The 143,749-nt window shown below is 46.9% G+C and overlaps 1 protein-coding gene and 1 non-coding gene across 8 annotated transcripts; both read left to right on the forward strand.

Annotated features, from left to right (window-relative positions):
- Window positions 1-277: 277 nt before the first annotated feature.
- On the forward strand, window positions 278-97,598 carry NPHP4 (nephrocystin 4). Of its 7 annotated transcripts, none has more exons than XM_028740447.2 (30): window positions 279-527; window positions 6,799-6,989; window positions 12,785-12,937; window positions 23,015-23,187; window positions 23,874-23,938; window positions 25,837-25,986; window positions 35,173-35,300; window positions 39,411-39,592; window positions 39,979-40,105; window positions 51,629-51,811; window positions 52,787-52,928; window positions 63,813-63,871; window positions 65,314-65,430; window positions 67,278-67,429; window positions 68,026-68,217; window positions 69,685-69,875; window positions 73,242-73,402; window positions 74,779-74,959; window positions 79,642-79,770; window positions 84,821-85,032; window positions 85,390-85,616; window positions 87,108-87,294; window positions 87,530-87,619; window positions 88,286-88,442; window positions 88,986-89,071; window positions 89,592-89,743; window positions 90,259-90,430; window positions 93,868-94,047; window positions 96,478-96,621; window positions 97,289-97,598. In XM_028740447.2, exons 2-30 carry the CDS (start codon window positions 6,852-6,854, stop codon window positions 97,427-97,429), a joined length of 4,371 nt encoding a protein of 1,456 aa, XP_028596280.2. In that variant the 5' UTR covers window positions 279-527; window positions 6,799-6,851; the 3' UTR covers window positions 97,430-97,598. The 7 variants fall into 7 exon arrangements, with proteins under 7 accessions (XP_028596283.2, XP_077787589.1, XP_028596280.2 ...); XM_028740448.2 differs by having other exon boundaries at window positions 67,281-67,429; XM_077931461.1 differs by having other exon boundaries at window positions 6,803-6,989.
- Window positions 97,599-133,811: 36,213 nt separating this feature from the next.
- On the forward strand, window positions 133,812-133,885 carry TRNAK-CUU (transfer RNA lysine (anticodon CUU)). Its single transcript has one exon. It is a non-coding gene; the product is annotated as a tRNA-Lys (tRNA).
- Window positions 133,886-143,749: the final 9,864 nt, after the last annotated feature.

Below are 143,749 nucleotides of genomic sequence, written 5' to 3' on the forward strand. Positions count from 1 at the left end.
AGCACCCAATTGTAAAATTGGCTGCTTCTCGGGCTGTTTAATTATATCAAAGAAATTGTTGCTAAATTGCACAGGAGCAGGGACAGGCTAAGAATAGTTTGTGCTTCCATTCTCTTAAGCTATATAATGCAGCTAAAATTTGAATTTTCTTTTTCCCCCGCGCGTGCGGTTTCCTGCCCGCTTAAGGCCTCGCCCCTTTTCTCCGTTGCCGCGGCAACGCCTATGCTACTACAACGGCCGCCACGCCGGCTCGGGCCGTGCCATTTAGCAAAGTTCGGTGGGGAGGATAGGTGGCGGAAGAGGAACGCAAGGAGACAAAGAGAGGGCGGGCGGGACGACAGGCAGAGGAGAATAAACCCTAGAAGGAGATGGAACGGTACTGGGGGAAGGGCAATGGCGAAAGGCAACGTGTGGCTCCTGGTGACGAATGGTTGCTCTGTCCCCCCTCCAACCAATAGGCGAGTGGTTCGGCCCGGACAAGATGGCGGCGGCTGCGCGCCCAAAGAAGGAGAGCATGAAAGCGGCAGGTAACGGGAGGTGGGAGAAAGTGGGGCGAGCACTCCCGTCCCATTGAGAGAGGCGATGAAAAGCAGCACGCTGATTGGCTGTCCGGCTTCCCCTTCCTCGTATAGCTTTAGGGGTGTACTATGATTTGCCCCTTTCCCATTGGGGAAAAACAGAGGAGCCCGCTGATTGGCTAACAGATTCCCTTCACACACACCCCCAACTCGCGAACTGTGGCGCCAACTGCCTCTGCCCCTCCCTTATTCTTCCGCTAGTTTCTAGAAGGTTCCACTGGCTCCTCTCCTTTCAACTTGGCCTCTCTTGACATTTTATATGCTGTTAATATAAGTGTCTCCGGACAGCGCTGGCCCCTGGCCTCTTGAATGAGATGGGCGCACAACCCTAGAGTCTGTCAAGACTGGCCCGTACGGGCAGGGGTACCTTTACCTTTAATATACAGTGGTGCCCCGCAAGACGAATGCCTCGCAAGACGGAAAACCCGCAAGACGAAAGGGTTTTCCGTTTTGGAGGCGCTTCGCAAGACGAATTTCCCTATGGGCTTGCTTCACAGGAAGAAAGCCCATAGGGAAATCTCCGGGGACCTCTTTTAAATGCTGGCGGTGGGGAGCAAAGCCTTTCCCCCCCTCCGGCCTTCAGAAGAGGTCCAGGAAGGCCGGCGGGGGCCGAAAGGCTTTGCTCCCCACCGCCAGCATTTTAAAAGCGGTCCGGGATAGCAGGGAAGCGCTTCCCGCTATCCTGGACGGCTTTTGAAGGCAGGCGGGGGGACGGGGACCAAAGACTTTTGCCCCCCCGCCGGCCTTCAGAAGAGGTCCCCCCTTCCTGCCTTCCCGGGGGCTTTTAAATCGCCCCGGGACAGTGGAGAAGTCCTCCACTGTCCCGGGGCGATTTTAAAATGCTGGCGGGCGGCAGCGAAGGCTTTGCTGCCACCCGCCAGCATTTTAAAATCGCCCCGGGACAGCGGAGAAGTTTTTTTAAATGCTGGGGGTGGGAAGAAAAGCCCTTGCCCCCCCCCCCAGCCTTCAGAAGAGGTCGGGGGACAGACTGTCCCCGGACCTGGTCTGAAGGCGGTTTCCATAGGAACGCATTGATTGATTTTCAATGCATTCCTATGGGAAACCGTGCTTCGCAAGATGAAAAACTCGCAAGAAGAAAAAACTTGCGGAACGAATTAATTTCGTCTTGCGAGGCACCACTGTATAAGGTGGTTTGTTTGTTTTTTAATCACACACCAGTGCCCTCAAGAAGCTTCACAGACAAACTGGTGAAATAATTTGATAATTTCCATGGAACACCCCATAGATTATATTATTATTACTGTATCATTATTAATTATCGCCATATACTATAAGTGGTCTCCAACCTTAAATTTTGAGTCCATGGCTCCGTGTCCCCTTGGCCTGCAGATCTGGCAGCCCCTCTCCCCTTTTTTGAACACCTTCCCTTGTGGATGGAGGTTTCCCTCAGCCTCCTCTCCTCCCCTCCTTGGGAGTCCTCTGGGCAGCCGCCTCCACTGCTCCAAAGAGAAGTGCCTCCTTGTGCCTCTCCACAGGGGCCTGGGAAAAAGATGCCCCTAGCCTTAAGCAGCCTGACGGAGATTGACCAAAGATGAACACAAAGCCAGCTCCTTAACTTGGGTGGCAGCAGCGGGCACCGCTTGGCCTGCATGGTGGAAAGGCTGCCCTTCTGCGCAGCCTTTCCCAGGCAGGCATTGCATACAGCATGCGCAAGAAAGGCCAACATGCTGCCTGCCTACCTGGCCTCCCACTTGCCTGCCCGTTCCCAACAGCAAGGGCTGGCGGGCCGGCCGCCTGGGCTCTCTCAGTCACCCACTTGCTTGCCTCAGTTCCTGGCAACTGGCACCCCTGGCAGGCCCGAGAGGCACCATTGGCCATGGGAGCTTGTAGCCAAGGCTTCTGCAACAAACAGCTGCACAAGCCTTGGGGAGGCAGAGATGCAAAAGGGTATCCGAGGAGGGAGGAAAGAGGGACGGAGGCCAGTGTTCCCCATGGCACCCTTGACCATCCTTCAAGGCACCCGGGGTGCCACGGCACACTGGTTGAAAACCCCTGCCCTATACCATCGTACAAACTTAAAAAAAGAAAATACCCCACCCTAGCCAGGAAGATGAAGTTAAGGCAGTGCATCAAAATAAGACAAGTTCCTAACCCAACTAACCATTTATATAGAACACAATTTCTATATAGTTTATGCTAACCAAAAAGTTTCATAATGTGAAGGGAGTGCTCTGTTTTTCATTTTTGGCCGTGTATAAATGTAATAAAGCTGTACCGATTAGTTGTGGAGGAGTCTTTATGTGCCAAACCTTGTGCTGGTTTTATTATACTATTTCCCACAAGTGTTGTTTGCCACGAGAGCACAAACAAAGGAAAGTTTAAAAATAAATAAATATTAGTGTTCTGAAAACTTGGTTTTATTGATTTGTGAATGGTACCTCTTCTTCAGTTCAGATCTGTTGAACATAATAATAAGGATGCGTGGGAGAAAATGGGAGCTTGGCTAGGTTACTAGTCATACCTCGGGTTGAAGTAGCTTCAGGATAAGTATTTTCGGGTTGCACGCTGCGGCGACCCGGAAGTAACGGAGCACATTACTTCCGGGTTTCGCCGCTCATGCATGCGCAGACGGTCAAAATGACATACGCAGAAGTGGTGAATCACCGCACGCACAGACGCAGGTTGCGTTCGCTTCTGGATACGAACAGGGCTCCGGAACGGATCCCGTTCGCATCCAGAGGTACCACTGTACTTAACTTTAAAAGGTAATATTTGCACACTGATTGGTACAGTGAAGACATACCACTTAATTTTATATATATAACCACAGTGACTGCCTGAGATTTTACATTCTCCACTTCCCTCCCTCACTTCCTGGTTAAGTCAAACCATAGTTTACTGTTATGTTCAGACTGTGGCATACATTAAGGATGTGGAACTCAATACCCTTCAGATGCTGTTAAGACTACAACAGTATTATTATTATTATTATTATTATTATTATTATTATTATTATTATTATTATTAAAATGTTCCTGCTTTTTTCTCAGGCAGTGAAGAGTAAGAGTGAGATTCCCTTCAGCTAGTGCATTTTTTTGTGTGTTTTCCTATGTGATGACTTGCCCATAGTGTCATGATGATTTGCAGTTCTGTAGAACTCAAAAAGCTTGCTTGCCATTTAATTTATTGCATAGTTTCCTCCAACCCTTCCTCCAAGCACAAGGTGGCTGACAGCACAGAATATACAATGTAATATAAAAAAATATACAAGAAAAGCAGCCTAAAATGAAAAACACAAATCAACAACGCTAAGAGCCCCTCCAGATTTTCTTTTTACTGCACATTCATTATGATTTATGTTCATGATGCTATTTGGGCAGTCATACACATTCCTGCTTTCAGTTCCGTTTGTCCCTATAAACGTTTTGGGGCAGTCACACTGCTTCATTTTCAATCTGTGCACGTCCAATACCACAAATGCTCTGGTTTATTTTTGTCCCGCTTTTGGTTTGCAATAGTCCCTCTGGATAGCAATAATGTGGCATTGGGGAATCATCGCAGAACAAACCAAAGTAGATTAAATCCACCCCTAATTCTTTATTGTTGGGTCGAGAATATGTTGTAGAATACACTGTAATAAAATAGCAGTCTGGAGAGCCCCTAAATAGTCTGCTCCAACTTCAGAAGGAACATTGGCTTAAAAACCAAAGGCCTAGACGAACAGAAAATTGATTTGGTCTTGAAGAAAGCTAATGCAGAGGACAATCTCTCGGGAGGGAGCTGTGAATTGAGTGCCACCACCAAAAATGCCTTGTCTCACATTGCTGTCTTGCCCATGGTGCTGGTCATAAGTATTATGGCCAGGGGCCTCTCAGTTGACTGCAGGGCTTGGGGCAGAAAGTATTGCGGAAGAGTGCTCCTTCACGTATCAAGGTTCCAAGAGGGAGAGTGCTCTTGTGCTTGGATCTTCCTTGCTGATTTCCCTTTGGGACATCTGGTCAGCCGCTATGATGCTGGGAGGCCTTGCTCTTGACATTCCTTGTAGTGGGTCTTACTCTCACATTTACCTGTCCTGTTTCTTTGCTGATTCCTCTGCCTGTCAAAAATGCCCCCCCCCCAAATTGGTAGGACTTCAACCTTGATCCGAGGCAGCCCTGCGCTGCCCACCCACCTCGCATCCCAAGGAAGTTATTTAGGTACAGATGGTTCCTGTCCTCATTGAAGTGATGGGGCCTAGGCCTGCATTGCATACATACAGCCTGGCTTTGGCTTACAATGCCTGCATACATAAGACTCATGTTGATTTTATCTATGCAGTCAGAAGACTGACCCCACATCTTGGGACTTTGGCAAGGTGTGTTTGTTTGTTTGTGTGCCTCCCTATTTCCAAACTAGGGCAGGAGGGGTGCTTGGAAGAGGGAAATCTCCGACAATGAGGAAGGCAGAGGAGGGAAGAGGAAACTATAGAAAGGCCAGCAAGAAGAGGATGTGAAGGTGCCCCCTTCCACCTGAGCTGGAGCTGCAGGCATATTTCATCTATACAGATGAGCTCTAGAAACCCCAGCATGTCATCTATGAATGTGCACAGTGCTGGTTTTCCCGGTGGCAGGTCAGCTGCCTGCCCTTGAATGACTTATCTGGCTTCGTCTCCAGGCAGGGCTAATTTGGCAGTGAGTCATCCTTAGACTCCTCAGCTGGAATGCAAGAGGATTTCTGGATGCCCTAGCCCTGCATTTACCCAGCAAGCCTGTGTTTTTCACTGTTACTGCTCTGTTTACACACACATCCACCTCCTTCCTGGTAAAATCTTCCTATACATTGTGTGAAATCAGGTGGCAATATTTATTTTAGATTACCCCCTTCCCCCTCCTTTTTTTACTGCCCTTTACAATACAAAATTCCCAGGGTTGTCAATGTAAAAAGAAAATGCACAAACAGTTATCATACATATAGAATTCTGTTTACAAAAGACAGTGATGGAGTTGGAAATCACGTTCCTGGATGCTTCTGCATGTTTGTTTTTCATATATTTCTTATCAAGTTTTAATAGCAACAGACATGCTTCAGGAAAAACAAACAAACAGAAGAAGTAGTATAGGTTGTCACAACTGCTAATAAAAAAGTATAGGATTCAGCTCTGCGAGTTACCTAGTCAGTAATAAAACATACCGAGAGGAAAAGAGTGTGAGGTCTACAATAAGAAAGTGTTCCATGGTCTAAAGGAAAACAACATTCTCCCCCCCCCCCCCAAAAAAAAAACCACACCCAAAGGATAAAAAATAACCTTTGGCTGTTCGGAATCCAGACACTTGCATAGATTTGTGGAACCTAATGCTTCTGAGCCACTTTATTCGTATGTAAAATAAAATTAGACGTTTGTTCTAGATAAGGGGGTGTTAGCTCCAACCCCTTTACATTTAGTAAACTGCTGCAGTAGGAAGAAAGATTTGGCCTATATTCCTGAAGTACAAGGGGAGCACAATTCCCTACTCCACACGCCAACACTCCTGTAGTCTGAAATGATGGAGCAGCCTTTGCCAACCTGGTACTGTCCACAGATATTTTGGACTACAGCTGCCACCAGCCCCAGCCAGCATGTGAGAAACAGGATGCTGGACTAGATGGACCATTGGCGTGATCCGGCAGGCTCTTCTTACATTCTGCCATGTTGCAATTACTCCTTCTGGAAACTGGAAGAAAATGCATAGGCAGGAAGTGTGGAGCGTGGGCTCCTATGCACGGCCATCTCTGTCAGTGGGTAGTGAGGCAGCTGCTTCAAGCGGCAAATGTCAAGAGGCAGGGAACAGCAGTGAGGTAAGTACAGTGGTACCTTGTGTTAAGTTCTTAATTCGTTCCAGAGGTCTGTTCTTAACCTGAAACTGTTCTTAACCTGAGGTACCACTTTAGCTAATGGGGCCTCCTGCTGCCGCCGCACCGCCGGAGCACGATTTCTGTTCTCATCCTGAAGCAAAGTTCTTAACCCGAGGTAATATTTCTGGGTTAGCGGAGTCTGTAACATGAAGCGTATGTAACCTGAAGCATATGTAACCCGAGGTACCACTTCAGGCAAGAGTTTGTAAACTGGAAGGTTTCAGGTTGTTGCTGTGTGGACTAGCAAAAGCTTTGAAGGGGTTAGTTACTTATGTGGACCTAGCCAAATGCACCTTCATAGCACAGGAAGACACGTGTAATGTGAGAGTGAGCCCAAAATGTTTCTTGAGTCAGATTCCCTCTTTGTTTTTTTGTTTCCTTTTGAAAGGCAGAAGTCTCTGTGGCTGAGGTGAAAACGGTGCCAGCATTTCAGGCAGCAGGATGGGGGAGTGGCAAAGGATCTTTGTACAAAACTTGACGGTCCCTCCACACAACCAGAGGAGACGGCACTCTCCACCCAGGGAATCAACGGCATTTCAGTTCATCCTGAAGTCTGTGGAGGGGGATGCATTGAAGCTGGTAAGGTACACCTCCCCTTGAAGACCAGGGTTGTTGTTTTTTTTAAAAGAAAAAGTATGTCTGTGCAGGGAAATTTGGGGCATCACATCACAGCTGAGATTATTAATATAATTATTATTATTTATTAAATTGTAAACTGCCTGTCATCTGAAGATCCTCAGGTTGTTCACAACAGAAAAATACAACATGAAAATACAAAATACATAATAAAACAAAAACAAACCCATAACCCCGGGGCTTCGATAGGCATGCCAGTCATATGAGCCAGAAAGTCCCCCAGAGCTGTCTGGAAACCCATTAGATCCATCCGCCTCTGAGGGCAGACCATCCTAATAGATCCCCCACCTCTGCAGGGAGGAAGGTGCTGAAAACCTAAATCTCAACAGGGAGTGATCTGACCATGACAAGGGGCTGTTGTCAATAAGATGCCAATGCAATAACATTTAGATGGAATGCTCATGGAGGACACCACCCCACCAAAGTGAATATGATTCTTCCACTGTCACAAAGATAATTCCCCACTAGCATCAGTGTCTATAAGTGGTAACCATCACCAACATCAAGTTGTTGGTGGAGGAAAAAGGTCTTTTTAAAAAAAGGAGTTTGCAGTGTAGACGATGACATCAGGGACTTGAACTGGGAACCTTGGGGTCTGTGGGTGGGGTCTGGCATCGGAACTATCTCAAGCGTGTGTTCTGGCAGAGAAAGAAATAGATGTGCTCAGATAGCCAAACATCCTTCCGCTGCAGTTTATATTTTTAACTGGTGCTGCTGTTTGGTGTAATCATTTGTGTGCATGTGGCTGTACAGTGGTACCTCGGGTTAAGTACTTAATTCGTTCCGGAGGTCCGTACTTAACCTGAAGCACCACTTTAGCTAATGGGGCCTCCTGCTGCTGCGCCGCCGGAGCACAATTTCTGTTCTCATCCTGAAGCAAAGTTCTTAACCTGAAGTACTATTTCTGGGTTAGCAGAGTCTGAAACCTGAAGCGTATGTAACCTGAAGCGTATGTAACCTGAGGTACCACTGTATACATATGTGAGGAGTTCTCAGCCCTTCCTGGGAATTTTTAGCAGCAGCAGCAGCAGCAACAACAACAACAATGGCATCTGTCTGTCTCAGGAGACAATGGAAGAGTGTGCCTTCAGGGGTAAAGGAGTTACAGTGCCTGCTGTGGCTGTAGAGACCAATACGGGAGGGACATGTTTTATTGCAGGTGGAGCAGATGAAGGCGTCTGGTTTTGCTGCTGCAGGTGCAGTCTCTGTCTATCTATCTATCATCTATCTATCTATCTATCTATCTATCTATCTATCTATCTATCATCTATCTATAGCTATCTATCATCTATCTAATTTGGCATGGGACATTCTCAAACCTACCTACATTTTTTAACTACATACCATAGAACCTACTTCCCCACCCTGTCACTGATTTCTCATTATAATGGCAGAATGTGATCTGGCCAGCTTGCCCTGTCTTTCTCATTTCCCCTTCGTTACCCTGTCTTTCTGTCTCCAGAGTATGTGATGCTGCTGGTGCATCTCACTTAAAATAAGTAGGATTCACCTGCTAAAGCAAGCCTCTTTCATGTGTAAGGGGGTGTGGGATGGCAAGTGGGCAAAGTTCAGCCCCTTCCGTACCACCTTGTGAAAGTATAAAGTGGTTGATTCAGCTCCCATCTACCTTATCCAACCTGCAGGCAGAGACCTGAGAAGGTGAACCTGCCACTCTCTAGGCTGGAGTGTTCAGGGGTTTAAAGCCCTGTCCTGCTAAATAATGCAGAGCGACTAAATCTTTAATAGCACACTTGGTAAAGTCTCTCTGCTCTAATCCTGGCCTTGCTGATGGTATTGGAGACGAGGGGCAGCTGGGAGGTAAAATACCTTCTTTTGGACGTGGGCTGACCCAGGCCCTAAAGGGAGTCCCTGTGCTCAGACCCTCCTCTGCCATGGTCCTGTCCGTTTTACATCAAGGTGGGATGGAAAATTGCTCACTGATTATTTTGTAAGATAAAGAAACAATAAGCAAAAGAGATGCCGCATGTGTTTAATGCACATTTTATAGGGTTTCTGTCTCAAAACACTTCTGATCGTCTTCCGACTGGAGTGGGTTGTTAGAAGTGCATGGCTTCAGGACTCCAGTTTCTGCGGTGGCTGCCTCTTGCCATCCCGGCTCATTTCACAGTGGTGGAGATCAGGGAATGACAAAATCTGTCAGTTTTGGTTTCTGACAGTTTCTTGTTTTTCCAAACCTAAATTCAGGTCACTCACACTTGTGCATCACTTTGCGCCTTTTTAATAATAAAAAAGTTGCCACGTTAAACTTCCCTGGCTGTCTGAGGGTTCTGCTTTCCCCAGGGCAGCATGTATGAAACTAAACAATCGACGGCAAGTTACTTCCCTTTAATAGCACCTAAAAACCTGGCCAAGGTGAGTTGTTGTTCTTGTTGCTGTTATTATTTCTTATGCACCACCCTTTCCCTGCTGAGAGCATGAGACAGACAGGAATAAAAACACAGCATTAAAAGCAGGAACAGAACCACAATGTAAAATACAAGGTACAGTAATAAACAACATTATGTTATGCAAATGGTGGCACTTCTCTTATGCTCTAAAGCAGTGGTTCCCAACTGGTGGTCCACAGACCCCAGAGGGTCCACGTAACCCACCTGGGGGGTCTGTGGCATCATTCACATAACAAAATCTACCATAAAGATACTAAAATTTTCTAAAGTAGGGAGTCTGTGACTTAGCTTTTGAAAAACCGGGTGTCTGCTGTACTTAGCTAATTGGGAACCTCTGCCCTCCTGGAACAAATAGGTGACTTGCTGCACCTTCTCTTAACTGTGAGGACTAGAAACATGATTTATAAATAAGACTTTGCTCCAGCTTAATCGGATTTCTTCACCAATAGCACACGTCTCCTGCCATGGCCAACCTTGTAAATATTTAAGATGGATGGGGTGGCTAATCTTTTTTTTGTCTAAGGGCTATGGTCTGCTCCACAGCCCCCTGCCACCCCCCGCCCCCCGAAGCAGACTTTGAGGATGCATGAGGGTGCTTTAGAGAGGAGGGGAGGAAAGTGAAGCCCCATTGCACAAGTAGAAGCCCAGGCTTACGCACAGACTGCTTTGCGTATAACCCATTGACTGTAATGTTATTTTTTAAATGAAAATAAAAAGTGTATTATTAGATGCCCATTTAAATTTGTATGAGAAAAGCAATCCGTGAATAATTTAAGCGGCGCTGAGTGCCATGTTCACACAGAGAGCTGCTGTGTGGGCTCTTGACCTTACCATCACCCAAGAGCGCTGCCTTAACTATGCAAATCTCTGTGTCAAGTTTTCAGGACGTGAGCCTGCTTTAAGCAGCTGCTGTGTAATGTGCTGGTGGCTAAGACTTCCAAGGGCCAATTGCTTTCTATTTGACAGAGAGTGAGAACGTCGCCTTGTTTAAAAATCAGATGCAGTTAACTTTAATTACTTTCCCTCTGGTTCTGATACTGGCCAGCTGTTCCCTCTCTATCCTGCCCTCTCATATTACTGCAAGATACTTTTTAAAAAAAATATTTAATCCTAACCTAGTTCCTATTCAACCACATTCAGCTCCCCCCTTTGCATGTGACTTCCCACACCCATGGCTGTCTTCTGCGCTATCTCATACTATATGGAGCCCTGTGCCCCTTGTAATTTATGTTCTTCTGTGTACTTTGCCAGTTTTGCTATAAACTCTTAACTCCCCATGGGGATATTGCAAAGGTGGGTGAGTATTTTTATATAAAACTTATAGACCCAGTTCTCTTTAAAGTGGATAAGTATAAACATTCGTTAAGCCGCTATCCTATATTCGTTTACCTATATTCGTTTACCTGGTCAGACCAGGATGGGGAAGAATTGGAGGGTTTACCTACTGACAACCATGGGGAGCAGCCCAACAGGTTATGACAGGTAGCGTCTGGGCTGTGCGAGATGGAGGAACAACCCAGAGGGGAAGCTACAAATAAGGACTCGAACCTGGGGGGGGGGGTCCCAGAGGTGTGTCACCCCACTGCTCCACCCGAACCACTTCCGTGTCACCCAGATGCTCTGTGCCCATTTCTCCACCAACTTCTGTGCCAGCCTTTCCTCTGCCCCTGGCACCACTGGAGCTTGTCCCTCGTCCAGCCTTCCAGGAGACACCCACCACCCTTCTGGTCCTGAGCCGGTGGTGGCACTTCCTACGTTACATAGGTTGTGAAGAGTCTAGCACTGGCACAGACAGCTTAGGCTCAGCCCATTAGAAGGTGTTCCCATTTGCTTGCCCAGTCCAAAGAAATAACCTGCTTGCCACACTAAAGTGGTGCCTTCTACAGTCTTTATATCAGGACGTAAGGGGGGCATGCCGTTTCTTGGATCAACGCTGTGCATAACACCCCTTGGGCCATTGATCCTTGCTTTGCTTATGTACTACACTGATCTGAACATTAAAAATGTTGGCAGAAAATTTAACCTGAGATTGATTTCTTTATACAGCGGGAACCAGGACATTACCTTGGAGTATAGGTAAAGGGACCCCTGACCATTAGGTCCAGTTGCAGACGACTCTGGGGTTGCGGCGCTCATCTCGCTTTATTGGCCGAGGGAGCTGGCGTACAGCTTCTGGGTCATGTGGCCAGCATGACCAAGCCGCTTCTGTCGAACCAGAGCAGCGCACGGAAACGCAGCTTACCTTCCGCCAGAGCGGTACCTATTTATCTACTTGCACTTTGACGTGCTTTTGAAGTGCTAGGTTGGCAGGAGCTGGGACCGAGCAATGTGAGCTCACCCCGTTGTGGGGATTCGAACTGCCGACCTTCTGATTCGCAAGCCCTAGGCTCTGGTTTAACCCACAGCGCCACCCGCATCCCTTACCTTGGAGTAAGTTCTACCAAATTCAGTTCATCCTACCCTTCTCATATACCAGTTAGTTTACGCACGCCTTTTCTGGCCTGGGGCACGCCAAATATTTTGGATCACAACTCCCATCATCCCTGATATCTGACTGTAATAAATGGGGCTGGCGGGAGGACAGCAGGTTGGGGAAGAAGTAACTTTGCAGTGTTTCCCAAGCTTGGTCTCCAGCTGTTTTTGGACCACAATTCCCATCATCCCTGACTACTAGTTGTGCTAGCTAGGGATGACGGGAATTTAGTCCAAAACCAGCTGGAGACCCAAATTTGGGAAACCCTGAGATTTGTTAAAACAGGTGCAAATAGTTCCTTTTCTCCTTAGGATAGGCCCTCCTCTGTTCTGATGGACAGACCATGCTAATCAACTCACTGCTACTGGCCTTGACAACTGTGTTCTGCCTCCATGGTCAGAGGCAGCACTGTAAGAACAGGATGCATGGTTTGATGGGCCATTGGCCTGATCCAGGAGGCTCCTCTTAAGTTTTTAACAGTTTGCTGCAAATTCCATTTGTAATCTGAGAACTTGTAGATGAACCCTGCATTCTGCATGTTGCTGGAAGGGCCACCTCCTCTGGACCCAAGCCTTGAGAGAGGCAATGGAATTTCCTAGTGCTGCACTCTCCATCTTTAAGAACTTTATAAGAATCCTTGTCAACTAGACCAAAGACTTATCCAGCCCAGCTTCCCGTTTCTTTGGAAGCCACAGGAAAGGAGGGTGCTCTTGTGCTCAGGTCCTGCTTGCAGGCATTCCATAATTGGCATCTGGTTGGCCACAGTGATAAAAGGATATTGGTCTATATGGGCCACTGGCCCGATCCATTTGGTTCTTCTTACATTCTCATGGTTTGCTTTGGTCTACCACTGGCAGAGAGCGTTGGACGAAATGTCGGACGTGGAATTCCAGCTGCGCCTTTCCTTCTTTGATGTCACCTACCACCATTTCTTTGGGAAGACCTGGAGGAGTGCCACGAAGCCCCTTAAAGCTGGGCTGGGACATCCCCCTGCTGTGGTCTTCCACGAGGTAAGGAAGAGATGCTTTGAGTGATGGCTGAAATTGGGGTGTTGGGGGGCACAGGGTGGTGAAGTAGAATTGGCCCAAATCCACAGGGTGGCGACTCATTAAAGTGGTGCCTCGCAAGACGAAAATAATCCGTTCCGCGAGTCTCTTCGTTTAGCGGTTTTTTCGTCTTGCGAAGCAACCCTATTAGCGGCTTAGCGGATTAGCGCTATTAGCGGTTTAGCGGCTTAGCGGCTATTAAAGGTTTAGCGGCTTAGCGGCTAAAAGGCTATTAGCGGCTTAGCGGCTTAGAAAAAGGGGGGGGGGAGCAAAAAAAAATCGCAAGACTCGCAAGACGTTTTCGTCTTGCAAAGCAAGCCCATAGGGAAAATCGTCTTGCGAAGCAACTCAAAAACGGAAAACCCTTTCGTCTAGCGGGTTTTTCGTCTTGCGAGGCATTCGTCTTGCGGGGCACCACTGTATTTCTGCAGTAGGGTGAGGAGTTCATGCTTATACCATAATAGACGTGATGCTAATTTGAGCTGTTTTTAAGGGCCTTCGACAGGATGGGTGGAAAGCTGGGATCAGGGAAGGCAGGGCAGGAAAATCTACCTCCATTGTACTTTCTGACAAGGTAACAGGACAGGGTTGAAGAGCTGAGAGTTCTGATAGCCTGGTGAGGGCTCACAGCTTTGCTCTTTCAAAAACGTTGGTACCTCAGCCCCAAAGACGGGTTCAGTCTGTTCATACATGGGTCCTGCTTCTTTCATCCATGTGATGGTGGTTCCACTGCATGTACAGAGGTTCCTGCTGATGCCTCAGGGACCTGTGGAAGTTTAGATCGCCAACGTGCCCCAGGATTTCAGCAAGGACTGTGTTACAGGTTGCAAACAATACTTTGCCAGTATCAATTATTAATAATCATAATGAACTAGAAAGATAGGTACGTGTCTGGGACACGAGGTTAGGAATGGGTCTCCCGCTGTAAATCATGCAGGCACCTGCCATTGCAATATCTCCCCTTAACTGTAATTGTAATCTGGTGGGTGGTATTGATGTCACAGTGGAAAAAGAGTTCTTCCCTTACACTTTTATTAATAGCTTAATAAACATAATACACACCTCTCGGCTTCTTGGTTTCTGAAACTGGGGCCAGAGATTCTCTGCCCCCTTAGTCTCCTCCTCCACCACGTTGGAATCGTATTATGTTGGGGCTGGAAAGATCCCGGCACCTGGTTGCTTGAGGTGTTAAAAATTGTATGCTGGTCTCTTTTGCAACCTCTTGCAGTCATTTTGTGTGCTTTCTTCTCCTGAACTACTCTGCCAGTGCATGTGTTGGAGGTATTGTCGGAATGCTGAAATGGAGAGGAAGGCGAACCCCTTTCCCACTAGGGATTGCATAAGTGAATTTCCCCCACATCTACTGCTTTAGGAAGCTGCTAGTGTCTTGATGAAGGACGCAGCCCCTACTCCAGTCCCCAGCCTCGTCTCAGACCTAGTTGCATGTCCGGCAACCAAATAACATGCAGGCAAGGGGGGATTCTTATCAGACCTGGAACCCGGGTGTTATCAGTGAATATAGGTAGAGGTCAGCAAAACGTTGGCTGGCCTTGCTAGCCAACCAACAGTTTGTGGTTGCCAGGAACCTCACCCTGAAGTCAGCAGGAGGTCATGTGCAATCCCGTAAGAATGTAAAAAGAGCCCTTCTGGATCAGACCAATGGCCTGCCTAGTCCAGCATCTTTTGTCTGCAGGAGAGCTTCTCTTGCAAGTTCCAGAGGTCTGAGAAGCCCATTCTGCAGTAACTCAGAGCAGGGCTTTTAGTGTGCCTTCTCTTGTTCTGTGGAATATCATCCCTATTGTTGATTTATGTTGTGGAATATCATCCATATTGTTGAGCTGGCCTCAACCAGAGCCAGGGCTTTTTCGGCTGTGGCCCCGACCTGGTGGAACGCTCTGTCAGAAGAGACTAGGGTCCTGCGGGACTTGACATCTTTCCGCAGGGCCTGCAATTCAGAGCTGTTCCACCAGGCCTTTGGCGAAGGCACAGTCTGACCCCCTCCTTTGGTGATCCTCGTAGAATTCTGGCCCAGTGGTTGCATTTGATTTTGAATTGATTTTAGAATATTGATTTTAGAATGCTGTGTTACTTTTATTGCTGTTAGCTGCTCTGAGCCAGCCCGACTTTGGCTGGGGAGGGCGGGATATAAATAAAATTATGATGATGATGATAGGAACCCTGATCTGCACTTTCTGGAAACAAGTGGAAACCCCCCCAGATGCTATAACCTTTCCTCATAGAGCAGTTGCTCCAGCCCATTGATTTAGGATGCCCCTTTATGTGCTTTTGCTTAAAGGGCTGGTGATCTCTTAGGAGTCGCATGAGGTTAGATGCTGGAGCCTGAATGATCACAGATAGAGCAAGCTGGGATCCTACGATCCTGAGGCCTCATGCATCTGTGATTCTATGGCCATGCCAACCACAGGGGGCAGAGTGGTGTGATCTATTCTTCTCAGCAGCTCAAGTGGAGGGTGGGGCACACCCAGACTTGGCTAGGTCACAGCCTTGGACCCTGCCGGAGTCCCTGAGCTCATGCTCCTTCCCTGGTAGTTTATGTATTTATTGCATTTCTATCCCACCTTTTCCTCCAAGGAGCTCAAGGTGGTGTACATGGTTCTCCCTCCTCATTTAATCCCCACAACCTACCTGTATCAAGAACTTTTTAATGTTTGATGTTTGCTGTGTTTTTATTATGTTGGAAGTCAGCCAGAGTGGCTGGGACAGCCCAGTCGGATGGGCAGAGTATAATAATAATAATAATAATAATAACCTGTGAGGTAGGTTAGGATGAGAGCCAGTGACTGTCCCAAAGTCACCCAGTGAGCTTCATGGCCAAATGGAAATCTGAACCGTGGTCTCCTACATCCTATTCCCAAAACACTACCCACTACACCATGCTGTCTTCCCCCCACCCCCATATCACTTACAGGTCTCTCAATATTCTCCTGGATTTCCTGCCTTTCTTCTTTCCCCATTTCTAGTAACGTTAGCTGTAAAATTATACTCTTTCCCTGCTCCTCTCTGGAATGAAGGGCTTGAACAGAACTGGGATTTCTCTTGAGTGTAACTTGGTGGAATTCTCTCCTGCAAGAGGCTACACACTTTGATGGCTTTAAAAGAGGGTTAGACAAATTCCCTGAGTTACTCTGCACATATGTTGTTCAGGGCTTTGTAAATGAACACGACTCGGTATTGTGCCTCCATTCTGTCTGTCTGCTCTACCCTCATCCCCCAGTCTAGTAAATGATGGAATAGATTTTTAAAAAATAAAAAAATTAAAATTCTCACTACTTGTCATGCTTGAGATCAGGCAGCAGATGGCGCTCTTGCTCCAGGAATGACGCAAGGTCAGCAAGCATATCCAACCAATTCAGGAATGGTAGGAGCAGCTGAGGGTGACGGGGTGTCCCTCCCCAGTAACTTTATTCTGTGTTGTCTTAAACTTGGCACCACTAGACCTTGCTCTGAGTAGCCCTGCGTCTTCCTCCCCACCCCTCCCCCCCGATGATCCCATTAAGTGGATTGCCCTTCTTTAAATGCAATGTTGCGTTTTAGTATTTGTAAAGCACAATTCCTGGGAACTTTAGGATTATGGTGCATTTCTCTCTCTCCTCCAGTGGCGAATGGATGCAGTGGGCCAATCAGGTGCTCAATACGCTCATCACATTTGATATAGGAAAAATAGGGGTGGGTTGGCTTTTACTGCCCAACTCCCCAAGGGACTGAGTCTTGTCTTAAGTTCACGATCAGTCAGAGATGAATGGATGGAGGCAGAATGCAGTGAAAGCAAGGCAGATCTTTATTTTTCTGTTGCAACAGAGTCCCCCCCCCCCCCCCCCCCGCTTGCAAAGAGGCAAGAGAGACCCAGAACCAAGAAGAAACATCTCTTTTAAGGGTTTGCATTTTGGCGTGGAGAAGAAGCACATCCCTGCTACAAACAGTCAGAAATTACATCACGCACAAGGTGGGGTTACTGTGGCTCAGGCAGGCCAAGGTGTGATATACCTGAGGATTTAGCAAGTTTTGCATAGTTCCAGACACAGTTTACACAAAACATTAGCATTTGATAAGACAATCAGGATGCCGTCAGAGATCTCTCAATGCAGAGCATCTGGGCAAACAGTGACAATTAATACCAAGGAGGTTCATAGATATAGGAGAGGAACTTCTTCTGATTGCCTTCAGGAACTTCTTCTGATTGCCATTTATCAGGCAAGGAGGATTAGAGAGGCAGAGGAAATACTGAGAGTCTTTAGGAGAACCAAGATGGCTTTTGGATTGCTCTCCTGTACTATTTTAGACATGTGGTTTATATGCTTATGTATGTGTGTTTACCTTGTGCAATTATCAACATTTATTCTATATTTAAGACCTTAGAATTCCTATAACACATTTCACAGTGATATTTCGGAGCACAGAAATAATTTCTTCTTATCAGGACTAGTGTTAGCAGAGGGTAGTCCACTGAGGCTCCTGGGACACAGCCCTCCCACTGAATATGCCAAGCCATTTTTTAAAAATTGCATCCTCAGTATCCCAAAGCCATGCTCTCTTTGCTTTCCCGCACACATTTCATACTTCCTTGAACTTACAGAGGTATTTGTGTCATTCTCCTGTTCTTTGGGAGGAGCGTCTGAAGGAGCGTCTCCACCCCCACCATTCAGCCCGGACACTGAGGTCCAGCTCCGAGGGCCTTCTGGCAGTTCCCTCACTGCAAAAAGTGAAGTTACAGGGAACCAGGCAGAGGGCCTTCTCGGTAGTGGCGCCCGCCCTGTGGAACACCCTCCCATCCGATGTTAAGGAAATAAACAACTATCTGACTTTTAGAAGACATCTGAAGGCAGCCCTGTTTAGGGAAATTTTTAATGACTGATGTTTTAATTTTTAATGTTTTGTTGGAATCTGCCCAGAGTGGCTGGGGAAACCAGCCAGTTGGGTGGGGTGGTAGTAGTAGTAGTAGTAGTAGTAGTAGTAGTAATAAGAAGCTCTCCAGACTACTCAGCCAATTTTGATCCAAAAGTAGAATTGTGGCAAAGAGTGTGTCTAAAGCAGAAAAACCATGTGATTAGTTGGGCTCCTGGAAAGTCAGCCCTGCTAGGAAAGCTCTTAGTCAGTCTGTTGTTTTAAGGCCTGCCCAGCACAGCCACTATGGCAGATATGGGAGGAGCCAGGACTGCTTCAGAAACAGCCTTATGTGGTAGCATTCACCTGTCAGAATCATGCATTGTTTCCGAGCATGCAAAGAGACGCTTCCTTGAAGGCCAGAGAAGCAACAGCAAGTGCTTCTTACTTTAAGGAGCGCTTTTGTTTGTTTGGGGGACACGGGTGGCGCTGTGGGTTAAAGCCTCAGCGCCTAGGACTTGCCGATCGAAAGGTCGGCGGTTCGAATCCCCGCGGCGGGGTGCGCTCCCGTTGCTCGGTCCCAGCGCCTGCCAACCTAGCAGTTTGAAAGCACCCCCGGGTGCAAGTAGATAAATAGGGACCGCTTACTAGTGGGAAGGTAAACGGCGTTCTGTGTGCTGCACTGGCTCGCCAGATGCAGCTTGTCACGCTGGCCACGTGACCCGGAAGTGTCTTCGGACGGCGCTGGCCCCCGGCCTATAGAGTGAGATGGGCGCACAACCCTAGAGTCTGTCAAGACTGGCCCGTACGGGCAGGGGTACCTTTACCTTTACCTTACCTTTGTTTGTTTAGTTTAGTAATATAAACAAACAATAATTTTCAACTTGAGGATCTTCCGGTCTCCATTTTGGCCGGTGGGGAGTCAACGAAGGGAGGGGAGAAGCAAGGAGGAACAAGTGTCAGGATGAGGGCAGCAGTGGAAGGAGGAAGAGGTGATGAGGGCGGATCGAGGACAAATGCAGGCTGGCCTCTGTGGGCTTCTCTTTGGGCGGGAATGAATTATGCTGGGATTGCAATTCAGCGTTTTTGTTCTTTCAATCAAGGATGGTATCATGCCCAGTGAGGTCCACGTCTTACTTATTGCATTTGCAGTCTTATGAGTGAATTGAAAACCACTTTCCTGCCATTCTCATTATTAATCATACAGAGGTGGCCACTAACGCTTTCAGCGATGCCAGCATGACCTCACAGGGGGGCGAGGGCATGCCACTTGTGGCTCTGAGACCCTTGCTTCCAGGATAGATTTCCCTTCTAGTCTGAGCAACTCGGACACCTGCTTCAGCTGGCTACCAGGTTCCTTTGCCTTTGACTCACATTCTCCATCCTTCTGCCATTTGAAGAGTCTCAAGACCTTCTTGCGACCCTTCTTTCCCACAGTAATGGCAGTGCAATCCAAAGGAGCCGGTAAAATTGTTCAGCTAAACAGTATCAACAGCAACAGAAAAATCCAGCTTCGGTTTTTTTGTTTTTGCATTGAGGGTATTCCAGGGATTGGAATGCAGCACATGTTAATGGTTTAGAAAGTTGTTTATTCCGTCACAGAGAATAACTGTCAAATCCTGATAAGCCGCTCCAAAGAGGGCAGGAGAACATCGTCTCATCTGTCACAAACACGGTTCCTGCGTGGATAATTTGCTGAGCCCCGTTTGCCATTCTCCCCCAGCCGTTCCGTTCCGGCTAATGAACAGCTTCATATCACTGTGATTATTCAATTATTATTTCCCCCTGATGATAATGGGGGAGCACTTGTGTGGAGAGGTTTGCCAAGGTGCCATTGCAAATAATTACATTTCCCTCGTTTACCTTCCTGGGAAGCTGCTTTCAAACCTTTCAGAGAGAGCTGCCTGTGCAGGGGAACCGTCTCTTAATGCTTGTCTTCTTAATGGCAAACAGAGAGAGTTGTCCAACTTCCTGGATGCCCAGCGGATTCCCCCTGTCGACAATTAGGCATGTGAAATATGCTGCATGCAAGTAATCCTGCTTCCATTACACAAAGCTAGGCAAGCACATAATAAGTAAAAAAAAAAATATTTATTTGGATTTAATTGTGCATTCTGTGCCGTGGATCCTGGTGGATGCAAGGTTTTAAAGAACTCACATGCTGTTCCCAGGCTATACAAAGTCCGAGCCAAAGAAGGCTCATTTCTATGATGCCTGTGGAAGAACCTCAAGTGATATCCAAGTACAAGAGCCCTCTCCCCTCCTGTGGTTTCCAGCAGCTGGTATTCAGAAACATTACTTCCTCCAACTGTGAAGGCAGAGCATAGCCTTCTGGCAGTTCCCTCGCTGCGAGAAGCCAAGTTACAGAGAACCAGGCAGAGGGCCTTCTCGGTAGTGGCACCCGCCCTGTGGAACGCCCTCCCACCAGATGTCAAAGAGAAAAATAACTACCAAACTTTTAGAAGACATCTGAAGGCAGCCCTGTTTAGGGGAGCTTTTAATGTTTAATAGGTTATTGTATTTTAGTGTTTTGTTGGAAGCCGCCCAGAGTGGCTGGGGAAACCCAGCCAGATGGGTGGGGTATAAGTAATAAATTCTTCTCCTTCTTCTTCTTCTTCCTCTTCTTCTTCTTCTTCTTCTTCTTCTTCTTCTTCTTCTTCTTCTTCTCCTCCTCCTCCTCCTCCTCCTCCTCCTCCTCCTCCTCCTCCTCCTCCTCGCCAGTAGCCATTGATACTCTAATCTCCATGAATTTGTGCAATCCTCTTTTAAAACTATCCAAGAGAATTGTGATGCCCACTGAGACCAGTATGTGTGCCCTTCCTTGTCCTACTCTGTCCTACTCCAGTGTGGGGACACCACTGTAAAGCTCCCAATCCCTATAAGTACAATGCCACATGGGCAGGGCTTTTTAACTCTTCTCTGTCATGGCCCTCATGCCCCACCTCGAGGCTGCAATTTGTGGAAGGAAGGCAGGCCTGATTTTGGCTGAAGCCATGGAATTGGGTGAGGAACAGTGGCCCTTTCTTCTTCAACCACCCAGTTAATGTCAAATGCAACAAGACATTTAATGTAGCCCATTCTCCTTCGGGAGGGAGCTCTGCCAATTTCTCTCCCAAATCTTTAGCCCGGTGTAACCCTGGTGACTTTGAACTGCCAGCGTGGTAGCCCCATTCAGGAAAGGAGGCGTAAGACTAGGAAGACCAATATTGGCACTTCTGGAGACAGCAATAGGCTTAGCGATGCAACGGATACCCACTTTGAGAGAGGTACCCAATTCTTCAGGAACCTGCACATAACTCTGCCTTGCCGGTCCGCTTGTCAACGGTTGCTGACAATTTTTTCCATCATTTTGCAATAAAAGATAATAGAATAACGATTTATTTCTGCGGACTGATGCTTTAATGCCTCCCTCCGTTATCCTTCCCTGACAGTCTGTGATTACAGCAAATGTTTTGCCTGTGACACTTGGATAATGACTCTCTAATAGAAGGATTAACCTGCTCTTCAATCACACGCCTGCCAGGGATTGCACCCAGACTTTCCAAGTCATGCTGGTCTAAGGAGAGGCTGCTGGACAAGGTTTGGGAGTGGTCCAGAAGTGGTTCCCTTTGAACGGAACTGGCACAGGCTAAATGCCTTCGAGGATCATACCCTTAGTAAGCGCTGCTGCTTTTTGGAATCTGGAGATTGTGCAAATGTGCCAAGATAATCTTAGGGTTTCTGATCTCCAAATGGAGAACTACTTAGCCCTTAGCCCACGTGACTTTAGAAATTGGATATTTGATCAGGATGCCAACCAAGACAGAGCATGCATTATTGCTGCCCGTTACTCTACTTGGTACCCCCAAATTAAGACCAATCACTTAAGGCCCCATTACCTTGATACTCTGGCCTCCCCACAACTATACAGGGCCTTTGTAGAACTAAGATGCCAACAGATGCCCTCAGCATATTTAGAGGGGAGGTACCGGGGAATTCCCCATATGGATCACAAATTTATACATGGATGCAATCAGGTAGAGGACATCACACACTACCTGCTGATTTGCCCCCCGTATACAATGCCCAGAGGAAAATTTATATCGCCAATTGGCTTCCAGGTCGATCCATACAGGAAGTGACAGCTCAGCAGATAAACATCGGTACATTACCCACCAGGTAGCCACATTTGCGCTGGCAGCCAAGAAGCTCCGTTCCAGCTATGTGAATGCACTCCAGTCTTAAGTCTTAATGTTGTAAATTTCTTGTTATGTTGTAAACTACTACGAGGTTACGTTGTATGATTTTAGATTAAATTTCCTTTTATTCTCTGTCGTCTATTGTAAAGGCCTTTGGCTATATGCAATAAAATGGATTGATTCCCTTTCGACGGGGGTCAGGGCTGGCCCACCCATTAGCCTTGGTGAGGCAGTTGCCTCGGGTGGCAGGCTGGGGATGACTGGGAGGGACAGCAGATCCAGCTTCCCCCAGGAGCATACTGCTCACTGCCTCCTGTGCTTGCTGCCCATGGCGGCTAATGTCACTTGCTGCTCTCCAGATTCTTTTTTTCCCAGCCCCACCCCCTTCACTGATTATAACTGATTTTATAATGAATTGATTTTAGAATGCTGTATTACTTTACTGTTGTTAGCCGCTCTGAGCCTGGCTTCGGCTGGGGAGGTTGGGATATAAATAAAATTTTATTCTTCTTATTATTATTCAGCATGCTGTGGCTTCTAGTAACCTCAAGCAGAGGAGGAGGCAGTGATGGGGGGCAGGCTCCCCTGCCCTTTTCTGTTTTGCCTTAAGTGGCAAAACGGCTTGGGTTGGCCCTGCCAGGGGTAGTTGGTTGTTCATTTTCACTCCCCACCCCCGGCTACTGCTAATGCCATGACTGATATGGACCCAGCGCTGTAGGCACCCACTCTGGGCTTCCATTGAGGGCCAAGGGCTTCACCCACATGAAAGTTGCAGAAAGTTGGTGTAGGAAACCTGAGTGAGAGGTGGGGAAATCAAGATCTCCCAGGGTGGGAGACTAGGAGGGGAAAGGCTTGATTCAGCCGGCTCTTCTTCTATTCTTATGTACCATATTTGTGTCCTTGGAAGAAGTTCCAGATATACAGGCAGCAAGGGACCGCAGTTTGGAATCGGCTTTAGTTAGCTGTAAGCTGCTATGATAACCCAACTCATCTCCTCTCCCCTCTTGCCCTCTCCTTCCAGACTGTTTATTTCCACACATCTTTGGATTATCCCAGCATCGTTTTGGTGGTGGAGGTCGTAGCAACAGCCAGGAGGCGGGACGGGACCCCGCAGGAGATGTCGTGTGGTTTTGGGATCGTACATTTGTTTAACAGCAGATCTGAGCCAACAAACCTGAACTTGAAGGACAAAGGGTAAATGGATAAACTTTTGTAATAGCAGAGGCAGATTTCTGTGTCTTTAGGGCTGTTCACACAGGAAAGATTAGCTGGTTGTTAAGCCTAGAGCTGTGTTTGTGTAGACATGGTTGGGGAACCTGCAACCCTCCAAATGTTGTTGGACTTTAACAACTGACCACTGTGGCCAATGGTCAGGGATGATGGGAGTTGAAGTCCCAACAACATTTGGAGGGCTGCAGGTTAAAGAGAGTTTCTGGTTTTTATTTACTACTCTGCACTGGGACAAAAACTGGGCAGGGGTGGCGCTGTGGGTTAAACCACGGAGCCTAGGGCTTGCCGATCAGAAAGTCGGCGGTTCGAATCCCCATGACAGGGTGAGCTCCCATTGCTTGGTCCCTGCTCCTGCCAACCTAGCAGTTCGAAAGCACGTCAAAGTGTAAGTAGATAAATAGGTACCACTCCAGCGGGAAGATAAACGGCGTTTCCGTGCGCTGCTCTGGTTTGCCAGAAGTGGCTTAGTCATGCTGGCCACATGATCCGGAAGCTGTACGCCGGCTTCCTCGGCCAATAAAGCGAGATGAGCACCTCAACCCCAGAGTCGGTCATGACTGGAGCTAATGGTCAGGGGTCCCTTAACCTTTACTGGGACAAAAGATGACACCAACCCTCTGTATCAAGTTCTGTCTCCTTTTTCTCCCCAGGCTCAGTTTGTATCATGGGACCCCACGAGCCCTCTTGCACCCACTTCTCCAAGAGCCAATAGAGAGTAAGTCATGAGGCATATCGCCATTTTCACATGCTAGACAGTGTATTCTTTGCATATGTATTAAGGCGGATCCATAAAATTCTGAGGGAAAGCAGAACATGGACTCAGAGGGGAGGGAATGAATGAGCCCAAAGTACCCACCCACAGAAGAGTCTGCATGCTATGTCTCTGTATACTTCAGCAGTCTGGCTTGCCGCCTTCCAATCAGCCCTTCCATGGTGGATCATTCTGTCTCGTCTTTGCACCGTGTGTGACTGGAGCATACGGTCACTTCTGAGACAGATGCACTCTTTGCCCACTCTCAGAGACATCTGTCTGCCTGTTGCATCTCTGCTTGAAGCACTGCTCTGGGATTGTGTTATTCTAAATACATGACACATTCAAGCAAGCAAATCATGCACAAACCCAGGGCACGGTCTTGTTTACGACCAGCTAGCCCTTAACACACTCTAAAACTAAACCTCTTGGGAAGTAACAAGAAACATGCCTCTGATTTTAAATCAGATAAAGAGTGTGGTTCAGAAGTCTGGAAATGCCGATCCAAACTGTCTTTAGACAGACTGCTTCCAGAGAGCTGTCAGATTTAATTTACTGTTTGTTTTCCATCTTACCTGCTGACCGATTCCTCCCTTATCCCACCCTAATTGTCTGCTCTGGTGCTGCAGCAACCATGTCAACCTTTTACAACAGCCCAGCTGTTTCTGCACAGTCGCTTTGTGCAGCTCAGACATGAGCCAAATCCACTTGGGAGGGACAAAGGTCCTTGTTGGCGGCAGTTTTGCAGGAGGGCACAGTCTTATGCTGAATATTTTATGCAGATTGAATCCCTCTTTGAGGACAGTGCCCAGTTGATACATAGCAGCAAATGGAATGGGATGAGCTATTTAGATATGCTGCAGTGGGTTTTCCTGCTGCAGATCTGGCTCCTGGCAGAGAGCAAGAACAATCTTGGAGTGAGGCAAGGTTGGCCATGCTGATGGGAAGGCAAGCTAAAAGGAGAACATGAGCAATACGGTGGCCTGCTTTGTGCCTTACACTAATCCATGGTTTCTTTAGCCCAAGCTGAACCATGGTTTGTTTGAATGTCTGAACCCAGCCAAGCAGACTAACTTTGCATTGCTTTCTGGGAACAAACCACTGTGTGAAGCCATGGTTTGTCGAATTGCAGACCACTAACAAAACAACAACAAACAAACCTATGGTCAAGTAAAGCATCCTCAATAAACACACGAGAATTGCAGACCACAGCTTGTTTTAAGTGTGGGTTAGTGTAACATCCAAACCAAACAGCCTTGCTTAACCACACTTTGTTTGGCCGCTCCAGCCCAGGTGCTTTCTGGCTTACAGAGCCAAGAGAGGGAAGAGCAACAGGAAAACAACAAAATTTGGAAAGTGAAGGTGTGGGTTGTTTGTTCATCAGTGAGATGTTGGACAAACTATGGTTAAAACAAAGCGTGACTTAGCACTTTGTGGGGACACAACCATTGTCTGCTAAGCCTGTGCTCTTGATTGAGTTCCAGCTCCCTTTAGAACAGTGCAAAAGAAAGATTTTTGGGTGTGGCTTGTCCAGCGGGGATGAGCAAAGAAGCACTTCTTAAAAATCCCCCCTACACATACATATAACCTTACACACATACACAACACACATACACACACAAACAGGCTAAAGATCCAGAGATGCCCCCAATTGTACTTTGAGTACACCCCTCAGTATTAATGGCCTTGGCTATTTCATTTCATTAATTTCAGTGGGTTTATTCTGAATAAACTTAGTTGAAAGCAATCCATAGGAGTCGTGCTGTCTTCCATTTCAGTGTGGCTTATTTTCTTGGGCAAAGCAGGGCCCTTCTTGGTCTCACTGAATTAAGAAAAAAGGTTTCCTATTCTCCTTTTTTTAGTGAACAAGAACCTGATGGTGATTGACAGCTGTCATCTTCAATGCAGCTTGCAGCCACACCCACCCCTGGAGGCTGTCTATCACCTCCTGCCAGAGAACACCCTTGTGTCCAGCTTGCAGAGAATCCCTGGCATGCTAGCAGCACATGAAGGTATTGTGAAAGTCACACTTTTTCTTTTTGTGGTATGAAAGACTAGGAGCATAGGATGGAAGCTACATTATACCAAGCCAGACCATCTTGCTCTGTACTGTCAACACTGGTTGGCAGCAGCAGTTCAGGGTTTTGGCACTGTGACTGCTCATCCTTTTGGCCTTCCTCTTGACCGTGCTAAAATTGTATACTTTCCTAGATTTGACCTGCCGAATTCCTCAAGTCCGAAAATGTGTGATGACTGGAAAACTTGCTGATAAATCACTTCAATAAATCACAGTCTGTGTGGGGCTACCCTTTATGTTAGTCCAGAGGCTGCAGCTGGTTCAGAACACAGAGACTTCGGTTGCTTGAGTAGGCAAACTACTGCCAGCATATAGCACCCTACTTGCAGGATTTGTGGTGGCTACCAATCTGCTACCGTGCCAGGTTCAAGGTGCTGGCGCTAACATGAAAGCCTCTGCAGTGATTGAGAGCAGGGCTTTTATTGTGGCTGCCAGTGTCCTGTGGAATAGCATCCCTGTCGAGATGTGACAGGCACCCACTATCTGCAGTTTCCAGAAACAGTTGAAGGATTTCTTTTCTGATTGGCTTTACCACGAGTGTCCACCTGTTAGGGTTTTAGTCTTGTTTTGCAGTGGAGGGGAAACTTAACAGACTGTGCTCAGAACACAGGTAACTTTCAGCTTAGGACAGAGCTCCCTAAATGTGCATTCCCCAAAAGAACTGCGAAGGGGAAGTTCCCTGCTTTCTTCTGCTTGACTGGAGCCTTTTGTTCCTTTGTGGCATCGGCAACTGTTATACCAATCCCTACCTATTTGCATGCTTAGCAATCAATGAACCTCCCACTCATTAAAAGGGGCAATGACTTCTATGCTTAGCCAAAGCAGTAGGTCAGCAATGTAGGTGGGCAAACGGAGGAGAGCAACATGCAACATACATCCTGTCCGGTTGCACATTTACGCGACTTGTTTGGGAATTGGGAAATGGTTAAAGGTGAGGATCCGAAGGGATGGAGAGGGGAAGGGAGCAGGTTTCTGGGGTTTGTGTGTACCTGTATGCACACACTCTCTTTATCCGCAAACAAGCCAGGCCGCACTCTGTCACATGGCCATTCCCAGAGCACCCAAATTAACATTCATCAGCTGTACTCATACACCAGGATTTCCTGATTGTTGTCTGTGTTGGCTGTGCTCTGCATCATTTACAGAGCATACCATTATCATGGACAGCTAACAAAGTGACCTGTGTATAGGAAGGTCCTGTATATTGCAGACTTCTTGGGTGGTAGGAAGTGGTAGGGGAGGTGGAGTCATGCCCTGCAACTAGACCTAGTCATGTTTTTTGTTGCTTGGTTGGTTAAAGCGACTTGCAACCAAAAAGGTTCTCTGAGACCACTGGCTAGTGTTGGGAGTTTAGACCGGAGGCACTAGAGCCATGAAATGGAGGAGGTGAAAGATCCCAACTTGTTTGATCAGACAAGGGCAGAAGGACAGGTTTCGCGGTACTTGTACCAGGCCAGGCTAGTCTACTAGAGGCTTCATGTGACCTGTCAGTTGTGGGAGGCAATGTTTTCCCTTGGTCTTTGTACCTGAAGGCCTGAACATGCAGCCTGTGGGAGCTCATTAGACTTGATTCTAGCCCCAGGTCACGAGATCCCTCGTTTGAGCCACAGAAGCCCAGAAATAAAAGCTCTTTCACTTTAATTGGATTTCAGTCTGGGATTTCAGAGGAAAGGGAGGCGGGGTGTCAAATTTCAAAGCTCTCCCTCAATGCACATTTTTGGATTGTGCTGAGCACCCCTTTGACTCCATCTTCATCCAAAAGTTGAAACTCGGGGATGGGGAACTTTTTAGGAAGGGGCCCAGAAATTTCATTGCTTCCTTGGAAAGCAGTTGAGAGTCTAAAAGTGGGCATTTCAAAATTCTCTGTGGCAGACCCTATGTCATGGGGTAAGCAAACTTTTTCATCAGGGGGCAGGTCCACTGTCCCTCAGACCTTGTGGGGGCCCGGACTATATTTTGATTTTTTTTTTTTAAAAGAACAAATTCCTATACCCCTCAAATAACCCAGAGATGTATTTTAAATAAAAGCACACATTCTGCTCCTGTAAAAACACCAGGCAGGCCCCACAAATAACCCAGAGATGCATTTTAAATAAAAGGACACATTCTACTCATGTAAACACGCTGATTCCCAGACTGTCCGCAGGCCGAATTTAGAAAGCGATTGGGCCGGATCTGGCCCCCAGGCCTTAGTTTGCCTAGCCATGCCCTATGTTGAGGGCTTCATTATATACCTTTTGGCAAATGCTGAACATGCACTGATTTACCCTGGCTTTTCTGCACTTGAGATACATATGTTTTTAGGACCCGCCTTATTTCTGCAGTTCTAAGTCATTTGAAACTGCTTTTAATATTTATTCATTTATATTTCTTTATTAAATTTATTGGTCGCTTTTTCTTACCAAGGTAACTCAAAATGACTTACAATATATAAACAAGCACATGCATTAAAAGGAAAAAACAAAAACAAACTAAAAGACAAACCTATTTTTAAAAGGCAGGATTAAAACATCTCACCTACTCAAGGAGGCCCAAGGCCTGATGGAAAAGAAATGTTTGTGTAATGATGGTGTCAGGTGAGCCTCTCTGTGGAGAATGTTCCACAAGTGGGGAGCCACCACTGAAAAGGACATGTTGTCATATGGCTACTCTCCAGGTCTGCCAAGGTGGCAGAAGTTCGAAGAAGGGTCTCAGATAACAACTGAAGGGTCTGGGTCAGTTCATGTGGAGAGAAGCGGCCCCTGAGGTGTTGAGGTCCTTAGCTGCCTAAGGCTTTAAAGGTCAAACCCAGCACTTTGAGAGGTGATATGAAAACCAACTTCAAATGTCTGACGGACTGCCACATTTAAGATTGAACAAGCTTGTTTTCTGCTCCTCCAGAGGGTAGGACCTGAACCAATGGATTTAAAAGAAAAGAAAGAAGATTCAAACTAAACATTAGGAAGAACTTTCTGATGGGAAGAGGTGTTTGACAGTGGAAGGTGGTATACTCTCCTTCATTGGAGGTTTTTATGCAGAGGTAGGGTGGCCATTTGTCAATGATTATTTAGTTGTGATTCCTGCATTGCAGGGGGTTGGACCAGATGACCCTTGGGGGTCCCTTCCAACTCTGCAATGATAATCATAATAAAAGTGACCAGATCTTCACACACAATCAGAGCACATATAGTTAGACAGACAGAAAAAAAATCACAGGCACACACACACACAGCCAGGCGCACACACACTAGAGCCTAATGAATGATTCATCTTTTTAAGTTCTGGGCATGAAAATGGCCCTTGCTGGCTGTGTTACTTTGACAAAGATCTGTGTCCTCCAAAGTTAGCAGTCCAGCCCTTCTGTTCTTGTTTGTTCTCCTTAACCAAGACGGCCCCACAGTAAATACTACTTGGTTACTGGACAAGACAGAGCCGAGGGCCTGAAATTGGCTGCAAATGGGCACTTCCAGCCAAATGTACCCTGTAATTTGATACACTGAAGCTTTGGATAACAGCCTCTATGAAATTGAGGAGGTATATTTGGCTCCCAAAATTGAATTAAGGCAGATTCTAGTGTTAGCAAAGCTAATTTGTCAGAAACTCTCCGTTCCCAGCACTTCCTGCGGCTCTTAAACTGCTCCGCTAGCCAGAGATGTATTATTTCATTCTATTGCCGGGTGCTTTCTGTGTCGCCGGGGCTGTGCCTCCTAACTATACAGTGCAGGCTCAGTAATGCACAGTTGTGTATCTTGGGGAGGACAAGAAGAATCTTTAATCAGCTGCCTCTTGGGGAGAAAAGCGTTACGGGATGGTTTCCCTTACCACTTTCTTCCCTTCCGGGCATGTAGATTTCAGGCACACCGCAGGTAAGTAGGAGGAAACAACACTTGGCAATAGCTCAAGGATTCTGAAGGTGAGCCGCCTCGCCCCAGCAACCATTCTAGGAGAGGAACAAGTCAAGGGGACGATGTGCCTCTTCACAGCTTTCATGTCACTGGAGTAGCGCAAGGCAGAGCTGACCCTGTCCAGGTGTTGCTGGAATCCAGCTCCCATCAGCCCCAGCCAGAGTGGTCAGTGATAATGGGAGTTGTAGATCTGGAGGTCAGCAGGTTGCTCATCCCTTCATTAAAAGGAGGAGGAGATGATGGAGGTATCTAGGCTATTATTACGTTATGTTCAGTACAGGTGAGTGATGGAGGTAGCTAGTGACATTAAATGCAAGTAACAATCTCATTCAGGGATGGGGAACCTGTGGCCCTCTCTATGTTTTTGGACTCCCAACTCCCATCAGCCCCAACCAGAGTGGTCAGTGGTCAGGGATAATGGGAATTTTAGTCCACAGCATCAGGACCGGCACCCTGTTTCCTACTCTTGCCGTAAGGGCTATCTGTCAATTGAACTGAGAAGGCACTCTTGAGTCAGAACGTTCAGGGTTCAGCCATGAGAACAGCCTCGGTCCCTACTCCTGTAATATCAGGACAATAATACAGGTAGTCTTTCTTCTGTGCTCTTTTTAATGCTGTGTCTCTTAGCACTGTAGAGTACCTTGCTGTTGCTTTTAGGTGCGTGATAAATATTAAAAATTAGTATGTGGTGTTTCAAATGCTCTGAAAAGATACAAGTCATGCGTGGACAACGCTTGCCCCAGAAGTCAGCCTGCTGCTATTTCAGGAATATTCCCACAGCAAGGAAATGTTAAGAATCTCCAACTCTCCTCTGGACACTTCCTTGTCCACAGAATCCAGCTGACATTGCATTCATGCAGATGACTTTCCAAGTGGGTCCTTCTCCTCCTGCCATGCCCTAAAGATCTTTTCTTCTGCAGCTGTATCCTGGGGATTCAAGGAACTTGATCCGTCATCCCCGCCGACAGGCTCATCAATCTCCCACTTGGCTGCTGTTTGGCCGTGAGCTTTTCCCGGCGACAAGCCTAGCAACCTTGTCACTTCATGCAAAGTCACTCTTGGCTGTGCAGAGGGTTGGAATCACACCTCTCCAGCCTCCATTAGCGTAATGGAGATAGATGGGTCGTGCAGGTGAAAGGTGACTCTCTGGTGCTCTGCAAAGCTGTTGGCGCAGCACAGGCTGGGAGAGGATCAGGCTAGCTTAGTCCATTCCCCCCCCCCCCTTAACTGGCTCTGCTGTAGATTTGCGGTGGCTAAGCTCTCCAGCACCCCCCTCCGGTTAACTCAAATAATTAGCCAAGATCTTCCAACCCACCTCTATGAAATCTGGTACTTTTATCCTAGCAATATATTTTTTATAATTTTTATTGAAGGTTTTCCTAATTTGAGGGGCTCAGAAAATATGGCTACCCATCTCTGTTGCCTTCTTGCATTTCCAAAATGCATTTGCCACCTAAGAAGAGCTACTGGATCAGGCCAACAGTCTATCTACTCCAGCCTCCTATTCTCACAGTGGCCAACCTGTGGGAAACCAGCAAGCATGATTTGAGCGCAAGAGCATTCTCCCCTCCTGCAGCTTCCAGCAACTGGTATTCAGAAGCATTTGCCACCACCGACCTTGGAGGTAGAGCATAGCCATTGTGGCTTGTAGCCATTAACAGCCTTCCCCTCCATGAATTTGTGTAATCCTCTTCTAAAGCCATCCAGGTTGGTGGCTGTCACTGCCTCCTGTGGGAGTGAGTTCCATAGTTTAGCTGTGTGCTGTGAGAAGCCTCTGTTGCTTTCTGCAGGCTGCTGCTTGGGCTCCTTGCTAGAGATACCTTTGAGTCTTAGTGCTGGCTCCTTACCTTTCACCCTGGAGAGCTCTCTTGCTTCCAAACCCACCGTTTTTGGTGCAGGCTAGAAACATCCTTCATGAATCTGCCCAGTTCTGTTTTCAAAGCCATCTAAACTAATACCCTTCCACCTACTACCAACTACAGCATTTCCGGCTACCGGCCTACATTTCATCTCCCGCCCTTCTGGCAGATGCCTTTGGAAGGGCCCCAGGTGTTGACATGGTGGGCCCCAAGGCTTTCTGCTGGAAAGACCAGCATGGAACCTTACAGAGGGGCTCAGGAAGAGGTTGCTGCCTTGCTGCTGGTTTTCTTCCCATGCTTGAATTAACTCAAGTGCAACTTTCTCCCGGCCGGCCAGAGAAGGGGCGGCGGAAGGCTGAGCCAAAGGGAGAGAACATCTGTTCCAGTTCTTTCCTGATGCGCTTTTCTTTGAACGATTGAATGCTACAATTTGTCGCCCAAGGCGTTTTTTTTTGTAGTAGGGCTCAGATAGCATCAGCAGTTTTAGCATTTGTTTATTTATTGTACTTCTTGTTGGGATTTTTTTTTTTTTAAGAAAAAGGTGAGAAGACCCGTGCCCCCCCCCCCAAATCTCTTTTAGTATAAGATTTTATGCAGTTCATTGCTTTTTGAGGCCTGGTATAAATGCTGCTTCTCCCACAGAGGCTCTCAGAGAGCTCTGCTTCTTGCTGACATTGTGTGGGCAGTCGGCAAAGCCCCTTTGCTGGTTGCTGCTGTTAATTCGATTTACAAACCACCCTTTATCAAAAGATCCAAGGGTGGTGTACAACATGAAGAACACATTTTACAGAGCACAATAATGAAAAGATAATAACAGGTATCATAATAATAACATAAGCATAATAACAGCCCCCCTCCACAACTTTAACAGGCCAAAAGCATGGGTAAAAATGAATGTTTACAGGGCTGATGAGTGGACACTCTGTGTTCTGTGTTTTTCTCTTTTTTTTATTCCCCTAACATGCTTACATTCGGGTGGCGCTGTGGGTTAAACCACAAAGCCTAGGGCTTGCTGATCAGAAGGTCGGTGGTTCGAATCCCCGCAACGGGGTGAGCTCCCATTGCTCAGTCCCTGCTCCTGCCAACCTAGCAGTTTGAAAGCACGTCAAAGTGCAAGTAGATAAATAGGTACTGCTCCGGCGGGAAGGTAAACGGCGTTTCCATGTGCTGCTCTGGTTCGCCAGAAGCGGCTTAGTCATGCTGGCCACATGACCCGGAAGCTGTACGCCGGCTCCTTCGGCCATGAGCGCCGCAACCCCAGAGTCGTCCACGACTGGACGTAATGGTCAGGGGTCCCTTTACCTTTACCTTATAACATGCTTACATAAAAATGACATTACAAACACTGTATTGGGGTCAAATAGGCCCAGCCATAGTCTAAAAAAGGCCTTCCTCTTTGCATTCAGACGCCTCCACATTCAATCCCTAGCATCTCCAGGCAGAGCTGAGAAAATACTCCTGCTTGAAGCCCTGAGGTCCTCAAGTGACACCCATCCAACTCCCACCAGCCACAGAGTTGCCTTCAGACTTAGCCTTTGTTGTGGAGTTTGTCCCTCAAAAGCAGATGCCGCAATAAACTGCCTTGCCTGTGCCACATGACACTTTGTGGGCTTCTTTCTTACTTTTCTTTTTTTAAAGAAAGAAATGATATATGGGAGCCTGCAATCACGCAGGCACAGAAACATCAATCCGTTTTTATATTGATTTTTAATTTAAAGCAAAGCAAGAAAAAGATCCAACGTATGTAATATGTATTAAATTGTAAATATATGTCATTCCAGTGACGCTGCATACAATATATTTATTCCATTAAGCACATGTAGAACGGATATTAAATCACAATAATAAGTTTTCCCAGTGACAATTGTTCCAATATGTATTCTAATAACTGAGAAACACCTTTCATTTCTCTCCTAAGTCTCATGGAATATAACCCCTATTATGTTAGTTTATTAGTTCAGTCAGTTTCCAATAATATCAAGAATTTCCCTCAGCCGTTTGGAGTCAGAGGGCACGACGTACATTTTTTTCAACACCAAGCCCCAACTGTTTCAGTTGCTACTAACGCATGTTCTCAAACCACCTTCTCTTTTGTTTTTAATGAAACTCCTATTAAATTCAATGAAGTTGTCAGTGGATGAAGAGTTACAGTACAGTAAAAAATTACTTCCAGTACAAGCTTCTAAGATCACTATGCTTTCTGCAGATTTCTGCTATAAATGAAGAAAATCAGCTCTGGCAGCCTGAAATTTCAACATCTGATAATACTTGCAGGATTAATTTCCATACCACTGGCTGAACATTTTATATTCAGGCTTTCTGAATATTAAAGTGACGTTGGGTAGTACAAAGTATGTACAGAGGCTCAAACTTCTCCAGGAACTTCAGGCCCTGGATTCCAGAGCTTGCCCTATATATGAATTGCAAATAAATTCTCTAAGTGCCGCTGAGAATGTACTGTAAGAAGAGTCCTTCTGAATCAGGCCAATGGCCCATCTAGTCCAGCATCCTGTTCTCACAGGGGCCAACTAGTTGCCTGTGGGGAAACAGGCAGCCAGGGCCTTAGCACAAGAGCCCACTTCCCTACTGTGGTTTCCAGCAACTGGTATTCAGAAGAATTGCTTCCTCCGACTGTGGAGCCAGAGCATAGCCATAATGGCTAATAGCCGTTGATAGCCCCCTCCTATCTTCATTGAGATGAGTACACATTGAGTGAGATTTCACAAATGCATGTGGAATTATGATGCCCTGGACTTTTAATTCTTATTTTTGTAATACAGTGGTACCTCGGGTTACAGACGCTTCAGGTTACAGACGCTTCAGGTTACAGACTCTACTAACCCAGAAATAGTACCTCGGGTTAAGAACTTTGCTTCAGGATGAGAACAGAAATCATGCTCCGGCGGCGCGGCGGCAGCAAGAGGCCCCATTAGCTAAAGTGGTGTTTCAGGTTAAGAACAGTTTCAGGTTAAGAATGGACCTCCAGAACGAATTAAGTTCTTAACCCGAGGTACCACTGTAATAATAAACCCCGCTACATTGGCTTCACTTTGCCGATCTTCTTTCCACAAACACCTGCATCGTACGTCTGTAGTAAAATGAAATAAATTGCTTGTGGAATTTTGATGCCTCTGACTGTATTGTTTTTTGAAAGAATCTTTTTGTGTGAATTTCAGCAACGTAACCAATAATGCTGTTTTCAAAAACAATTGCAAAACCTTACTTGGGCAAAGTGCGCCCTAGACGAAAAAACATCAGCATTGTGAGAAGGAGAAAGAGCTATGAAATGGGCTCATAAATTCATGAACATTGAACAAAGTGAGGTGATGTCACAACTTGAAACCTTGGTTATGCCATGACCTGTGACTCTCTTTGCAGGAGACTTATTCCAGAAGCCACGACTCATGAAGACCGTGACGTGGTACTTGGAGAAGCTGTCTATCCACCTCTACCCTTCGTTGGAGAGATTTGAAGAGGAGCTCTTGGACCTGCTCATGAGTGATCAGGTACTCTCCAAGGCTTGGAAAGGCGAGAAATGCAGTAAAAGTCAAGGAGGGGCGGGGAGAAGAGGTTTGAGACCTACAGGTAGGAATGGGGAATAAATTCAGTTTGGTTTTCATTTTCATACACCCTTACCCTAATTCATACTTCCCAAAACAATACGTAAACCAGAACACAGCTATCCTTCCAAGCTTGCACTTCTCTGAATTTTCAGTGCAGCTTTCCAGACAAATAACATATACAAGAAAAGAAGCATTAGTGAAAATAACATACAATAATGCATGGTATTAGGAAACAATTGCTTGGGGGGAAACATATACAGTGGTACCTCGCGTTACATATGCTTCAGGTTATATACGCTTCAGGTTACAGACTCCGCTAACCCAGAAATGGTGCTTCAGGTTAAGAACTTTGCTTCAGGATGAGAACAGAAATCGTGCTCCGGCGTCGCGGCAGCAGGGGGAGGCCCCATTAGCAAAGTGGTGCTTCAGGTTAAGAACAGTTTCAGGTTAAGTACGGACCTCTGGAACGAATTAAGTACTTAACCCGAGGTACCACTGTATTAGGCCAAGTTGCATAATGAATTTTGCCTATTGGAGCCTGTATGACGTCGTGGTTACAAGTGGTGAACCAGGACCTTGGAGACCAGGGTTCAAATCCCCACTTGGCCAGGAAGCTTCATTGGGTAACCTTGAGTCAGTCACTGCCTCTCAGCCTAACCTACCTCACAGGGTTGTTGTGAGGATAAAATGGGGAGGCAGAGAACCATGTACGCCACTTCAAGCTCTTTGGAGGAAAAAGGGTGGGATATAAATGTAATAAGTAAATGGATATTACGAAATACATGCACTAAAATTCTGACACATTTTCATGAGGACTTTGGAAAAATACAAAAACCCACAAAACTGATGTGGAAATGGGGGGAATCAAATTTAAGAGTGGAGAAAACAAGTTACTGAAAGAAATAGAAAATGACAGATTCAAGAGTGTGTTTTATTCAGAAGTCTAGTGGAAGTATTCTTTATTCAACCCAGTGCATTTCAGATTGAATTGTTCTTCTTCAGGGGCACTCTGAAGCATAACTAGTTTCAGACTTTCGGTCTCAAATCTCATTGCACATTATTTTCCAGACAATGACCAGACAATAACCTGTTGTCAGGAATGCGCATAAGTCATAGTGTCGATCCAAGACAGCTTGCTTGCTTCTTTGAAGTGGCACCAATATACTGATCTCCCTTGCTTTGAGGAAGAATTTAAAATCTCTTGCCACACCATTCAGACACCAATGGTTGTAGCCAACTAAGTTTTACTCAGAACTAATGGAACAGGAGTCTGTAACCTGAAGCGTATATAACCTGAAGCATATGTAACCCGAGGTACCACTGTATATGGGACGCGGGTGGCGCTGTGGGTAAAAGCCTCAGCGCCTAGGGCTTGCCAATCGAAAGGTTGGCGGTTCGAATTCCCGCGGCGGGGTGCGCTCCCGTTGTTCGGTCCCAGCGCCTGCCAACCTAGCAGTTCGAAAGCACCCCCGGGTGCAAGTAGATAAATAGGGACCGCTTACTGGCGGGAAGGTAAACGGCGTTTCCGTGTGCTGCGCTGGCTCGCCAGATGCAGCTTTGTCACGCTGGCCACGTGACCCGGAAATTGTCTCCGGACAGCGCTGGCCCCCGGCCTCTTAAGTGAGATGGGCGCACAACCCTAGAGTCTGTCAAGACTGGCCCGTATGGGCAGGGGTACCTTTACCTTTACCTAATGGAACAAAGTTTCTCTTCTTCCCCAGTTTATCCTCACCCAAACCCTGGCGAGGTACATTGGGCTGAGGGACTGTGAGTTGCATGGCCAAGCAGGGATTTGAACCCTGGTCTCCCTGGTCCCACTCTGACACGCTAGCCACTAGACCACACTTGTTGTTTCACCCTGCTGCACAGGTAGGCTGGCCCTGTGTTGTCTAAGCTAAAACAACAGCATCAAAACCCCTGCAATTCTGAGACCAGGTGGTCCAAATTGTTGCAAACCTGGTCCTGTGACCGGTCTCGATTATACAACTTGAGCATCTATGCACAGCAGCTCCTTTTTTGCATAATTTATTCGCCAGCTGTTGCTATATTGCAGAATTCATTCTGTATCGGCTAGTCTTTGCAAGGGGGAGCTATGTATGGTCACAGAAGCCCTTCCTGAACTGCTGAAAACCTTATTCAGACACTGGACAGCTACCTAGCTTTCACTAGGGTTCTCTGGATCCCCTCTGCAACAACCTGGTGCACATGTTTTTGGACTACAGTTCCCAACAGCCCCAGCCAGCATGTGTTTCTGGCCAAAATAGCTGGATGGCACCAGGTTGGCGAAGACTGTTCCAAGAAGGTAGTCTTGTTCATATGGACTACATCCTTTTTTGTTCTTTCAAAATGAAGCTAATTTTCAGGAAGCTGGATTATTCTTGCAAGTCAATTGCTGGGTTTCTTGCCTCCTCCAATACCACCAAGTGGAAAACAATGGATTTTTTCTAAGAGGGATGAATTTCCCATTTTCTGGACAATAACAATGCATCTGCTTGTTTCTTTGCATATGGATTGCTTTTGATGCTGCATTTTTTTTTGCGGGGAGGGAAGAGTCCTTTTATTGCCTTAGTTCTCCTTCTGATTAAGAGACTGCTCTCTTCTGAGCCTCCCTGTTGCTGTTTCTCCTCCCCTCCTCCTGGAATAAGCAACTGCTAATGAGCTACACGGTGGCCAGGCTGCTTTTGATTAATGGATACCCAGAGCAACTTCTAAGTTTTAATGTTTGTGTTTTCAGCTCTCGCAATTTAGGAAGCGGTAATGACCCCCAAGGATGCGCCTTGTTGATTTGTCAGATGCGCAGTGGATTTTCAGAGAGGAGAAGATGAAATACTTTAATATCCAGCAGTCACTCTGGGGCAGCTTTCATTTTTATTAGCTAAGGACATCCTGCCTAAAATTACTTTTCCCACCCCCTCCTCACAATACATTGGTATCGGGGGTTAAAAAATGCCGCGGCATTTGATAAGTTGGCCGGGCCCTTACTCTGGGTCTGTTTCCTGTGCATTTGAATATAAGGAAAGGGAACAGCAAGCTGGATTTTCATTTTCCATCAGCCCTGCTGTAAGACAAGCCGCATCAGGCCTTCTCTCCCTTAGCTATCACCCAGCCATCAGCCATTCCTGCAGACTACAACAGTGGGAGAGATGGGTCGCAGAGCCCATCTCATTGGCTCTCAGTCAAGTGCCTCCAACATGTTCCTGGAATTGTTTCTATTCCTGGTGGTCATGAAACACGGGGCTGTCCTTAAAGACAGCTTAGAAACTTCAATCGGTCTAAAATGCAGCAGCCAGGTTAATGGCCGGGCCTCTGTTTAGATATCATATAACCTTTGTTTTAAAGCAGCTGCACTGGTTGCCTGTTTGTTTCCGGTCCCAATTCAAGATTGCGGTAAACAATCTAGGCCCCAAATATCTGAAAGATCCCCCACTTCCCTACAGAACCTCTTGGGTGCTGAGTACAGTGGTACCTCAGTTTATGAACTTAATCCGTTTCTGAAGTCCATTCTTAAACCAAATCTGTTCTTAAACCGAGGCACGCTTTCCCTAATGAGGCCTCCCGCCACCGGTGCACTTCCACTGTTCAGCTTCCGTTTGTAGATCGAGGTAAAGTTCACAAACCAGAACACTACTTCCGGTTTTGCGAAGTTCATAAACCGAATAGTTCGTAAACAGGGCTGTTTGTAAACCGAGGTACCACTGTAGTTTGTCCTCCCTTAGAGGTTCGGAGGTGTGTGGCTGTCTGGGAGAGAGCCTTCTCTGCGTCAGCCCCTGTGTTGTGGAACTCCCTCCCCACAGAAGTTCACCTGGCACCTTCATTGTACAGCTTCCGGCAAATGCTGAAGATGCACCTCTTTAACTTGGCTCGGGGTGTATATTTCTAACATGTGGCTTATTTCTGTAAGTTGCTTTGAGTATTGTTTTCTTCGTGTCGTAATACGCCCTGGTACCTTAGGGTGAAGGACAGGAAAAGGAATGAATGAATGACTATGTGACATTTTGCAGGGCTGTTCCTTGTGCCTTGAGACATGACCTGTCCACCTATGGATTTTCCTAGGGCAACTCGATGCTGGATGGGAACACCCTCGCGGTGCAGGAGAGGCGGCTGCACATTGGGGTACACAACGGCTTTTGCTTTGTGCAGCCACCACAGGTGGTGGTGGTGGTGCCAGAGGCCGAGGTGGCTCGAGGGCGGACCGGCAGCTTACAGAGGAAACAAGGAGCCGGTGTCAGACCCAGGTAAGAAGGTGGCTTTCCAGGCAAAGAAAAGCCAGAAGTTCCTACCAACCAAGCACACACGTCTCTTTCCTTCCTTCCTTCATCCAAGCAAGCAAGCAAGCAAGAAGATGATCACATTTCAAGGGCACATTCTGGCAAAAGTACCTGGGGAGGATGGGGCGAAGGGCCACTGCGGGATGTGGCTTGAAGAGAGGGGTCGTTGCCTGGGGAAGAGTCCTGAGGGTTGGATAGAGGGGCGTGGGCACACCCCACACTGGCAGTACTTTGTTCCTCTCCAAGTAGAAATTAGGACAAAAGAAAGATGGTCAGGACTATAAACCTGATGGCATGTGGCTGGGTGGCATATCATATCTGGGTCTCTCTGCCCCCCCCTTCTTTCCTTGCAGTTCGGAGGGGCAAGCTCTTGTGCTGCGAAGCCGCATACACTTGACAGAGATGGTCCATCACCCGGCCTTTGGAGTGGTCCTGCTGCTGGAGTACGTCTTCTCCGTGGCAAGTGGACCAGATGGGAAGGTATGCGTTGCATCTGCTGTCACCTCTTTGGTGGCATAAGGATGGCTTGAGTCTCTGTCTTCATAGGGTCACAACTCAGTTGTGCCAGCTTTGTCCTCATGGTACCTCCTATCCCTTTTTTCTATGAGGATATCTTGACGAGAGGCAGACAGGCAGGCAATGCTTTTCTTCCCTTTGACACAGCATAAGGACATAGAAACATCAGAAGAGCCTTATGAAGGTCAATTGTAGCCATTGACTGCCCTCCTCTCACCTCTACAAGCTTCATCACTCATTTAAAAGCCAGGTCTGCAATGGCGGTATCTGCGTATCATCCGTATGGTTCCGTCTTGAACATGGCCAGTATTTCAAAGTGCAGAACCAATGCGTTGGATATAATTGCACACTCACAGCCCATCTGCTTCACTTAGGAATATTAGGCCAGAGGCTGGCTACTGCTCTCCCAGGGCATCCCTCACCTGGGACACAACCTGAGCAAGAGGTGACGATAGAAGTTCATAAAATTGTCCATTGCACAAAGGCAGTGGGTAGGGAAAAGCTTTCTCCCTCTTTCATAAAACTAGAACTCATGGATTGGACAAATTCATGGTGGATAAGACTATCAGTGGCTACCAGCCACGATAGCCATGCTCTGCCTCCACCACTGGAGGTAGCACTGTTTTGTAATACCAGTTGCGGGAGACCTCAGGATGGAAGAGTTCTCTTGTGCTCAGGTCCCGCTTGTGGGTTTCCCATTGAGGCATCTGGTTGGGCACTGTGAGAACAGGATGCTGGACCAGATGGGCCACTGGCCTGATCCAGCAGCCTCTTCTTATAGCTAGATCTGATTAGCTACTTTCAGGGGCCTACTGGCAGCACTCAGCCCGAGACTCGTGGGTCAGAATTGGTCCCGATAATGAATAACAGAGTCTGTGTACTTCTTGAGTTCCCAAGCCAGCAGGCAACCAAATTGCTTTCTAAGGATTATGAAAATGTCACTCTTTCAGAAATCGTTTGCTGTAGTCAGAATATGGTTCTAAATGTTCTGTATAATTGAGATTTGATGGTGGTTTTCTTTCATATCTTTACATAGATTTAACTGCTGGCTGTTTTGAGTGATTTTGTAACCTGTATTGGGTCCACATTTTGAATGATGTGGGGAGGGGGAATAGTGTGTGGGGGGTCCCCTAAGTGTAAGATGCTACCTCTCAGCAAGTGAGAATATGATGTTAGAAATGTGCAGTGGGAAAACTCATTTCAGGAATTATCATGGAAATGATTTTGTGTCCTCCAGGCTGGGCTACCTCTGCCCTCAAAAAGGTCTTCTTGTCTCATATAGCAGTGGTCCTTGTTGCGGAGGAGTGCGAGGGTGGCTGCAGAGATTTACAGCATGTCGTGAGGCTTAGGCGCATTGCACAATATGCTCAAATTGATTTTTAAGTCCTTTTAAAATTATTTAAGGCTGGGAAGCCAGTGTGAATTTTGCTGCTACCCTTGACTCGTACCGGATGGTTCTATCATACTTAATAAATCCTCTCTAAGTGGTGTTGTCTCAGTGGAGTGCCACCTTCCACCAAACAGTGATGAAAGATCCAGGGGGAGTTGCATATTTTTGCAGGTGTCTGGTGTGTGTGTGTGTGTGTTTTCCAGCATAGGGGTTGGCCAAATGCCATTTCTCAGGGGTGCTGTTGCCCAGTAGTTACAGTAAAGGTAAAAGTAAAGCAACCCCTGACTGTTAGGTCCAGTCGTGGCCGACTCTGGGGTTGCGGCACTCATACGGCTTTACTAGCCGAGGGAGCCGGCGTACAGCTTCCGGGTCATGTGGCCAGTATGACTAAGACGCCTCTGGCAAACCAGAGCAGTGCACGGAAATGCCATTAGTTACATTACCTGGGGAGAATACCTAGCAAGACCGTCAGGAGTGCTGTTGCCCAATGGTTACAGTACCTGAGGAGAATACCAAACAATAAGCAGTTGTGGGTAGTGGTGTTGAGCTCAAGATCCCTCCCTGCTTCTTGTACTTCCACGAGTGGCTGAACAGCCAATCCTTCTTCCCAAGAAATGCTGGGAATTTTAGCCCTGGGAGAGTAATGGGGACTCCCAACAACTCTTAAGCATCCTAATAAAGCACAGCTCCCAGAATTCTTGGGGAGAAGCCATGACTGTTTAAAGTGATATCATAGAATCATGTATGGCATGACTTGTCTAGTTCTTCTTACTGCTAAGAAGAGAACCTGTGGCAGGAATGGAACAAGGAGGCATCTAAGGTTGAAAACAGCGATGGATTGGATGGATCCCTGGTCCGATCCAGCAGGGCTCTCCTTATGTCCTCCAAACCTAACTCACCTTGCAAGAATCTTAGTTGGGCAATCATCCACTGATGAATCATAACCTACCACCCTGCTCACTCTTGGCCAAGATTGTGGTCCAGTCCTAACTGGCCTGAAGCCTACCGGAGCCCATTGCAGGATGCAGGAATAATCTGGACTCCACCTCCCTAGAGAAGATGAGCTCTCTATGAAGGCAGTAGCACTCAGTTATGAAGCATGCACTGTGGCAGTGCAGTTTGTCTTGTATTGGGAGAGCAGGATGCCAGGAGCGGGGGGAGCTTCTGTGGAGGAGTCACTGGTATACGAAGCATCTAGGACTAGCAGACAAGCACTCTCAGCAGAGATAGGTGGTGGGAGGAGAAGGGCTCCAGTGATTCTCCTCCATCATTGAGTCTTGAAGTCCCCCCCCCCCCATGAGAACTCCTTGCATTTAACAGCAGATCAGAAAAAGTTTTAGCAAAGCTCTCTCTGCTCTGCAAGTTCTGCCTTGTGTGTAGGATTTATTTATATTTTAACACGGAGGAGCATTCAGAAATAAGAGTCTGGAATTCTCCCGGCTCATTTTGCATAATGGGTAGCTCGGCCCTGGATATTTAACTTGGAAGATAACAAAATGCCTGTGGGAAACAATCCTAGTTGCCCGAGTCTCCCGCTGAAAATTACTGCTGATGAATTTAATTCTCTGTTTTGTAGAGGAGGCAGAAAAAAAAAAGAAAAAGGAAAAAGAAACTTGCCCAGGCTTAGTTTTGAACTGGAACTTGGTGACCTCCTCCTTTTCACCGTACGGATCTCCCTTTCAATATAACTCAATTAGCAAACGTTTTGATTTGGGGCTCCAGTCTCAAGTGTTCCGCTTGACGTCCACGCAAAGGTGAAGGCACCTTCAACACAGCATGAGTGAAGTCCAGTGCGCTCCTTTTATTTATCCAGATGAAACCCAGGCACTGTGATCAGGTGTTCCTTGGGTTTTTATTAATGAAATTAGCCACCTTAATCCACCTGTGCAGATCTGAAGTGTTTGGTTCATTAGCCAGCGCTTAGCAGCTCTGACCTGGAGAGCAACTTGCTTGCTGTCAAATTGCTTACCTTCTCCAAGGAGCAGAAAGGTCACCTGCTGAGCCCCTCAACCCCTTATTGATTCCCCACAAGGTCTGACTTCCTTTCTAAGGACATGCCTATGCAAGGAGTCACCCAGGTTCATTCTAGTGTAGCTTTGATGTTATGATGCCACTCCACTGCCCCGCCCCCACTGATGCTGCTGATTTCTTCCCCCATGACCCACCCCCACACCAAGAAAAAGGTGGGGCAGGCTGAAAAGGAGGCTAGCAAGGGGAAGAAGTCATCATTGTTAGTGCTTATGAGAGAGGGAGAAAAACCCTATCCACTTTCTCCATGCCAAGCATGTTATAAATTTCTATCCTGTCACCACTTATTTGCCATTCCTCTAAACGAAAATGTCTTATTATCTGGAAAGACCCTTGTCCTCAACAAAGACCTAGATGAAAGTGCCTTCGGCTTCCTCCCGGCATTCCCTTTGATGCTGTCGTTATTTCAAAACCGTTAATTAGACGCGGAGGTAACTCTTTAGTTAACTTTGCCCTAAATACTTCCAGGAGCCAATGCCATCGAGGAATTGTCTGCCCTTGGGGACACCAGAACCAGCACCATTCTGTTGGCCATTTGGCTGCCCCAGCAGCGCACTCTGCCCTTTCCCCCTTTTGGTAACTTTGGGACGGTGGCCTGTGCTTGGCTCCGAGCCCCTTCCACTTCCACCTCACAGCTCCTCCGAAAGTAGGTGAGGAGGTTGGGAGGATCTGTCAGTCGTTAATTGAGCACTTAATTGCATATCTTTGTGCAGATTGCAAGCGCCACCTCGACACAGCCAGCTTCTCCTTGGCCTGCTCAGTCTCTCTCTCTCTCTCTCTCTCTCTCTCTCTCTCTCTCTCTCTCTCATCTCTTTTGCAGGCTGTGAGCAAGCTCCGAGTTCCGCACACAGTGGGCCCGTTCCTGAGCCTACTGTAGAGACAATGGGAGTTGTCAGGCAATGCATCAACCCAAGGCTTGATTTCCCCAGGGGGTTGGCAATGGCCTGAGATGTCATACCTGACCGTGCCGCTTGCCTGATTGTACAGCCACGCAGTTGGAATGAGCAACCTTGTCTTGACAAATACATTGTCAAAAGTATAACAAATGAACTGGCTGTGGGTCTCCAGGGAAGGAACATCCTGTGTTTTCACCCTAGAGAAAGATTACCTCTCGCATTATAGTGTCACGGATCCAGAAAGGACTTAATAAGTGATGCTCTCTGCCCTGAGTCAAGGTCTTGCACAATGACACAACTTTCCACATGAGAATATTTGGGGAGGGACCACAGCCTCTCTAAACCAACATATATCCTGCTGTTGAACTGTACTTATGAATAGGTCCCACCCTTCACCTTTGCTGGGGAGTCTGGGGTGGGGCACAAAATCCCATATATTTGCAAACATATTTTATGTATATTTATAAAAGCAGGAATGCCCTTCCTGTCTCCGAAGAAGAAAAAAAGATGGACCCAAGACACCCAACAGATCCCAACAAAAGCGTTGCAAGAAATCAGAATACATTAAAAGAGTTGCCAAACAGCAACAGATAAAATCAGCCAGGGTGCAGACAGTTCATTATATCCTACAGCTGAGTGGGGTGGGATGGGGAGACTCTGGTCTTCCAGATATTGCTGGACTCCTGACTCCCATTATCCACTGGGCCATTGGCCATGGGGGCTGCTGGAGCTGCTGGGAGTTGGAGTCCAGCAGTAACTGAGCATCAGTCAACCATGAGTCAAATGGCTCTGTATTGCTCACACTGGCTGGCAGTGTGTCTCCAGGGTTTCCCTTCCTTTCCTGGAGATGTCACTGAGGATTGGGCCTGGGACCATCCGTATGGAAAGTGTTAGCTGGTTGTGGGTCTCCAGGGTTGTATCCCTACCTGGAGATGCCATTGGGGATTCAACTTGGAGTCTTATTTAAGAAAACCATGTGCTCAAGCACTGAGCCAGGCATGACCAAACTTGGCCCTTAAGCTGTTTTGGGACTACAACTCCCCTCATTCCTAGCTAACAGGATCAGTGGTCAGGGATGATGGGAATTGTAGTCCCAAAAAGCATCTGGAGGGCCAAGTTTGGCCATGCCTGCCAGTAAGCGATGGTCTCCCAAAGTCCATTTCTTTTTGCCTTCCAGTGCAATAATGCACCCACTCTCAAAGTAAAAAGCCGTTTTTGATTGCAACACCATTGGCGGTTTTGCTTCCGATGCCTTTCAAGGTGTTTCATCGCTCATCTTCAGATTCTGAGCTTTGCAAAGGTGTCACATGTAACATGCTAAAATAAGTATATTAAATCACACACACAGACCCTTCAGTCCATGGCATTCAATCTCCTTACTAACTGTGTGTGCAGGAAATACTGACTTGCAGCAGTCCTTCTGGAAAGCTCTAGAAACAGTGACTTCCAGAAGAAGCACTTGAAAGCTCTCTATTTTTTTCTTTCATTTAAAGAATTATTGAGGTCATAGCACAGAAAGAGAAGTGGCTTAATACACACACAAATGCTTTCTATGACTCAGAAGTGAAAACAAGCCAATTTCTTGCTCCTTTAACTCTTAAGAAGCTTGGAATTGTGTGTTTGTGTTATTTGTGTTATTTTTTAAAATTCTGTTCAGTTTTTGACACCTCACAGCTATGTTGCTGTAAAGGAAATTGACCTGTAGAAGCACTGAAATAATATAATTACATGGGAGATGGTTGAATGGAGGATTTGAGGAATTAGAGTGAAAGAATAGGGGTAGAGGAAGGAATCTGTTGGGATGGCAGCATTGCGTTGTAGTGGGTGGAGGTGCCTTTATCCAGTACTGACCCAGTTTGTATTAGGGATTTTCTCTCTTGCTAATATCTGTATCCTGTTTCCAGTCTCACCCGATCTGTGTGCTGATGACTAAGGAGAGCAAATAGAAGCAATGCAGTAATAATCAACAAAACAATGGGGCTTATAGGGACCCGCTCCATCCCCTCTGTTCATACCTAGGCATTATTTGCTGAATGATAATATGAGGGAGGCTCGATCTGGCTTCATGCAGACAGGTGGACCACAATGGTGGTTGATGGTCAGCTTTGCATAAACAAACCTGAGTTATGCTTAGTTCTCATGGATGCGTGTGTTCAACTTCAGGTGGCAGGTGGGAGTCAGGTGCTGTAGGGAATCCACATGATTCCCTATACAGTATAGAGAACACTAGCATGCCCACAAAAATGCTAGGCTAGAGCTATCTGTCATTTGGTTTTCTGTGTGAAGGCTGGATTTCTTTAAGTCTTACGAGTTCATCTCAGATGCTTTGGCCCAGACACATATTTATAGCCCAGACACTGAGACCTTAGGGCAGAAGACAGCTGATCTGGTGCTCTCTGGTTGTTGTTGGATTCCAGCTACAGTCAGCCCCAGGCAGCCTGGGCGATGGCCAGGATTTGGACGAGCTGCTGCCCAGAGAATGCCAGGGGGTGACGCTCTTGCCCTAGGGCTTCAATGATGGACCTTGGTTGTGCCTTCTCTCCTGGGAGATCCATCAGAGAGGAAGTTGTCTTGGTGTACTGTGCAGCCTAATCCAGGCTGTGGGTTACGTGACCTGATTCTCCTGGGTTCACACCCGGTGAACTGATCCATCTTCTTTGGAATTGAGATTCCAGGGCTATGAGATTGCCTGGGCAGGTGGCCCCAGCTCAGCTTCACAACTTGGGGAGCCCCTGTCAGAACTGTCTGCAAGCTGGGTCTCAACAGATGTGTGAGCAGGCGTAACTAACTCAAACCTTGAAAGGCCTGGTGCAATAACCCCGGAGCACCCATTTAAATTTAGGATTAAAGCAGTCTATTCATTTGTAAAACGGAGCCTGTCACCTTTCAAATGTGCCTTTCTAATCTGTGCATGCAAATCTAGCAGGTTGTAATTATGCTTGATTAATTAACCTGGAATAAAGGAACACGATTTCTTCCCCCACCAGCTCACCACAGCAGAAGCAAATGGTGTATCCCCAGGATACATCAGCAGCTTAGCCAATTCCACCCCCCCCCCCCCCCGTGAGATATTTTGCATGCTTGGAAGCTATTGGCTAGGGCTGGGATGACGCAAGAGAATGAGAACTGTCAGTGCATCAGAGAAATCTCATTGGTATTTTATGTGTACTGATCCCATGCCTGATGTTTTCCCCATACATAATCTAGGAGGGCACTGTGCGCCCATTGCTTCCCACAGCTCCATCACACTGTGAATACCAACCCAGTGTGCACATTTTAATATTTATAGATAGGCGATTGTATCTCCCCTGTGGGTCAGAGAAGACGCCATTTGTGCGTTCCTGTTTTGAATTAGACATGCCAGGCTGTGGTAATAATGGAATTCACTTTCCTGCTGGATGGCACCTGGTCCTGCTGGGGGAAGGAACAGCTCCTCTCCTGTGCTCTGCATGTCAAATCCAAACCCAAACTGGTTTACCTTGCATTAAAATAGCTTGCATTATAAAAATAGCCGGTCTTTATTAACCATCTCTGCCTGAGATATTTGGGGCCTGATATTTAGATAGTTGAAGACCCAGTTGTCTTGAATTATGATCATCAGGATGGTTTTTGAAAGCAATATTTGTGAAGCAAAAGGTAATCTTTGCTTTTAGGTTATGGACTTGTATGTCATCATCAATGACTGCTAGCTATGATAACAGTGTTCTGTCTCCAATTGTTGGAGAAGGCATGCCCCTGAATCTTCCGGTAGCTGAGAATCACAAATGGGGAGAGTGTGGTTGCACTCAGGTCTTGCTTGTGGGCTTCTCTTTGAGAGATCTAGTAGGCCACCCTGGTGAGAAAGCTGAAGCACTCTGATGCAGACTCCGGGCTCCCCACCAGGTCCACTTCAACCTTTGCCCTTGAGAACCTGGGAGCTGGGGAAGGGTGGAGTGCCAGAACAAAGGCTTGACAACCCTTTCTGCCATGGTGAGGGGGGTATGGCCTAGCTAAGCCCAGTGGGGCAGCTTACTCTATGGTCTTAACCCCTTCATGCATTAATTAGAGTTAAGCATGCTGGTCATATGAGGCTGATTATCGCAAATTATCCTCCATGAAATAGGAGGAAGCAGTTTACCCAAAATGATCAGCACCTGAGCGGGTGCCCCCAAGTAAGCCAGTTTGTATGCTGGGCTACTGTGATCAGGCTCCTGCACCAGACAGTCTGCCCGTCATATGAGTGTGAGATGTGCAGATTAGCATGCCTCCCAGCGCTCTAGAGTGTCATCAACAGCCCTTTTGCGCAGCCCGGCCGTGGCTTCGCACTGAACCCAATTAACCCCCTACCCTCTCCTTTCTGGAGGGTGGATAATCCCTAAGCTGATTGCCTTTGTAGCTTTCGTAATGAGCAATTTACAGGGAGCCGGGAGAAGGATTTCAAAACGCTGGGACGCAGCCGTGAGTTCCTAGGCTTTTCTTTTGAGACCCTTCTGAAGAGTCCTTAAAACGGGGACAGCCTGAGCCTCCTGAGCCTCTCTAGCTAAGAAGCCAGCCCATAATGTTATAGTCAGAATGGTGCTTCCTACCATTGCAGCCCATCCTGTCCCTAAGAAAATGCATCACTTTCTCTCTGGAAGGTCAGGTTACTGGCAGAATTAGTACTAGAGCTCCAGGTACTGGAGAGTGAATCCTGATTGCTGGGGTTGATTTATGGGGCTAATATTAAAGTTGGTAAGACTTAGGAGAAAAGAAACAGTTCTCTCCTCTTTAGTGTGAATGCCACACTATCACCAGCCTTGCAGGATCTGCTTTGTTATTTTTATTATTGTTATTTCTTAGAACCCTGGACCTGTAACTAGAATTGGGTGCACAATACCGGCCAGAAGGGCAGACACACATTAAGAAACAGAGCGCTTCTGAGCACATGCTCAGCCCAGGAATTGCGATCAGTTTCAGAAATTAACTCACAGTCATTTTGCACAAAAAAATCCAATTCTGGTTCCTGCCCACATGCTTTCTTTGTTCCATCACTTCAATTTAGGGGGATAGGGAAGCCTATTAGTCATTGCAACTGTCAGCCAAGTGGGAGTCGCAAGCTCTCCCTGACCCACTGCGAAGAATCAACAGATCTATCAGTAGAGCTCAGTCTACCAAGTATCTCACCATATAAACTGCCCCGGACCCTGCAGTCACCATCTAAGGCCCTTCTCTGTGTGCTCCTTCCATGGCAGGCCTGGAGAGTAGCAACCCGAGAACGGGCCGTTTCAGTGGTGGCCCCCCTCTTGTGGAGTGCTTGCCCAGGGGAGGCTCGCCTGGCGATTATTCCATACCCTTAGGTGCCAGGCAAAAACATGTCTTTTTTCTTGGGCCTTTTAATTATCTGAAGCCTCCTTGAGTGGGTGGGATGTTTAAATGTCGCCGTTTAAGAACAGGGTTGTCTTTTAGATTTTTATTTTACGCCTCATTTCAATGCCTATTTATTTATGATTGTAAATCACTTTGAGTTGCTTTTGTACAAAATATGAACCAAGCTTAATTATTGTTATTGCTGATAATAATACCTACCACCTACTCCAGAATCTCAATGCTACAATGGCCCTTTCCCAGCCACTCTACCATAGACTGTGGAGTGGGAACACAGATAATGAAGGTTTTATTACATAGGGACATTGGTACAGTGGGAGGAAGTTGCCTTTGAAAAATCCTGGGGTTTTTTGGCTCCAGGATCAGCTTGAACATAGCACATCATTTTAGAAGCAGCAAGGAGTTTGAAACTATGTATTTTTGGGAAGGGGCTTTTTTTGGATTATTACTTGATTTTATCCAAAATCATGAATCATATTCACATTTAAAAGCTAACAGATTATTGCAGATAAACTTTTGTGGTCCACTGCCTATTTTATCAGATTCATGAAGTTGGCAGAGGCAGGCACATCAGTACATATATGCTTACATAGGGTGTGGGGCCCAGGGGAACGAGGTCACAGGGAGATTGTGTTCATATGGCTGCCACTGTGCTCTTTTTTAAAAAACCATTCCCTTCTAACTTCTACATTGCCTGCACCTCCACGTATCATTGCCAAATTAAAAAGTACAACCAGTGTATCTGATCTAGAAGATCTGGAGAAGGGCAACCCAACTGGGGGAAAGTTGCAGCATTTGGGACTTCATAGTTTAGAGTTTAGGGACACGGGTGGCGCTGTGGGTTAAACCACAGAGGCTAGGACTTGCCGATCAGAAGGTCAGCGGTTCGAATCCCCGTGACGGGGTGAGCTCCCGTTGCTGGGTCCCTGCTCCTGTCAACCTTGCACTTCGAAAGCACGTCAAAGTGCAAGTAGATAAATAGGGACTGCTCCGGTGGGAAGGTAAATGGCATTTCCGTGTGCTGCTCTGGTTCGCTAGAAGCGGCTTAGTCATGCTGGCCGCTTGACCCAGAAGCTGTCTGCGGACAAACGCCAGCTCCCTCGGCCTATAGAGCGAGATGAGCTCGCAACCCCAGAGTCGGTCACGACTGGACCTAATGGTCAGGGTTCCCTTTACCTTTACCTTAGTTTAGAGAAAAGGCAAGTAAAAGGTGACATGATGGAACTTTATAAAATGATGGATGGCATTGAGAAAGTGGATAGAGAAAGGTTTTTCTCCCTCTCTCTTAACACTAGAACTCACAGGCATCCAAGGAAGCTGAATGTTGGAAGGTTCAGGACAGGTAAAAGAAAGTCCTTCTTCATGCAGCTCAGAGTTAATCTGCAGAGCTTGCTCCTGCGGGAGGCAGCGATTGCCACCATCTTGGGCAGTTGAAACAGAGCTATTAATTAATCAATTAATTCTAACATGAATCTTTTAGTTGCCTTAAACCATTGTCTCAAGGCAATTCACACATAATTATAAACACACACACACACACACACACACACACACACACACACACACACAAAAGCAACAAATCCATAACAAGTGGACATTCATGGTAAAGACCTAGCTAGTGAAGCCTATCAGAACAAAAATGTCTTCAGCCATTTCTGGAAAGCATGTGCCTGTCTTATCTCAACAGGGATGCTATTCCACAGATATCTGCATTTCTTGGTCACACCAGTATGCGGTGCTAAGAGTGTAACAGCCCCATGGAACTGACATTTGATAAGCGATGTCTTCATTCTCACATCCATTCCTGCCCCCCGCACCCTTGAACCACAGACGCCATCCGTTACATCGCTGACAACGCCGGCTTACATGCACTCAATTCGCTGGGCTGTTTGGAACCCCTCACCGGACGCAGCTTCTTCAAACGTGGTCCTGCCATTGCAAGGAGGAGTGCAACATAATCCCAGTCACGTTTTGGTTTACAAGACACCACCAGCCACCATGAGCTCAGAAGAGGTGAGTTGTGATCCCCAGAAACATATTTTGGGGGAAGTATTGGCAGAGCTGGTGGTTTGGAGGCAACAGGCCCCTAGCCAGGGACATGGTGAAGCCAGTCAGCAAATCAGCCATAAAGAGCAGTCAGAGGGAGGAACCTATGAGAAAAAATTGGCAGAATTGGCACTACTACATGTGCCACATAATACCTATTACTTATTTGTCAAAACTCAATTATTTACTGTGGCAGCACTTACACTTTGGAACTCCCTGCCCATTGATATCAAGCAGGCACCTTTACTGTATTCTGTTCGGCTCCTGCTAAAAACATTTTTGTTTAGTCAAGCCAGGTGGTTAGAAAATCTGATGTGAAATTTAATCTGTTTTAATTTTAGCTTCTTGCATTTTGTAACGTATGGCAATTTTCTCCTGATTTTGTGGTTTTACATTTTTGTAAGCTGCTTTGAGGTTTCTTATAATTAAGCAGCATATAAATTTTATGAACTAAATAAAAATAAACAGTCCCAGCCAGCGGCTAGGGTGCAAAACCGACCAGGAGGGTGTGCTAGGCTTGGGTTCCAGGGATACAAAGCCCCATGCTGAGCATTGAACCTGGGACCTTCTGCACTAAAGCAGGTATTTTCTGAGAACCCCAGCTTCTTTAAGAGAGAGAAAGGAGTTTCTAGTCCTTAAGGTGTGTGAACACCTGCTAAAATCTGAGATGGCAGAAGGGCTGCCAGACAAGAACTCCAGTGGTTGGAATAGGGGGCAGAAAGTCTGTGCTTCTACCCCCAAGGTCAAGCCAAGACTACATCAAATAGTAGAAATTGCAGAAATGTGAACAATTTATGCAGGTCTCAGAATTCTTGGGGCAGAAGTCAGATTCCTTCCACCCAGAACATTAGGATTTTATACTGTTCCACGGTGGCAACATGAAGAATAGGAGAAATAAGGATGTCCTTGCTTCCTCCCCTCTCCTTTTTTTCCAAATCCCAGGTGAAGCAGGTTGAGTCAGGGACTGTTCAGTTCCACTTCTCCACCGGCTCCGAGGAGCAACCTGCAGTGGCTGGAAAACCCTCAAGCAGCACGAAGGGAGAGGCTCCTCTCTCAAAGAATCCTCCGCCCACGCCGTCCCCCAGTGAGTTCTTTTTCCAGATTGCTAACTCTTCAAACGCACAGCGGGACGTCTGTTCCACTCCAGAACTTGGTGGAGGTGGGGAGAGACCACTTAAAATGCGCTGCTGTAGTCGGAGAATTTGGAGAGATAAGGCCAACAACATGGGCTCTGCTTTCTTGGCGAGATTCCCACTCTCTTCCCAGCCTTTCAAGTGCCGCCGTTCAGCTGCCTGCAGCTTGAGAGGCTGTTGTTTCTGGTGCACGATTGTGGGCTCCGTAATGGGAGACGCGCGCTCCCGTGGCAGCCACACAAGCGCCGTGGCTGGAGAAGGGAACACAGTGCCCTCCGTCAAGCGCTGCTAAGATGGAGTTGACTCATAGGATAGAATCATAGAATTGCAATCCATCCCCCTGAAAAGCAGAAATCACAACTAAATAATCACCGACAGAAGGCCATCCAACCTCGGCTTAAAAGCTTCCTGCGAAGGAGAGTCTACCACCTTCTGAGGTCATAGAATTGTAGAGTTGACCCGCTGCAATGCAGGAATCGCAGCTAAAGAATCCCTGGAAAGGTGGCCACCACCTTCTGAGGGAGGCCATTCCACTGTCAAAAGAGCTGTTATTGTCAGAAAGTTGTTCCTAATGGTTAGACAGAATCCCTTCTCTTCATATTTCGTTGCACTACAAGGTGGAGATTTCACTCCTGGGTTGGAAAAAGTGTTCAGTTTGTAATACAGTGGTATCTCAGGTTACAAATACTTCAGGTTACAGACTCCGCTAACCCAGAAATAGTACCTCGGGCTAAGAACTTTGCTTCAGGATGAGAACAGAAATTGCACAGCAGCGGCGTGGCAGCAGCGGGAGACCCCATAAGCTAAAGTGGTGTTTCAGGTTAAGAACAGTTTCAGGTTAAGAACGGACCTCCAGAACGAATTAAGTTCTTAACCCGATGTACCACTGTATCTGGGCTAGATGTTTCTGGGATGTGCTCCCCTGGCCCCACCCCATAAGAAATTAAGAGCAGCCTGTTGGATCAGGCCAAAGGGGGCCCATCTCATCCAGCATCCTGTTTTTACAGTGGCCAACCGTATGTGGGTATCTTGCATGCATGACCCAAACACCGCAAGAGCTCTCTCTCCCCTCTTGCGGTTTCCAGCAACTGGTATTCAGAAGCATTACTGCCTCTGATTGCGGAAGCGGAGCAGAGCTTCCATTGTGGCTAGTAGCATACAGTGAACCCCTGCCCCAGACCAAGTGTTGGGAACCTTTGGCCCTCCAGATGTTGCTGAACTTCAACTCTCATCATCCCTGGCCACCCTTGCTGGGGCTGATGGGAGTTGTGATTCAGCAACATCTGGAGGGTCGAAGTTTTCCTACACCTGCGCTAGACAGGTGCTGTCAACACTTTCAACCAAATGTACATGGCAAAACTAACGTTTCTCCCTGTGGGTTTTCCATCTTCCTCTGTCTGGTGCCTAAAATGGGAAATGTAATAATTCAGTGAACTTGGGTCCACAATGTAGATTCAGGAACCTGGAGACCTATATTTCCCATGATTCCTTGTACTTGGGATGCTGTTGCAGTGATTCTGGGCACCAGAGGTAGGGAAAGGGCTGCAGGTGAAGAGGCCTTGCTTCTCTTGCTTCCATAAGTTTGAGAGAAAAGAAGGAGACAGTGAGGCAGGGAACATTCCATATAGTAGCTGAATTATTATCTAAGATGGAGAAGCTTCTGTTTGGATTGAATAGGAACATTATGAGTCACACGTTCTAATCCTAGAAATTACAAACACCTTTGGCCATTGCTGGGTTGTCTCCAGTGCCCATGCTATTCAGAGTAGACCCACTGAAGTTAATGGGCATAACTGACTTGGGTCCATTCATTTCAATGGGTCTACTCTGAGTAGAACTTACCTGGAGACAAGCCACTGGTTATATCTCTCCCACTTGCCCAAAAGTCTTAGATAAGTGACATATTAGCACCTGAGGCTTCCTTGAATTTACCAACAACATAACAAAAGCTCCCCTTTCAAAAACAAACTGAAACATATATCTGCAGATAAAAAACTAGCATGTTGGAGAACTGAGCTAGAACATTTCATCCTGAGGTGCTGCCTTTCCTCAGACAGTTTTTTGGGGGGGAAAGTGCCCTCAAGCATCCAGCACGCCTCCTGAAGTCTGAGCAATAACTGCACCATGTAATTCTGCTGACTGCGTAGGCCAGATCCTAGACTTTATCATTCAGTCACTTAACAATAAGACAGGAAATTGCATTGAACTCTGCAACCTTACCTGGCTGGCTCCTGTTCAAGAACCAGCAATAGGAATTAATGCATTTATATAGTTTGCCTTTATCTGGGGTGGGTAACGTACAGCCTTGCATTAAAAGATGAAGTGAAGCGCTGTCCCACCGTTCATCAAAATCTGCTTTGCATTGCTCTTTTTAATCTTTCCCCATTTGTCTGTGGATGTTTTAACTGTATTCCTCTCAACTTAACAGCCTGTGTGAACACTCATATGCGCCTTTATTACCTTATTAATGTGGTGCAGTTACTGAATTTTTTAGGACTGTGTGCACTTGAGAAAGTGCCAGAGAGGATCTGCTGGTAGCAAAAACTTTGGTCTCCTAGCAAAGAGCCAGTTTCACTGGGGAATCGGGAATAAGATCCTCTTCATTTGAAAAAAAATGGAATTAAGCACAATTTTGCAAAGACCTGTGGGAGAACAGGGTGTTCTTAGAAGCTTGTGTGTGACCCATGGGGCTTTAGGAAGCTACATATGATTACCCCATGGAACCATTGTTCTTACGTTACAAAATAATTGTAAGGATTAGCTTGATGTGGTGGAAAGTGGGAATGGCTTCCAGCAGTCAAAGGGGGGCACCTCTTCTGAACCACACCAGACATTTGCCCCTCATCCCCTTGGCGCAGGAGTGGGGTGAACTTCAATCCTGGGGACCAAATGCAACACTGCAGATTTCCATCTGGCCGTCAAGAGTCTCCTGAGTCCATGAGAGCTAGTGTGGCTTAGTGGTTATAGTGTAGGACCTGGAAGACCAGGGTTCAAATCCCCGCTCAACAGTGAAATTCCCTGGGTGACCTTGGGGCCAGTCACTGCCTCTTAGCCTAACCTGTCATGCAGGGTTGCTGTGAAGGTAAAACGAGGAGGAGAGAGAACCAGGTACCCCACCCACCTTGAGCTCGTTGAAGGAAAAGCGGGATATAAATGCATGAAATAAATAAAATTTAAAAAACCACACCCCTTACTCGCCCTGTTCCACACTTTTTTTGAGTTCTTTGTCCTGGCTGAAATGCAATAAAATACTTATTGCCTAGATTGATAGATAGATAGGGGATGGGATGTAGAAAATGCTGGCTTTTGAATAGCTAGAATGTAGTCTATCGCACATAAGTAAAGAATCCACACATTTTTGCCTCTGGCTCCACCAGGCATTGGCATCCGTTTCCTAGTGTGGTGTAGTGGTTAGGAGCGGTAGCCTCGTAATCTGGGGAACCGGGTTCGCGTCTCCGCTCCTCCACATGCAGCTGCTGGGTGACCTTGGGCTAGTCACACTTCTTTGAAGTCTCTCAGCCCCACTCACCTCACAGAGTGTTTGTTGTGGGGGAGGAAGGGAAAGGAGAATGCTAGCCGCTTTGAGACTCCTTAAAGGGAGTGAAAGGCGGGATATCAAATCCAAACTCTAAAAGGCTGCCTACGAGGGATTGTTGCCCTCAGGGTGAAGTAAGGTCCCCTATCCCTGCCTGAAACTGAGCACCCATAATCCTTTGGGCTCAGAGTTGGTTTGCTCATGATTTTGCTGCCAAGACACATTTCAGTTAGCTCTCCCCCTTCAAAGCATCCTTTTCAGAAGAGTCTGGAAGAGGCAAAATAATGTGATAGCATTTAAAGTCCTGGCTGAGACCTTTCCCTGCCTGAATATTTCACCAGCACTGAAAGTTCCTTTGGTAATCCTGATGCCACTGAAGCTGTCAGCTTGAGAGAAGCATTTAGGCTGAGAGATATTACGAACAATCCTCCCAATTGTCTTTTATTTCTTGCTGCAGCATTAGAAGCAGCAGCAGCAGCAGCAAAATAAGATGCATTTCTTCCGTGGGGCCACTAGAGCGCAGTGTCTCCCAGGCTTCTGCCTTGCTGGGACCTGTGCTGACCTATATTCTGTTTGCAAATGCTCTGGTTTCAACAAGAGGTGGGTTTCATGTGTTGTTTAATAGGTTTTAAAACCTGGAACTGGTGAGGGTCAATTGAAAAAAAAAAGTTTAATGGTGGCAATTTCACTTAGACTCTCCTTGACATAATCCTGAGCGGTAGTTGAGTTAGCTGTGCTGGCACAGGGGCGTTGGGGAGGGGAGTAGCAGCGCTTAGGAGACAATCTAGTTTATTGTGACATAAATGGAAGTGATCGAGGCACTGCTGTGCCACTGACATTCCTCCCCACAGAGGCAGTTCAGCTGGTCGGAATCAAACCCGAATGAGAGAGGAGGGGGAGGACGAGTCCTCTGAGCGTGCTCTGCACACCCCTACTGCCTCTTCCAGCTGGGTCTCTGCTTGAGACAGAGCTTGTTGGGACTCAGCTCGGGACCCTTCTCATTTCAGGCTGGGCTCCGCAGGGATGTTCGTAATCAGACAGCTGGGGTTCAGGACCAGGGAGAGCTCCCCATGGAGCCACTTTTGCCCAACACCAGTCTGGACCTCTTGATCAGGACCCACAGAGCCTACTTCACTCAGCAGTAGTCTGGATGGACAACTTCCTGTTTGAATTCCTGCTCCATGATTGCAGTCATGGGATTGTTGTCTATCCCATACATGGTGGTATATGTTTTTACTCCACAGAGTGGGAAGTGACGGAGACAGGATGTTTGTGTTACTGTGTTCCGTGAAGTGGGACTATTGTCCTTTGTTCTTTTTTTCTTTGCTGTCTGATGCTAGAGAGAGAGGGAGCCATGTTGCAGTGCTCCGTGTGTGTATACGTAAATAAAGTAGATTAGCCAAAATGCTGAGTTGCTGAGGTCTGTTACGCAACTGCAAAGACTCTGCGGATCCCTAAGTGGGCCGATGTCTGTTGGCATCGGTCGCTGTGATGTTCGGGCAAAAGAAAGCTTTTGAAGCTCCTGAACGATCGAGCAGGAGGGAGGGAACATGACAATTGGGCATGTGTGTCTGCCGGGGTCCTACTCGAGTGTAGGCTGAGCTCCTAACACTTCCTGTGAAGCAATCTTAACTCAGCACTAGCCTGGAATCAAGAGTCTGATTCTGGAGATTTAAAGGGGCCATGCTCTTACACGGGGTTGGGATGCCTCCCATGATCCCTGGGCTTCGCGAGGTGTTGGAGAAGGAGGGTTCCCAAGCTCAACATGGACATCTGCCAGGAAGACCTAGTCAATTCTGGCTTCCTCACTTTCCCCCCTAAGTATGCCTTCCCTTTGGGGCCTGGCTGCCTTATCCAGTATGATGCAAAGGTGCTCGTTGGCGAAGCAGAATGACTGCTTCTTGCAGTGGTTCAGGTGCCCAGACTTCTTCATCCTCCCATATCATAGGAGCAGAGGAAGGTGGTTTATACTGAATCAGATCATTAGCTCATCTAGCCCAGTGTCAACTGTGACTGGTGATAGCTTCCTGGGCTTTGCAGCAGGAGTTTTGTAGCAAGATGCTCCTGTGGCCTGAACCTGGGACTTGCTGCATACAAAGCAGCTGCTCTACCACTGAGCTACAGCCCTTTCCCTTAAAATGGAAGATGGTAGTCCTAATGGTTCTAATATAAATAGAAAGGTGCCTTATCTGAAGTCATAGCATTGGTCTGTCTAGCTCAGTATTGTCTACATTGTCTGTGACTCTCATTAGTTTCAGACTCCCTTACCTGGAGTTTCCGGAGCAGAACCTTAGGACTCCGGCATCCAAAGCTGATGCTGTACCACTGAGCCCATCCCCAAGGTCTTTAAAATTGTCCTCTGCTGCGTGGGGTCCAGATTGTGGCTTCAATAGAAGCCCTACACATTTTGGCAGCTAGTGGAATTTCCCACAGTGAACATGTAGCAGGTGCTTGTTGCATGCTGCGCGTGGTATGTATGCCTGGGAACCATGTAGTTTCCCCAGACACATGTACACTGGTGGTTAAAGATGCATATTTCTTTGTGTGTGCTGGCCATGTGTTATATGTTTCTTGTGTGGCAGCGTCCTTGGAAAACTAGCGGTCCTTGCCTTGGTTACAATATGTGGAGCAGCTCTTAAGGCCATTTCATGTGTGAACAAGTCATTGCAGATCTTTTGCATTGCTCAGTGCCAGCTCATACGGGGAATAATTTTCCCTAGTAAGTGCGCCTAGGATTTACTTATTTATACTTCCCCCTCCCAAAACTATATATAATGTTTTTTGTTTTTCCTTTTAAATCCAAAGTGCAGAAGGCAGAAATGCCAATTAAAACAGCATTATAAAATACAATTAAAAATAACGCAGATGCTGCCTCCTTCCTCTCCTGGTCCCCCTAGCACAGCAACTGGTGAACGTTCGGTGTGTTGTCAGATTATGTCTTCAGCACAGCAACTTCTTTCTGCATGAGGGAGGGTATGCGCCCTGTGCTGTCCTAGCTCATCCTCTGCCTTGGGATTTTGTCTCTTTGCAGCCTCCCTTTGCCAGCTCCTTTCAACCCCAATTCGCTGAGGACCTCATCCCTCCCCCCAGCCCCATTTGGTCTCCTGATCTCTCCTTAATTGCCGGCTGAATATGTCTATTCAAGAAGCGGCAATGTCACGCTGATTGAGACTATTCAGGAGCGGCTGCACAGAAGCCGGTTCCATTGCATTTTGGGGAAGGCTGACGGAGGTCACAATTACTGACAGCCTATTTCAGAACATACTCCTCGCTGCTGCCACTGAAATATTACCAGCAGGAAAACACAGAGCTTTTAAATTGTCTTTGGCCGAGAGATCCGTGCATCTCTCAGGGATGGAGAGCGGAGATGGACTGCTCCAGAGGGAAACAGTTCAGTGCTGCCCATGCTTTCTCTCTTCTCACTCAGATCATTAACGTTGCATCCATCACTGCAAAAGAATCTGTGGGCCTCCAGTGAACAGAATCGTTCCCTAGTAAACAATGTCCGGAGTACTGGACCTGGACCCTGGGAGAGAGAACTGCCAGTCTCTGTTTAGAGATGATTCACCCTGGACATGGCCAGCTGGTGTCAAGGCAGGCCATGCTCCCTAAATGCTGAGGGGGGCACACAAGGGAGCTGTGTTTAGCTGTGTCTTTCCAGGGATGGGAATGAAATTAATCTGGCTCATATTTATTTGCTTGGAGGGGAAAATTCTCTGGTGCTTGGGCCCTGCTTGATGGTTTCCCACATGCAAGATGGTGGCCACCATGAGAACAGGATGCTGGCGTAGGTGGGCCATTGGCCTGATCCAGCAGGTTCTCCTTATATTTTCAGTGTTTTCAATTATTAACCACAGTGTTTCATTACATGAATGTTATGGATCCAAATCACATTTAGCGATAAGCTAGTAGCCAAGATTGCGTGTCCATTTGGACACACAATCCTTAAAAATGGCCTGCTTGGGACTCCACCCACCTGGATAGGTGGAATTGAGCCAGACAGAAATGTTCATGCAGAAACCAGCCATTGTGTCCAAATGGGCTGCCGCGACTGCTTCTTCCTTTTGGGTTTGTTGACATGAGTGATCCCACCCAGTCAGGGATCACACAATAAATGGGACAATGTCAGAGTGGTGCATAGCCAATCAGATTTGGCTTCATGATGGCAAATAACTGAGGGACAATGTAACTGAATGAAACAAAGTTTTTGTATGGAGTGCGTTTTGTTGCCACTACCCAGGTTAGGGACTTTCCCCCAGCTCCATCCTTGTCTCCTTTTGCAGCTGTAGCCTTAGCATTGGACTGTCCTGATCCTGTACTTCCTATGCTTCTTGGTGAAGGTTGCTTGTCTTCTTTGCTAAGCGAAGGAGAGGGATTGCACTCATCCATCACTTTCTGGTGTCGTGCAGGCCACGCGTGCCTCGACAAAGTGTCCTTGCATCATGTGTCTTATCAGCCAATAGGCTTCCTCTTAAAAATAGATCTGACCCCTGTTGCTGGTTGCTCAGGACAACTCCTCCGGAGGCTGGCTGTTCATTTTGCCTTCCTGGCCCAGGCGTGGTGTGACCATGGCCACTCTTACTTTAACTCCGCTCTCCTTGAACAGCTTGGCTCAGAACCAGGAGAGAGAGAGATTCATTGTTAACTCTTCACAGTACAAAAGGAAGGAGCAATCTCAAGGATTAGAGGGAAACAGTGTTTTCATCTGCAGGGTGAATTGTCCACTCCAGCAAAGTTGTCAGTGACGTGAGCTTTTGTCTTATTTGTTTATTTTTATTGCTCTTGTTTTGCTTCTTTTATTTTCTTTTTTGCATTTTCTTTGAGGAGCACAAGGTGATGTACATGGCTCTTCCCCCCCTTACTTAATCCTCACAACAGTCCTGTGATGTAGGCTAGGCAGGGACGCGGACTTATAAAAAATATTGGGGGGGCCCGGGAAAGCTCATGAATAATAAATAAGCTCATGAATATGCAAATAAAGTGGCGCCGCCTCCTCGTGAGCGAATAGGGGAGAGCGTGCTGCGCCTATTAATCAGCTCCAAAGGAAATTGGGTGGAGCTTTTGCTCGGGAGGGAGGGCAGGAGGCATGCAGCCCGCCCCTCCCTGTGCATTTTGGGCTGGGGGAGGGGCGGCGATGGCGCTCTGCTGGAGGGGCGCCGGAGATTATTGGGGGGGCGGAGCCCCCCCAAACGAATTTTTGAGGGGGCTCGGGCCCCCTCAAGCCCCATGGAGTCGGCGCCTATGAGGCTAGGTTGAGAAGCAGTGACCGGTCACTTTGTTAGCTTCATGACCGACGGGTGGGGGTTTGAACTCGTGTCTGGCACTAACCACAACACCCCACTGGCTCCCCACACCACACTTTTAACCAGGGACTGTTCAGACCATGGTGCACCTCAAGATTTATCTAAAGACCCTCAAGCTTTGGAGAGAACTCCCCTATAAGGACAGATCCCAGGGTTGGGCACTTCTTGATTTAGAGAAAAGGTGATTGAGATGATAGACATTTATAAAATGATGCCCGGCATGGAGAAAGTGGATAAAGGAAAGTTTTTCTCCCTCATGACACTAGAATTTGTGGACATCCAATGAAGCTGCATGTTGGAAGTTTCAGGACAGATAAAAGAAAGCCCTCCTTGAAGTGCATATTTAAACTGTGGAACTCACTCCTGCAGGAGGCAGTGATGGCTACTACCTTAGATGGTGTTAAAAGAGAATTGGACAAATTCTTGGGGGATATGGCTACCAAGGGTTATTAGCCATGATGGCAATGCTTTGCCTTTATGAAGCAGCAATGCTTCTGAATACCAGTTGTTGGAAGCCACAGGAAGAGAGCGTGTCATTGTGCTTGGGTCCTGCCTGGAGGTTGCCCTTGGGAGTATCTGGTTGCCCAATGTGATAACAGGATGGTGGACTAGATGTGCCATTGGCCTGATCAAGAAGGCTCTTCTTCTGTTCCCTGTCCATCGCAGAGTGATGACCTGGCTAGGGCTTGAATGGACGAATGTTCAGATCTGCAGCTTGGACTGCATCCAGCCTTATGAGCTGCTACCCAGGCTGCAGAGGGGAATCTGGCATGCAGTGTTGACCCCTGTGATCTGCAGGCAGAACGAAGCCTCTGGATTGGCTAAGCCTGCCCTATTACCAAGCAAAATGGCAGCAGCAACGGGATCAGAGTCCTATGAGGCAGGAAGACTCTTATGTTTGTGTGGGTGGAAGGCTGTCCCTGCAGCCCAACTGAAGCCAGTTAGGCCATTTTATACCTCATATGGTTCCACAAAAGTGGGGGGCATCTGTTTCTCTTCCAATTAGGTATGTGGGAGGTGGGGTGGAGAACAACACCCCTATACCAGCTAGGTACCAGGATGGCAGCACAGCTTTTTGAAGCAGGCTCGCAGGGTCTGAACGCTCCAGCAGACTAAAAAGGTGACAAGGAATGATGTAAAAGGCAGGCGAAACCTTAAGTGTTCGGATGCGTTCACGTCTCATTAAACAACCCATTTAACCGGGGCCTGTATGGCTGTAAGGGAAAAACGCAGCACATTACAGTGATGAAGAAGCTGTGTTTTACAGCAAAGAAGGAACATAGTCTTATCTCTGTGGAGGTGGTGTGGGGCGGCGGGAAATTGCTGTGCGAAATAGACACCAACCCCCTGAACTTTTTCTTTATTGAATATCCCATCTTTTTTTCTCCTAATGGGCATAAATGGTTCTTTCCTTCTCTCTCTTTGTATCTGCACAACAACCCTGTGATGCAGGCTAGGCTGAGAAAGGATCGCTGGCTTGAGGTCACCAAGTGCATTTCCTGGAGAAGTGGGGGATTTGGATTGCTTCCCTCACCCACTCCTGATTCATAGTTTGACACTCTAACCACTAGGCCACACTGGTGTACACGTCTCCAGAGGACAAGTGGAAATCAAAAGGACTCCCATTCCTCCATTGCCTCTTCAGGACCAGAAGGGTTGAGGGTGAGGCCACATGGCCCGTTTCATAGAAGGGACCTCAAGGAAGGGTTATCTAGTCCCCACCCCCCTGAAGTCTCTACTGTCTCCTGGGTTCTGGGGGCTGGAGAGAATGGGATGCAATTTAGAGCCCAGCTAGGAAGGCAGGACTCAATTGAGGGCAGACTCTGGGGCACACACAATAATGATTGGCCTGTCAAGCCACACCACATTACTTTTCTCCACTCTTTTAAAACAATGGCACATTAGATCTTCAGGGCAAACACAAGCTCTACTTGGTGAAGACCCACCTGTGTGGGTCACCTCCCTGCTGACCATACCTGATCTTCTGTCTCTCCTAGGGTCTCCCCCTTCCCCTCAGGTGCTGGTTTCCACCCAAGATTATTCCCGAGGTCCTGGGGTAAGTATGTGCTTCAGAGGTTTCCCACCTGTTCAGTTTAATGCTGTATTCCTAAGCTTTCAATAACAGAGGCTCGCCACTTCCTGAATTAAAAACCTGAGTACTGAAAGGTTCGCCCTGAAAGACTGGGAAATTATCTGCTCTCGGAGGAGCCTACCCTCTATTTCTGCGTGAGTCACTGTTCTGGGCATGCCTCCCCACCCAGTGGCAGGTCCATTTGCCACATCCCTGCATCAGGAATGATGGAATGATACAATCTCACGTAATGCTGAGAGCTGCGTAACAGCTATCCACCACCCGTGGAGTCTGATTGGAAAGTGGCAGGCTCTGAGTGGTGAGTCAGACAGAGATGTAGCGAACAACCTTACTTGAAAGTGGGCCTTTCAGATCCCTATGATCTTTTTGCACTGTGGGTGATCTGATGATCTGATTGTCCCCAGTGCTGAAGAATTACCTGCTCCAGCAAAGGCGGGGGGGGGGGGGGATGCCAACCAGAGCATTGGTAAGGGTAGGTAATTCTGCATTGGGAGGGTTTCTGTGGTTCAATTGCCAGTGTCTAACATGGGCCAGAGTGGTGACTCATGAAGAGATGTACTTTGGGCTCCTGAGAGGTTTTAGTTTCATTCATTTCCTCTGGCATGTGGCTTGAGAATTACCAGCTTAATGTTTTGTTTAGTTTTAACGGTGGAGTCCTAGTTCTTGTCCTTCTCTTTCATGGAGGGCATTCCCCCGCCCCCCCCCCCCCCGGTAAATTAAGGGACTTGGACAATGGCAGGGAAAAGGCAGGGGGGAAATAAAGGAGCTTAATGGGTCAACTTGCTAGGAAAAGCCATTTGGATTTGAAGGCAGAGGAGAAGGACTGGTGACTCGCTTTGCGACCCCGTCATTGCTGTCATTGGATGAGAAGCTGATGTTGCACAAATCCTGCTTTTAATGGGATGCAAGATAAAAGGGTGGCTTTGAGCTGCCCGCTTCTCTTCCGCTCTCTTTCATGTTCACACCAGGAAGCTTCCCCGCTTCACTCGAGCTGTTTACCAGTGCATTTTTTAGCTTCATTCTCTTCTCATGGTGGTCAGTTGATTTGGAGTGGTTTGAGAGTTGGCCTGTGACTGGGGAAGCCTGGGTTTGACTGCACACTCAACCAAGACAATCCATCGGTTACCTTGGGTGTCTTCAAAAATATCACACACGTGTACCCACTGTCAGACTGAAGTGGTATATGTAAAATTTAGCTGAGTGTCCCATTCTGCATTATGTCTGGATCAGCTCTTAATTGCAGCACCCTGCAGCTGCTTGCTTTAGGAATTCATCCATTCCAGGCATCTCTACGTGCCTGTTCTGGAGAACAAAATAAATTCTTTTCTTCTCTCCATCCCTTACCTTGCATCAGAAGAGCGAGCAGCAGTGATGCTTCCTACATAACACTTATATTTTCATTTCAGCTGTCAATATCCCAGCTCTCTGTGCCTCCAGTGAGCTGCTCCTCCAAAACCCCATCGCAGCCATCTGGAGGGGCTCTGCCATCCCAGTCCTCGGAGGCTCTGAGGCAGCTGCAGGAGGTAAAGGTTTGGACAATGCTGTTGCCCCAAGAGCTTGCAAAGACTCTCAAGTGCCCCTCGTGGGCCACATCAACCCTTTCTCTACCAAGCAGCATCACCAAATATTCTGGGGCAGTCAATTTTTATTGTATATAGCCAAAGGCCTTTACAATAGGCGACAGAAAATAAAAGGAAAACTTTCATCTAAAATCATAGAACGTAACCTGTAGCAGTTTACAGCATAAAAAGAAATTTACAACATTAAGACTTAAGATTGGAGTGCATTCACATAGTTGAAACGGAACCTCTTGGCTGCCAGCACAAATTTGGCTACCTGCTGGGTAATGTACAGATGTTTATCTGCTAGGAGTTCAACTGTCACTTCCTGTGAGGATCGACCTGGAAGCCAATTAAGAATTGGCGATATAAATTTTCCTCTGGGCATTGTAAACGGAGGGCAAATCAGCAGGTAGTGTGTGATGTCTTCTACCTGGTTGCGATCCATGTGGGTAATTCCCCGATATCTCCCCTCTAAATATGCTGAGGGCATCTGTTGGAATCTTAGTTCTACAAAGGCCCTGTGTAGTTGTGGGAAGGCCAGAGTTTCAAGGTAATGGGGCCTTGAGTGATTGGTCTTAATTTGGGGGTACCAAGCAGAGTAACAGGGCGGCAATGATGGATGCTCTGTCTTGGTTGGCATTCTGATCAAAAAATCCAATTTCTAAGGTCACATGGGCTAAGGACTAAGTAGTTCTCCATTTGAAGCCTATAAGCCCTAAGCTTATCATGGCACTTTTGTGCCCAGCCCCCTTTTCTTAGTTGATCTAACCAGCAGAGCTTAGTAAGAGTATGATCTTCGAAGGCATTGAGCCTGTGCCAGTATCTCAGATAGGCTAGATCATGGGTAGGCAAACTAAGGCCCCGGGTACCAGATCCGGCCCAATCATCTTCTAAATCCAGCCCGCGGAGAGTCCGGGAATCAGCGTGTTTTTACATCAGTAGAATGTGCCCTTTTATCTAAAATGCATCTCTGGGTTATTTGTGGGGCATAGGAATTCGTTCATTCCCCCCTAAAAAATATAGTCCGGCCCCCCGCAAGGTCTGAGGGACAGTGAACCAGCCCTCTGCTGAAAAAGTTTGCTGACCCCTGGGCTAGATCAATTCTGGCTGCTAGCAAAGGGAGGCCCAACTCAGCTCTGAGGTGGGCTGGCAGTCTCCCGTATTCTGGGGCATGTTATTGTGCTTACACACTGAGCGCGGTCCTAATCTGTTGTGCCTCCCCATCACCCTGTGGGAACCAACAGTGCATCTTGAACATCCAGTTCGCACTGGATCTGCCATTGAGCAAGGTGAGACAGCTTTTGAGGGGCAGGGAGTGGACAGAGCCTCTCTTGTGCACGCTGAGCTAGCTTGCTGCCCTTTGATGCAGTGGAGGACTGTGTCTTTTGCTGCCAGTGTTGAAATAAGACCCAGTCATTGGTCTTTGCTGGCTCATGTATTTGGAATGGGGGGGGGGGGAAGCACTGCCTTGCCCTTCATCTCAGAGCTGGCCCTGCATCCAGTAGCCTTCAGGCCCTGCTTGTGGGATATCCAGAGGCACCTTGTGTTACTTTGGAAGGTGCTGGACTCTCCTTCATTGGAGGTTTTCAAACAGAGGTTAGGTGGCCATCTGTCAGGGATTCTTTAGCTGTCATTCTTGCTTTGCTGGGGTTGAGCTATTTGACCTTTGGGTGCATTCCAACTCTACAGTTATATGATACGATGCTTTGTTCTGTCTGCGCACAGCCCTCTCTGCATCCAACCACAGGCATGTGTCAGCCAGCTTGCCTGTTTTGGATGAACATCCCTTTCCTTTTCCCCTTTGCAAGCAGGATAACCCCCGTGGAGCCATCACCCACTTGGAGTCCAACCTCAGCTACAGCTCGCTGGCCCAGGAATCCCCCACCGCAGATCAGCTCCAGGAGCTGCCCTTCACACCAGTGCACGTGCCCATCATGGCCCTGGGGCCGCACTCAGAAAGGTGAGGTTGTGCAGGAAGGAGGCAGAGCTAGTCACCTGTTGGTTGGCCCTGACACAGCAGACAGGATTGTGGGGTGTGGCTGATGGACATGGAGGAGAAGGACTGAGAACCCCCATTTCTGCTGTTGAGGAAGTGCTGCTGAAGACAGCACAGCCTCATTGGCAGCAATAAGACAAAGCAAGGGCTTGTTGGTTTGGGTGGGGAGGAAGCCAGAGAAGATTTCAAGGGGCGATGAGGAAGCCTCCTCCACCTCCCCTTTCCTGTAAGCCAGGGATGGGGAACATTTTGTGCCCCCCCCCCAGGTGTCACTGGACCCACATAACCTTGACTCCCATCTTGAGGGCAGTGGCCTTGATCTAGCAAGGCTTTTTAAGGAGCCAGATGGGAGTAGAATCCCCCTTCCCTGCTCTCTGCAGAAACACAAGTGCTGGGCACCTCCCCAAAGCTTTTGGCCACTGGACACCTAGATATTTACACACTTGCTCTTAAGGCCAGCTGATTTCCCCAGATATCTGCTAGAGGGGGAAACACTTAGGCTGAGAGTCTGTTGGCAGCACCCGGCTTCCCCCAGACTCAGCTGCCTGCCTCTGCTTCAGTCCTAGCACCGGCCTTACGCGGGCCGCTCTCGCCCGCTTGCGTGCATCGGGATTCCCTCAGCTCCTGGACTGCAACAAGGAGCCTGTCCAAATTGTGGACCCTGTGGACCCTGTGAACTTCATCCCACAGCGGGAAGAAGCTGACCTCCTGCAGAACAATGAAATCATCCTGCAGTTTCTTGCATTTACCAGGTAAAGCCTGTTTCTGGGGTTCAAGACAGGTCTGAGTCCAGAGATGGGAAGGCCTGGGAAAAAACTAGGAAAAATGGGGGAACACGCAGGCCGCCCCCCCCATTTTTCCCCATTGCTGTTTTTTCCGGGGGGGGGGGGGGAGCTTGTGGAATATTCAAACTATATCAAACTGTTTTTTTTACAATTTTTCTGGAAAAAAAAGGCTTTGGAAAAAACTGCCCCCCCATTTTTCTGGTCCCCCCCCCCCCAGGCCTTCCCATCTCTATGACTGAGTCAATGCTTTTGAGGTAGTTTGGGTTTTGTTGTTAACAGAAAAAAACTTGGATTTTGCAGTAGTTTTGAGCTGCCTCAAAAATGGCACTGTTTTCCTTCCGAGCCCTGGACACCTAGCATTTTGCACAAAAAGCTGTGCTGGAAGCAACAAACAACTGTGTTATGATGGTTGCTTTGTTTTTAAGGCTCCAGAGAGCCATGTAGTTCCTGAACTAGCTGACAGGGAACCCAGCTGAGGGAGGCAGTGCTGCGTCTCTGAGCTCGTCCACAGGGACTAAGTCTTGGAGGAAACGCAGGCATTTCAGATTCATTGTTTACAAGTTTTGCATGACTATTTGCCAAATAATTCCCCTTCATTAAACAGGGAGATTTCTTCAGGCAATGTATGAAGATTTGGCTCAGCTCTTATTTGTCCATAAGAGGGAAAAGAGACATCCTTATTTCTCATATCTCTTTTCCTCAACCAGTCTCTACTGATCCAATCCATCCACCGTGAGTGTGTGGAAGTGTTTGGTTAACACAAAGGAAGAAATAAAATAAGTAGAATAGCCTGTAGGGATAGCAGAAGACCCATTTGAGAGGTTGTTCTGTGTCTTAAACATGTCTTTTTGCATTGTACTGAAAACCTTCCTATATCATCATCAGACTCCTGTAACGGTATCATTCAGAAATTAAAAATTGCTCTCGTGTTTCCAAATGTGTCTACCCAGACTTAAGGTCTATGGACTTGTGGGTTTTTTTATGTAGGGGGAGGAGGAGGCTGGGGGATGAGCACCAAGATTCTCAAGGATTTAATTCCAGGTGTTCTAAGGAATAGCTCCAATAGCCAGTCCAGACAGGTAGATCATGCAAGGTGTGCCAAGGCACACAAGTCTTTGTTAGGTGTGTAGCAGGGAGAGGTTCCAGTGATGCAGGGAGTTGTCAGAATGACCAATCCCCCAGCTGAGGTTGATTGGAGGCAGGCAAGGTCAGAGCAGTGACTCAAGCTGAGACAGAGCAGGCAGCCTCTGCTGTAGGAAGGCAAGTCCTGTCTCTCAAAAACCTTTAGCTTTTCAAAGAATTAGCTAGCCATCCTTTGAGAGGTGTCCTTGGCCCGGCCAGTACACACCCTGGGAATTGGTGACTCATGGCATAGGGATTTAAATCATCAGGATTTAATTGTCTTCTGTTCCTTTCGGTTGTTGTTAAAACAAGGGCTGCAGAGGACAGGACAGCCTTGGAGACGTGGCCCAAAACCATCTATTTCACCTTCCAGTTCTACCGCTTCCCTCCAGTCACAACTCCTCGATTGCAGCTGGTCAATGCAGATACCTCGAAGGCAGCTCCATTCATTTCATCTTCTCACATCTTGATGCAAATCAAGGAAGATGGGACCCTGAACCTTGGTAAGGCCTGAGGGGAACAGATGGACAGGAACTTATTTCTACCCTCCAGTCCTTCCCCATGGTTCCCTTAGTCAGCTGCCTTCCCTAGTATCCCTCCTTAGTCTGTCGCTCTTCCTTAGAAATGTCTTCCTACCTTTCTTCTCTCTTCCTATGAGCCAAAAAGCTCCATAAATGGTATTTGGATGCCTTTAGAATCAGAGCAGCTTAGTTAAACACTGACAAAGACCCTCTCTGATGTCATAGCAATTAGGCCTGCAGTGTGTCAGTAAGGAATATCTCTAAACCTTTCCTACAGTCACTTGAACATCACAGCTATCACATGTATCTCTCTGTTTCTGAAGGGAGGGAGGGAGAGAGGCTACCATACTAGAGAGTGTGAATTCCAGGCAGACTTGAATTCAGCTGTCTCTCCAGTTTGAAAAATGAGGCCCTCCAAGAAGGATCATTCCCAATTCAGAATGCAGCACTCAGAGCCGGCTCCGAGCTTGTTGCAGCATCCCCCAGGGATGAAGTCTCAAGCTGCGAGTCAGCAAAATTCTCCTTTCCGCCGTGAGCCTGATGGAAGTGGAAGCTGAAGGGACACCTGCGAGCGAGGTTAACTCCAGTTTTTAATAGGTCAATGGCACGTATATCAACCGACTCCCAAGCACAGATAGCAAGAATTAGAATCTGCTATGCTGTTGAGCCATCATTCCTTCAGAACAGAAGTGTAGCTAGTAAAGCCCACCATTTGAGAGGCTTCGCTTCAGATACTGCCTTGGTGTATTGTAAATTCTCCCTTTCCTCCTTTAAAACAGTTTTGGTTTTCAGGTTGGAGAATTAGGTCATTGACATATGTGCAAGCCACGTTTTACTCCCATCTCCCAGATGCCTGTATTCCCAGTTCATTTAGCACTGTGTTTCTGATCTTCTTGAAAACAGGCATGGAGGTTGAGTGGGTGTTTGAACTTAATAGCGTAAGAACCTGGGAAGAGCCTTCTAGACCAGGGCAAAGGAGGCCCATCTAGTCCAGCAACCCGTTTCTCACAGTGGCCGACCAAGATGCCCCAGGGGAACCCCACAAGCAGGACCTGAGCACAAGAGCGCTCTCCCCTCTTGTGGCTTCCAGCAACTGGTATTCAGAAGCATCACTGCCTCTTACCATGGAGGTAGAACATAGCCATCATTGTTAGCAGCCATCGATAGCCCTCTCCTCCATGAATTTGTCTAATACTTTTTCTAAAGCCATCCAGATTAGTGGCCATCACTGCCTTCTGATGGAGGGAGTTCCATAGTTTAATTGTCTGCTGAATGAAGAAGTCCTTTCTTTTATCTGTCCTGAATCTTCCAGCATTCATCTTCATTGGATGTCCACAAGTTCTAGTGTTATGAGAGAGGGAGAAAGGCTTCTCTCTCACCATTCTCTCCATGCCGTGCAAAGTTTCATAACCTTTCTTCACAGGGGAGTCGCTCCACTGCTATGATCATTTTGGATGCTATTTTCTGATCCTTTTTCAACTCTGCAATATTCTTTTTGAGGGGAGGCAACCAGGACTGTGCAGAGCCTTCCAATATTCAGATATGAGAAGCCTCATCTTCAGTCTGTAGCAGTACAGTTAAGACACAGGTTCAGTATGCATAATCTGCTCTTTGTAGAACTAGGACGGAGTGTCAGGCACTGGTAAGCATCAGGGCTGAGATTTGGCAATCCAGAATGCTGACTTGCCAGTTAGCTAAGCAGATTTTTCTTTATTTATTTCGAGTTCTACGCATCCGAGCAGCCAAGCTTCAGACGCCTTGTTTCGCTCTGCAAAGTGCTTTTTGGTCTTATTAAAGCCTCGTCCCAGGAGAGGCGGTCCTGTTCCGTACCCTGCTGAGTGTCTCTGGTTCATAAAGCCACCCCTCTCCCCCGTGGAACAGTTAATGGAAAAGGGGGAAAGACACACATTAAATGCTGCTCTGTGCCGGGATAGGACGCTCCCAGTGTGACTTTAAAAGTTACTTAGCCAGATCTTTCATAATAGCCTTGATCATTCTGTTTATTAAAGTGGAGCCACACAGCAGCAGCAGACCCCTCATTTGCTGATGACTTTTGAAAAGGAAGGCCCTCAAGGGTTGGTCCTCTTGTGGGAGCTGAACTGCTCATCATCTTCCACTCCTCAGTTGCTCCCTGGATCCATTGACAAATGCCAGTGCTGTTCTAGTCAGGAAGGCACAAGGCCTCGCTGTGATCCGATGCCCCTTCCTTTCTCTTCTTTCCCTTTTCAACTCTGTTGCTGAATTATGCTGCCGCACCCTTCTCTCCTTCTTTTAAAAATCTTTAGCTGTGATTCCTGCATTGTAGGGGTTTGGACTAGATGAGCCTTAGAGATCATTCCAACTCTACAGTTTCTATGATTTTATATTTCTATTATTCTGTAAAGCTTTTTTTTGGGAAAAATTAATGTAGCATAGAAAGTGCAAGCCAACAAGAACGAAACATAATGAAAGTTAGAAAACATAACACAGGAGCAGTACAGAGAGCAGATAACGTAGTGGCTTTCCAACTAAATAGAGTGCATTTGCAGGACACCTACTTTGCCTCCCGAAGGTCCCGTCCTCATTTAAAGCCCCAGAGAACCACTGCCATTCCATTTAGACTTGGGATAGAAAGTTTCAGATACAGGGGCTGAGAGTAGCCCCAGGAACCTTTATATCTGGCCCTGTCAGGCTGCTGCCAGCGACTCCTTGCTGGTTGCCCAGGAACGTACAAAGACAAGGGAATGTTTCTTACCGTCCTCTTTTTATTCAGTATTTACAGAGAGAGGCTATAGAACCCAGACTCTTGGATAATGGCATTGTCCCAAGTGAATCTCCATCCTCCATCTCTCCCTCTCCCTCATTCATCATTCTCATTGTCTCTCCTACGGGTGCTGCTACGTGCCCGCTGTCTTTGAGCACTTTGCTCTCCTACTTTCAAGGCTTGCCGGGTTCTGGGAGGGGGGGTCTGGAATGCATTCTAAAGACACTGTGTCTGTCAGCTGTTGCCCCCCGGAACTTCCTCCTCCTCTCCCATTATTTCCCAGCTTTTCCCCTCAATTGCCTCTGAGCTGTGACCTCCCTCACACCCCTGTTGTAAATCTAAACTGTCTTCCTCTTCCTTCTGCCTGTGTCAAGCTGAGGAGGTGGTCTTCCCCCATTGCTCCTCTGCCCAGTCCCTGGCAGGCCCAGTCTCTATACCTCTACCTGCCCAGCTCCACATCCTCCTTGAATGCTTCTCCTAGATGGAATGTGTCCCTGAGCCCACCACCACCCGAGGGAGTTGGTTCCACTGTGGAATGGCTCATACCCTCGGCGAGTTTTTTGCTTTGGGCCTTACACACCTGTAACCAGCAACTTTCTCTGCAGGCTCCCCAGGTTTCCAGCTGAAATATATGGTGGATCCTGGTTTCCTCAAGCCAGGTGAGCAACGGTGGTTTATCCGTTACCTGGCCGAGCACACTCTGCAAATAGACGCGTGGGATGGCGATTCATTGCTCCTCGTCGGATCTGCTGCTGTGAAGCTGAAGGTGGGGATTTATTAAGTTGGAACTGACTCTTGGAAGGGACAACCCCCACCCCACCCTGAGCCAATTCCGTAAAATTTAAATACCACTTGAGCGAAACAAAAACCAAAACCTCAAAGCAGTTTATAAAAAGAATAAGGTTATCAGTACCCCCCCCCCAGCTATTTAAAAATTTCATATAGTAATTTAAATCAGCAATAAGCTAAAGACAGATTGAAACCCAGCCAGATGGGCGGGGTACAAAGAATAAATTATCATCATCATCATCATCATTCTGCATAGCTGGGTAGCTTTCTTAAAAAAAAAATGCTGTTAGCAGGTCTCTGAGCACAAATGTTATATGTTGACAGGGTCTCACTCAAAGTGGACATACTGAAATATAGAGTATTTAGAGGTGACTAGACCTTTTAAATTTTCCACTGATTCTACTCCCTATGAATTATATCAGCTGTTGCAAACCTGGTGTGCTTCAGACGTTTGAGACCACAGCTTCCATCAGTCTCAGCATCATATGGCCATGCTGGTTGGGGCTGATGGGAGTTGTAGTCAAAAACACCTGATAGGGGACAGCTGACGTAGACAAGGGTGACCTAGATGGACCAATGACCTAACTCAGTGTAAGGATGTGTTTTATGTTAAGAACAAAAGAGGAGCCAGTCGGATCAGGCCATCTTGTCCAGCATCCTTTTCACACAGTGGCTAACCAGATCTTGCAAGGAGGATATGAGAGTATCCCCCCGCCGCCTTGTGGTTTTCAGTATCAACAAAATGTTCCTTACAGTTATTTATGGCTAGGACATCTCACACACAAAAGAGCATTGGTGGTTGTTGGCTGCTAATGACAATGCAACCCCATGTTCTCAGGTTGGGACCTAGATTGAAAAAGTTGGGATTTGTAGTTCATCCCCACAAAGGAGATATACATCTTAGGCAAAAATAAGGAGTCCAGTGGGAGTTGTAGTCCCGAACAGCCAGAAGGCACCAGCTTGGGAAAGTTTGGATTATGCCTACTGCCAGTCTGGCAGCCAGTCTGATAACTGATTTCAGAGGACAACTCAAAAAAGGATTGGCTTTTTATTTATTCACTTATTGCATTTATATCACTTTTTTTCTTCAAAGAGCTCAAGGTGGCATATATGCACACCTCCCAATTTTCATTTAATCTCCACAACAATCATGTGAGGTAGTGACTGTCCCAAGGTCTCCCAGTGAGCTTCATGGCCGAGTGGGGGATTTGAACCCTGGTTCCCCCGGTCCTGTTCTGACACTTTCACCACTACACCACACTGGCTTCCTGCTGTGTGAGTCCACACTCTCCAACACACACGCACACATCTGAATGATCTGTCGATCAGACACAGACTTTCCTTGTTCTGCAGCATTTGCTCCGCCAGGGCCGGACAGCTGTCCAAGTCCACCGTGAGCTGGAGGTTATCACCATGGAATACAAGCAGGACACAGCCGTGATGAGTGGGGAAATTCTCAAGCACGGGGGTGTGAAGCCCATTGGAGTCCATGCTGTTGTGCGAGGGCGTCTCCACCTGAGCCTGGCTAACATTGGTAAGAGTCCTGTTTGTTTAGGCATTTCCATTGGCTTTCCGGGGCAGCCTATGGCTCTTCAGCCTCAGATTAAAACACAACTCAGCTGTACCCAGGATTTCCTTCCCAAGGAGATCCGCCCAAGCCAATTTTGTTTAATCCTGGAGGACAGGGCTCAAAATATCAAAAGTATTTGCCTATAAATGCAGAAACAGGGCCACATGGGATCCCAAAGTGACATGGACCAGAAATAGTTTGTTCCATCTCTAGCCCCAGCCAGGGTTGAGATAAGCATAGTTCAGCAGTAAAATCCCAGAGCGGATCATCAAAGCTCAAAACCTCTCCAGCACCCCCTCTGGCAGAGTGGTTGGTTTTTGTTTTTACGTAATAGATGCTGACAAAATCCACCCCCACCAATCACAGGCTGCCAGGGGTTTTTCTAGGAAAGGACCTCTGCTGTGATTCTGACAGGGCTGTGCCTGCCCCACCTGGCCCTGTAGCCTAGCACCCCATCCTACTGAGACACGGGCATCCGCTCCACAGCTGACGGAAAACAACCGTTTGGGCTGTTTAGGGAGGATTTCCAGCTCCTCGGAGGGGGAAGGGGAGGAAAGCAGAAGATTTGCACCTTGCGTTGCGAAAGCTTATTATCCCCCCTGTGCCCCGACAACGGTAATAACATCGGGTTGTTGCGGCATGGTGGAAATACACAGGTCATTAATTCTGCTTAGTCTTGTTTACAAGCGGGCAATCCAAGGCGGCTTTGAAAGGAGACAATATGGAAAAGGCGACACTCAATTAGATGCCAACAAAACAACAACGCAGGGGAAATGGAGGCGGGGGCGTTGGAAGCTGCACAGAACTGTACCTGGAAGGACGAGGAATCCGGGCTTATAAGGGCCTTAGCGCTACAGGCCTCGTAGCAGGTGCTTTAATTCATCTGTCTGCAAAAAAATAAAGGCGGTGTGACTCCATGTGTTTCCACCCCCCGCAAAAAAATCTTATCTTCAGAAGAAAGATTAGCTTCCATTCTACCGTATCATAAATTGACATTTCATACTTTGCCTGCAAGTGGGTGATAAGCTCTTTAGCAAGGAGTGGGGGAGGGACAGGGGCTGCGATGATCAATCCAGAGATGAATCAAAGGCCGGGGAAGGAAATGATCTAATGGCGGAGAGAGATTCAAAAGGGACTTGGCAAGTCCTGGCAAAGGCTTAGAGCCCCATTCCTCCTCTTTGACTCCATAGCTACATGTTCCTTGATCCTGCATTTCAGTCGTCTTGTTGGCCAGTTGTTGTTGGCATCTAGTCTAGGCAAGGAAGTACTGGCAATTTCTGGAAGGAGCATCAATCGCCACCCTAGTAGAGACAAAAGTATGGCGTTGGCTTTGGCAGGGAAATTGACTGACAAATCAAAGCTCGTGAGAGGTTTGAAAGGGAAGGGCACATTTACAAGGGACTGTTACACCTTTAGTAGCTAAAGGGGACACGGAGGAACCCTCTTCACTCTACAACATTCTCTGGCTAGTTTAATGTTTATAATTTGTGTATTTGTTTGAGTGACTGGAATTGTGTTGGTCCAGGAGGCTGCCGGCCTCTCAGTAATCAATCATCTCATCTGGGGAAGACGGTGTGGGGGTGGGGAAGCAGGTTTGTTGGTTCTGTTGTTCTTTGAAGATCTGCCACATGAGATGACGATAAAAAAATGTTCTCTGATCCCGTGCTGTCTGAGAACGACTGAGTTTGGATGGCTGAGTAATAGGGACACTTCTTGCCTTGCTGATTATGCAGGGACCGGAATACTTGTGGCCAGGGAAAGATCGATTCCTTTGCAAGGGCCAGCCCAAATCCTGCTCTTTCCCTCAGATAATTGAAAGGCATGATGATTTGACATTGCTCGTAGTCCCAGCCCTCCTGACCATCCCCCTCATCATCCCAAATTAGTTCATGCTTGGTGCCATTTTTTTGCCCTGCTCAGGACTTTCTAAATTGCTGCTCTGTGGTTCACAGATCACCTGTACTTTGATCTCTGAGCTAAACTAGATGTTACTTTAATTGGTGCCAATGGGAGCTTTTTATGAAGGCTTGGAGCCAGCGTTGCCATTAAGCAAAGTGAGGCAGCTTCCTCGGGCGGCAGGTGGTGGTGGGTGGTGGCAGCACCCCCACAACAATCCCTCCTGAGCAGAGGGCAGAGCTGTGCCCTTCACCTGTGCAGATCATGTGCTCTGACCACCGAGCAATGGTCCCCCTACTAAAATTAAGTAAATACTTCACCATGGCAACTATGGAGACTATAGAAATTGTGACTTCAAAGAAGGACCTTCCTGCATCTGGAAGGAACAAATCAAGAAGGAACCGCTTGAAGGAGCCAGGAAGCCTAAGCTTCCTTCAGAGGATCCAAGGGATGAAGGCGCTCACTTGCTCCTTTTTCAGAGGATCCTGGCTTCCGTTGCGCACTGCAAATCAAAGACCCTCTTATGCAGAAAGAGCCTTAAGGTGCCTCCTTTGATAACTCTCTTTTTCTGAACGGGCTGTGGGTTTAGATGGGAGAGAGGGGCTTTTTTATTTTTTAAAAAAGAGAGTTTTGGCTGGCAGGTTGAGTCAGATCAAAGGAGCTGTCGGACTTGCAAAGAGACTGGATAAGCTTGCCATTATGCATCAAGGTGTTTATTTCCGAAAGTCAAAGGAGATCCCACTGAGTTCCCCTTCGGTGTCAGAAAGGTACAAAATAAGATAAGGAAATTGCCATGAGGGGGAAGGAATTGATTCTTTGAGGGGGTGCTTTTGGGGCTTAGAATTGCTCTGGTGCCTCTGCAGACGGTTCCTGTTAGGCTCCTTTCTGGAAAGAAACCCAAGCCTGCTCAGTCACCTTCATTATTAACATTGCTCCGGGGAAGGTAGACTTTGTTTTCTGTAGCATACTTGTTCTGGTGCTTCTTGTAAAAAAAACAAAAAAAAACTCCCATTAATAAAACCCCAAAAAGCAAGCCTAGCTTGAGGCTTTGAAAGATCTGAGAAAAAGAGGAGGAGGAGGGGAGGAGGGTAGAGAGAAAGCTCTCCAACAAGCCAAAGGCACGTTCTGAATACTATATCTTAAGACTGGAATTAGCCACTTTGAAATGCACATGCGTCTTCGGATCTGCTTTGGAAACATGGAAACATAAGGCTATAAGAAGAGCCTGCTAGAACAGGCCAACATCTTGTTCTCACAGTGACCAAACATTGCTTGTGGGAAACCTGCAAACAGGACCCGTGCACAAGAGCCCTCTCCCCTCCTGTGGTTTCCAGCAACTGGTAGTCAGAAGCATTATTTCCTCCAACTGTGGAGACAGAGTGTAGCCATCATGGCTAGTAGCCACTGATAGCCTTGTCCTCCATGAATTTGTCCAATCCTCCTTTAAAGCCATCCGGTTGGTGGCCATTACTGCCTCCTGCAGGAGGGACTTCCATAGTTTTAACTGTGTGCTGTGTTATTTGCCCTAGATATTACACGCTACAGCTTCAGTGAGTGTCCATTTCTCATGAAGGAGAGAGAAAACCTATGTCTATGCATACGACATGCATAATTTTATAAACTTCTATCATGCACCTTACCTTTTCTCTAAACTAAAAAGTCCCAAACACCTTTCCTCATTTTGATTTTCTTGGTTGCCCTTTTTTGAACCTTTTCCAACTCTACAATATCCTTTTGAGGCGAGGTGAGCGGAACAGTACACAGTATTCCAAATGTGGTTGCACCATAGATTTCTATAACGGCTTTATGATAGCCGTAGCTTTGTTTTCAATACCTTTTCTAATGAGCCTTTGCCTGGAATTTGCCCTTTTCATAGTCGCTGTATGCTGGGTCAAGATCTTTGAGCTCTCTAGTGTGACCCTAAGGTCTCATTCCTAGCCTTTCATCACCAGTTCAGACCCCATGAGCATATAGGTGAAATTATTATTATTATTATTTTAGCCCTGACTGCATTACTTTGCACTCGTTTACATGGAATTGCATTTGCCATCTTACCCCCCATTTATTCAGTTTAGAGAGGTCCTTTTGGAGCTCTCCCCAATCCCTTTTTGTTTTAGTGACCCTGAACAATTTAGTATCATCAGCAGACCTTGCCACCTCATTGCTCGTGCCTAACTCTAGATCGTTTACGAATAAGTTAAAAAGCACAGGCCCTAATAGCGATCCTTGGGGGACTCCACTTTCAACATCTCTGCATCTAGAGAATCATCCATTTATTCCTACTCTCTGCTTTCTGCTGCTTAGCCAATTTGTGACATCTTATTCTTTGAGGGCTAAGCTTACTCAGGAGACTTTGTCGAAACCCTTTCGAAAGTCCAAGTACACTATATCAACCGGATCACCTCTATCCATATGCTCAGAGAAGGTTCATGAGACAGGATTTGCCCTTGCAGAAGCCATGCTGACTCTGCTTCAGTAATGCTTGTTCTTCTTCCTACAACTTAACCAGTTTGTAATCCACTAGAGGAGCTCTCCTGCTGCATCCATTACAGGCCATCCAGGCAAGATTACATTCCAGGGGAACATTCAAGCTATACAAAAGCACCTGAGGAGAGTGCAGAGCAGGGACTGTGGGGTGTGTGGCTTGAGGAGGGAGGAGATCTGTGGAACCCCTTGGGGTTTGATGGAGAGGTCTGTGTTCATCCCCTGAGCCTGTGCTCCCTGAGTCTCTGCCTCGTCTTCTTTTGTAGGCCATCTGTGTGAACAAAGGCAGAGGAAGTCCATCTCTTTGCCACCTTCTTGCTCTCGCATCATCTCTTCCCATGACGGGAACAGTGGCTTCCATGGGGGCAGCTTGCTGTCTTCAAATGCTTACAGCGGTAAGTCGGCTTCTGATTTCTCAGTTTTCCTTATTGGGTTATGCTGAGGAGGCAGGTGGGAGCAGAAATGGGGAAGAGGAGAGACCACCGCTTTCTCCTCCCCCAAACAGTGAGTGATGCACCAAGCAGGTGGATGCAGGGAGGGGTGGGGTGGACCGCCTGCTAAGGGCTTTGTGGATGCGTCTTCTTCCTCCCCTTCTTCCCCTCAACGTTTTTGAGTTTATTTTTTATTTTTCTAATAATTTTTATTGATTTCAAGAAAACAATCGAACAGCTTCTCGTAAATATACATAGCAGAATCCAGTTACAGACACAGGTTATAGAATACACAATCAGACTAAATAACAGCAAATGATTAAATTACCTTAGAAGAGTCATTACCAGTTTCGTGTGATTATTGATTATAGGATGGAGTGAACTTGTTTTCTATTGCTCCGAAGGGGAGGACCCGAACCAATGGATTTAAATAGCAAGAAAGGAGATTCCAACTAAACCTTAAGAAGAGTTTTCTGACAATACAAGATTCCTGCATTGCAGGTGGTTGGATTAGATCACCCTTGTGGTCCCTCCCAGCTCTATGATTCTAAAAAGAGCTGTTCAACTGTCGAACAGACTCCCTCGGAAGGTGGTGGACTCTCCTTGGAAGCTTTCAAGCGGAGTTCAGCTGGCCGCTTGTCAGGGTTCCTTTAGCTTTAAAGAGATTTGAATCTCTGGTGTCCAAGGGCTCTCAGAAGGGATTTGTTTCAACACTTTAGGCTCTGCTTCTAGACTTGCAATTTTTCTCCCTTGCATTGCAGGGGGTCAACGACTATACGACTCTTGGGGGTTGCTTCCAGCTGCAGTTGTAACCTCTCTAAAGTGAGGTGTGGGTGGAGGGCCTGAGAACTTTGGGTCCATACTAATAAAGGGAAAAAAAATTAAGACCACACTCCCTCACACTGATCTTTCTTCACTTCACCCCTCACCTGTGCTGTGTGAGACGTTCAGACAGGGCTATCTCCCAGATGATATTGAGCCATGCCACTTCAGGTAGCATTTTTCATGACTTCCCTTGTTGAGCAATGACCACCCAAGCCACCACCAGTGAAAGCAAGAAAAGAGCTTTGTGCTTAGCTTTCGGATTCAGGTCACTTTCCAGAAGTAACAATTCTAAGGGAGTGTCAGGCAATGGGGTGGACCAGTTACTGATGAAATTGTGTCCGATATCCAAGACCAGACCATTGAGTTTATTTTGAAAAGGTGAGGGTAGGTGGCCACTCGTTCCCTCAAGGGTATGTGGATCTTTTAGCTTGCTGGTACCTCATGCATGAATGTGTGTCCTCTTTGCAATGGGCTACAGGGACTGGCTCAGAAAATGCAAGATGTTAAATCTCAAGCACACAGGGAAGAAGCCTCAGGTGAGGCTGTGCAAACTTGGCAGTTAAAGCAGCTCTTCAGTTAAGCCATGTTTTCTTTCTAGCAAGGGATTGCGTTCAAGGTGTTCAGTGAAAAGCCAGCTTGACTTGATTTATTGTATTTACCCTGCTTTTCCTGTCTGTGGGCCCTCAAAGCAGCTGCCAGGATTGAAAACAGTCATGCAGAAGTACCAAATCATCATTAGAAAACTCCAAAGAGTTGGATGAAAACCAACCAGCTGCTCTGCACCTGAGCCGCTTTTGAGAATGGCTCACCCTTGTAGTGAGGCCTTGGTTTTTTGTTTTTAATTCCAGACACTGGCTCTCTTTTAAAGGTGGATACTGGTGGGTTGAATGATCTGATCAGATCTTGGTTGGGGGCTTAGCAAGGGCAGCAGACCAAGCCAAGCAGCGCCATTGTTTCAGCTTCTTGTGGGCACAGCCATTGAATATTGGGGGGGGGGGGGAGTTTGGGGGGGAAGGGAAAATCAGAGGTGTATTACTCTAGCCAACTGCTGCCACACAGGTAGAGACTACCTGCAAGGTTTCTGGGAAACAGATTACTTTACTTGTTTCACTTTACTTTGGACTGCTGTTCCTGCTTGCATCACTCACCAGTCCCACCTATCCACCACCCTATTTCCAACCCCCTCTTTATATCTCACCAAAAGCCCTTTCCTCCATCAGATTGCCCACTCCCCCAGCTCCTCACAGTTTGCCCAACCTCCCTCCTCCATAGCTCACCCCCAAACCCCTTGCAAAAACTATCCCTCATTGCCCAACAGCTCTCCCAACGCCCCAAACTTTTGTACCCCAGTCGCAACCCGGCCCCTTGCTCTGCTTCAAGTGCACACACATCCATCAGTGTGATGACATATGAGTGCAACTGTAGTAAAGAGAGAAAACATTTATATGTCTCCTTCACACACACACACACACACACACACACACACACACATACACACACTCATATTCCAAGATGGCCTACATATTTTATTTAAATATGCAACAACTGTAGCAGAATAAAATAGTGCCCCCGCCACCAAGACCAACGAAGAACAATTCAAAGAACAAATGATATAGACAATTATTTTTGTTATTTATTTATTACGTTTATATCACACCTTTTCCTCCAAGGAGCTCAAGGTGGTGTGCACAGTTTTCCTCCTATTATCCTCACAACAACCCTGTGAAGTAGATTAGACTAAGAGGCCGCGACTGGCGTGAGATCCATGGCTGAGTGGGGGAATTTGAACCTACGTCCTAGTCCAACACTCTAGCCGCTACATCACGGGCTCTCTATATCTAATAGCAGAGAAGATCCCCACAGCTGAATATGCCTCAAAGCCGCTTGAAACAGCTTTCCAAACATGTCAGGGTGGAGTAGATATGGTTGTCAACTGGTAGAGAGTTTCTGAGTTACCCATAGGGAGAACTCGGAACTGCTAGCGACAGTGCCCCGAAAGATCCACAAGAAAGATATTCTGGGTGGGAAGGGTAGTGAACTGGGAGCCTGCCCTAGAAGGGGCTAGTTTCCAAAAAGAGCTCTTGTAACACCTGCACCTATCCGGATGCAACCTCCAGAAGCAAGGGGAATCCTCCTGCACATCTTTCTGGAGTCAGCCAGCCTTGGGCAAGCGCCACTTACAGAGGTTGTGTGGCATTCACCCACCTTAAACATCCCCTTCCCTCAGAGCAGGGATGTATCTCCAGGTTTTGTGATTCATTTGTTGTTGTTGCCAAGGTTGCCTGAGCTGATCTGCCGCGACTGGGAGAACAGAAGGTGGACTGAGCATCCAATTAAGGGCATCTAACCTGCAAATAGGACTTACTATTTATAAGGAGAGAGAGAGAGCGAGAGAGTCATGCAGTCAGACTAATAGGCAACCTTGTACAGCAGTCCACGTCAGATGAAGAATTTCATTTGGGAACCTGAATGGTGGAGTTGCCAGGAGACCTTTCCTTGCTAGGACCTTTCCTTTAGATCCACCAACCACCCCAGGCTGTCATAAATGCTTTACACGGAGTAAGACCACCAGCCCTTCATGACCAGCTCTGCCTATGTATTAAAAGTATTCAAACCCTTAGGCAGAGAGAGAGGAGGAGAGGGACACACACACACACACACACACACAGAGAGAGAGAGAGAGAGAGAGAGAGAGAGAGAGAGAGAGAGAGAAACATTCTCTGGCCTGACAGCCCTTCAACCAGAGATTGAAACGTCTTCTGACGTGGATCATGCAGCCCTTTAAGGCATAGCAGTTATTTACTTACTTTTATTTTACTGCATTTATACCCCACCTTTTTCAAGCTCCTTGCTCGAGGTGCCATACTTGGCTCTCCGCCTCCTCACAACAACAACCTTGCAAGGTAGGTTACGCCGAGAGGCAGTGACTGGCCCGAGGCCACCCAGCAAGCTTCACCATGGCCGAGCAGGGATCCGAACCCTGGTCTCCCGGGTCTTAGTCTGACATTTTAACCGCTACGCCACACTGTCTCTCATCGATTAGCTGTGGTGGAGGATGAAAGTGCAGCGGGAAGTGGCCAGTTCAGTGTAGACAATAACTTGGTAGACAAATTGGGTGACCCAATAGAAGGCATCTTGCTATGCTTTTGAAACTCCAGTTGCATCCACCGTCAGGGTTGGCCCCAAGACATTTTGCCTGAGAACTGGATGCAGCCCTTAGGATTCTCCCCACCCCACTTCTGTGCCTTTCTTAAGGACATTTACTTGTCAACTGGGACTGTGTCTCTTGTTTGCCTTGGTGGAGAGATGTGTGTCTAGAGACCTCTGACTCTTGAGTGGCTGAAATGTAGCCAGCTGTACAAGGGCACAAAGAGTCCCATCTATTCTTCCTCTTACTTTTGCCTCTAGCCTAGCCCACCGCTGGCATGTGGCCCCCAGAAGATTCCCCACGGCCCTTGGACTGAGTAAAGTTCCTCACCCCTGGTGCAGACTGAGCTAGATTGCAAAGGTGGTTGCCCTACAGTTCTGTGATTCTATGGCTAATGGTTGCAGCATAAGACAGCTTCTCACGTTTCTGTGCTTTAAAAGCTCTTTGTTCTCCTTCTGCTTTACCTCTGATGGTCTTTTTCTCTTTGTAAAAAAAAAAAAGAAGCATATTACTTTATTTGCAAAGCTATTTCCCACCACAAAGGAAAGAAAAGGCCACATCAAACAAGGAACGGAAGAATATGAAAGTGTAGCCAACTGGTGTGTTGAAAATTGGTCCCCCAAATGAAATCAACCCGGGGAGATAAAGCCGCAAATTAATAACTTAATACTCAACCATTCAGCAGAGTAACGTGTAGCTAATTCATTAACGTTGTCTTCAAAACCAAACTTGAAGCCTTTCATTTTGAGATCTAATGGAATTTGAAAAGAGGGCAGAGGTAGCCATGGTCTTAATTGCATTTTTATCTTTATTGCCCAGTAAAAAAAAGAGGGGAGGGGCAGGGAGAAAAGGAAGAAGGAGTAATTTTTTTTCTTATTAAGGAAACAGAAAATGCCACAGGTTTAAAAAGCAGCATTCAGGCAGGTATCAATCGCACAAGTAATTCCTGTGCATCAAGACAGAGGAACGATGTGATTGGCTTTTGCTTCATCCCATCTGCCCATTTCCATCATGACCTCTGTCTGTCTGTCTGTCTTCCAGCTGGGAACGTGTGCCAGGCACAAAAACTGGCCGATGTGGACAGCGAGCTGGCGGCCATGCTCTTCTCGCGCCTACGCGAAGTCAGCGCCACGTTCCAGCACAGCAGCCGCGAGGCCAGCGTCACCCGGAGGCGGAAGCTGGAGAGGATGCTGTCGGTCCGGAGGCGGGAGTCCCAAGAGGGCGATGCTGCGAAGAAAGCCAGCCTCATCACGGTGAGAGACTGGTTTCCCCATGGCCGCCTTCTGAGCTGGACCCTTGGCCCATTTAGCCAAGTACAACTCACTCCCAAGTAATGGCATCTCTACAGGGTCTTAGAGCTGAGCCGTCAGGTGGGAGACAGTCAGTGGTCTTCTACCCGCTGTCCGAGCACATTGCCCCAGAGAGAGCTGCAGGTGGCATTGCCCTGTGCATTGTGTGGAATAAACATGTTCCATACAGTTTCAGAATTGTCTTTGCTTTTTGTGTTCCCTAGCACTCTTAAGATGCTGTGTTAGTTTCTCTGGAAGAGCTACATCCCATAGTCCACCCTGCCCACTCAGCCAGTTCTTGAGCCTTTCCTTCCCTCACAGGGACGGCACGAGGATCGCATCCAGCACGCCCGGGACCTCCAGATCATCGAGGCCTACCGGGAGCGCATCAAAGCCGAGAGCATCGCCAGCATGCTGAGCCAGGCCATTACCACCCGTCACACCCTCTACGCCACGTTTGGCACGGCTGAGTTCTTCGAGTTTGCCCTGAAGAACCCGTATAATGTCCAGCACACGGTCACCATAGAGACGGACAACCCAGAGCTCAGGTAGAGCAAAAGCAGGTGATGCCCTTCTTTGTGCTTTCTGAGCCCCAGCCGGATCACTGTGAGAGAAAAAGCGGCTGCATTCTGAAGGCCAGAAGGATCATGCAAAAACTGTCGGGAGACACACAATCAATCATAAAAATGCTCGGCATTAATATCTGTTTGTGTATCTATGGTGCGTTTCAAGTGTTCAGATCACTTCCTCACGCATTAGCTCAGTAATCCTTACAACATCTTGCTGGGAATCGCAGGTTGGGAGAGCACTCTTGCCCTTGGATCCTCCTTGCGGACTTCCCATTGGGGCATCTGGTTGGGCCCTGGTAGAGCACGATGCTGGACCAGATATGCTTTTGGCCTAATCCATCAGGGGTTCTCCTTATGTTCTTATATTGATTATATTCATTTTGGGCCATTGGATCAGGGTCCCTTGAAAAACGCCAGGTGTGCAGTCAGGTCAACATTGACCTTTTTTCCTCTTCCCTCCCTGTCCCTTTTCCCTTGTGTGCTGTTCTTGTTTTGTTTCGTTTTTTTAGGTTGCTAGCCTGTGTTGATAGGGACTGTCTTCTTTTAATTGATCATATGTAAGCCACTTCAGAAGCCTTTTTGTCTAAGGAGCAGGGTGCAAAAGCTCTAAATAAATATTAATTAGTGGGGGGTAGAGGGGAGGTTTAGTTCACACACTGCACACACAGGCTGTTGCATCCCCTGTAGGATTTCTGCCAGTGGGAGCTGCAGTTCCCAATCTCAGGGAGGGAAGACAATTTTGGACCCACCCACCCCCCCGCAACCAGTGGGCAGCATTCATTTGACTACAGGTTATAATAAAAGGGCTCTATGCACATGAATATGGGACACAGGTCTTGCCGATTAGAAGGTTGGCAGTTCGAATCCCCGCCACGGGGTGAGCTCCCGTTGCTCGGTCCCTGCTCCTGCCAACCTTGAAGTTTGAAAGCACGTCAAAGTGCAAGTAGATAAATAGGTACCGCTCCGGCGGGAAGGTAAACGGCATTTCCATGCGCTGCTCTGGTTTTGCCAGAAGCAGCTTAGTCATGCTGGCCACATGACCCGGAAAAACTGCGGACAAACGGCGGCTCCCTCGGCCAGCAAAGCGAGATGAGCGCCGCAACCTCAGAATTGTCCGCGACTGGACCTAACGGTCAGGGGTACCTATACCTTTATGCACATGAATGCCACCAACACCAATTAGAAGGTAGTGGTTCAGTTGTGGTTCTTGCATTGCAGGGGGTTGGACTAGATGACCCATAGGGTCCTTCCCAACTCTACAATTCTATGCTCCTGTGAAATTAATTCTCCCTCCGTTATACACGAGGAAAGCCGACACATGTGCTGCAACAGACACCGGCTCCCAGCCACAGTGTCAAAGGTGGCAATCCAAAGTTTGATTTTGAGATGGATCACAGGTAACAAAGAGGTTGGAAGTCCCGCCTGGAAGTAAAAGCGTTTGGCCTTTGCTTGGTTTGTTTCTCCCTCCAGTGTCATTGTGGACGCTAGAGAATGGAGGCACTTCAAGAGGCTGACCCAAACCACCACCCCTCTGGAGGAGGACATGTTTCACCTGCAGGACGACCTCACGCCTCAGGTGTACCTGCGCCCCAAGGAGACGGTCCACATCCCCTTCAAGTACCAGGCCTTCTCCCTGGAGCATGCTGCCACCATGCAGGTAGAGAGGCATTCGTGCTTTGCTTTTTAAAATACTTCCCAAATATTTGCTTTTGAGAAACTTTACACAAGGTTCAGCACCGGAATCTCATTTAAGCCTATAGCAGAATGAATTCCACAGCATATAAACCAGGATAATGGCTCGCAGACATTAGACTCCCAGAAGACAGTGGGAGGATTGGGGGGGGGGGAGTTAAAATGAGAAGCACACTGCAACTCCTCTCTTTCATTCCCAGCAAGGTCCCACGGAGCTGATGTTCAGCAAAGGCAAGGAGGACTCCGCAGCCCCCTGGAAGTCCTGTGGCATGCAAACAAAGCACATCAGGGTAAATCGCACTGATTGGCAAGGAGAGTGATTGGGCAGCACCCAGTCAGTTGGCTTGTGGGTGCTCTTCCCTCTTCAGATTTGGTGGTTCTGTCACTCTCAGTACATTCCTCATGCAGGAAGGTTGACGGGGTGGTGGTGGCAGTGGTGGGGGTGGGTCTGTGTGCAATGACTTGGGGTGGGGGCAGCTCCAGACATGCCCCCCCCAACTTTTGATCTCCAAACTTTGCCCAGCTCTGTAATAAAGATGCGGCCTGTTTTCCAAAAGGCACTCAATTTTATTAATTTTTTAAAGGTACACAAGGACCTGATTAGTATTACAGGTGATAGTACTGAAATTACTCGAGGATTATTTCTGCTCTCTGCATTTACGGGATGTAACAAGGATCTCAAGCCTAAGGACTTAATTCCACATTTGCTAATTGTGGCTTAGGCAAACCATCCCCCAGCAGTGCAATAAAGATTCAGCCTGTTTTACGAAAGGCAACTTTTCCTCCAGGTCGCTCAAGGTGGTGTATGTGGCTCTCCCTGCCCCCCCCCCATGTAATCCTTGCAACAATCCTATAAGGTAGGGCAGGGTGAGAGGCAGTGACAGGCCCTCACGGTCACCCCCATTCATGCTGTCCTGTGGGAACGACACTAACTTTCTCCCTCTCCCTCCACCCAGGTCTCCTTCACTGCAAGCGGCGGGAAGCTCCTCGCCATCCTCAGTGTGAACGTGGAATCCCAGCCCCACGTGGTGGATCAGACCTTCCGCTTCTATCACCCGGAGCTCACCTTTCTCAAGAAATCCATCCGTTTGCCTCCTTGGCACACCCTTCCAGGTAGCTCTTAGCCAATTTCACAGGCAGCCCCACCCCCTGAAAGTGAAGAACGAGAAACAGCACATTGAAAATCACTGCCATTGCCAGGGCCAAGCTGGATATACTGGATGTATGCAGTGGGAAAGGGTCATAGCTCAGGGCACCTGCTTTGCATGCAGAAGGACCCAGTTTCAATTGGGATCTCTGGGTAGGGCTGAAGAAGACCCTTGTCTGAAGTCCTGGAGTCTTCAGGACTGCCAGTCAGTGCAGACAATACTGAGCTAAATGGCCCCGTGTGATACAAGGTAGTTTCCTGTACTGAGGTAGAACATTAGCTCAGGGGTAGAGCATATGCTTGGAATGCAGAAGGTCACCAGTTCAGCCCTTGATTTCCTGTCTGGGCAGTGGGGTGGTCTTAGCAGTATAAATACTTTGAACACATTGCATTCAGCAGATGAGAGGATTTTGCATTGTATGCCACAGGAGCAATGGCAGAGATTTTTTTTATTCATGCTGTTTTTGTGGGAATAATCAGACCTCACAATCCATTTTTGTCCTTACCAGGTGCCCCAGTGGGTATGCCGGGTGGAGAACCAGAGATGTTTGTGCGTTGCAGTGACCCCAACATCATTTGTGAAACCAAGAAAATGGTACTGAATGCCCCACAAATCTTCGAAAATTATTCCAACCCACCAAAGATTAGCAAATTTTTCCCTCACCCCCTTTTGCTCCTGCTCCCGAAGTCCCTGTAAACGTGCTGAAAATATTTCTTTCATAACTTCCAGCACAGCTCTGAGTCTTACGCAAGTTATAAATTAACTTTTCCAGATGCAAAATAGCAGAGCCTTCGGGGAAGAGAGCTGTATGTCTGTGCATCGTCCCTTGTGTGATGAAGGTCCCAGGATCAATCTCCAGCATCGCTGGGGAAGGGCTCTCTCTGGAGAGTTTCTGCCAGGCAGGGTGGACCAGGGTGAGGTTAGCAGTGCAGCCCTCCAGATGTTGCTGGATCCCAGTTTCCGTCAGCCCCAGCCAGCCCAGCCAATAGTCAGGCATGACAGGAGTCTTACTCTAGCAGCATCTAAAGGGATGCGTGTTAACCACCCCTGGTGTAGATCAGTGCTGGAAGGCAGTCTCCTTTGTTCCAAAACCTGCTCCCTGGTTTTAATTCAGGAATTAATTCAACACTACGGGGTAAGGTCTGATACGTCACAATCTGGTCTCGGTCTTCCCACCCAGGGGCCTGGTGAACCTCAGGATGTCTTTCTGAAAGTTGCAGGGGGCCCAAGTCCACAGATCAAGAGGTTCTTCCTTTCTATTTACACGTAAGTAGGAAACCATGACGGCACTCAGATTCTGTGTTGCATCAAAGTTACTAAGGGTGGAGGGTTCCTTCCTTCCTTGCTTGCTTGCTTGTATGTGTGTGTGTTGTTGTTTAACAGGTAAGAAGCAAAGCGATAAAAATTAATTTTAAAAGATCAAAAGGCACCTGCAGCCTATGCTGCTCTGTCTTCTTAAGGAAACAGACGCTGGAACATTCAACTACTCGGAGAAGCCCAGAGCTGAGCACAGAATTGTGTTTTATTTGGATGTTTTCCTTTTGGTTTTTTAACAAGGAAACAAACAAACAAACCAGGATAGGATTGTGCCCTGCTAGGCCATGTGAGCATTCCCCAGGAACTGGGAGGCTGGTGCTTAATTTATAGAATGCGCACATGTGGGTTTGAGGGAGGATTTTCCTTTTTCCCCGGCTCGCAGTTTTGGAGCCGTCACTTCCCCGAGTATTTTTCACTCTGACAAGGCTGTGAAGCACCATCTGTTGTTCCGTTTGTCACTCCAGGGACCCCTGGCTGGCTGCTCCGACACAGATCTGGCAATTCTACCTCCATTCTTTGCAGCGGGTGGATGTTAGCTGCATAACAGGGCAGCTGACCCGCCTTTCGCTGGTCCTCAGAGGGACTCAAGCCATCCGGAAGGTGAAAGCGTACACCTCACACCCGCATGAGCTGACGGTAAGATCAGACCCCGGGACTCCGTGGGGACTGTGCTTTATTCTGTGGCTGCTCAGATCTTAAAAGAACAGGAAACCTTCTGTTTCATTTTCCTCCTCCTTTATTACGCTTTCTCCCTCCTGCCTGGATTAGTCAAACGGTTGATCCTAGCCAATCAGGGATCACATGGTGCAGCTAATCAGATTCGGCTGGGCAATGTTTTTCCAAGGACAAATAAAAGCAATTGAGTAAGAAAGGGTGATGCACATTTTCACAAGAAACTGGCGAGAAATCAGTTGACACACACACACACACACACCCTGAGAAATCAGGGTGACACACACACACACACACACACACACACACACACACACACTCATTCTGCTGGGAAATTTGATTCAGCCTCTGCAAGTGCCTTTGCTTGGAGATTTTCATCCAAGGTCCCCATGAGATGGGCCATCCGCTAGGATGCAAGAGCCCGTTAGGAGACCTCAGACAATTTACAGCTGCAAAGCCTCTTCTGTAATTGTCTTTTGATTAAAGCCATCGTACGGAGGGATCAGTGGCCCAAAACCCCAGTGGGCAAGTTATCAGAATTAATGAGTCTGTGGAGAATAATAATTTCTTTAGAATGCATTTAGTCATAATTATAAATGTGAATAATAAGAGAAACACAAACTCCGCTGCCCTCACATAAATTGAAAAGGGGGGGTGGGGGCTTGAAAACTCTGAAGCTACATGAGTTGAAAGGGAACAGCAAAAGACAAAGGAAACTTGAAGGAAACTCCAGCTTAACTCATGGTAGGGAGTCTAAGTGAGATTCTGCTGATCAGACCTGGGATCAGTTCCTAGACGTGGATTCTCTGAAGAGCCCTGGTCAATCCCTCAGCCTCAACTTCACCTCTACAATCCGTCTACAATCCATACTCAATGTGACATGAGGTTATAAGAGCATAAGAAAAGCCTGCTCAGAAGGGTAATGGGTGGAGATGTGAGTAATCTGCGGTTCTCTCCAAACTCGGAATTTGGCATTAGGTTCATGCAGAATTTAGGTGGATGGTCAAACAGGTACACACCTGTATGGGCAGTTGGTCTGTTGATGGTGCTGTTGGTGATGTTTGTAAGCTGGAGAAGACGCTGAGGGAGGCATGGAGGGACTTGACCACTGGTGAGTGTGCAGCAGCAAGTAGCAAGCATCAAGAGCTCGGGGAGCCAAATCTAGTTCAGATTGTGCAGCACCTGGGCCAGCTCCCAGTGGAAGTTTTCAGAGAAGATGGGTGTTACAGGCAGACCTATTTAGTGCCCAGGTCCTGGCCTTTAGCTGAGAGTGAGAAGGAATTTAAAGCTGGCAACGATTTGAAGTCAGGAGGCAATGTCAGCGGGTTACTGACATCTGAAAACTCTCTGTTCAGAGCTTATGAAAGATTGAGAGTCTTGGCCAACAGGTCTTCGTTTAGGGAGTCTAAACTTCCAGCCTCTGGGGAAGAGTCAAAACACAGGATCCACTCCTTGAGACTGCCCTCAAATTGGGCCTCGAAATGTCTCAGGGTGTTCAGGGTCCTCAAGGCAAGCTCCTGCTGACCCTCACCCATTGAGACTACTCCCCTGCCATCCAGAAGCACATGCAGCCTGAACTGTGGTGGAGAATGGCCTTGTATTCTCTAGAGAACCTCCCGTGGAGTCAGCTGATTGTTATATCTCTAGAGCAGCCTTTCTCAACCTTGGGTCACCAGACGTTGTTGGACTACAACTCCCATCATCCCTAGCCAGCAGGACCAGTGGTCAGGAAGGATAGGAGTTGTAGTTCAACAACATCTGGGGATCCAAGGTTGAGAAAGGCTACTCTAGAGCAAAGGGGAGGAGGAAGCCAGTGGCAGTTATACCTTAAGCTAAACAGCCCTCCCTTAAATGTAATGAGCATTACTCACTGCAGCTGGACAGACTGACCAAAGATGCCTGCTAAATTGCTGGCATGAGGCGGATGTAGCCCCATTGCCAAGGGCGAACCTTTATGAAAAGAAAATGCGAGGCCCTTGCCTTTTGCCTCTGCAGGCTCTCATTTCCATGTCGGCATCACACATTGAATCATTGCCTCATTTGTATTCCAGGCTGGAGACAGAGGTAGAGCAGATTAGCTTCCCCCCGTGGCTTGATCAAAGGACACCAAGGTGGTCTCTTTCGGAAGAGCCTTGTTGGTGTCTGTAGCATTTTGGATTAACCTCTGAGAAGCCCCTCCTCCTCCTCCTGATCCTCTGGCAGGGGGCTTTGGCAGCTACTGTTCACAGCATCACTCAAGTCACCTAGAGCCATAGCCTTGAGGTGACTGTCCCCATTGGGGCACCATTGTTAAAGGGCCAAAGTATAGATGCTGACCCGAGCAGGGATACATCCATCTCTTTTCTCATAGTTGATTTGTAAGCCACCTTTCCATAGTTAAGTCCACCCTGTAGCATCTCTGGCTATGATGTAGAGGGAGGGAGGGAAGTGCCCTGCAAGGTGAAGGAGAGGACCATTGTGCCTTACACCTTAACAGGACAATCCTTCCAAAATGCTTACCTGGCTTTTGGCAAGCCACCCACACCTTGTAACTCACATCTAACAAAGAGGAAGGGAGGAGTCTTTCTTCCTCACTTCCTCTGTGGGGGAGACATGGATTTCCCTTCCCAGAATCCTTTGACAGTGACTTTAAAATGGAACAGATTTTAAGTCTTAGCTAGGCCTGAAATCACTTATGGTTAGTAAAACCACCCATGGGCTATTGAACATAGGCTAGCAAGCAAACTATGTTCAGAGCGAGCGATGGAATGCCTCAAGTCTTCTACTATAGACAGACCAGGGGTGGTTCTGCCATTGACCAAAGTCTTTCCTGTTAAAGGTGGATCTAAGGATCCATGCAATAAGGCTTATGAAGCAGCCCTGAAAAGGAGTTCTGAGTCCTCAGCAGCTTTACTCCATGGTTTAGTCAGCAACTACTCCCTGTTTTCCAGAACAAGCTACATGTGGGCAGAGGTACAGGCGCCGAAGATTATGTAATATTTTGCAGTAAGCTCCTTTCCCCATAGGCTCATTATGAGGCTGAATGTTGGAAGATTCAGGACAAATAAAACAAAGCCTTTCTTCATGCAGTGCATAGTTAAACTACAGAACTCGCTCCCGTGGGAGGCAGTGATGGCCCTAACTTGGATGGCTTTAAAAGAGAATCTAAACAAATTAATGGAGAATATGGCTATTGATGGCTACTGGCCATGATACTTCTGCTCTGCCTCTGCAGCTGGAGGCAGCGATGCTTCTGAACACCAGTTGCTGGAAGCCACAGGAGGGAAGAGGGCTCTCATCGTCAGATCTTGCTTGCATCACTTTGGCCACTGTGAGAACAGGGTGCTGTACTAGATGGGCCATTGGCCTGATTCAGCAGGCTCTTCTTCTGTGCTTATGTCTCCTTGTTCTTCCTCTGCTAGGTGGACCCAGAAGGCATCTTCATCCTCCCTGCAAATGGCGTGCAAGATCTGCACCTTGGCGTGAGGCCTCAGAGTGCCGGCAGCCGGTTTGTCTACCTCAACCTGGTGGATGTCGAATACCATCAGCTTGTCTCTTCCTGGCTGGTGTGCCTATCCTGCCGGCAGCCTCTTGTCTCCAAGGTAGTCAGACATTTGCCTTTAATTCCTGGTTTTACTAAGGGTGATGCAAGGGGGCCAGAAAGGTCAGGTGGAGGCTGAACATGAGGGATCCAGAGTCAGCAAGGACAAGACCTTGCTTCAGGTGGGTTTTCCTTTCAGTCTGAAAGTCAAAATTCTTCTTACACTCCTGTCTCAGGAGTGCCATTTAGGGGGGACTCGGGTGGCAATTTCAAGGCTGCCTCCAGGAGTTTTCTTGTTTCTGGTCATTATTAGGAATAACAGAGGTGTGTCCTAAAAGGCAATTCACTGTTTGTTTTCCCCTCTTGTTGTAATTTAAAATCCAGGCTTTTAGCTGCATAGCTTGTCTCCCATCACTGAAATCTGTTCTGTGGGCAGGAAGGAACTTTGGCCTCTGAGCTCTGCCCTTGCTTGTTCAACAGAGGAGCAGTTTGCCATGCTGCAGTTCAGCCACCCCCAGCTCCCCAGATTCAGAGACCATGAATCAGAGAACACACAATTCGGTTCAGTTTCATGTCCACAGCCATGGTCTCCTTCAGCCCTTCCTCAAAACCCTTTCTTAGAAGCTTTATAATTTTGTTTAGCTTCAAACCACTCTGCAGGGAGTGAGGGTAGATTGGCAGACCTATAGTTCCTGTATTTTCCCAACAAAGAGTGCTTCATAGCAAGGCATTCCTGATCGAACCAGGGTTTAGATTTGTTGGAGTATAATGGCCACCGTGTTGCATTTTTTTGGGTCACATAAGGTTGAAGAAGTGAAATCAAATCCTGAAACAAGTTTATTCTAGTTTCAGGGCATGAGGCATTTAAGAGGTTGTCTCTCCTAATGAGGAATATATCTGAGTGTAACCTGCCAGATACTTTCTCGTCCAGTTCATCGAACCATCTAATGTTTTCTTAGAAGACAGTGGGTAGGGAGGCAGGATCCCACAAGCCTTAACCTTCTAGCTATTCATTATTTAATGTATTTACGGTATATCCCACTTCTCTCCCATACTGGGATTCAAAGCAGTGTGCAACATTTAAAAACATCATCATAAAATACAGTGTAATACAAATCTAAAAACAATAGTTAAAATGCATCAAAACACACTTAGAACCAGCAGCTGAAGTACAGTTTGCAGTGATCAGCACTGTCTGCTCCTTAGTTCTCCAAGTCCTGCGTGAACAGGAAGGTCTTGGCTGGCCAGCAGAAGGATAGCAAAGAGGGACCTCTCTTGGGAGGGAATCCCACAGTCTGGGAGCATCCGCAGAAAAGACTCTCTCTTGTGTCACCACCAGCAATGCTTCTGATGTTGATGGGACCAAGAGGAGGTGCTCACTGGAGGAGCTTAGCAAACAGGCGGGTTCATACAGGGAGGTCTTCCAGGTAGCCTGAGTACAAGCAGTATAAGGCTTTATTGGTTATAACCAGTGCTTTGCATTGTGCCCAGAAATGGACTAGAAGCCAGTGAAGTTGTTTTAAGAGGGGAGCAACATGCTCCCTGCAATGCCCCCATCAGTAGTTTGGACCAGCTGAAGCTTCCAAAGGTAGCCCCACGTAGAATGTGTTACAGTAGTCCAACTGGGATGTAACTAGGGCATGTGTCACTGTGGCCAGATCCAGCATCTGATTTGCCCCCTTCCCCCTTTTCTCCGCTGTCTCATTATAACAGCCATCTCTAGTTTGCTTATTAGACATTAAGTCCTCTGGGTAGGAAGTGTGCCAGCCCTGTAGAGCACCTGATACTCCAAAAACTGGAGACAGTAGCAATTGCCCTGGCACACCTGACAGCAGGCTAGGTGAGAAAGCATGAGCTATTCAGCAGCTGCTCAAAAGGCGAAGCTAAGAGCTAACTCAGCAGCAGCTCAAATGGGATGCTAAAGTGTGAAATCGACACATACACACACCGAGTTTTTTATAGCTCTGCAGCCTCAAGATATGAAGAAATCCAACTCAGTCGCAGTAGACCCACTGAAACTGGTGGCCTTCGAATCATAGAACTGTAGAGTTGGAAGGGACTCCAAGGTTCATCTAGTGCAACCCCCTGCAATGCAGGAATCGCAGCTAAGGAATCCCTGACAGATGGCCATCGAAACTCTGTTTAAATTGGGGAAGCTCTTTGATTTCATTGGGCATAGATGTTGGGTGCAACCCAATATATAGACCTCCCCCCGATCTCCTGTGTAATTAACAGGAGGCAGGGGCTATTTGAAGCAGGAAGCATTAAGGGAGGAAAAGAGTGAATCACCCTCTCTTAGAGTGTCTCTTCCCCCAAAGCACATTCCTGTACCCACTAAACTGGAAAAAGGAAAGAAACTCAGAAGAGATCTTAAACACAGAGATCTCTCACATCATGGCACTTCATTCGGCCCTGATAGTGGTGTTGCATCATCCCGTCCAGTGTAAAATTGTTGTCTTGGACTCCAGTTTCCTTTTCTCCCCACCTCCAGGCTTTTGAAATTGTGCTCCCCCCTGGTGGAGGGAAAGGCTCAAACAAGAGGATCACCTACGCCAACCCCTATCCATCCCGGAGGGTCTATTTCCTGCACACCAACCGGCCGGACCTTCTACAGTTCAAGGAGGATTCCTTTGAGGTAGCACCCTAAGAGGAACAGGATGGTTTGACTTTGCTGAGGCTCCAGGAAGTTCTCCAGAAATGCTACCCTGGGCACTGCAAAGTTGGCTCTCAACTGTCTCTGTAATCTACATGTTTGGATAGAATCATAGAATTGTGGGGGTGGAAGGGATCCCAAGGGCCATCTAGTCCACCCCCCCAAGTGCAGGAATCACATCTGACAGATGGCCATCCAACCTCTGTTTAAAAACCTCCAACGAACAAGAGTTTTGAGGATATCGAGGGCAATCAGCTCTCACATCCCAAAATAGTTCTGTAAGGGTTCTCTTCGCATGTGTGTGCCTCGTCTTTCAATTTTGATGAGGGTATGCAGTGTTTCGAATGCATGAAACAGCCACCATAGACCAAATCCCAGAGGCAAAGCTTCCGTATTTTCTCATGTAGCCTCGAGCACCATCTGAACACCTTACAGCCAAAATCCAGCACTAAAATAATAGTAAAAATCCCACACCACCCTTGAGACACAAAAGGTGCTTCACTTTGGCCTGGAATTGGACCTTGCCCTTTTCAACAATTATACTGAGGGATCATCCACGGAATCACTGCTTACGAAGCAATTTATATGCAGGCATCTATTAGCCCTCAACTGACCCTCTGGCTACCGTCCCTGTTGTTTGTCCTTGCAGATCGGCGGAGGGGAGACGTACACCATCGGCTTGCGATTTGCCCCGAGCCAGAGTGCTGGCGAAGAGGAAATCCTGATTTATATCAATGATCATGAAGACAAGAACGAAGAGACTTTCTGCGTGAAGGTCACCTACCAGTAGTGTTGTAAGGTGTATGCGTTTGTGTGCCCTTGCCTCGATTGTTTCCCACTCTCCTGCAATCCATCAAACTTCCCTAAAGGGACAGTCCCGCTCCCTTCACGATCCCCGCCTGCAAACAGCCTTTGCGCCCCTGAATTGTCACTGACCACAAGTCTGCAGAGAGATTACCTCCCCCACCCTGCTACCTCAGAGCGGTGGGACACATGGTCTCCACTTGAGTGTACTTTAGCTTGCATCCCATCGAGCCCCTGCTAAGCCTGCGTGATTGATTGCCCGAGTGGATTCCTGGGACGTCAGCACGACCTCCAACCACGCAGCTGAGTCGTGCCTGTTATACCCCCACCCCCTTTCCTCCTTGCTCCGGATCGAAAATTCATTTCTCTCGCCATGAAATGTCACTGGCTGGTAGAAGGCAGCTGAGGCTTTCAGACCTTTAACACGGCAGTGCAAGCTGGTTTGCCAATTTGTTTGGTTTTGTAACATTATTTTTACACAGAGGTTGGGTTTGGGGCGTGTTTGGGTGCTTGTTTGTTTTTTAATTAAAGAAAGGATCATAACCAGAAGAACATACGTGCCTTCTCATTCTTGTCGAATGAATTAAACTTAATTGTTTAAAGCCACCACAATATGGAGAAAGCGGACAGTTCTTTTGACGTAACCAACACACACAAACATAAAAATAAAGCTCACCCCCTCCCAGGGTAAAAATGCAGCAACCCTCTATAATAAACTATAAAGGTGTTAAAAATGAAATTAAACCAGCAGCACATCCCTCCCACCCCACCAAGTGTTTTTGGGTTGTTGTTTTTAACCTGGCTGCCCAAACAATTTTTGCCACTTGGATGATAATGGATATATCTTTGCCTGCAAGAAAAGGATATACATGGTCCAGGATACTGTTGCTGAAAGTTTGCCCTAAACAGACCGCACAACGGGGGGCCAGCGACCAGGGGGTGGGTGGAGCAGGATGAGGGAAAAGAGAAGGAAATGGGTCATCGGCATACAAGGAGGTGGCAGCGATTTCAAAGGTAAATATGGGGTTGGGACTGGCAGGTACCATTTATTTTACGAAGCTCCCACCCATCGCCCACTATGTTATGCACTCTTCCTCTAAAAAGTGTGTCTCAAATGCTTCAAAGGAAATATGGATTAAGACAGGGTCTTCTAAACTTTGGATACCTGGAGGTACAAGTTTGTTTCTGCCCCCCCCCCCAGTTAAAAGAAGATGCATAGTTTGCTGTTAAATCCAACTGCCACATATCTATTTTGGCTACCCAAACAAATTTTGCAGGTGCGCTTCTTTCAGCTGTGAGATGGACTGGGTCATATTGTCCCCCCAATGTCCTGTTCTCCTCTTTAATCAGTCTGTCATTGATAGGGAGATGCTTTCTGGGTTATGGCTGAGCTTTTAGGATTCCCCTTCACTTGTAGCGAAGGTTGCTGTTTGCCAGTACTGTATGCTCCATCCCTTGGAATGATGATGTTTCCTCCCGAGATAGATTATATTTGAAGGGATGAGGGATACAGCTGCAGGAGACCTCACTTTAGCAGGCATAGAGGCATACATCCAACATGGTGGGCAAGTTTTTGGAAGGTACACTTTGTCCCTTGTTCGGGAATCAATGATACTCTAAAATAAACCATCAGATGGGGCATCATCATCAATGTGGTAGTTGGCTGAACATCTGGGAGGGTTGTGGTAGAGCATCTGCTTTTCACCACAGAAAGCCCCAGCCTCAATTTCTAGCTTCTCCAGGCAGGACAAGGAAAGTCTCTTGGTCTGATATCTCAGAAAGGCAAAAGTTGGTCAGTGTAGGTAATACTGAGTGAATGGATCAATGGTCTGACTCGATATATCACGGTTTCTTGTCTTCTATATTCCTGTGTCCGTGTTTGCTTGGGAACAAGCAAGACCACCTGTGGAAACCTGTGTGATGTAACTGCTAGAGCAGGAGCACCCAATGTGGTGCCTTCCAGATGTGGACTACAACTCCCATAAGCCTCAGCCAACATAGCCCACAATGAAGGATGATGGGTGTTGTAGTCCAACTACATCTGGAGAGCACCATGTTAGCGATTCCTCTGCCAGAGAATCAACTGTATGCTGGAGAGACCCAGTTTCGCCACTCTCAGCCACAAAGCCTTTCTGGGTGACCTTGGGCCAGGCATTGTTTCTCAAACTTCTCTCAAGATGGGATGGGATGGCCTCATGTCTGCTACCCCTGAGATCCTTGGATGGTAAACCAAGTAAACTTACTATTTACCAAGTAAATAGGCTCTGATTTCAAAATGGTCATTTCCTGATAGCCATTTCAGCTATCAAATGGGTGCATCCCATTAGAAGACAGGAAACTGTTTTTCCTCGGCTTCTGAGAGAGGGACCAGCGCTTCATTAATTGAATGAAAACTACAAGCCCTGAAATGCAATTCCAGGGCTGAACAAAAAAAGCCCAGAGGCCAGGAGCGTCTCAAAAGAATGGAGACACTAATTCGGCCCAAACGGCCGAGGGATGGAATTTCCATCTCATGGCACAGGTAGCAAAGCAGCCAGCAGACTGGAAAATGAGGGAGCCTTCGTTAGTTAATAACCTCTTGTTTCGTTCAAAGAGGAGGTGGAGGGAAAAGGGGAAATAAAGCAAAAGGAGCCATTGAGGATTAAACTAGGAAAATGCTTTAGGGTTGTGTGTGTGTCTCTCTGTATATTTTAGTATTAAATCTAACCAGTGGAAACGGCAAACAGCAGGATTAATTGGGGGCTTAAAATCCATCCATATGAAGGTCAGTGACATGGTGGCAAAACTCTGTATATTGGTCCTCCTTAAGAAATTTAATTCCGCTCATCCCAACTGTTTGCGATAGCAGCAGTTGTAGCAGTGAGAGCAGGGAAGCAGTGGTGACTACTTCCCCGCTCCAAAGTGCTGCTGGTTTGCTTCTTCTATATTTAAGACATTTATAGACCTTTTAATCCTTAGCATGGTTAGGAGCTGGTGGCATTTGACACCAAGCCGGGATGGTAATTCCACGTCCCTCTTGGTCAGTTGTGCAGATACCAGATGACTTGCACGATATAGAGCCCCCTTCAAGAATGAGCAAAAAGCACCATCTCCAAACTTTAAGGACACCTCCCACCCCACAATGGGCTCAGACAGATGGGAGGGGAGATAGCAAATAATTTCCAGCCACATTGCATTGACCTTTTAAAGATTTCAGGGTCTCTGTACAGCTTTATAGCTTGCTTCCCCCTCCTCCCCATGCAGAGAACATCCTTCCCTCAGCAAAATTGGATACAGTAGTTAAGGAAACTTCAATTACCTAATGTCCCCAGACACCCTAATTGCAATCCCCACTCCAGGCTTTAATGCAGTTTTCAAAAGCAAAAGGAGAGTTCTCTGAGGATCTCAATAAAAGCTCTTTTCTTTAAATTAAAAAGGGAAAGGGAACCGTCTCCAGTTCTGAAATGCGTCTTGGCATGAGTGTGACGACGACGATAGCAGCTACTCCCACCAACCTTCACTATGCTGACTTTCGTTCTTTTTTTGAAATGAGGAATTTGCTTCTTCCGTGGCTCGCAAGCTTACCCACATCCCTCCCTCCCTCAACTCTTAATTATCCCAACAAATTCTTCCAGCAAATGCGTCTCCAATTAGATACAAAATTATGCGATGGTTCCCCATAATTAGAGTTGCTTCTCTTGTGAGACAATCTGATTTTTACAGAAGTACAAATATAATCAGTTTATGATGCTCCTCTGGGGTTCTGGTTAATGTAGTGGTGACTGAGGACACCAGTGCCCTTTGAGGCAAAGGATTGTGGGTAGGGCGTCAAACAGCAGTGGAGAATCTCCCCAAGGGACCCAAGAGGGTTGGGAGATTCCATGGGGCTCTAGAAAGGCAGGGTAGTTTCTATTCTCCATTCACTTGGGATGAACCATTTCTCTCTGCTTCTTGTTTCCCCCCAGCCTTCAGTTCATCCCAGTTCTGTGTTAGAATGCATTTTCTTTTTAGGTCCATGTACGCATTTGGGGGTGGGGCAGGGCTTGTAGGCTCTGCAGACCAATTTCCTGCTCCGTGCAGGCAGCCCAGAGGTAGATAATCCTGCAGCCTGGCCTCTGCTTGAAGACCTCCAGGGTGAGTGAATCTGGCATCCCTCTAGGTCAATGGTTTCCAAACATTTTTGGGCCACTGCCCTCTTGGCTCCATAAGCTCACCCCCAGTGCTTACTCTACCCTATAAAAAACGTACAGTGGTACCTTGGGTTATATACATTTCAGGTTACAGACACTTCAGGTTACAGACTCCGCTAACCCAGAAATAGTACCTCGGGTTAAGAACTTTGCTTCAGCATGAGAAAAGAAATCGCACAGCAGCGGCACAGCTGCAGTGGGAGGCCCCATTAGCTAAAGTGGTGCTTCAGGTTAAGAACAGTTTCAGGATAAGAACAGACCTCTGGAACCAATTAAGTACTTAACCCGAGGTACCACTGTATAGCGTTTTGCACAGTCCACTGATAGTTTGATAGGCATCTCCACTTCCTGCTGCCCACTTGCCTCTTAGCACCCCTCTAGGTCATTAGTTCCATTGTCAAACTGCTGTTGCCCCTGAGACATTTCTCCCAATCCTTTAGTGAAATAGTCAGTCCAACAGCTAAAGTCCATTAGAATGACCAATATGCCCACCTGTTTTATACTGAATCAGCCCAGTTGATGGAGCACAGAATTGTCTGTTGCTCTGAGTCTTCTCCAATTAGGTCTTTCCCAGTCCTGCCACTTTGGTGAGCCTTTCTGAAACTGCAGAAGTCAGTAAGTGGATGTGGGATCGGTGGCAGGGAAGACATGCGCTCTCCTGCTCAGCCTTCTCTGTCTCCCTCTTAGTCACTTGTTAAGCACTTTTGTGGAAACTTTTCACCAGCGGCTCAATCAGTCAAATTGCAATGCGTCTGTATGTCAATTAAACCTCGTCCGAGTTCCTTGTTAAGGCCATGTCATATAACACAATTTAATAACCAAAAGCCGCTACTTGGTATTATTATGATAAGGAAAGAAAGGGCCATCAGTAACAGGTTGTTTTCCATTGTCTCCTACAGCTAACACACCGGAAACAAAATAGCTTTGAATGCAAATGTGTGCACCATAATTAAAAACCACCCTTTCCAATTTAAAATGCAAGCTTTAGTGCAATGTGCTGCAGTCAGTTTGCACTTTCAGCTGCCAGATATCAAGTATGATAGTGCTCAGATTAAGGGGGTGGAAGAGGGCCCTTAGCTACTGTTTTTAGTGGAACCAGGATGGGGCATGTGAGCTTCATTCCCCCATGAAAACTCAAGTATGGAGAGATCAGGTGATGAGCCTAATACATTGACCATCTTGCCATACCAATATGCTTCCTCCCTGCTGTGTAGCATTGACAAGTCCTAGGGTTTCTTTAAAAGAAACACACAGCTATTTTTCATAGCAAATGCAAACCACTGTATTAGGACAAATTGAGAGCTCCGCGTTTTGTTTCTTAATCATCCTCTGCAATGCTTTGCTGCTCAGTCCAATTAATCCCGGAGCACAATGGGTGATTAAACAGAATCGTAACCGTGTATGAGAACGATGAGAGAGAAATCTTAGGGAATTCAAAACTGGCCTCGAAACATCCCCTTCTCCTCAAGCTTACCAAACATTTGGGCCTCTGTTTCTCTGCCCTTCCTGCGTCACACAATTTTCTGTTCTGGGTTGAAAGTAACAGGATCAAAAGGATAACTGCTTTTGAAGATGTAAAAAGAAACAAAAAGCGGCGTGATTGGCTGGGACCTGCAGTCGTTACACCACAGATATCTCTTAATTAAAGTAGCATAACCATCTTGCCAGTGCTGCCACATTCATTTCGGGAATGCGGAAAGCCTCCCCACCACCCACGTTTCAAGTTTAAATTCTCCAGTGATTTCTTCATTAAGGTGGGTTCTGTTATGACCCAAACTAGGACTCCTTGGGGACAGGGTCCCCTAACAACTGCAGTTCTGAGGAGATGGATCTATGTTCTGCTGCAGCCTTTGTGGGTCCACAGGCACTGAGGTCTGCTTCCCTCCACCCTCAAGGATACACCTTTAATGGCTGGTCTACAGATGCCTCAAGTCAACAGAGTTCTGAGAAGAGGTTCCTGCACCTGGAAACCCCATTGCCAACTACAGGAAAAGGCACTGGCCCTGTAGCAAGGAAGCAGCACTGGTGTGCGTGTGTGCGTGTGTGTGTAGACTCCAATTGATTACAGTGGTACCTCAGGTTAAGAACTTAATTCGTTCTGGAGGTCTGTTCTCAACCTGAAACTGTTCTTAACCTGAAGCACCACTTTAGTTAATGGGGCCTCCTGTTGCCACTGCACCGCCGGAGCACGATTTCTGTTCTCATCCTGAAGCAAAGTTCTTAACCTGAGGTAATATTTCTGGGTTAGCGGAGTCTGTAACCTGAAGCGTATGTAACCCAAGGTACCACTGTACTATGGTGCGGTGCTGTAAAAGCCAGTTGCTCCAGGAACTTGCTGAGACAAGTTGGATATTTGGCTTCAACTGCAGGAGCACTGTCCATGGTCCTGAACCCACACCCTGCTTTTCCTCCAAGCTAATGACTCTTACCTTACTTGTCGCATCAACCATGGGAACCAGCAACCACTGACATAATTGTGGAGGGGGGAGGGGGGCATAATAGAGGTCCATTGCCCCTAAACCTGCCCACCCACAGACAAACAGCCCCCAAGAGTTTCCCCACAGGGAAATGCTGCACACAAGCTGAAAAAGGTTCCCCACACCCCTGGTTGTTGTTGTTTTTTAAAACCAGCACCTTGGAAATAGATAGGGAAGCAACTGCAGTTGCTATAATACTGGAGCAATACAGCCAGCAGTCCTGAGGTCCCATCAACAGCCTCGTTGCTTCATTGTACACCACTGGGTTCCTGTATGCTTTCTAGGACAGTCCCATACAGAGTGTGCTTACAGTAGTCCATTCTGGATGCAATCAGGGGATAGGCAACTGTGGCGAGGTCAGTCCACTCCAGAAAAGCTGGTAGTCTTAAGACCACCCTCTGAAGCTTTGCTCTCTGGTTCGCTGGGAAGGGCCAGGTTGCAAAATACCAGACACAAGAGACTCTCATTTCTGTGTAACTTCCTTCTCAGAGGCCTTTGTCCAATCTGACTGCTTTTAACTGGGCTCTACAATCTCGTTTGTCTTCCTGAGCCTTTCCTGATCGATCTTGTTTTATGCTTAAGCCTCTCCTGATTGATTCCTTTCATGTCGGCTTTGCGCTGCTGGTTTTTAATTGCCATTTATTTTTTAATTGTATTGTTTCTATTGCTGGAAGCCAGGTTGTGAGAGCATCGTATGAGGATGCAAATATTTAAAAGAAAGAAGTGGTTGCAGCCAAAGTTACACAAAAGCGCTCCTTCCCCCAGTTGTAACTCTTTATCCAGGGGCAAAGCTGGGTCCCCCAAAGGGAGTCCCAAACTGTTCACCTGCTCCTTCTGCAGAAGTAAAGGCACCCAGCGTGGATGGCTTTGAAGGAGGATTGGACAGATTAATGAAAAAGTCTATCAATTGCTACTAATGGCTACTCCATGGCTGGAGGCAACACTGCTTTTGAATACCAGCTGCTGGAAGCCACAGAAGGGGAGTGTGCTCTTGTGCTTGAATCCTGCTTGTGGATTTTCCATAAGGGCATCTGGTTGGCCAGAGTGCTGGACTAGATGGGCCCCCTTTGGCCTGATCCAACAAGCTCCTCTTACATTCTTAAGTACACTACCGTACAGAAAAAGAGGGATACCTCTTCCCTGATTGACCCACCTTCCTACCAATAGGACATCTGTGTTGCCTGGATTGAGTTTCAGTATCTTAGCCATCCACTCCTTCAGTGACCTCAGGTATTGAATGGTGCTATCCCTCCATTTCCCAGAATCCAGTGTGAATGTTGGGTGTCATCAGCACACGGTGAATACTTTAGGGTTTCATGGAGGTGTTAAATTGCATGATAGGACCCAAAAATCAAGGGCCAGACCAGAGAGCACTACATTCCAAGACTTGCTGTCTGTGTAGGGTTGTCACAAAAGAGTATCCCTCTTTGCTTCACAGTTCCCTCCCATTCAGGTGATCTGGAAGGATACAACAATGGACAGTGGGGTTGGAAAATGTTGGGTGTCATCAGCACACAGTGAATACTTTAGGGTTTCATGGAGGTGTTAAATTGCATGATAGGACCCAAAAACCAAGGGCCAGACCAGAGAGCACTACATTCCAAGACTTGCTGTCTGTGTAGGGTTGTCACAAAAGAGTATCCCTCTTTGCTTCACAGTTCCCTCCCATTCAGGTGATCTGGAAGGATACAACAATGGACAGTGGGGTTGGAAAATGTTGGGTGTCATCAGCACACGGTGAATACTTTAGGGTTTCATGGAGGTGTTAAATTGCATGATAGGACCCAAAAATCAAGGGCCAGACCAGAGAGCACTACATTCCAAGACTTGCTGTCTGTGTAGGGTTGTCACAAAAGAGTATCCCTCTTTGCTTCACAGTTCCCTCCCATTCAGGTGATCTGGAAGGATACAACAATGGACAGTGGGGTTGGAAAATGTTGGGTGTCATCAGCACACAGTGAATACTTTAGGGTTTCATGGAGGTGTTAAATTGCATGATAGGACCCAAAAACCAAGGGCCAGACCAGAGAGCACTACATTCCAAGACCTGTGAATGTGTGAACATTCACACTGGATTCCAGCAGAATCAACAGGGATGCCCTTCTGCTTTTCCTGAAATATTTTATTGGGAACTTTCAAAGTACATAAAGTAGTTAACCCCAATACAGTCATAGCTCAGGGTACATAAACACAAAACTTACAACGATGAAAAATGTTTTCCTGTTGCAATTCAACCTTTATGTAACAACACATCCCCATACTCATTCGTTTTATCTCCTGAGCCGCCCTGAGCTCTTTTGCTGAAGGGTGGTGCATAAATCCAATAAATAAAAACAAATGAATAAAATAAATGGACATTTAGACAGCCCTTTCATCCTGTCATTTGATGTGCTACCAGTAAGTGGAGCCCTTTAGAATTATTGCTTTAGCTTTTAAATGGGAGCCAGACTTTATCAAACTGTTCATATTTTGCTACCTCTTGCACCACCCTCTGGTGATATGACAGGCATTTGAAAAGGGTGATGGCCCAGACAGAATACACCCAGCCCTCTTTAGAGCTGATTTCCAATATTTGGCAATTTCTATTTGAGCTGCAAAAAGCTTTGTGCACTTCTAGCTCCTCACCCTTCCCGGCCCAACTATTTCCTAGCATAGACACTCGTCCATTCAACCACAGCTGTTTCAACAATTAACATTTTACCACCACTGCTGCCCATAGCAGGCAGTGAAGTGCCCCAGTTTGTGCAATTAAAGCATATTATTTGAGGGAAACACACTCCAGTGCATTTCCCCCCACCTGCTCCCCCATTAAAAACAGGGGCACAAGTCCTACCAGCTTACATACTTCAAAGGAAAGAATACGTTACAAGCATACAGACCCCGTTTCATGGTGTACTCTCAGCACCCAAGTAAAAGATCACATTATGGCGTGTTTTACATCCTTCCTGACCCTCTTGAAAATTAACAGGGAAGTCAATGTGGCTTCAGACTTCAAATATAGAACGGTGTCTACCTCAACAGACATGGTTCCATCCTGATCTCTCAATCTTCAGGGCACATATTTTATTACAATATATTTATCATGCATGAGTTCATAGCTCAGTAGTGGAGTGTGTGCTTTGCATGCAGAAGTTCCTGTCAGGATATTGGATACTGTGACCCCCTCAGAAGGAACATAAGGAGAGCCCTAGTGGATGAGGCCCGTGGTCCATCTAGTCCAGTATCCTGTTCTCATAGTGGTCAACCAGCTGCCCCTGGGAAACCAGCAAGCAGGATTCAAGCACAAGAGCCCTCTCCCCTCCTGTGATTTCCAATAGCTATTATTTAGAAGCATTACTGCCTCTGACCATCGAGGCAGAGCAGAGCCATCATGGCTACTAGCCATTGATTGCTTTCTTGTCTAATCTTCTCCATGTGCTGTGTGAAGAAGTCCTTTCTTTGCTCTGTCCTGAACCTTCCATCATTCAGCATCATGGAATGTCCATGAGTTTGAGTGTGACTTGAGGCTTTCCTTGGTCACCTAATGGGGGGGGGGGGGGACAAGATCTGTTGGGAGGTTAATGCTGTGAGCCCCTCCATCCTCTGCTCAGGTTGCATATATGTGTAAATACAGCTATATATCCTAAAGACGCTGCAGTCTCCAGTGACCTTCATTCCAAGGAAACTGAACCCTGGAGAAGCACAGGCACCCCTGGAGGCTCTCGCCACAGCAAATATTTTGCCCAAACAATTTATTCTGGTTCCCTAAACCCTGGTGGTGCTGCTGGACTACAGCTGCCGTCGCTCCTGACCATTGGCCATGTTAGCTGGGGTGGGTGGGTGTTGGACTCCAACAGGAGAAAATCTATAGCTCTGTGGCATGCAAATAGTCCCAGGTTCAATCCCCAGAATCTCCAGGTAAGGCTGGGAGATGTCACCTGTCTGAGAAACATGAAGAGCCACTGCCAGTAGTGTAGACAATACAGAGCTACAGGATCTGGTTTCAATTTGGTGGGGTCTTTTTTTTGGGGGGGGGGGAGTTTCTAGACTTCTTGAGGTTTGGTACAGGGGTAGGGATGCTGTTGCTGCACCCCAGATCCCAGCACCCCCAGCAGGCAGCATGGCTTAATGGCCAGGGATGATGGGAGCTTATAGTCCAGCAACATCTGGAGGACCATGAGTTCCCCATCTGGCTCCTCCTAAGTGAGGTGCACAAAATTCACTTCCTGCCTGGCAGGGACTGCAGAAGATTAGCAGTCAGGCCCATGCGGTCTGCCCCCTGTCTTTATGGTGGATTAGGCTGATGAATTAGCAGGCTTCATTAATGCATGCACCGGGATCCCAGAAACTGATTGAAAGAGACAGCTAATATTGTGTCAAAATTATTAGTCCATCCACCATGCACAGAGGCCCTTCTTGCTTGGGTTATTAAAGTAGATTAGCTGAATAATTTCCATTACATTTTCTCAAAATATTTCTTAAGGATTATGAGCAAGCAGGAGGTGAATCGCTGACCCCCACAGGCCATAAATCACCAAAGGTAGACAACACTCCTTTGCTTTTCAGTTTTTAAACAGACACCCCAGATTTGCAGGGTACTGGTGCAGGGAGTAGGTGAATAATATACATTTCAGTCCCTCTGGCCAACCCCATCTCAGAAAACACGGTAAGGTGAAGAGAAATTGTGTAGAAAAGGCCATCCAGGAGCACCTTGCCTATGAGGAAAGGCGGAAGCATTTGGGGAGTTTGAATTTAGGGGGAAATGTCCACATGAGGGGAGGGGATCTAGACATGTCAAGGGTCTGGAACGATCAAAGCATCCCCACTCCGAAATAATAGAACTGGATTATGCAATAAAATTGATGGTCTGTAGGTTCAGGGATTACTGTTTCACCCAATGCATGGTGAATATGTTGTAATAGGTTTGTGAGGGTCAGTTTGGATGATGCCTGTGGGTCCCTTCCAAGCCTGTGGTCCTGTGTATGTGGGGTTAGGCTCTATAAGAGAGAATTTGCTGAACCTGTCAAGTTAGTTTCTTTGTAAGATTATACCCTGACCTGGCCGGTTAAGTCTTGCCATTTACATGTCCAGAGGTGGCTGGTTGCCACAGAAACAAATGGGTGGGCCTTCCCCCATTGCATGTAACTGGATGCGATCTCAGACTAGCACTGAAGACTTTCCTCTACGGACCTGGAGAGAGATTGTCTTGTATTTCCACAGACAAATATGGCAGGTGGCTTTCCTATTAGCCACGGCACCATGCCCTTTGGATATTTGAAGACACGGGTGGCACTGTGGGTTAAACCACAGAGCCTAGGACTTGCCGATCAGAAGGTCGGCGATTCGAATCCCCGCGACGGGGTGAGCTCCCGTTCCTTGGTCCCTGCTCCTTCCAACCTAGCAGTTTTAAAGCACGTCAAAGTGCAAGTAGATCAATCGGTACTGCTCCGGCGGGAAGGTAAACGGCGTTTCCATGTGTTGCTCTGGTTTGCCAGAAGTGGCTTAGTCATGCTGGCCACATGACCCGGAAGCTGTACGCTGACTCCCTCGGCCAATAAAGCGAGATGAGAGCCGCAACCCCAGAGTCGGTCACAACTGGACCTAATGGTCAGGGGTCCCTTTACCTTTACCTTTATCATATCACCATCTTCCTTACCACTGGAAACTTTGAGACATAGCGCTTGCCTTTTGGGATCGTACTATCAAGTCCATCCAGACCAGTTGTTGGCTCTCTGGGTTGGGGGAATGGAATCTACCCATTGCATAGATGCTTGTTTCTGAAGAATGAGAAGAACAAATGGTGCAGCATGGCTGTACACACAAAATAAATGATTTTAAGGGTTGTAAAGGGCAGTTGAGCTTGACCCACAGAGGCTGAGGGGGCAGCTGCATACATCCCTGTAGAGAGACGGTCCAGCTCCATCACTCTCCAGAGAAGTCAAGTTTCCTGTGGCCACTAGCTCTTTTTTTGGAGCAGCTTCTCTCACCTTGGGGAGGGCAGTTTCTCACTCCAAAATCTTCCAGGTTTTTCTCTTAGTTTATGGGCGGGTAAATACTTCAGCCAACCTAGCAGTTCGAAAGCACGTCAAAGTGCAAGTAGATAAATAGGTACCGGTCCGGCAGGAAGGTAAACGGCGTTTTCGTGAGCTGCTCTGGTTTGCCAGAAGCAGCTTAGTCATGCTGGCCACATGACCCGGAAGCTGTACGCCGGCTCCCTCGGCCAATAAAGCAAGAGGAGCACCACAACCCCAGAGTCGGCCACAACTGGACCTAATGGTCAGGGGTCCCTTTACCTTTTAAATACTTCAGCTAATCTTGGATTTAGCTAACCTCAGACTTAGATCCCTGATCCTTGGGATCCTCTTAGATCAGACTTTCCCAATCTGGAACCCTTAAAATGTTTTGGACTATCACCGCACATCATTTGGCACTATCGCCATCCCTTCCATCGTCTCTGGGTATCGACCATGCTGGTTCAACAACCTCTAGAGTGCAAAAGGTTGGGGAAGGCTATCCTAGAGCCTAACAGCCTTGAAAAACTGGGCTTTCAATTTGCATCATCCTTGAGTGGAAGGTTTGTATTGCTCCATCCACCTCCCTCTGCAGCTCTGAATGGGAAATGCGGCGATAAAACTCACTCTGCAGGAACGTTCATTTGCTTCGTTTCCGGGTGGTGAGATCCGCGACTCTGGGGTCAGCTATAAATCCCGCCGCCAGGCTTTGCCTCCCATTAATAGGCATGTGTATTTTATTTTATTATTTTTTTGGGAAAAAAAATCTAATTAAAGCTGTCACATTAAGGCTCCGTGTAGCTCATATCCCACGCCGGCGAAGCGCACCCTGAGCTATAAAGTGGTTGCCTTTGTCAGGCGTTGGGGAATGGGAGAGGGAATAAACAGAGATCCTATGTGAGGGCCTCCAGCGCTGATCTGAATGTCTCTTGACACAGAGACAGAGAGCTGTAGAGTTGCAAGGGAATCACAAGGGTCATCTAGTCCATCAGAAAGTTCTTCCCAATATTTAGTTGGAAACTCCTTTATTGTCATTTGGGTCCTACCCCCTGGAGCAACAGCAAACAAGCTTGCTCCATCTGCTATAGGGTCTTATCAATATTGTTGTTATTATTTTATGAATCACCTCTCAATGAAATTTACAAATACAGTGGTACCTCAGATTAAGAACTTAATTCATTCTGGAGGTCCGTTCTTAACCTGAAACTGTTCTTAACCTGAAGCACCACTTTAGCTAATGGGGTCTCCTGCTGCTGCCGCGCTGTCACTGCACAATTTCTGTTCTCATCCTGAAGCAAAGTTCTTAACCCGAGGTAATATTTTTGGGTTAGCGGAGTCTGTAACCTGAAGCGTCTGTAACCTGAAGCATCTGTAACCCAAGGTAGCACTGTATACAATATAAACAATTAAAAGCCAACCAATCTATATCACTCATTACCTATATAGCAATGTTGTGATTTGTTTCCAGAGCGACCACTTCTTTTTTGCTGCTCAAACAGGTCCTAGTGCTAAGACTTCATTTGCAGGCCAGGACCTTGGCCTTGGCAACCTGATCTGTTGCAATCACTACTCTAAGGTGCAGTTTGCACCCTTTCCAATATAAGGAACCCACTGAGTCCACCTGGAAAATGTTCCCCTGATCACATATACCGCCAAGTGAATCGTGCAGATAATGAACATAACTGGGAGCTCACCAAATAAAATGTTTTTGGGGGGAGAGCTGTGTTGAAATTCCAATGGACTTACTCTCTGCTCCCGCTCTCTCCTGCTTCTGCACAAGATGCTAGGCTGATGCGGCAAAGGATGGAGGTATAATGAGATTACTGAATTATTTACATGGCCCTTTATATTTAATTCCATTCCTTAGAAATGGAGAGAATTTGGAAGGGTAGATGGGTGAGGGTAAAAGACAGACCGTGGGGGGCGGGGGTGGGCATGATTCTTAAAAGATTTACATTATTGACGTCTAACTGCTCAAGTGAGGCTGTAGGTGGGGGGAACCTAAACTGCTCGTCTCAATGCTTCCAAATTTCCTTTCTGTCATAACATCACAGGATCATAGTGTTGTAGAGTTGGAAGGGACCACAAAGGTCCAACCCTCTGCAATGCAGGAATCACAGCTAAAGAATCCTTGACAGATGACCAACCGGTCTCTGCTTTCAAACATCCACCACCTTCTGTAGGAGTCCATTCCACTGTCAAACAGCTCTTAAAATCAGAACGTTCTTCCTAATGTTTAGCATGAATCTCCTTCCTTGTTATTTGAATCCATTGGTTTGGGTCTTCCCCTCTGGAGCAGCAGAAAACAAGCTTGCACCATGTGACAGCCCTCCATGTATTTGAAGATGGCTATCATATTCCCTCTCAGTCTCCTCCTCCCAGGCTAAACATACCCAACTCCTTCAACTGTTCCTCACAAGGCTTGGTTTCCAGATCCTTTGTCATCTTGAAGCTCCAAATTACTCTGATAAGAAAGCCAAAGACAAAACAGTCCCAGCAGGAAATTTCCATTCCCTCAATTTTTAACTATGTAATATATTATTGATTTGTGCACTCACAACAAAAAGAAAACAAAGAATCATAGAACTGAAGACCTGGAAGCGTCCCTGAAGCCCATCTAGTTTAATGCAGGATCTGTTAATTGTGTATCTTTGAGAATAGATGTTTGTAGACAGGTAAAGAATAGAATAATTAACCAGAAACTAATAGACTTTGGGGGCCGCGGGTGGCGCTGTGGGTAAAAGCCCCAGCGCCAAGGGCTTGCCGATCGAAAGGTCGGCGGTTCGAATCCCCGCGGCGGGGTGCGCTCCCGTCGTTCGGTCCCAGCGCATGCCAACCTAGCAGTTCGAAAGCACTCCCGGGTGCAAGTAGATAAATAGGTACCGCTTACTAGCGGGAAGGTAAACGGCGTTTCCGTGTGCGGCTCTGGCTCGCCAGAGCAGCGATGTCACGTTGGCCACGTGACCCGGAAGTGTCTCCGGACAGCACTGGCCCCCGGCCTCTTGAGTGAGATGGGCGCACAACCCTAGAGTCTGTCAAGACTGGCCCATACGGGCAGGGGTACCTTTACCTTTTAATAGACTTTGGAGGATGACAGAAATGTAAGCCACAGCCAGGAAGGACAAAAGTACAAAGATGAACTTCTCCAACATCTTCTGTGCTTTAAAATTATTCTGTCTTCCACACTGTTCCTGCCCCCAGGCCTTCAAGACAAGGCAGGTTTTGATGGATTTGGAGGAAAAGAGAGACAGTCTTTAGGGAGAACATAGAAACAGACCAGAACAGACCATCAGTCCACCTAGCTCTGTATGGTCTGCACTGACTGATAGCAGCTCTCCAGGGTTTCAAGGTACAGGTCTCCGTGAGCCCTACCTGGAGATGCTATTTGGGGATTTAACCTGGGACCTTCTGCATACAAGGCGTCTGCTCTGCTACTGACCTTTGGCACCTCCCCACATTAATCATTCCTCTGCATTGCATTGTCTAGTGGGATGCTTAGAACCAGCTGTTCAGGACTGACAGCAAGCCATGAATGAGTCAAGGCAAGACTCATCCGTATCTTCCTTGTCTCATCAGCCCGAGGCAAAGGCAGACGCAAATTGAGAAGTCACTTCAGCCTTGAAAGATGAAACATGGAGATTTTTTCAGAATGCGCAGAAGGCAAAGGATCCTGTAGTTCCCACCCTGGTGATGCCGGGGCCAGCTGCTGCTGAAGCTCTTTGCTGTAAGGGGGGGGGGAGAGAACAGCAGGCCTTTATAGACTTCTTCTCAACTGCTCACACAGCTGTGAAGGTTAAAAGATGCAGATGACAGATATTTTTTGGAAGGCGGGTATTTCCCCCCTATAGCTGCAACTCTGAAGCTACTCTGAGCAAGCTGTAATAATGCCTTATCCTCCGTGATGCAGCCCTTCCTGCTTCAGGAGAGAAGACAGTCATTTGCAGTGGGTAGAGTCACTCAAAGGGATGCGGGTGGCGCTGGGGTGTAAACCATCGAGCGTTGGGCTTGTCGATCAGAAGGTCGGTGGTTCAAATTCCCGCAACGGGGTGAGCTCCTGTTGCTTGGTCCCTGCTCCTGTCAACCTAGCAGTTCAAAAGCACGTCAGAAGTGCAAGTAGATAAATAGGTACCGCTCCAGTGGGAAGGTAAATGGTGTTTCCGTGCGCTGCTCTGGTTTCACCAGAAGCGGCTTAGTCATGCTGGCCACATGACCCAGAAAAACTGTCTGCGGACAAACACCGGCTCCCTCGGCCAGTAAAGCGAGATGAGCGCCACAACCCCAGAGTCGTTCGCAACTGGACTTAACAGTCAGGGGTCCTTTACCTTTAGAGTCACTCAAGCAAGTAGGAGGACTCTAAGGAGATGATGCAACCTTGGCCTTCCCCAACCTGACATCCTCCCACATTGGTGGAAGCTGATGGGACTTGTAGTCCAAAACATTCAGAGGGACGCTGGGTTGGGGAAGCCTGCTCTAACCTGTAACTCGGGGGGAAAGAGTTACTTGCCTTTACCATTCTTCCCACACTTCCAGTTCCCATGGAATCATAGAACCGCAGAGTTGGAAGGGACCATGAGGGCCATCTAGTCCAATTCCCTGCAATGCAGGGAATCTTTTGCCCAACAGGGGACTCGAACCCACAACCCTGAGTTTAAGAGTCTCATGCTCTACAGATTGAGCTTTCCATTAAATAACAGATTAAGCAAGGATCAGAACCTTGGGATGACCACAGGTAAATAAGGGGTCAGCAGCTCACACACTTAACAGTCTCACTCATATGGTCTCAATCTCAAATGCACACCCCTTCAGCTCTGCTGCACTTTCTCTGGAGCCTCCCTGCAGCCCCAGATTAGGGTTTCTCTGACCCCCTCCGCCCGCATTTCCATTGCTGTCAGCCCTGGCACTGTGAGCAAGTGGTGCTGGCCAATGACAGACTGAGTGTACACCCCCCCTTATGGGCTGCATTTTATATACACCCAGTTGCTGCTTATTAGTTTGTTTTCACTACATTAGCTTTAATTAAACAATTAACTCCCTTTCAGCTTAAAGGCAGAGCCCCGCTTGCTTACGATTATGCTTAAAAGCAATGTTTTAAAGAAGTGTGTGTGTGTGTGTGTGTGTGTGTGTGTGTGTGTGTGTGTAAAGCAAGAAGGGGAAAGATATGTGCTGAAATCCTTTGTCAGCTGGACAAAGGGATGCCTCCAAATTCTAAGATGAGCTGGCCTGATTCGCACCTCCAGGGAAAATCTGTGCAGGTGGAACTCAGTTATCCACCAGCTTTTCCTTATTAAAAACAGAAGTATAAAAATGTATGCCCTGGCTCCCTCTGTCAGAGCCAGAACTCTCAGTCTCACTGTGGCTGTTATATTTAAAGATTTTATTCAAAAATTCAGTATGTACGACAGAATGGAAGGGATCCTTTGAGCTTGTGGTAGCAAGGGAGGGAGGAGATTTCTCCTTGTTGCTATCCAAGGTCCTGAAAGGCTACTCTGACTTCAAGTCGGTGCTGCGGGCTCCTGCATGGAGTCAGGAAAGGACAGCCAAGCTGATTCATATGTAGCTCTTTACAAGCCCTGGACCTAGGAGATTTGGGAGAGGAAAAGCTTTCTGAAGGCTTCTGGCAGTCTTTGAAGTCTGAGCCAGGGAGGGTTCTTCCCGATAGTTCTGGCTAAGAACCAGCAACATAACTAAGTGTTCCCCCTTTTGCATAGTCAGAAAGGGAGTGGGGAAGAAAAGTGCCCAGATATGCATAAAATTTGCATATGCTAACTTATAATAATCAATGCACATTCAGGAATGATGACTGTAATCTAACTAGAAATGCAATTCGTAGCACCATATGGGGGAAGCCAGTGAACTTCATGCCACCTCCACCCACCCTATGTGAGTTGCTTGTTACAGTTCTTTTTTATCTTTAATGTGGACTTGGACCAGACAGCTGTTCATGTAAAGGACTGTCCTTTACATGTGCATTAGGACACAAGGCCAAACCAAGTGAGGTGTGATTTCGTTGGAATTTGGTATCACAAATCACAGTGGTGTAAGACTGTGGGTGGTAAGAATAAATGTATTCTTGGCAAACAGAGCCACTCTGAGTCCAACCTTCCACAGAGCCATATCATGGAGTTGTGGGGTTAACAAAAGCAAGGCTTGTGTGAAGAAGCATCAGGAAGGAAGTAGACACTGAGAAACAGCAATCTGCATGTAGTAGATGGATTCAGTGAGGGAATCAGTGAGGGAAGAATTCAATGAGGGAAATAAAAGGTTGTTTTTCTGTATATACCCACCCTAACCCTGCAGTTCACATAACTTATTGCTAACATTACTCCCAACAGAGGTGGACTTTGGTCTTTCAAACACCAGCAGTGCCCTGTGCAAGCCCAAAATTCAGCACCCCCCCTTGTCTTCTGTCAATACCATAGTTTTGACATCCCTGTGACACCCCCTAGGCTTGGTTCCCAGTTCAGCAGAACCATGCTGCCCTAATCTGCCTCTGCTCTCAACAGATTTAACCCTTTCTCGATGGATTAGAAGTATGTGTGGGACACCACTTCTGCTTTTTGGGGGGGGGGGGACTGGTGCAATACCATCCATGACACACCCACATTGGGTCTGGCAGCAATATGGCCTTTGGTGTTTGTTTATCCTAGTGTGGGACGCGGGTGGCGCTGTGGTCTAAACCACCAAGTCTCCTGGCCTTGCCGATCGGAAGGCTGGTTGTTCGAATCCACGTGATGGGGTGAGCTCCCATTGCTCTGTCCCAGCTTCTGCCAACCTAGCAGTGCGGAAGCACGCTAGTGCAAGTAGATGAATAGGTACCGCTGTGGCGGGAAGGTAAATGATGTTTCTGTGTGGTCACGGTCCTACATGCACCAGAAGCAGTTTAGTCATGCTGGCCACATGACCCAGAAAGCTGTCTGTGGACAAACGCTGGCTCCCTCGGCCTGAAAGCAAGATGAGCACTGCAACCCCATAGTCACCCTTGACTGGACTTAACCATCCAGGGGTCCTTTACCTTTACCTTTACATATCCTAGCAACATTGTTTGGTAGAGTGGGGAGTGTATAGATATGCCAGTCATTCAGCCACTGTTAGACATTGGGAAGGACTCAGTGGCAGAGCATTAGCTTTGCCTACAGAAGGTCACAGTTTCAATTGCTGGCATCTTAAGCTAGGGCTGGGAACATCCCCTGCTTGAAGTCCAGGGGAGTTTCTGCCAGTCAGCCAATGCTCTGCTTCAGTATAAGACAACCTCCTGTGTTTCTTGTGGGACCATAATTGCAACATAGTAGGTGTTCTCCTCTATCCTAACCCAGCAGCTTTAGAATTAACGGAGAGACACCCAAGCTAGAGGCTGAACAAAGGCTTCTATTTAAACTGGTTTTTTGATGGGCCCAGGATAAACTTCAGCAATGAGTGTGCTTTTCTTTTGGTAGAAAAAAGAAGTGTCAGTACTCAAATTATGTGTTATATGTTTGGGAACTGCCACTGGTGCAGAATTTGGTCGCCAGGTTGTTCACCAGGGCAAGACAGTCTCTGAACACACAACACCGATCCTGCCCCTGAGTGCACTGGCTACCAATTAGATTCTGGGTCCAAATCCATGTGCTGATTTTGACCACTACAGTATTATGTGGCGCAGAACCTCAGTACTTCAAAGACCACATCTCCCTATATGAACTGACGCAGACCCTGCAGTTGTCACCTGAGGCCCATCTTCATGTGCCCCCTCCACGGGAGATCCAGAGTATGGCAGCACAAGAGCAGGCCTTTCCAGTGGTGGCTCCCTGCTTGTGGAATGCTCTCCCTATGGAGGCTCACCATATTTATGTGCCAGCCAACCCCCCCCCCCATCCCCGTCTCCTTGAAGAATGAGTGGGATGTTTTAATCTTGCCTTTTAGAAAACAGAGTTGTCCTTTATATTTGTATATGTTTTGTTTTATGCTGGTTTTAATGTATGTGTTTACTGCTGTAAGATCCTTTTATTGGTAAAAAAAGAGTGACTAAGAAGTTTAATGAATAACAAGTAAATAATAATAATAATAATAATAATAATAATAATAATAATAATAATAGTGCAATGAGTGCCTGCACTAAACAGTTGAAGTGGGAAGCAAAGAAAAAGTTATCATAGAGCTGGAAGGAACCAAAGGATAACCTAGTCTAACCCTTTGTGATGCAGGAATCGCAGCTAAAGAATCCCTGACAGATGGCTACACAACCTCTGTTTAAAAGCCTCCTATGAATCATAGAGCGGTAGAATTGGAAGGGATCCAAAGGGCCATCTAGCCCAACCCCCTGCAGTGCAGGAATCACAGCCACCAAATAAGCCCTGGGTGCATCCAGTCCATCACCAGCACTTTGGGCAGGGCTGCCTTGACCCTCCTGTCCTCCTCGCTCACTCAGAGAAGGATTCAGTTAAGAGTTGAGCCACCCTTTGCTCGGATGCACTTCCAGGCAATAGTTTGCAAAGAGCAATCCACCCCCCGCCCTGCCGTTTCCCCTTTTATTGCAATCCAGCTTGTTAATGAAGCTGTCCCCGTTAATGACACTAAGCACAGCTCTCTGCTGCAACCCAACACGCAGCTTATTATCCTCTCTCCATTTCATTCCCGTCAGGAGGAAAATTGGATTCCAAGTAATGAAAGAATTAAATCGTCCTCCAATCTCCAGCTCTCATCTCGGGGAGAGGCAGCAGTCGGGTTCAGAGATATCTTCAGAGGCCCTGCAGGGTCCTGCGAACATCCTCCCAAGCACCCTCTGGAGTGGGCAGCAGCTGACGCAGGAGGGATGTGCAAGGGAACAGCTTCAAGGAGTCCCACCTGAGCGTTCACAACTCCAAGAGGCTTGTATGTGCTCACAGCCAGATCTAGCTCTGAGCCACAGAGCGAGGAACACAGGAGGAAGCCTTATACTGAGTCACAGATCATTGGCCCTTCCTGTTGCGTTTCTGCCTGAGTCACCGTCCTGGGGGAACCTCCTCGGGGGCAGAGCATTTAGTTGTGCTTGCCCCTGGAGTGATCCAAGGCTGAAACATGCCAGAGACCCACCTCCCAGCAGCATTTGATTGGCAGGAGGTCAATATTCATGGGAGCAACCATGCAGAGATACAGCAGGGCTCCCCCTCCAGTGGGTGAGTGCACATGAGCTTTATTAAAACACAACAACAGCAGCAGCAGCAGCAGCAGCAGCAGCAGCAACAACAACAACAACAACAACAACAACAACAACACCACCAAACCTATCATGGTAAACCAGCAATTCTCTTACAGTGCCCTAGCCACATGGAACTTGGGGGGTTTGTGAGTGACTGATTGACAATAGCTTCTGTGGGTCTTGGGCTCTGGCTTTCACTCCCCCAATTACCTGAGATCCTTTTAAGTGGAGAGGTTTGGAATTGAACCTTTTCCGTTCAAAAGCATGGACCCCCAGCTGCTTTTAGGGTGTCTTAAAGGTTCTGGTCACATAGCAGAGGGCAGAGTTGACGGCTACACACACTTGTGGTTAATCTGTGGCAAGGAGGGTGCATACTAGTGGTGGGAAGGACCTACGCCTGTGGTTAATGGGGCCACTCCTCACTCTCTGCTACTCCCTCCATTGTGCACTTTCACTCTTTCTTTGCCTCCCAGCTGTCTCCATGGAAAGGGACCTGAGGTATGAATTGACTGATCCCTTTGCAGAGGGCTTTTGGAATTTGACCAGAGCCCATATTCAGCGCTAGAGCCTTTCCAGCTCCACAGTTCTAGGATTCTTCTCCAAATGTCTCCACTGGCCAGGGACAGCCCCCTATTTCCTGCTCCATGTCCCAGGGGTGAGGGGAACCCCATTGTCCTGCCTTTTAGCCCATTGGCTGCATAGATGTTAATTAGCTGGAACCAGAAGCAGTGCAGTGTAGCGGCTGGAACACCGGACCAGGAACCTGGGAGAGACCGGGTTGAAATCCCTGTTTGGCCATCTATGAAGCACACTGGCCCTGTCACTGCCTCTCAACCTAGCCTACCTCACAGGGTTGTTGTGAGGATAAAAGGAAGGGAAGGAGGAGAACCCTGTGCGCCACCTTGAACTCCTCGGAGGAAAAAAGGAGGGATAGAAATGCAATGAAACAAACAAACACGAGGGATTTTTGCAGCCCGCCATGTTGCACACGGCTTCTGAAGCGCATTGTGAACTGCTGATGATCTTTTGCAGAACCATTTAATGTTTTCCTTGCATATCCTTAAACAAAAGGGACAGATCCTCTCTTAGCTTTTAAATCAGCAGGGGAAAGGCTACTACATAATAAATGAACATGCGGCATGCAGAGAGCGCAGCCTCCCCAAGGTGGAAATGGGAAGAAGGGGGATGACACGGTGGGAAGCGGGGGGGGGGGGGGGAGAGAGAGAGAGATCCGCGGCATGCTAATAGGGGTGTTATGTGCATGCTGTTATTTTCATCTATAGAACGTTTGAGGGTAATAAAGGTCTCATTTGCTCCCTGCAAAACTCTTGTCCTCCAGCCTCAGCTTTCGAACGCGACATGCGGTCTGGAGCTTCCAACCCATTAGCCGCTGAAACTTAATAAAGCAGCTTGGTTAAGCTAGGCTTTTGTAGAGGCCTCTGGAGAAGGGATCTGGCTTGGTCTCATTTTGCTGCTCTCAGACAGACTTTTCTTAATAGATCTTAAAAATGGGCCCTGTCCCTGCTCACAGATACTGTCTGTTTCCAACACTGTGTGTCTCTGGACCACAAATTACCTGCGCATGGCTTTTGTTGGTGCATTGATTATAGCCATTAATAAGCCATGTGCCATGCTTACGAGCTCTCCCTGCAACGGCCTCTGGGCCATTGAGTTCATTTTACATTTAAATCATCTCCAGGTTGTAAACCTCAAGAATTCTCAGTTTCCGAGATGCTGCCTGGTTTTGCTGTGCTTCGCGTGGGTCAGTCAACATATTTTCAGCTATTTATTTCAATTTTCCGGGAGGGGGGAGGTTCCTCCCAGAAATGCAGGTCCATTTGAAGCCAAGAGGTTTAGGGAGCAATGGGGAGGGCCATAGCTCAGTGGTAGAATATCTGCCTTGCATGCAGAAGGTCTCTGGTTCAATCTCTGGTATCTCCAGGTAAGTCTGGGTGAGGCTTCCAGGCTGAAACCCTGGAGAAGCATTGTAGACCTAAGAGGCATGGGACTTAAGATCCTAAGAGCAGTGGCCCATGTGGTCCAGCCTCCTGTTCTCACAGTGGCCAACCAGGTGTTTGTGGGAAACCAGGGAGCAGAAGATGATCACCCTCCCCTCCTGTAGGTTCCAGCAACTGGCATTATGTTTGCAACCGTGGAGGCAGAGCATAGCCATCCTGGCTAGTAGCCTTTGGCAGCTTTCCCTTCCATGAATTTGTGCAAACCTCTTTTAAAGCCGTCCAAGTTGGTGGCCATCACTGCCTCCTGTGTGGGTTCTGTAGTTTAATTTCGCACTGCCTGAAGAAGTCCTTTCTTTCATCTGTCCCAACATCCAGATTCATTGGAAGTCCACAAGCTCGAATGTTAAAGAGAGAGGGGAAATCATCTCTTTCCACCCTCTCCATGCCATGGAGAATTCTATAAGCTTCCATCCTCTCACCTATTACGGTTGTACCTTGGATCCTGAACACCTTGGTACTCGGACGTTTTGGCTCCCGAACGCCACAAACCCAGAAGTGAGTGTTTGCCAATGTTCCTTGGAACCTGAAACTCTGCTCTGATACGGCTTCTGATTGGCTGCAGGAGCTTCCTGCAGCCAATCAGAAGCCAGGCTTTGGTTTCCGAACATTTTGGAAGTCAAATGTACTTCCAGAATGGATTCTGTTTGACTTCCAAGGTATGGCTGTACAGTGGTACCTTGGGTTACAAACACTTCGGGTTACAAACGCTTCAGGTTACAGACTCCGCTAACCCGGAAGTAGTACCTCGGGTTAAGAACTTTGCTTCAGGGTGAGAACAGAAATCTCACAGCGGCAGCGCGGCGGCAGTGGGAGGCCCCATTAGCTAAAGTGGTACCTCAGGTTAAGAACAGTTTCAGGTTAAGAACGGACCTCCAGACCGAATTAAGTTCTTAACCAGAAGTACCACTGTACTTGCCTTTTGTCTTAACTAAAAAGTCCTTAATGCTGCAACCTTTCCTCATTTTTCCTCATAGGGGAATCTCACCATGCCTTGGACCATTCTGCTTGCCCTTTCCCGAACCTTTTCCACTTCACTAATGCCCTTTTTTGAATAGTGCCCTGTGACGGGGTGAGCTCCCGTTGCTCGGTCCCTGCTCCTGCCAACCTAGCAGTTCGAAAGCACGTCAAAGTGCAAGTAGATAAATAGGTACCACTCTGGCAGGAAGGTAAACGGAGTTTCTGTTCGCTGCTCTGGTCCGCCAGAAGTGGCTTAGTCATGCTGGCCACATGACCTGGAAGCTGTACGCCGGCTCCCTCGGCCAATAAAGCGAGATGAGCACCGCAACCCCAGAGTCGGTCATGACTGGACCTAATGGTCAGGGGTCCCTTTACCTTTACCTTAATGAGCTCTCCAATAAGGCAAGCAAGAGTCACATAGCTTTCAAGTGTCCTAATTTTCCAGGGGCAGTCCCAGAATTATGAAAACCATCCTGGCTTTGGATTTCATCACAGAATGTCCCTATTTCCTCCTTCTGTCCTGCCTCTGCTGAGCTCGGGGAGGAGGATGAGCTGGTACTTTGCCCAAGGGTTGGATACTGCAGTTCTGAGGAAGCATCCTGTTCTCTGTTCATGGTCGCTTCTGCCGGCCTCCTCTATTGGACAGCTCATAGTGATTGCTGGAGGAGGAGAGGCTGTTGCAGCCACAGCCCAGCTGTGTGTGATGCAATGGTTGTGACAGGCAGGTAGAGGGCAGAGCCATCCTGGGCGGGAGAAAAGGGGGAGTGGAGCATGAGGAGTCTTGATTTTGGGGGGTTCTTTTGGAACATGAAAAACCTTTATAAAAACTAATTTTAAAAACATATTTAAAAATGCTTTGTGCGGCTGCTTCTAAACTTGCCCCTTTCTAAAATCTATTTATTGGTGTGTGTGTTTTCTTTTTGTAAATCTCCCAGAGAATAAAGCGAAATCAGATTGGGATTAAGGAATTTTCTCAGGATGGCAGAGGGTGTGTGCGCTGTGTTCCACTGGTGAAACTTTTGCCCTTCTACCGGCAGCAAATACTCGGGGCAAGGGAACCACACACACAAAATGGGGCATGTAAATGAATTTTGCTATTCAATATTGTTGACTAAGCAGCAGTGATTTTAGAAATAGGACCACAAGCCAATTTTGATTTTTGTACAGCTCTTTCTGCCCAGAAAGAGTCTCTTTTCCAATTGCGAAGACCTGGAATTTCAGCAATGCATCCCTTTAACAGTCCAGGGCAATTATTAGCTGTTTCAAGGCACGTGCAGGTAGAACGAGATATGTGACTCTCACCCAACATCACCAGCTAAATTGGGATGGAATCTGTTTTTCTCACCACAACTATTTTAAGTGGCACTATTACCCCACCTGCACTGGGAGCTGAATTTGACAAGTGAGTTTTTAGAAGGCCGATAACCATATGTGGGGCGAGACGTGAGCCGCCCGTTCCCCCCAGTTTGTCTGCCTACAAATAGAACAGAAAGTTTGGAGAGACTATTTGCGTGCAGCTCTAAGTTATGACTCACCTGAACTGTTTGGAAACTGTTTGGAAACCAGCATGATAACTCTGCATGGAGGATCAAACTAGGATATAGAGATATGGGGTTCAATCCAATTCTCGGTTTAGCCTATCTCGCAGGGTTGTTGTTGCTGCAGCAGCAGGGAGAATACAGAGAGGGAGAGAACCATGTACACCACCTCAGACTCCTTGAAGGAAAAGTGGTGTCGAAAGTTAATGAATGAATGATAAGTAAAATAAGATTTACTGCCTTGTGAAAGAGGTTTCTGTTTTCCTCCATTTATAATTTGGGTGGGTATAGGATTGAGTTTACCTTTTTTCCCCTCTTCCAATTTTATTTATTTTTTTACAAAAAAAAAAAAAACTTTACAAATTTTAACCTAGACTGAAAATTACTGTATCCATTGACTTCTCATCCTCCCTTTCTATCATTTCCAAATGCAGTTTCTTTTCTCATGAACTGATGGAGAAAAGAAAACAGGAGAATATATATACCGTATTTTTCACTCTATAAGATGCACCAGACCACAAGACGCACCTAATTTTTGGAGGAGGAAAACAAGAAAAAAAATATATTCTGAATTTCAGAAGCCAGAACAGCAAGAGGGATCGCTACGCAGTGAAAGCAGCAATCCCTCTTGCTGTTCTGGCTTCTGTGATAGCTGAGCAGCCTGCATTCGCTCCATAAGATGCACACACATTCCCCCTTACTTTTTAGGAGGGAAAAAGTGAGTCTTATAGAGCAAAAAATACGGTGTGTGTATATATATATATATATATATATATATATATATATATATGCGCACACATCATTAACTGATTGTCTTTTTCTGGATCAGGGCCCAATTCTGGGACACCAGAATTCATAGCAGTAAATGCTGAGACCAATTTATGGGTGTCATCTGTTCACGTGGGAGTCTGAGAGAACTTAAAAGCTCTTCAACAAGCTCAGCAAAACTTCTCTCTGGGTTGTGCGATGGTTTTCCAAAAATAAAAAATAAATCCTCTGTAACAGAAGCAAGAACTGCTGGAGCTTTCTCCCCGAGAAGGCAGTTATTTGGCTTTGCTAGCTGACGATGGTGCTATTGCATTGTGCCATTCCAAAGGCTTTTTATCATGGGAGGACAGGGAAGAGCAGACTGGTGGGTGAGATTTCTTGGGGACAAGAGGAGGAAGAGGATTAGGAGAACACTTTGCATAAATCACGCCAGAGCCAAGCAGTCTGGTGCTTCAGAGCCCACCCACACCTCTGCTTAATGTGGATTGTGTATCCTTGCGCACAAATCCATGAGGCGGCTGCATATTGAACCCGATGCACCGTTCTGGTCGCCTCACCTCAAAAAGGATATTGTAGTGTTGGAAAAGGTTCAGAAAAGGGCAATCAAAATGATCAAGGGGATGGAGCAACTCCCTTAGGAATAAAGTTCACTATGTTTGGGACTTTTTGGTTTAGAGGAAAGGCGAGTAAGCGGTGAAATGATAAACGTTTGTAACATTGGGCGTGGCATGGATAAAATGGAGGGAGAAAGGTTTTCCCCTCCTCTCTCATCACACCAGAACTCATGGACATCTGATGGAGCCGAATGTTGGAAGATTCAGGACAGGAAAGACCTCCTTCATGCAGCCCAGAGTTAAACTATGGAACTCCCTCCCACAGGAGGCAGCGATGCTCACCAACCTAGATGGCTTTAAAAGAGGATTGGGCAAGTTTGTGGAGGAGGAGAAAGCTATTGATGGCTACAGGCCATGATGGTTATGCTCTGCCTCTATGGTTGGAGGCAGCAATGCAGAATAGCAGTACAGTGTTACAGACGCTTCAGGTTACAGACGCTTCAGGTTACAGATTCTGCTAACCCAGAAATAGTACCTCTGGTTAAGAACTTTGCTTCAGGATGAGAACAGAAATCGCACGGTGGCAGCAGGAGGCCCCATTAGCTAAAGTGGTACCTCAGGTTAAGAACAGTTTCAGGTTAAGAACGGACCTCCGGAACGAATTAAGTTCTTAACCCGAGGTACCACTGTAGATGGGAATCACAAGTGGAGAAAAGTGGAGATCATAGAATCATAGAATTATAGAAGGGTCACCTAGTCCAGGCCCCTGCAGTGCAGGAATCCTGCCCACAGCCCTCCTTGGGTGGGCTTGAACCACCAACCTTCCGCTTAACAGCCAGGCGCACTAACCCATTGTGCCATGTTCAGCCAGAGGTGGAAGGAAACCTGTCAGGGATGATGTAGTTCCATCCTGCATTGATCAAGGGGCATGACGACTCTATAATGCTGTGGACTCAACCTCCTCACTTTGCACTCAGCACTCAAGAAACTCAGAAGCAAGGGACAAGTTATCTCAGATTGTAGAGAGGATTATTTATTTATTGAGACTGAAACATTACTCATCTCCAGTGATGTCATTAGGGTGCTCCATCTCCATTGTGGAAGGCAGTAGACAGTGCTGGAAACCACAGGAGGGGAGAGGGCTCTTGTGCTTGGGTCCTGCAGGTTTCCCACGGGCATCATGTTGGTCACTGTGAGAATGCTGGACTAGATGAGCTACTGGCCTGATCCAGCAGGCTCCTCCTCTTATGTCTAATCAGGCTTCCATTTAAAGAAGAATCTTGGTGAACTGGAGGAGCGGACCGTCAGGTGGGGAGAGGACTGGGGACCAAGACCATTGAGGAACAGTTGGAAGACTTGAGCATGTGTAGCCTGGAGAACAGAAGTTTAAGCTGAGTCATAACAGTGACCTTCACACAGTGGTGTAGCGTGGGGTGGTTGTCCCGGGCACAAAATTGTTAGGGGGCATGAATACCCAGTGCTGCCTCAATACAACTGTGTGTTTCCATCACTGGGCTCCATTGAAAACAGCTTCTCCATGTGAACCAGGAAGTGACCTCTCCAGACAACAGAACTTTTCTTATCTCCGCAGCTGCAATTTCCTGGGTGATGTGGATGCCATTAGGCAGTTGAATGCACAAGTGTGCTCTGTCAGCTTCCCTCACACCCACCCACCCCTCCGTGCAGCCCTGGGCACTGGCAAGCCATGCTACGTCACTGCCTTCATAGCTCTGCCATGCAGTACACAGAGGGGGCTTGTCCTCTGTTGCCCAAAGTGGATGGGATTAGAACTGAGGGGTGGAAACTGGCTACTAGTCATAATGACCACACTCTGTCTCCATGGTATGCCTTTGAATACCCATTGCTGGAAGCTGTGGGAGGGGAGAGTGCTCTTGTGATTGGGTCCTGCTTGCGGCCTTCCCACAAGCATTTGGTCGGTCACTGTGGGAACAGGATGCTGGTCTAGATAGACCATTGGCCTGATCCAGCCATGCTCTCCTTATATTCTTCTGTTCTGTTCCATGGCAGCCTGTGCTCCTTGCTAGCCAGCACCACCCCTTTTATGACCTCACGGATTTTCTCTGCGTTTGCCGACGTTTTAAAGACCTCCATCTTTCACCCTCCTGGTAATTGCAGTTCTTTTCCTTCACAACCTCTCTCTTTCTTTAGTGGCTATTTTCTCTACCAGACACATCATATGGCACATTAGGATGCTGAGTTCCATAAAGCGCTCCATGACGCGGCTTGCAACGGGAGACACTGCGTAAAAGGAAGTTTATCGCCGTGGTATTTCCTGACTTTATAGGCCTTGAATTAAAGAGAGAGGGCACTAAATTTCCCCTCTGTGCATTGAAGGCGAGCACAGTGACTCTCCGGAAAGAGGCTGTGCCGTGTTGATGGAGTTGGGTTGCCTCCTTCCATCTCTCCCTTCATTTTGACTCTGCCTCTCCTAGATTTCTCCATTCTCACCCTCTTCCCTCTCCAGCCTCCAACTCACCAACCCATATGCCAAGGGCTGAAGGTTGCCTTCTCCCTGTTTTAATGCAGCCAAGATACTGAGCCTGCAATAGGTCTCTGTGGACCAGGGGTGGAGGAAGGGGGTGCAGTGGGGGTGGGCTGCCCCGGGTCTCACCACTGAGGGGAGTGACAAAATGCTGGGCGGCACTCACTGGAAGTGACATGGTGGCTTGGGCACCCACAGGCTCTGCGCTCCTCCAAATGGTCCGCCCCTGCCTTCCCCCCAGCTGAGTGTAGGGCAGCTGAGTGGGAGGAGGCAGGCAGACTCCTCGGAGGCCCCATGGTGCGTCCTGCCCCAGCTCGCCCTGTCCCACAGGTAGCTGGCCCCATCCCTGGGCACAGGGCAAGTGCGCCACCCCAGGTGCCCAATCGGCTTGCTCCGCTGCTGCTATGGACAGAAGCATATTTGATTCTTAAGGGCTGGGATGGTGAGGGGGCAAAGATTAGGTTTAGCCTCTGCCTCGACATTGTGACCCTCTTTAATGCAGCCCATCTGACTGTGGGTGGGTTAACTTTCTCTGCCAGGGTCATGTGACAAGTCCCCAGGTAGCACCAGAAATTCCTGCAAGTATAGTGGTACCTTGGGTTACAGACGCTTCAGGTTACAGACGCTTTAGGTTACAGACTCCGCTAACGCAGAAATAGTACCTTGGGTTAAGAACTTTGCTTCAGGATGCTTCAGGATGTGAACAGAAATTGTGTGGCAGCAGTGGGAGGCCCCTTAGCTAAAGTGGTACCTCAGGTTAAGAACCGTTTCAGGTTAAGAACGGGTCTCCAGAACGAATTAAGTTCTTAACCCGAGGTACTACTCTATGCAGCCCTACTCTCCCCACAGGATCTTGCTCATGCTCAAAAGCTGGTATGGTGTAGTGGTTAGAGAGTAGGACTAGGACCTGGGAGGGGCCAGGGTTCAAATCCCCACTTGGCCATAAGAAGCTCACTGGGTGAAATTGGGGGCAGTCATTGCTTCTCAGCTTCATTCTCCCACACAGGGCTGTTGCAGGGAATAAACGGGGAGTAGGTCATGGTAGAGACGAGGGTTCAAATTCTCTATTTGGCTAGGAACCCATTGAATGTGACCCTGGGGCAGGCACACTGAGGAAGGGGAGAACCATGCAATGTCACATTGTGTTCCTTGGGGGGACAGATGAGGTATAAATGCAACAAAGAAACAAATGACAATAGCATACTTTCCCCCTGCCCCTACCAGGGTTCAGAACAAAACCTCTTCTGTTTCAACCACACGAACTTGAGCTGGTTTTGATTTCTGGCGTCTGCTCCGGTTCTGCGAAGGCCAAGGGAGAGCGATTGCCTTCCCTGCATAATATTCCACCAAGGACATAGCCCTCAGTGTCCCCATAGAGCAGAAACAAGACAATGCAACCCCAAGCTCTTAATTTATTATAGTTTAACATCCTACGTGGGCAATTGGCTTGCAGGCTATTAGAGCAGGGAATTTTTGTCTCTTTTAGAGAAACAATGGCCGGGAACACAAAAGGCTGGCTTGCACGTCGAGTCTGCTTTGTGCCTTTTGATTTTGTGGCTTTTCTTGATTATTGCAGCAGTTTTGCAAAGAGGGGAGGGGAAAAAAGCCCACCGCCATTTGATGTATTGAGTTGTTGCCGTCTTCTTTTTAGCCTACCCAGAAACAAAATTATCTTTTGTTATAGGTTTTAAAAGATCTCATGGACAAGCGACAGTACTGTTTGAATTGCCTGGATGCTAACACTCAACCCACACTGAAATGTTTCCCCCTGATTGTTTGCACCACTCTTCCTTTCTCTCTCAAATGACTTTATTTGCCCTTGATGATGGCGTCATGTTGGCTAAGCAGCTTAGGGATGCTGTTGAAGACACTTCAGCATCCCTGATAGGTTGGGATCACCAAAGCAGCTAAAGAAACAGAAGGTTGAGTGAGTTGTGCCAGAGCAACAGGGCAACCATGGTACCAAATAGCGTTGCAAAAAGAAGTCCCCACCATCAAATCATTTATTTTATTTCCGTTTATTTCATTTATATCCTGTCTTTTTTTTCTAATCCAAGGAGCTCAATATGGCATACATGGTTCCTCCCCTCCTTAATAAATCTCCACAACAACGTTGTGAGGTAGGTTAGGTTGAGAGGCAATGACCAGCCCAAGGTCACCCAGTGATCTTCTGACCATGTGGGGATTTGAACCCTGGTCTCCTGGGTCCTAGTCCAACACTCTAACCACTAGGCCAGCCACCAGGCCAACCACTCCCAACCTTAACAGCACAATGCTAATCATATCCACTCAGAAGTAAGGCTTCTTACTTCTTATTTCAGCGGGACGTACACATTTTTTCCAGGCAAAATGCATAACCCTTAATTATAAAGGAGCATATACATTATTACATTTCCTCATGAAAAACATTATTAAGGTTGCAGCTCTTTCCACCCTTCCTTAGGAGTAGGGATGGGTGAATCAGTCAGTTTCAGGTCTCCCCAGCTTCCTGTTTTTCCTATTTTATGTTCAGTTCTCCGTATTTCCATATCACAGAATCATATAGAGTTGGAAGGGACCCCAAGGGTCATCTAGTCCAACCCACTGTGATGCAGGGATCTCAGCTAAAGTATCCATGACAGATTGCTATCCAACCCCTGCCTCTAAGGAAGGAGAGTCCATCACTGGGATGGCTCAGCTGGTAGAGAATAAGACTCTTAATCTCAGGGTTGTGGGTTTGAGCCCCAGGTTGGGCAAAAGATTCCTGCATTGTAGGGGGTTGAACTAGATGACCCTTGGGGTCCCTTTCAATTTTGCATTTCTATGATTCTAACTTTCCGAGGTGAGTGCATTGCACTGCCAAACAGCTCTTATCGTCAGAAATCAATTTGCAATTGTGAAAATTCACCAGAAATTTAGTGTGCATTTCTCCTAAAATATATACATGTTTGCATGCAATTTTGTTGTTGTTGTTGTTGTTGTTGTTGTTGTTGTTGTTGTTGTTGTTGTTGTTGTTATTATTATTATTATTATTATTATTATTATTATTATTATTACCTATTCTTTGCCAGCAGGTCCCAGGTCTACAGCAAATTAAAATTCAGGATTAAAAACAGTTAATACCTTTACATTCACAAGAATAGGGTGGATCCTTGAAAGCGCACATCTCAGGTGCCAAAGGCCAAGATAAATGCACATTTTTGCAAAGCGACTCCCCTCAATATAATGCATGTTTGTATGTCATTTTCACTAATACATGTATTTCTATGCACACTTATATGCACATCTGTACACATTCCTTCGCTGGAGAACTGCGTTGCAAACTTCAGAGAAGTGGAAATTTCAAAGGATGGCTGCGTTTCATTTCACATAATGCTTTGGAGAGTGTGACTTAGGAAGCTTCGCCTTTAAATGCAAACTGAGTCAAATAATAATAATAATTTATTATTTATACCCCGCCCATCTGGCTGGGCCTCCCCAGCCACTCTGGGCGGCTTCCATAAAAACCACAAATACAGTAAAAATCCCTCCCCCATCAAATCCCTCCCCCATCCCTCCCCACAAATCCCTCCCCCATCTCTACAGCGCCTACCCAAATGTTTATCATCTGTTGGGACTTACTCATTCTGTGTGATTTGACCCAGTACAACATTTATAAAATCTCTCTTCCCGTCTGATTTCTCTCTCCCCCCCCCCTCTTTTGGCTTTTCTCTATGCCAGGAGTAACCTCAACAAAGAGCTTTGCAGCTTCCCCAGGGGAGGAGATCTTTTAATTGACATATAGATTTTCTTGTCATCTGGGCAGGCAGGTCTAAATTGCTCATTAATTTTTACAGCGGTTACTTGCTTTCTGTAACTTCCACTGAGGTGATTAGATATTAATCTAAACACACTTGGGCTGGGCCGTGACATTTAAAGAGTTCTCTTGGTGCAAACGCAATCTTCCAGCCTGGGTCTCCCGGGGGTGGAGCCCAAATGCTGCACAGCTGGCAAACAATGTAAGGGAATTCGTGATCACTGATCTCAAGGTATCTGTCCAGGATCTTGCCCTTCCCAAGGGGAACCAATCCACAACTCCTTTGGAATAAGTAAGCAAGTAAATAATCAGTAATAACACTCTGCAATAATGCATAAATAATATGGATAGCAGCCAACTCCTACTTACAACAAGCCTATTGGAATAAATGGGTATAAGGTAGTCATGCCAATTCATTACAGTAGATTTGAATCTGTCCGGCAATGCCAGCATCTGAACTTCACAGGAAAGTCCTTTCTTTGGCTGCTGCTGTTTGTATTTCTTTTTTTCTTCCAGATATTCTGCAATAATGCTGTTTGGAGCAGCTTTGTCATCTTCAATTTTATTCTCCTCTAGTTTGGAGGCATTTTCTTCTTTCTTTTGCTTTGCTGCTAACAGTTCACGTTTCAGCTGGCGCACTTCCTTCCGTAGGTCCTCACTGTGGCTCACTTTTCTTCTCTGTTTTCTTCTCTTTAGTTGGTTTTTGAGCTGTTAGATCAGCATCTTTTTTTAACTTCTTCACAATGCGTTCTTTCATTCGATACTTCTCATCACTATCAATTTCTTCATCTTCCTCACCATATGCACCCTCTTCCTCATCCGAGTTATCGCCGTCATCTGTTTTTTCACTTTCAATGGCAGGTATTGAGCTCAGATGTGGATCGTCTTTCAGCAAGTCGTGAATAGGTCTACTCTGAGTAGGGCTAATTGACTACAACCCTCTGCATTCAAGATCACTTCTAGTGTGGATGATATTAAGACAGGCATAGGCAAACTCGGCCCTCCAAATGTTTTGGGACTACAACTCTCATGATCCCTAGCTAACAGGACCAGTGGTCAGGGGATGATGGGAGTTGTAGTCCCAAAACATCTGGAGGGCCGAGTTTGCCTATGCCTACATTAAGAGGTAAATCAATTTTACCTCTTGGATTGCAGATAATCATTCATGACCTGGCACATGGTTGAAGTTGCAACTCCTCCTAGATTGTAATATTTTTAGGCTGCATGGATTTCCCTCTTTTACTGATCGGGGTCAAATTTTGCAAGGATATTTAGTCTGGGAAGAAGATAACTAAGGGATGGGGGACAGAACCATAACTGTGGAATATAAGTGCAATGTATGTAGAAAATGGTAGAACACAACAGGACTATCCCCTAAAGCTGAAGGGTGGAAGTTTTGGGACAAACAAAAGAAAGCATTTCACAACACAGCACGCAGTTGAAGGATTGACTTTGTTCCCACAATATGTAATGATGACTACCAATTTGGAAGGAACAAGATTAACTCATGGAAGGTAAGGCTATCAATGGCTACATTTTGATGGCTATATACTGCCTTCCGGTTTAAAAACATAATACCATTTGCTCAGATTTGTGAGCAGGACCATGCTGTTGCACTCATGTCTTAGAATCCTAGAACTGTAAAGTTGGAAGGGACCCCGCATCCCCTGCCATGCAGGAATATCACCTAAATCATGCAGGACAGATGGCCATCCAACCTCTGCTTGAAAACCTCCAGGGAGAGGCATTTGGTTGTCCACTGTAAGTACCTAATACTGGACTAGATGGACCTTTGGTCTGGTCCAGCAAAGCATGTCTTCTGTTGGAGTGGAGTCTATCACACTTTCCCCCTCTCATCTTCAAACAAAACATCATGAAATGTATGTTCCAAACTGCTTACCCAGCTTCCGTTCAATATGCCTGGAGTTGGTTGATCAGTTGTGTCTTCCTCATGGAGGATACCAACATCTGTGTGTGCTTTGCTGGAGGGAGAGAAACAGTTGGAGCATATTTGAATATTTGTGCTGTCTTTCCGATGGCAAGGAGTGATATTTGTTGGGAAGAGTTTCACGGCTCTTTTCCCTGGTGTTATTGGCAATTTGGCTTCCAAGTCCTGCAATGTGTGTTGTTGTTTTTTGAAAATAAATAAGAGAAATGACTTAAGATTGGACCCAAAACCTTTATTTTAACTTAGCAGACTCACAGCTGTGTGGAATCCATCGAGATGGAGCTAGCTTTGTTACATCCTCATTGCCTGAGTCTTTATAGGTGAGTCTAGCCCTGGGTCAGTTTGGAGTAATGGAAGCTCATCTTCTGCCTGACTTACTGCCTCCTGCATGAGAGAGGCCGTCCCAATCCACAGACCCCTCTCACAATCCCCAAGACTTGGGGTGTCCACTCTAAACAAGGCTCAGATAGGATTGTCTAGGGAATCTCCTTCACCACAAAGGTGTCCCCTCACTAGCTGCTGGGTAGCTCAGTTGGTAAAGCATGAGACTCTTAATCTCAGGGTTGTGGGTTCAAGCCCCACACTGGGCAAAAGATTGGACTAGATGACCCCTGTGGTCCCTTCTAACTCTACAATTCGATGATTCTAAATCTGTCAGTTTCTCTCAGTTCAGTTCATCCCATTTCCATATGGGATTATTTAATGCATAAAATTTATATGACACTTGATTGTAAAAACAAAAACCCTCATAGTGGTCAATAATAAATACTCTTTAAGTATTGCATTTATATCTCACCTTTTTCCTCCAATAAGCTCATGGTGGCATTCAGGAGTGGTTTCATTACTCCTCATTTTATCCCCACAACAACCCTGTGAGGTAGACTGGGCTGAGAGAAAATAACTGGCCCAAGGTCACCCAGTGATCTTCTGACCATGTGGGGATTTGAACCTTAATCTCCCTGGTCCTAGTCCAACACTCTAACCACTACACCACACTGACCCTAATAAAACAATGCCACCTGTAAAATACAAACTCTGGACACATTTTTCACATAAAGCACCTATTTATGTGTGCACTATTTCTTTTTTAAAAATTTTGCACACTTAAACTGCATCACAAAATCCAGAGGATTGTGTAAGCTGAGCAGGAGTTGAATTCTAATTCACACAAGCAAGCTTGAGAGTCTCTGCCGGGTCAATCCACTGCAAAAAAAAAAAGGAGAACCAAATGAATTCTATCTGCCATCCCTAATACCATCTTTGCAGCTGGAATAATAATAATAATAGAGGTCTAGGTTGAGCCAAGAAGCCCAAAATTGACTCTTTGTTGCGAGAATGCCTCAGATAGGCTAGAGACGCCATTTATCAGGAGAGGATGCTGGCTTGGATATTGATTCCGACAATGGGATGTGATCCCACCCATCTTCTCCTCTAATCTTTCCCCAGGCTAGCATTGCATCAGTTCAGGCAGGCGATCAGAATCGAGGCAACTGACTTATTGACAAACATTACTTTTCGTCTCAACAGACCATCTCATTTTGGAAGGCGTCCTGTGGGGAGCTTCAATTGGTTAAATGGCAGGCTGCTTTCCTCCATTATTCAAACAGCCAAGAGCCATTGAGATTATGAATAGCAATTGGGCAGGGTGTGTGTGTGCTTGGGGGGGGGGGAGATACTGTTTAGCTGCATTTCCTCTTGGTGACAAACACAATTCTGCCTTTTTAGGATCTCTTATGCTTGGAGATGGATGTGAGGTTGGCACCGGGCATTTCTACACCAAGCCAAGGCTCCCAATTGTCCATGGGGACTGGGTTGAGTTAAGAGCAAAATTGAACATTCAAGCTTTTTTCTTAGCCCTCCCACTGCTTTGCTTAGAAGCTGTTGCAGAAGGAAACAGCTGGTTACAGTTCTCCAGTCAGTAGGAACCAGTCTGAGTTCCTTGCCTCTGTTTATTGCTTCCTCCACCAACAAAATTATGTGTCTTGGATGTGCCACCTTGCCTGTTGTCCTGCCTTCTCAAAGTCTTGAAGTGAGCTGGTTGAAGCAAATGAAATTGATAGACACAGGCAGTGGCGTAGCATGGGGGGTGCAGGGGGGGCCGACCACAACCGGGCGCAACATCTGGCATTAGGGCAAATCCACAGGTTAGGGGGCGCAAATCCACGGGTTAGGGGGCGCAAATTACTTGCCTTGCCCCGGGTGCTGACAACCCACGCTACGCCACTGGACACAGGAGCTCCTCCAGAGTGGCTTAAGCCTGCCAAATTTCAGGCAAAAAGGTCCAGGGACTTTTTTTTCCTGGAGGAAGTGAAAGGGATTCAACAGCCCTAGACCATGGGTAGGCAAACTAAGGCCTGGGGGCCGGATCTGGCCCAATCGCCTTCTAAATCCAGCCCCTGGATGGTCTGGGAATCAGCGTGTTTTTACATGAGTAGAATGTGTGCTTTTATTTAAAATGCATCTCTGGGTTATTTGTGGGGCATAGGAATTCGTTCATCCCCCCCCCCCCCCAAAATAGTCTGGTCCCCCACAAGGTCTGAGGGACATTGGACTGGCCCCCTGCTGAAAAACTTTGCTGACCCCTGCCTAGACTGACTTTTCTCTCTCGGACTCTTGAGTTTGAGGCTGGAGCCCTGGCAGTCTCTGAAAAAAACAACAACCCATCATACAAACTTTTATATTCTTTTCAAAGGACACCTGGAAGACTGGGAAACCGGTTATGCCTGCGTAATTTTCCACCCACAAGTCTGGCAGGATTAAATAAAGAATCAGAAAACAACCCACCAACACATACATATACAAGAGATGCAAATATATTTAAAGCTGAATAACATTAATTGCCTTACTGAACAGCTCTAATAATCATTCTTTCTCCATTATATGTGTACAGTGTGTGAGGATTTCTGGAGTTCTTAGTCCTAGTCAGGCTTTCCAAATCCCTGACGAAGGAGAGCTGGGACAAGCATGCTAGATTTACTCCTCACACTGTCCCTGGATGGCATTTTTACTCCCTTCCAACACCCCCTGCCCCATACTGTGTTGCAAGGCCAGTGAATAATAATAATAATATAATAATATTTTATTATACCCCGCCTATCTGGCCAGGCCTCCCCAGCCACTCTGGGCGGCTCCCAACAGTATATTAAAAACACAATAAAACATCAAACATGAAAAAGTTCCCTGAACAGGGCTGCCTTCAGATGTCTAAAATACCTGTGCCTTGAAGCCTGACCAACTGCCCTTACTAAGCCTCCAAGTAAATTGATGTCTGGTTTTTAATTTCTCAAAATGAAAACCATAAGAAAGTAAAAAGAGCCTGCTGGATCAGACCAGTGGCCCATCTAGTGCAGCATCCCGTTCTCACAGTGGACAAGCAGATGACTGTGGAAACCAGTGAGCAGGATCAGAGCCCAAGAGCCCTCTCCCCTCCTGTGGTTTCCAGAACTATATGGGAATAGAACTATATGGGACAGATAATCGCAGAATCCACAAAGTGACACCAGGCTTTTTAGGGACCTGTGTGTGTGTGTGTGTGTGTGTGTGTGTGAGAGAGAGAGAGAGAGAGAGAGAGAGAGAGAGAGAGAGAGAGAGAATTCGAGTTCGGTTATTGACATTGAGCTTTGATTTGGGAGCTGGAGACGACCTACAAATGACCCCAATCTGCTTCTTCATTCTGCCCTTTCTCAGAACCAGGGCTGGATTTAGGTTTGATGAGGCCCTAAGCTACTGAAGGGAATGGGGCCCTTTATATGTCCAGCTGTCCTTTGTCAACAACAAATGGTCGCTGTTTTTTGTTGTTGAATATATGCCATATGTTAATTTATGGACCTAATAGGTATCTAAAGCCATTTGCACATGCAGAATGTAGGTACCCTATATATAGAAATGAACAAACCAGTGATATTTTAGGCAGCAGGCTAGCAGGCTTACATCATAGGAGCCTATGTTGCTGTATGTAGGCTTTATTTTAGTTTTTTATCTTATATTTTAAGATAAAATTATATTTTAAGATCTTATATTTTAGTTTTTTATCTTATATTTTGGAAATGTACATCCAGTTTTTCCCCCTTTAGTTTTTTTGGGGGCACCCCAAGAGAGTGGGGCCCTAAGCTATAGCTTGTTTAGCTTATACATGTTAGGATATAGTTCCGTTTCACCTTAAAAGGGAACAGGCATGACTGTTGTGTGTCGCATGCCTGTTTACTTCCAGCACAGACTCGCTGGGAACTTCTGTTTGTATATAGCTTTTTGCTGTTTTGCTGGAGACGAAGGGAAGCAGACATGTTTTCCTTTGTTCCTGAACTATGCTGAATAAATGCTGTAAAATAATGATTACACATGGCTCTGTCTGCCTCTTCTTCTGTGAGAAGATTTATTCACTCTGCTGATAGAGTGTGCATGGGTCTCTAAACGTATCTGAGGCTCATGTCGCGATTGATGCTGTTCCAAGGCCGGCCTCATGCCCCCATCTTCCTGGCACTATCCCAACAATACATACATCCGACACTGCTCAGAACTGGTGCACACCCTAGTATATACAGGAATTATGTTCTACTTAGACTAGATTCACTGAACTTTATGATCCTAAGTTGCCCCATAGGGTGGGACCCAGGCCAACGGATTCAAATGACAAAAAAGGAGGTTCCCACTGAACATTAGGAAGAACTTTTTGGTGGCAAGAGCTGTTCAACAGTGGAACAGACTCCTTCAGAAGGTGGAATTGTCTTCTTCACTGGAGGCTTCTAAACAGAGCTTGGTTGGCCATCTGTCTGGGATACTTTAGCTGTGATTCCTGCATTGCAGGGGGTTGGACTAGATGGCCCTTCCAGCTCTACAGTTCTAGGCTTCCATGAGAATTGGGAGTATAGGATCATCATCATCATCATCATCATCATCATCATCATCAAACTATGCTCAAGGCGTCTTACAACATGACAAGATCTACATAATTACAAACATAACAGAAGTCATGAACAATAAAACACATCAAAAAGTACACAACCTAAGGGAAACAATTCCCACACAAATCGTAAGATCTAAAACTAAAGATACAATAATAATATCAATAACAGCAACAGCTCTCTCAACCCCCCCGTAAACAAAACTCCAGCCCAGGAATCTGTTCAACAGCCTCAGCTTTTGTAGCTGGAGTCAGTCAGCACTCCAGTCTCCCAGACCAAGATGCGAAAGGGCCAGTAAGGCAGGGTGCAGGGCTTCCAGGACTCACAGCCAAGATGGTCTCATTTAAAACAACACAGATAAAAATTAAAAACAATGGGAGGTTTTCAAAGAATATCTGAAAAATAAATATAGTAGTTTAAATTCTGTCGCAGCATTCGAGGAACTTCAGTAATAGTTGCAAGGTAGATATAAGAAATTAGATTTATTAAGAATAAGTTTAATTATGATAAAAGTGTGTATTGGCAATAAGTAATATGAATTTGAAATATGGAATAGACGGGAGGTTGGGTCTTTAGTGTTAAGACCAATAGATGTTTTATTAAAAAGGTAAAGGTAAAGGTACCCCTGCCCGTACGGGCCAGTCTTGACAGACTCTAGGGTTGTGTGCTCATCTCAGTCTAGAGGCCGGGAGCCAGCGCTGTCCGCAGACACTTCCGAGTCACGTGGCCAGTGTGACGAAGCTGCTCTGGTGAGCCAGAGCCGCACATGGAAACGCCGTTTACCTTCCCGCTAGTAAGCGGTCCCTATTTATTTACTTGCACCCGAGGGTGCTTTCGAACTGCTAGGTTGGCAGGCGCTGGGACCGAGCAACGGGAGCGCACCCCACCACAGGGATTCGAACCGCCGACCATGCGATCGGCAAGTCCTAGGTGCTGAGGTTTTACCCACAGCGCCACCCGCGTCCCCAGATGTTTTATTATTTGAGAAAATTATGTGTTTATGGTTATTCTTGTGTGTAATTTGGTATTTGTGTTCTTTTTCTTTTTTCTTGTTTTATCAATAAACTTTATAAAAATTTTTTAAAAAAACAATTAAAAAAATTTCGGAACCAGCAGGACCAGACTTTCCTAAAGGAATGGAAGAAGCTTTCAGCGTATTTGGAAAGCAGCCGTAACCAATTGACATCGCCTACAGGGTTAAAAGAAGTTTTGTAAGGAGTAATATATAAATTATTGTGAAAAGAATTAAGAATAGGTATTAAGATTTGAATTTACAGCAATAACTGTAGTAACAAAATGCATAATTAGAAAGGATTTTATAAAACCATCAGTTGAGGTTGAAGGAAGGCTTAGGCTGTGATAACCAAAGATTTTGAAATGATGTTTAAAAGGATGATATGCTGGAAAATATGGGTAAAAACCAATATTTTTTTTAATTAAAAAAACAATTTAAAAGAATGCAAGGTAAAGGCAAATAACTCACCCCAGCGCTACAGTTGGTTATGTCCATTAATTGTAGTGTGTCTACTCTGAGTAGAGCTAACACTGGCTACAACCCATATAATGTATTTTTGGGGAAGCCCAAAATACCCGTCGCATTGTAGCTCTTCCCCCATGTTAAATGTCCTGTGTCTATTCTGCATGCAACCGGCACATTCCCACAGCAAAGATGCATCTCTGACCTGGCTCAGCTGGCGATTCTTTTCCCGCTTCTAAGTTCTTTTAACCATAGACATTTTTTTTGCCGCCTCTGTGGCTTCTGCTATATAATGACTCCTGCTTCAGTTTGTTAAAAGGTGCACTTAGGAATCCACTCAAAGTTACAAAAGCTCATTAGCAGATTGGAAAAAACATTTGCCTAATGTTACTCTGCCGTCCCTAAGTAAGTCTGTCATCTCTCAATTTGGCACCAAGTCTAAATATTCATTTTAACTAATAAAGATCCTCGGCAATGTCTTATTAGACAGCTGGCAAACTCCCAGCTTTATACGATTATGATCTTTTGTTTAATTAGGGGTTTCTCATGCAATCTCAGCTTCATTCTGACATAATGACAGAGGGAACATACCCCCCCCCCCCCGCTCTGAAGTCAGGGAAATGACAAATAATTCCATGTGTGCTGTTTTCTGGTCCTTCTATGTGGTCAAACACTGCTCTCTTATTTTTACCTTAGAATGCTGTTGGAGTGATTTGCTAGCACTAACTTCCAGGATCCAGGTCATTATCTAGGATCTCTGGAAATAAAAACCTGTTTAGGGCACATTCACATCAGCCACAGAATAACAGCATTCACAGGTAGCTTAGAGGCCACCTCCTCTGACCCTCGACTCAAGGCAGAATTGGCAATGCAGATTCAGAGTCGTTTGTTTGGTTCTGGACATCATATAATAATAATAAATTTTTAGTTATACCCCGCCCTTCCCGGTTCAGAAAACCGGGCTCAGGGCAGCTAAAAACAAATTTAAAACACTTAATTGATGCAACAAAAAACAGCTTAAAATACAGTATAAAACATGAATAACAATAAATTCAGAATTCAAAAATCAATTTGGGGGGGGAAATCCACCCAAAAACCATTAGATGATCACCAGGGCTAGCTGGCTAAATTACTTCAATTTGGGCCAGCAAGGAGACCAGGGGAGAATTAGCTGTGGGATCCCAGAGCGGGTAATCTTCATAAAAAGGGGAAGGGGAATAAAAGATCAGGCAAAGTTCAAATTGAAAGCCAGGTGGAATAGCTCTGTCTTACAGGCCCTGCAGAAGGAAGTTAAATTCTGCAGGGCCCTGGTCTCATGGGACAGAGCATTCCACCAGGTCGGAGCCATCACTGAGAAGGCCCTGGCTCTGGTGGAGGATTACGGCCTGGGACCTCTAAACTATGATTATTCATGGACCTTAAGGTCCTCTGTGGGGCATACCAGGAGAGGCGGTACTGTAAATACGAGAGCCCTAAGCCACAAAGGGCTTTAAAGGTAAAAAAACAGCACCTTAAACCTGACCCAATACTCCACCGGGAGCCAGTTCAACTGGTAAAGCAGTTCTTCACAGATCAAGAATTTAACAAAGGGAACTGCATGAGGTCGACCAAGTTGATCAGAGGTCTGGAAACTAAACAGCAGTGGGAATTGGGTACGGCCCTGGTTCTTCCCATCCCTTCATTTTTCTCTCATGCGCTGTCAAATTGCACGGAAACAGAACCTTCCTTTCCATAAAAGGGCCTTTTCTCATGAAAATGTCACTTGTGATAAAAATCAGAGAGTAAGAAAGATGGAAATAGAGGGATGAGTTTTTGCAAAGTTTCTCAAATCTGATTGCTAAATTCTTCCCAGCTTGCGTTTCTGTTCTTTTTTAATGCCAGATGGATTATGCCTGGGTTGGAATAATAAAATTGTGGCCATTTGCAGGATGCAGTAAAAGATTTATTTTGAACTTGCAAGGTGCCCAACTTATAATACACCCATCGGATGGTAGGACTGCATTAGGAATGAGGGGGTTTAAGGGTGGCCCTGGGGTAGGGTGGGGGGCAGGTAAATGTGTCTTTCCACTTCCTCTTGCCTCAGTTTCTTTTGGAGTGACACTACCAAAGCCCACGTCTCCTGGCTGGGAAATACAAATGTTGGTGTCCTCTAATGCTTGCTCCAAATATGACATGAGCATCAGAACTCCACAATTATCTAGCTCCAGTTTTAACTGGAGATTGGAATAACAACAACAACAACAACAACAACAACAAAGTTTTTTTAAAACCTACCATTCAGAACAAAGTCCCTGGGCAGGTTACAGCAATTTAAAAATACAACCTTAAAAACGGTTTAAAACAGATTACACAGAAAATAAAAAGCTGGGCCTTAAACATTCAAGTTGAATGTCAAAGACAGGTCCATTTTCAAGATATAACAAAAACTATATAGAGAAAGTTCCAGATGGACCACTATGGGGAGTTCCACAGCTTAGGGGCTGCCACAGAAAAGGCCTTCTCTTGGGCCATGCCACCCCACAAATATGGGGTGGCAGTGGAACTATCAAGACCCCCCCCCCCTCTGCTGACCTTACACTTGAGACAGTCTACACTTGAGACAGTTTGCATAACAGAACCCCAGCAACTCAGCATTTTGGCTAATCTACTTTATTTACATATAAATAGACACAGAGCACTGCAACATGGCTCCCTCTCTCTCTAGCATCAGACAGCAAAGAGAATGAACAAAGGACAATAGTCTCTCTTCATGGAACACAGTAACATAAACATCCTGTCTCCGTCACTTCCCACTCTGTGGAGTCAAAACATATACCGCCATGTGTTAGACAAAAGTCCCATGACTGCAATCATGGAGCAGGAATTCTAACAGACCCGGGGGGGGGGGCATGCCACTTGTATCAATGTCGTAAATTGTTTACAAGTGTTGTGCTTTTGGATCCTATTTTGCCTGTGTGCTGTACTGATCTGAACATTACAGATTTTGGCAGAAATTGTACTCTTAAGTTCTTCAGGATCTTCACCATCCTGTGAGAGCCAGGACACGAGTGCTGTATCACCCTAGGAGCAACACAGAGAAACTGCACTGTTTTTCTGTGCTTAAGGAGACAACCCACACCACCATAACAAAAGTTAGCTTATTCTGAGACTAGTTATGGGTGAAATCATGCCTACCAGGCTGGCAGCAGTGGGGGCTTTGGAGTCATCAGGTGCAATCTCATCCAATCAGGTATTGCACAGTGAAGGGGATGAGGTCATGCTGCAACATGGCCAATGAGATCTGGCTATACTATGGCAGCACTGGGAACAAGCAAGGTCAGTTGGGCTTGGAGGTAAGAGAGGCCAATGTGGATGGGCATTTCCCCCCGGGAATGGTGAAATAACTTGCTGAAAAATGGATTTCCCCCCTGTATTACCCCAAACATGTGTGAAAATCTGTGAGATGCCAGATTTAGAGCTCAGAGGATTTCCACACTGAGCAGAATCAGTCAGCCTCAGGGTTCACATGGAAGCCCCATAGACCAGGCATTGGCAAACTTGGCCCGCCAGATGTTTTGGGACTACAACTCCCATGATCCCTAGCTAACAGGACCAGTGGTCAGGGATGATGGGAGTTGTAGTCCCAAAACATCTGGAGGGCCAAGTTTGCCTATGCCTGCCATAGACCAAACCATAAGAATTTAAGAGGAGCCTGCTGGATCATAATAAAGAGATTGACTGAGTGTTGGATCAGGCCAATGGCCCATCTAGCCCAGCATCCTGTTCTCACAACGTCCAAATGGATGCCTGTGGGAAGCAGGATCTGAGCACAAGACCACTCCACACTCCCTGCAGTTTCCAGCAACTGGGATTCAGAAGCACCCCTGCCTCTGACCATTGAGGCAGAGCATAGCCATCATGGCTAGGGGCCGCTGAGAACCTCCTCCTCCATGAATTTGTCCAGTCCTCTTTTAAAGCCGTCCAAGCTGGTGGCCCTCACTGCCTCCAATGGGAGGGAATTTCATAGTTCAACTCCACACTGCCTGAAGAAGTAAATCCTGTTTGAATTATTTCTGCCGGATGGCAGCAGAAATGCAA

The sequence above is a fragment of the Podarcis muralis genome, chromosome 7 (genome assembly GCF_964188315.1).
Source record: "Podarcis muralis chromosome 7, rPodMur119.hap1.1, whole genome shotgun sequence".
Classification (NCBI taxonomy): Eukaryota; Metazoa; Chordata; class Lepidosauria; order Squamata; family Lacertidae; genus Podarcis; species Podarcis muralis.

What these genes read in the sequence shown, in the direction of transcription:
- NPHP4 (XM_028740447.2), top strand. Translation starts at nt 6,852, where the DNA reads ATGGGGGAGTGGCAAAGGATCTTTGTACAAAACTTGACGGTCCCTCCA. An exon ending in ACCTGCTCATGAGTGATCAG is followed by an intron (nt 35,301 to 39,410) that starts GTACTCTCCAAG and finishes GGATTTTCCTAG; the next exon opens with GGCAACTCGATGCTGGATGG. An exon ending in GTCTTCAAATGCTTACAGCG is followed by an intron (nt 79,771 to 84,820) that starts GTAAGTCGGCTT and finishes TCTGTCTTCCAG; the next exon opens with CTGGGAACGTGTGCCAGGCA.